This window comes from Heliconius melpomene, chromosome 18 (assembly GCF_056956725.1).
Source record: "Heliconius melpomene rosina isolate 202511_hmr_F chromosome 18, ASM5695672v1, whole genome shotgun sequence".
NCBI classification, from domain to species: domain Eukaryota; kingdom Metazoa; phylum Arthropoda; class Insecta; order Lepidoptera; family Nymphalidae; genus Heliconius; species Heliconius melpomene.
The window spans coordinates 10526676-10657137 of record NC_140406.1 but is presented as its reverse complement, the minus strand read 5'-3'; the positions used below and the strand labels follow the sequence as shown (position 1 = coordinate 10657137).

Here is a 130462-nt window from a genome sequence, read left to right as displayed (position 1 = left end):
CGGTACACAAGAGGCGCGGGTTCGAGTCCCGCTACGTTCATATTTTTATATGATTCTAAATATTTAAAAGAAAAGAAATATTTGAAGATATTTATAAAATGAATTTTAATGTTTCTATACAATTTTTCGTTTCGCGAGTAATAAACTACCTTTGTTTTAGATTCCAGATCAAAAGTACATTGTTTGTACAAAACTGTAGACATAACAATTTGCGCTTTGGAAAAGAATAGTTGATTGAGTTGTATACAGCGAGCGAGCGTGCCAAGCCTATGACGCTCCTTTTCTATTATAACCTATTTTTTTTCTATGTCACGCATAAAAACCGCCGTGACGCAGTGGCACAGAGTCTACCCGTAAACGCAATGGTTGTAGTTTCGATTCCCATTCGGTTGAATGAAGTATTATCACTAACGTTCTAAAAATTAAAATATTCAAAAAAAAGGTAGGGTAGGTAAAATAGTATAAGACATAAATTAATAAATCAATTTTAGAAATAGCTAGAGAAACATTATTATTATTATTTCATGCTTAAACATTACGTAACTGTGTGAACAACACAAAAGAAAAAAGAACTATACAAACCTATTTGAATTTTCATTTGTACTTTATATGTCGATATATGTTCAACAAATTTATATAAAACAAATCCCATATAAGCTTTGTTGAAAATAAAGCTTACACAAAATGTAAAGCTGCTCTATATTTGTACGAGTGTATGCTAATGTTGACTACATATATATGCGGCTTTAGGTTTGGTGGGTTGGGCAATATATGTGATATTGGTAGAAATTGTTTTTTTTGTACAGCTTCACGCTATATCCTGCACATAACGGGGGACTTCCCGTTGACCTAGAATTATGAAATTTGAAAATTAGCATTCGCATGTAGTACTAGTTCAATAAAAAATCTGAAAATACGGAATGTCATTATACTACATTTTTTAACTTAACTTAAGTAGGTAAGTAAGGCTGAAGTCCTGTCCCCAATTCGCAAAGCACTGAGTGTGCTTTAAACTTACAATAATCGCGTTAAGTTACGCAGAATTCATGTCAAACGATACTTCTATCGACTTAAAAATACATTTAGGTAATGTACAAATATAAAAATTGACAAATATAATAAAACTATTTATTTAACACAAACTCAATCCCAAAATATTGGCACTAAATAAGAAATTACAACGAACAAACGTATACAAATTATAGATATTAAATTCAAAAGTAATATTTTGTTTATTTTTAATTGTAAAAGTATTTACGGCCAGACTAAGTACATGCAGAATATAGAGTGAATCAAAAATAATATGAAATAAAATATATTATCATTTAATTAATATTTAATTAAATTATTCTCATCAAATATAAGTTTTGACTTAGTTGGCAAGTAACACAATGGAGCGCGTAACAAAGCTGCGACGGATGTCGGTTTGTCTGTCCCCGTTCTAGTTTAAACTACGGTTTAATGTTAGAGCTTGAACTAACATTATTGAAAGTTGGTTGGTATTTTTTAAATTTGGTCAAGCTATAGTGTTTGCAGGTTCAATAGAAAGGCCAAAATGCGAGAAAACGAGAAGATTTAGAAATTTACCAAAATTCCAATAAGTCGTCAGACTACGTGTAGGTACTTATGCATTTTAATTTAAATGAGGAAAATATATTGTTAAAAAGAAATCAAATAATATTTGCTTTTTTTTACCAAGTGCTAAAAATGCTATAGAACGTGTTCGCAGTTATAAGCTCTGCTGCGAAGAGTTCCACTACTCAGGTCCTGGCTCCATCATCTAACCAGCTCGATAATGCTATATTATTATAATATCACCTAAACTAAATATATAGGTATACAATTATTACAAATGGGTTAAATTATACGTGTACAAATAACATTATCATTTTAAAGACATTACACGTAAAAAATAAAGTTTCACCCAATTCATTAAAATATTTATTTCAGAGCAATTTACAAAATATTTCATATTTATATAACTTTCTTATTTATGAATCAATTGAAATGAAACAAGTATAAGACATTAACTTTAGTGAACTGATGGTAAATTACTGGACGTTCAATACATGAAGCATGTAACTTCTTATTGTGAATAAAATTATGTACATATTTTAATACTGTGGCCAAAATGGAAATCGAATCCACGACCACAGACTAACGTTACGCGATAAGAACGTCATCAAAGACAGGAAGAAAGACATAAAAATAGTAAAACCCTGTAGATACGCGTAAAATGTATTGATATATTCAAGCGGGGTGCGCCGCCACCCCCGCTCAATTGATTTCCACCCCCAATGCACAGTTAGTGTAAAACATGAATATATTTAGTTATAACGACTGTGTAGCTAAACGTCTTAAAGAAATATGTTACTAAATAATCTAGCCATGCCATCATGGCGCAGTTAAACTGTCAACTACGGTTGTTGGATTACATCGTTATCCAACACCAAAAAATTTTTTTGGGTGTACAGTTGATTTTTTCTATATTTTCTCGTTCTGATAACATGGTAAAGTGCGGCGTTGAGTTCCGCAACTTAATCCGTGGTCCCTCGGAAATTAAGACGGTAAATTGGACATGGAATGACTCTGAAAATAAAATTTATGATTAGCATATTATTATATTATAGGGAAGAAATTCTATATTTAATAGAAAATAAAAAATTAACAATTATGTATAAAAGTAATAAAGTAATAAGTACATATACTATTGCTTCAGGATCCAGCACTATTACTACTACGTATTTATTCAAATTCTTTCATCTCGTCCCTTAGAACATTCCTTTACGATCTCATCTCAGCTTACCGCCCTATATTTGCTACGCATAGAAATAATAAGGAAAAGTATGTTTGTAACTTGAATATTCATTTTTTAAAGTCAATAGTAAATATTAGGATTTTTGTTTCATTTTGGCATGTTCCTCTGTTTCTAATAGAATAACAGACACAAAGAAGAGAATGCAGAAGAACGCGCTCAAGGGGTGTAGGCATGTCTCTACATTATAAAATGAGTGACGAAGAAATGCCAAAAATAATTTATAAAGGAAGAGTGTAAGAAAGCGATAAACTTCGATTGACCTTCAAACACAAAGAAGGTCACGTAAAAACATAAAAACCCCCGAGGGCATGTCTTTAAACTTGATCGGTGGAAGTTGAGGAAACGAAAAATATACGAGATACGAGTCGGATAGCCAAAAAGAACGTAGCATTTGGCGTTCCGTTCCTCTTGGCTATCCCGCTAGGGATAAAGCGTGTAGCGTACAGGAGAATCGAGATATATTAATTTAAGATCTAATCTAATTAAAAAATCTCTTTTCTATAACGCCAAATCTCTTTGTAATATTAGTTTTAACTTATTGTCTTCTTCTGAACGTACAGTTTTCCCTCAGAGAGCGCCAATCCTCAATCATATATAATTAGTATTAATAAGCATAATATATGTATTTTATGTCTGCACAGATCAAGATGCTCCTAGATCGTCATTCTTTTTTTAAATGGATAGAGGAAACGTAGAGTTAAGACACACCATTTTTCACTCAATGGTTCCATATAGTGTGTTAAGTGGCGGAACTAAATGCCGTGCATGTCTAATAGAGCGGGGATATGAAAATAATTTAAATACGACCATTCTTACGATTGAGGATTGAACCCACAACCATCTGGTTTACAGTCAAAGTCTGTGCTATTCGGAAAATATGGCCTCTATAATGATAAATTATATTATAAACTTGCAGCTGGAAAGTGAAGTCAGGTGATAGCACAATCATACGGCAGCACCCTCGACTGACTGTAAAGGTCAGATATCAAGCCCTGTATATAAATGTATGTAGAAAATATTGGACCCTCTGGAATATTAAAATGGATTATTCTTCTTACAATTCATATCGAGCTTCCAAAAGTTATTCTTATATTTATTATACTAATATTTAATAGGAATCTAATTTGATTGTAGTTTTTATTTGTTATATTTATTGAAAATCGTCGTGGTACAACGACCTTATGTCTGATTGTAAAAGCGACGTGGTTGCGGGTTCGATTTCCACTCGAAGGAATTAATTATTTTCATTGCGTCCCTCTTGTGAGAAGACAAAACGTTGAGTTTCATAACTAAACAAACCATGTCTCAAAAATTGATCTGTGCATAGGGAAAAGAGTGTCTTAACACTAACACTTCTAGCTAACCTCTAGCTACATGCGTGTTACAGCGTGAAGCTACAACACTAACAATTCACACTCTTGTATCAATAAATCTAATAAAAAAACAAAACTTATCATAACCCCGGAAATGTGTAAAGTAAACAAAATCATATGGTACTATACCATTTAGAAGACGAGCGAGGTACAAAACAACGACCGATGAAGGAACTTCAGCACGCGCCGCCACGTGTGCCGCATCTGTGCTGTGTAAACACAGAAACATCAACATTTTATGTAATGCTTAAAATATTATTTATAATCTACTTTTCCTTTTTTTTAGCTTCTGTAGCTTATAATAGGATAGGTAAAGATAACATTGCGTTTAAATACTTTGTTGCAAATTACAACACACACACACAACATTATGTAGGTACTTTTTTTAGAACTGTTATACATATGGTAAAGAAAATATTTATCGATAATTAAATACAGCCTGGCGCAGTTAGCAAGTGTCCAAACATAAAGTTTGGATTCAAGCCACATGTAGGGAAAGGCTTATATTTAAACTATTTTCATTTCCTCCACCTCTAGAACATTTTATATTCTGTTTCCTTAATCAGCCTCTAAATTGACAGTAGGTGCTCATATGCTAAATATTATTTAAAAAAATGAACTACAAAATTGAGTTTGTAATATATTTTTTCTTGGACATATCTATAAATTTACACTTTTTAGATTTGGTGGAAAGTAGTGTCTTTACAAGAGGTTCCTTCTGCCCACCCCTTTATGGGTAAAATAGGGTAAAGTTACTTTTTTAAAAAAGGCTACGAGCCCCTGTCCCATATGATAGCATAAACAATGAGCACAATTGTGACTGCTCGATAGGATGTTGCTGTACTAATTATCGTAGTTCATTATGTCTGCCCCAACTACCGTTTCTTGGTCTATTTGATTACTTTAAAGTAACATTAACTTTGTTCATTTAAATCATCATCCTGTATATCCAGCAAATAGCAGGATAAGCAGAGGGAACCTAGTGTTACGACACTCCGTTATCCACTTTCCGCCGAATTTTTCGAGGCACTGCCTTTTGATTGGTGGAACTTAACGCGGCCGAGTTTTCGCTTTGGTACCAGAGCGAGGAAATGAAAATGTTAATACATGATAATTCATTCCCCCGAATGTGAATGATCCCCAAAGCCACAACCGTCACGTTACAAACTAACCCAACCCAAAACTGCAACGATTGCAGCAACTCTTTGACTGCAAGGATGATGGCTGTGGCCCGCCTAATTTTCACGAAATTAAGCGGCGCGTGTACATGAAAAAGAAATTGCTTTCGGTTTTTTAACATTTCTACATGGAGTTAGAAAATATCCGGTGATGGTCTTTGTCACACAAGCACACATGGTCCTTTCTGCCCTACAGCTATAAGAGAAACAGAAATACTAAAATCTAAAGTAAACCCAGTACAAACAGCTAGTATACCAACACATAAAGGCGAGTGGTCGATTGCGCAGGCGCAGGAACAAAGCGCTAATTGTGATTGTGTAGGCAAGGCCGTTTTAATCAAAGCCTCGGGGATTATTATCTCAGTACTGTGGATTAAAAATATTGTTTTCATTCTTATATTTTTCGTCTTACATTTTAAATCGGCTATAGATTGTAGTTATAAAAAATAAAAAATAAAACCACTTAAATATTAATTTTAATATTTTTAAGTTATTAAAGTAATGTAATATAAGTATATAATATTATAGCTAAAACATTTTGAGTCAACTTCGTGATGCATATTTTAATTTATCGTAGAAGATTTCCCGTTACATTGTTAATTTAATTTAATTTGGATACTTCTTTAAACTTAAGGTAATTTAATGATCTTCTAACGTTGACTGTTTAACGTAGAAACAATATTCCCAATAGTATATTACATTACTTCAAGATCTTTGTTATTAAGATTAATATTTATATGGTGTAATATTTTAGTTTTTTTGTCGTTTTATTTATTTTATATACAAAATAAATATATAAACTTTCAAAGCTGACTGTACACGTCCCTTTTGATGTACGTGCGGAACAACACTATAAAGACCTATCTCTATAGTAAGATGAATCATAATTTATTCATAACTAGCAATCGCTCCCGACTATACTTCATCAGTATTTTTTAGTCAAGTATTTATAAACTTTTTTGTATTTACTCATTTACATATTAACAAGTTGTCCAGTAGATCAATCGAATAGGCCAGGCGTGGCGCACAGGCTATTGTAAACCCGACTGATTACAACCAGTTACAACCAGGTTCTATTCACACTCGAGGAAATGAAATATTAAATATTTTTCTTTTTTTTTTTCCATACACCACGTAATGTCTTCAGGATTCGGCTCTCTACCTAAAATGCTGTATGCGGGATACAGCGTAAAGCTAAAAAAACGAATTTAGTAAAACTAAAAAATAAATAGAAAACATGCTCTTTAAAACGAATCTGTACTTCTATACTAATATTACAAAGCTGAAGATTTTGTTTGGTTGAACGCATTTATCTCAGGAAGTACAGTTTTGAATTGATTTTTTAATGTTTGAGATTCCATTTATATAGTATGGCTATAGGCTATATACACTACATAACATTAATAGTTTAGATGTTCGTTCGTTCGATCCACTGTACCTCCAGCACTTAGAATGTCCCCATCGGACCACGGGAGCGAATCCGCAGGTAAAAGCTAGTATAATATAATTAAACCTCGCTAATATAAATACCTGGCAAATATTTTAAGCGTAAAACGTCCATAAACAAGTCTAACCGATGCGATAATGCTGCACCAAATTGAATTGATAGTGCCCACTATAATACACTAAGTGGCGTTTGAGTTAGTACTAATTGTATTTTATCGTTCAGATTAATCACGGTACGGCGGACCTGTGAATAATATTTAAATTCTAGATCAATTAGTGTCCTGAGAACTATTTATTCTCCATAATGAGTAATTATATAATCTTATAATGATATACTGAATATTTCTTTTAGTTTCAACATGTATTCTGCATATAGGTGTGTGGGCATCAGGAACCTTGGGTTAAACCGCTTCGTTCGTTCCGCCCAATTTTCGAGACATTGCATTTAGAGCGACAGAACTCAACGCCGCACTGGGTTTTGTTACTGGTCGTAGGAAATGAAAATAAGTTGAAATACTCAAGTGGGGATCCGATACACAATCGTCTCGTTTACAGTACGCTCCTGATAAAGATTGGGGTGAAAGAAACAGGCTTTTTTGTTATTTATCAGCTTCAGGCTGTATCATAGTGTTAAGATACTCTGTTCCTCATTTTCTCTCAATGACTCCTTAATTTGGCGAAAACTGGGGAACGGAAGTGTCTTAATGGGAACGGAGTATCTTAACACTAGGTTTCTAGGTACCGTCTGCCTACCCTGCTAAGTGCAGCGTGCCTGCTGCGGTCTGTCACTGCGTTAAGAAACTAGAATTATTTACATTAAATCTGGATACCTAAGTAATTAATTTAGTTCTCAGTGTTCATGGCAGTGTAAAAGCAGGTTATTTATGTAGGCACAACATCCGTTATTAATTATATAAAATCTAACTGACAAAGTACAGAGTAAATAGTGTTATTTGACTTCCTAAACTACTTTTCTATAGGTAAAGAATAGAAAAGATACTTAAATACAAAAATATATATAGAAAAAGTTCGAGTTCTTTAATAAATGTACAAAACATAACTAATTTTCTAAATCGAACCAATAGTTCCTGAGATTAGCGCGTTCAACCAAACAAACATCAACTTTATAATAGTAGTATAGAAGTATAGATATGAGCTACGATGAGCAGCCCTAAGGAGGCTGACACAGTTTAAATCTTAGTTTATTGAATAAGGCGCGTCGAGCAACACCTAACTAAGTTGCATTTCGTGATGAGATATTTAACAAAATTCACAATATTCTCGTTCAAATAAAAATTGAAAGGTGTAGTTTTTACTAAAATACAGTTTTTCCCTTTTTGTAAAATATGTAGAAAACTATTAAGAGACTTTCCTTTTCCTGTGTGTTGTGTTTCCACGTTTATCGATTGTTTTAGTTCAATAATTTCAAAAATATACATATAAACATTTGAACGTAGCGGGATTCGAACCTGCTACTCCTTGAGATCGTCTAAAAAGCGTATTGACACCGGCTACGTTCAATTTTTTGTATGTTTTCGAAAATATTTGCTATTCCTTAATGTGAAATAATATTTAAAAAAATATTTAATTATTTTAAAGTTATTTTTCAAATTACACTTCTCCCGCATATATCAGAGTAAGCAGGGACATAGTGTTCAAACACTCCGTTCCCTACTTTCCGTCAAGTCGAGGCATTGCAGTGGCGGAACTCAACACCGCGGTAATATAAAATTATTAAATGGAATTCCCTAACGCTACAAACATCTACTAAACACCTGTTGGAGATCGATTAGTCAGCCCTGATATATACATATAAGCTATGTACATTGTATATACGTATGTATATGTACGTAGTAGGTTAATCTGTTTATCAACCGCCAAGGTCTGGTCGGAATTAACGGTTGGTATATCGGTAAATGAAATTTACTCAGGATATTAAATGGCTAATGAAGATTATCATGTTCCAGTGGGATAGCAATTGTAGACACAATGGTTGTGAGTTCGATTCGTACAAGGGAAATTTTCATTTTTCTCGCTCTGGTAACAAGATGAAGCGCATTGCCCTACTGTATACTATAGCATGAAGGTAAAAAAGTATAATTATGAAAGAAAAATCATATGAAAAAAATACTCCTCGTTTTTGTAAAAGGCAGAGAGAGAGCCCAAGTGTTACATTTTTTCTACGTATTTTGTCGCATCTAGAAATATTTCGGGTTACGAGATGAAAGGAATCTTTTTATAAATAAAGGATGAGTGCCGTATCGGTACAGCGTTTGACTGTAATTGCAATGCAATGTTTATAGGTTCAAGACCCAGTCGAAACAATGGCTCGAACCATACACCACTCAAAGAGGGCTGGATAATGGTAAATGCAGAGTTTTAACACTAATTTTCCAAGCCTACTCTGGTATATGCGGGATACAGCGTGATTTTTTTAAAATAAATAAATCCAACATATGACTATTTGTATATACTCGCACATGAATATTTTAATTTTAACACTTTAATACTAATCAAAATAAAATAAAAGTACTATGCAAAATGAAACGTGCATAAAATTTAAATGCAGAATCATCTTTTTGTAAAATTATACAACGAAAATAATGAGGAACGTTGAGGACCCTCGCTGTTGCAATATGGCGTCACTCACAGAACATGGGAATGCTAGAAATGGTAGAAATTACTGTTAAAAACATAATTTCCAATCATTTTTTTCCTTTTAATTGTTGAGGGTTCCAACTCTTTCTTTCCAGACTTACATTCATGTCAGGGATAAAAGACCCAATCCTCATAATTTAAAACAATTTTGAGGTTAATTTGAGTGTTTTTATTTAAATTAATTATAAAATGTCTCTGGGACTTTATAAAATGTTGATTTGCTCAAATTCAAAATATTCTTTAATCAAGTAGACTTTTGCAAGCACTTTTATATCGTCGAATGTAATAAAGCACCATCATTGTCTCAAAAGGCAGTTCTGCTGAGGAGACCCACTGAGAGAGAGCTCAGAAGAGTGAAATGACCTGTGACACTGGCGACAATCTACAAACGATAGTACATGTGGCTTACCTACTCATGTAATCATCGGCCAACGGATAGTGCAGTCAACAAAACACTACTAAAAGTTTATCGAAAGATTTCTACAGAAAAAAAAGAAGATTATCAATTGAAACCATTTCTACCTTTACTCTATGACGAATTTACATCAGCTGATTTTAATATTAATTGTTGAAGCCTTTTTATGCAGAACGTTTTACTTATGAAAGAGTTTTCGAAAGATTAACTCCAAACCTGGTTTAATTGTTTGTTTTTGAGGACAGTTGAGGATATATTCCTTTTTTACATTTATTAAGATTTCTTGGGGTTGGGGAACGGAGTGTTCAAACACTAGGTTCGGTCCGCCCACCCTGCTGTGTGCGGGATACAGCGAGAAGTTGATTTTTATTATTAAGATTTCTTTGGATTTGCGGCATTGAGTAACGTTAGTTGAATCGAATATCTGTAAATGAAATGAGTATGGAGAATTAAAAGGAGAAAAGAGTGACTTATTACAAGATGTTGGTCTATAAAGTAGACGCGGGAAACACCTAAAAGTAGTAACTAAAAATTATGCTTACAAAATTTATTACAGCAAAAATTTATGATATCAGCAGTTGTGCACCACCTGAACGCGATGGTTACTATGCGGGAGAAAAGTGCATATAATACAGTGATCCATAATAAAGGCCAGTCGTGGCGCAGGAGCTCAAGTGTATGACTGTAAATTCGACTGATTGTGGGTTTTATCCCCACTCGAGGAAATGAAATATTTATTATACTTTATACTTATTTTCATTTCTTCACTCTGGTGACGAGGCAATGCGGGGCGTTGAGTTTCGCCATTCAACACGCAATGCCTTCACAATTCGGCGGAAAATGGTGTCACTCTGGAAACAGAGTGTCTTAGCACTATGTTTCCTCTGCCTACCCTGCTGTGTGCGGGAAACAGCGTGATGCTGATTCAATTTTTTTTATCCACAATAGAAATTTGAGAATAACCACTATAATAAAAAAAGAAAATGTCCAACACAAAGACAAAAAAAGAAAAAATACTCTTACATAAAAGTAATGTAAAATCCTACAGCGTGTTAGAACATAACATTTAAGTAACACTTTGTATAAAACAGCGTTCCAAATGTACGCCTCGTAAAGTATGGCCGCTATTTTCATTAGCGTCATAAAAATACGCCTTAGAATTTCATTATTAAAATTCCGATTTATATAATTAATGCAGTTAATGTCAACAATAAAATTTTCAACAAGTGTTTAGATACAGACGTGGTGGAATGTGTACTTGTAACTTAGTGGTTTAAAGCATACTCGATAGCATCAAATAGACGCGGCTTCGAATACTTCTTGTCTTTAAATTGTCTTTTATTTTTAAATATTGGGATTATAACAATTAATAGAAATTAATATTTTGGGATCTAGAGAAACTATTGTGTTTTCGTAAAATTGTAAAAAATTGCATATTGAATTTCTATAGAAGCTCGTCGTAGAGTTTCATGCTTTTGTCTACATAACAGGTTAGGCAGAATCTCATGTTAATACACACCGCTATCCACTTTTCGCTTATTGTTTAAGACTTAACGTGTGGACTCGCACAACTTAACGCCGCACTTTGTCCATTAGAGCAAAGAAAATGTAATATTTTTATTAGCCCGAATGGGGATAGAACCCACAACTATCGCGATTACATTCAGATTCTATCCCACTGTGCCACTTAAGAGCCCGTCGTAGATCAACTAGAAAATTAAAGAAATAACAGGATAGAACAAAGGAAGAAGAAGCTATTTGACAAAGCACCTCGTCCACCGTTTCCTAATATTATTTAAATATAAGTAAAATTGTAAATCAACTCGCACTTAGCCGTGTTATTTTAGCTGAGCATAGGCCATGTGGCGTATTAACGGCCTTACATCAAAGAACAAAAGAATCAACTTTATGAACAAGGTAAAAATAAAACGAGTTACAGGATGTTTTTATTTGGGAATAAAGTACTCGTATTATTTTAAATGTATATATTAATGTGTGGCAGATTATGTAATGTATTTGAATTCTCATAATATTGGTTGTAGGATTTTTTAGTTTTGGCCTTGGTTTTGAAATCACAGCTACGTATATCAGTAAATGATAAGAAATTAGGGAAACTTGGCACTCTACCTTTTTATTGCTAGGAAGAGAGAACTTAGTGTTAAGATACTCTGTTGCTTGGCTTCTGCCTAATTTCTGCGACATTGCTTGTTGAATACAGGTTCTTAACGCCGCGCCTTTTTACTCTGCATAATGTAAGAAATGGGTGGAGATAAAAATGTGATGTAGAAACATTTGATGGGAAAAAAACTATAGCATAGATAGGTAAATTGTTCTATAAAAATTCTATTAAAGATTGATCTCTAAAAATGTTATACTACATTTTTAGACCCTAAAAAAATCAGTGTTGTGATTATTACACACACTTAAAAATTAGGATCAAATTAGATTTAAAATTAGATTAATTTGCGGCATTGGTAGGTACATCAATCAAAATAACTTTTTACTACAAAATTTACAAAATAAAATCACTTTATTATTTGACAGTTAAAAATAAGCCAAATGAGATTAAAATTATAATAATTCACATTACAAGTTCACTTAGCTTACCAATAGGTGGGTAATTCATAAAAAAACATTAACTTCAACCTTTAACGCTATAGAACACGCTGTACATATCCTGTCTGGGCCCCAATATCATACGCTGCCAAAACCGGGCACTGAACTTTGGACATCTGGTGGTTGCGCACGCGCCGCCCCGCGCCGCTCGCACTCGCTCATCACATATCATTACTTGCGATTAGATTTCGTGCCAATACATCAGTTTGGACGTACTTTGTATGGAATTATGGATTATATATAGACCCAAAGCGCGGCTTATTACTAAAATATATTGTTATATTATAGCCAAATTGTAAATACATATTAATTTGTAATGTTTTTTTCTATAAATTAAATAAAAAAATAATAAAAAAATAAAAAATAATAAAAAATAATAAATAATTTGTGTATAAATTTTCACTTTCGCATTTTTCCCTGTATTTATTTGTATAGTAAGATTTCACTTTGTGCCAAATTTTCATAACTGTAGGTCCAAGGTAAGTACCTATAACCCTATAGGTTTTGATTACGCGGCGAATTTCATATAAAATGCATTAAAATCAATGTTCAAATGGTCGTATTTTTGATTGGTTTAACTTAAAAGATTGAAGCTAAGGATCCCTAAAAATATATTATATTATATTTTTTCTTATATCACATCTAAACTGACTGATTTGATTTTGAAGTCTATTAATAGGTTAGCCGCAGGGATATACAAGGAACTCCTGACTCGACCACTGACATCCGTCGAGTGGAATCATCCACAATCTTATGGTTAGCATAGCTGTCATAGTTATATGCATCTATGTAATATATTTTTTAATTAATTTTATATGTTAATAATAATATGGTATAACAAAAATATATAATCATTATAAAATAATCTTTTCTTTAAGACCGTCGTGGCTCAGCGTTCAGCTCTAACCGTTAGTTGTGGGTTCGATTTGCAGTCAGGAAAATCAATTGTTTTTATTTCTTCACTCTGGCAACAAGATAAAGCGCGGCGTTGAGTTCTGCCAATACACGATGTGTTTAAATTAGAGGGAAAATTTCTGTCTACCCTGCTATATATGGGATACAGTTAAATAATGACATGACAAGTTTCAAAATAAATTTCCAAAAATAGGCCAAATAACTACACGAAATGGTCAAAACACTAAAAAATAAACACTGTGATTCATTTTACCCTCAAAATCATCCTGATATACAATCGTTCCTCTGGGAATCTACCAGATGTTTGCAAGATAAGAATTAAGTGCTAGTGGATGGCGTCATATTGGACTTATAAACTTTTTTGTTCTAATTGATGTTTCTAATTATGTAAAGTTGTCAAAGGGGACTTAGAGACGGTGCTGTTTAAAACTTCCCCGATTAGAATTTCCACTAACAACAATTATGTGTAAGCCAAACAGTTTTCAATTGCTCCACTACAGGGTTATTTGTAAGCTTGGTCTACTTCAATTTCTTCATCAGATCACATGGGGTTTCTCCTTATAACTTGTTTACATAAATATTTAAATTTAGAAAATTGAAAACTGCGAATGAAGTTTTTACTGTCTTTGCGAAATCCGTTTACGTTGACCATCCGTGTGTAGGACAGACGTGCCCTACGGACAGATGGTACTGTGGAACTCATTGATCTAAAACGACACTACCTACTTCTATTAGAACCCAGTAAAAACCCTCTCCACTTATATTAGATGTCGCAGAATCGCTATAAGCCCTGCCTGTTGCGGCGTACCAAGGTCTTCCCGGCACTGCGGGAAGGAATAGAAGGATCACAGGAAGGGTGGAGCGGGTCTGCATTCGAATTTTGCTTACGCACTCTTCTTCGAGGTCTCCTTCAATGCGATGAATGGAGTGTGTTAACACTTGGTTCCCTTTACCAACCTATCTCCATGAATAACAAGGGAGTGTAACTTATTAGATATTCAAATGTAGTATAGCACACTTTTTTATAGAAACTAGGTCAATAGTACAAATATATATTAATATTATTCCTCACGTTGTTTGTAACTAGGTCGTAAGTGTATTTGAAATTTTATGCTATAAGTCCATTTAACAGCGGGATACTCATCGAAGAAAACAAATAGGCGACTTGTTTTACTTTGGAACGGTGAATTCATTTTGATGATATTTTATTTTCTTTATCTTAGAGATTTATTTTGATTCACGTTGCTGCATATAGTAGGGTAGGTATAGGGTAAGATCTAATGTTAAGACACTCTGTTCCACATTCACCGCCGTATGTTGGAGACCTTATCTACAAGAGCGGGGACACGAAAATAATTATTATATTATAAACATATTCTAGAGTGGGGGTCGAACCCACAGTCATAATATTTATATTAATAATAAATATATATTAAAACAAAAAATAGCACAGAATAAAATTGATCCCAAAAGTCCTGCACTCCAGGAACCCATATTTTACATACATTAGATATAAAATTACCATATTCGTATGTATATTGTATACGGAACGGTTCAAAATGAATAAAACAATTTTTTGTGCCTTTGTTTCAAGTCGATATTATCATTAATTTCGCAAACAATTTCCTCAAATGTTAGTAAAATTTTTGAAAATACAAAACAGCACTTATACTATACCAGTAATTTTGTTTGGTTGGACATCAAGGTGTAAAATAGAAAATCTTGATTTTTCGTTGCCTTATAGGTATTTCAAGATACCCTTTCTTAGTGCTCCCTAGTGCAGTATGGTCCCTGACCTGCCCACATGTCAAATTTCAAATTTATAAATCTTGTAGTTTTTGGAAAATATTTTGGTGGATAATAAAAACTGGATGTTTTAAATTTAGATTTTTTGATATACTACTCTCAACTTATCACAGATGCCTGATAATGGCCTTGTAAAGTATTATTTTAAGATAATTTTAATTATAAAGGCTTCATTCTCTACATATTTTGATTTTTCTAAATGAATTGTGAAGCTTTGAATATTTTATGCGGCTTTATAGACATACACAGTCAGACTTTCCAACCGTAATTTTGTGGTAATAAAAATCAGGCAAACGTGGGTCAAATAGGCCATTCGGACCCGAAATAAACATGTAGGGTTAAGAGCTTTCTCGCAAATAAAATATGCCAACGATTTCAGCCTAATGTTATAAATTGCTGGGTAACTGGAAATTTCAAATTATAAAATTATTAGATTTAAAACGTTAAATTATCCTAATATCCTTTTAACTTCACGCTGTAACGCCGTATGTCGCCGGGTAGATAGAGTGTTAAGACACTCCATTCACCCTAGAAAATATCGAACCCATAACCATCGTGCTTACAATCTGACGCTGAATAGAGAAGCCTAATGTAATAAATAAATAACTTAATATTTCCCAATATTCCCAAAGATATAACAAAACTGAATCTAATACAATGCCTAATAAAGAAAAACTATAACATTCACATCACACCCAGGGGTCCTAAAATATCAATTGCTTTCAAAATAACACTGCAAATGTCAAAATATAAATGCTAAATCACGACATTTCAGCGCAAATCCCTCCACGCTCGGATGACCACCCTCGATCGTCTGGACACGATTGTTTCGCATAATAAGGAAATTTTGTTAACACTCTCCCGCTTCTGCCTTTTCGTTTGAATTAATGAGGTCGCTCTCTATTGTTTGTGATAATTGATAACGATATCCTTACTTGGTTCACTTCCTGTTTTAATTTTCAAGAAAAATTGGATGAAGTAGTCTTATTGTTAAAAGATTTTAAGTTAGCGTTTGCGTTTATTTAAAGTAAGCTTTTAGTGTAGTTTTATACGAAAGAGTGATAGATTTTTTACTTTATTTTTTATTTTCGAAACATTATGTGTTGATTGACGAACTGTAGAGCTGTTAAAAATAATTTAAACGTATTATTTACCATTTTTATAGTGTTATTCCATTTTAGAAATACAAAAATATTTTGCAAAAACGTATAACGATTGCAATTTAATTGAAAGGTACGTATGGCTTAGTGGCCAGAGTGCTTAGACGGTTTCCAAGAGTTTATACGTTTTAAAAAAACTAAATAAATGTAATTTTATACGAAATCGAATCCACAAGCATCGCGTCGTGTGTACCACTGAAGATTTACCAAATGTGCGTCGTAAATCGCGTATTAAATACCGGCGCGTGGCTCAGCTTCCAAACAAACCCGGACCGTTTCATGTGGTTTCATTAATACTTTTAGTATTCTTAGTTTAATGGTTCTCGATAACGAATAAACATTAAGTGGATCGATCATTAAATTTTTGATTGCGATCAAAAAGCGGTTATAAATTTGTCCAAGAAAAATTTCCTACTTCAAATCATTGAGGCCGTACTGGAAGTCTCGAATGCAGTGCGTTGGTAACGGACTGTCTTAACACTAGGTTCCCTCTGCCTACCCTGCTTTGTGCGGGATACGATGTAAAGTTAAACAAAATAATTAAATAATGTCAAAGGGTTGTATATAGTTAATAATATTTTAAAATATAAATAATCTATCAATTTAAAAGTTTAAATAAAAATATAAATTAATTTGCAAAATTAATATTCAATAGCATAATCAATGTTAAATTAAATAATCTAACAATTACTTGAGCAATCCAAAAATATAATACAAATATTGCATTGCCTTCAAAAGTATTATTAGGTTCGTTAAATACAAAATAACGAGGAATACTATTTCCCGCCCTTTACGTCATTAATCGCGGCCATCTTGTGGTGCGATAACATGGCCGAGATTGGACGAATTTGTTTTTTATTGTACTAAATGTAATTATAATAAAATGCGTTTAGAAGTATTTTAATATACTTGCGTTATGTACGTTTTACTGATATTCCTGTGAGATGAATTGGTCGTGATTTTTTAGCTTCACGCTTCATCCCTCATATTGCAGGGTAAGTAGAGAGAACCTAGTGTTTAGACACCCCACGTCCCACTATTGACCAATTTTTAAAATATTAAGGGGCTAACGTCACCGCATCTTTTTGTTTTTGTCAGAGCTATTTATTCCTCGGGGACGTACTTCCGAGTGGGAATCGAGCCCTTAACACTGGCATTTAGTCTCATGCGGTGGTGCTACTTCAATTCGACCTTAACGTATTTCCCTTTATGGAGAGATAGTGACTAGAGGTAAGAAAAAAACATTTTTAAGTTTCAATTATGTTTTGGTCGACGCGATAATAATTACAATACGCGATAATATTTACTCTTGGCGGAATAACCGGAGAGAACGGGCCTTGAAACGTTACGGTCTCTGCATACCTTTTTCGCCTCATTCACCGTCGTCTACATCTTCGGGAGATTATCATTCTGTTTACTTGACTTTCCTGTACCAATATTAGCACTGTGCTCTCAAAGATCTCTCTTTACTTTTTTTACTTTGCGAGATGCAAAACATCTTGCATTATGAAACATTTTCTATTTATAATTAATGAAAATATTTTAAGTACTTGTATATAAGAAAAAGTTAAATAATTGTTAAGTATATTTGTCATTTACGGTGTTTTTTTTTAAGAAAACCAATCCAGATGATATAGACTAACTGTAAGATAATATTTTTCGATCAGGGAAGACAAAAGAGCTTTGTCTAATACTGATCCCAAGAGGATTTTCCAATTTTCAAATCAAATTTAAAATAAAAATAAAAATGTTTAAGCCAAAATCTTTACTATATTATATTTAACCAAAGAGACATTTATCATTTATTTATCTTCAGAATAAAAAACTCAAACAAAATGAATCGAACCCCCAACTATCACATACAATACACACAAACTGCGCCACAAGGTCGTCACAAAATTATCGTTTTTATTACAATTCTATTCAGTTAAACGTTCTGAATATTTGCGCCCTTTCCTTTCCGTCATTAGCCGCGGCCATCTTGCGTCGCGTCATCGCGGAGTTATAGCCGATCGTAAAACACGCCAAAATTAACAAAAGGTTTGGCAGCTGACGGATTTTAAATATAAAGTTATGATGAAAATCGCCCGATCGCCTATCGGGCTAAGTATAAATATAAATAGGTGGCTAGTTCTTTTAATACGCGAACCTGGTGCTACGTTGGAAAATAAACGAAGAGTTATAGTTGAGAGAAACTAAATAGTAGCAAGACACTCTGTGTTCCAATTTTTGCTCGAATCTGAGACATTGGTGTTAAGCGGGAGAAAGGAACACCGCACAGTATTTAAAATATTTTCAATATTGGTCACTGCACCACCAATTCTAATATTATAAAGCTGAAGGAGACAAGTCAAGCAGAGTCTCTTAAATTGAAAAACTATTTTAAAACATTTACCATGTTATACCTAGGCTATAACATGTTAATTGGTTTGATGTAACCGACTGTACGCCTACTAATGGACGCACCTATCTTTTAATTAAAGTAGGTTGAAATTTGTAATATCAATACTATAAAACTTCCTCATTTACAAAGGTGTATTTATTATATTTATAACTAGGGCCGCTATAGAGTAGTGGAACAGCGTTTGAGTTTAAATACGCACTCTTAAGAATGAACTATTATCGTCTTCTCGCTGTGGTAACCAGACTAAGCGCGGCGTTGAGTTTCGCTACTTAACACGCAATATCTAGAAAATTAATCAGAACATGGGATCATAGAGTAAACAGAGTAGGAACACTGGGCTTATTTCGCCTACCCTACAATATGTAAGCAAAAATACGTGAAAAACCCCAAAAAATCCAAACTAATCCAAATTCAACTTTCACATGATCACCTTCCATATACATGTATATTATAGATGTAGGATAGACTCCTGGCGGTGGTGGTACACGGTGTAAGTGGGCTAATGACAGACTGTAAAACAATGGTGTCCGCGCTATGACCCCGTGACCGGGTCGATGGCCCCACCCGACCTATTGTGGCTAGAGGGACCAAATATTTATTAGTATTTGGGAATAAAATTCGTACACAATATTTTAAAGTATTATTTTATAGAAAAGTAGGACGAATACTATTTCGTTTATTGTATATGTTTCATATATCATTATTTTTTTCTTGATCTAGTAAGAGGATAACGTTCGGCGTTGTGTTCTGCGATTCAAAACGCGACGTTCAAAATTGGGCAGAAAATGGAGAATGGAGTACACTATATTTCACACTCTCTAATTATTCAGTTTATATACGATACAAGCATGAAAATATTGATAAATACTAAAAGATTATAGGACAATATTGTAGTCTATATGGACACATGTTGACCTAAATATTCTACATATTAAACATAGACAAAGGAAGCTTACGATAGTTTAAATATCTTTTTATTATTTACGTAAGTCGTTTAAATGTTGCTCGCTAGGTTCAGCATTTTCATGGATTTGATTAAATTCTTCAGCTTTACGCACACTGCGCTCGCATATAGCAAGCTAAGTTGAGATTCAGTTCAGACAGGTCGTTCTCGACTTTCTGTTTAATAGTTTTCTAGGCAGACGTTCGTACAATTTTCAGAATTGTAGATCAACTGGAAGTACATCTTATAAAAGGTGATTGATGTACTTAATTAATAGATTTTTTTGTTTCTGCAAGACACTGTACAATTGAATATTTGATATTAATTTCAGCTTGTTACGAGATAATTGAGATAAATGGTTTTGACAGACGGACAGACAACCGTTTTCAGACCGTTTTTTCCTTTTGAAGTACGGAACCTTAAAAACAGAGTGGAATCAAAAAAAGAATAAGATTGATCTATCATAAACATAAACTTATCCTAAAACTACGCAAACCGCTTGCCACACGATCGAAGCTGGTGAAAAACATGCTCCATTAATTTAAAACTTTATCGAATCCGGGCGTTTTTGGGCGAAATTAAAACAATGAACGTTTACAGAAACCGACCGACTCGCGGTGAAAGTGTTTTCTAATTGATGGCCTATTAGCGATGCACTGCTAAATATCTTTTTGTAATAGAAAAAGTGCTTCCGTCTTACATTTTAAATTGTTAATTGGTAATAAATGTTCTTTTGTTTCTTTTTTCTATTTTTGAAGGAATAATGAAGGTATGGAGTTAGCAAATTTAGATAGTTATCTAGACGAAGTGTATAGTGATATTATTATACGTTATCACATATTTTAACCATCTGAACACATTTCTTATGATAATACTTATATATTTCTTATCAAAGTTGTAGTTAAGCAGACGTTTCGTGAAAATTGACCGCGTCGTTTCCAAAAAAACGGTTAAATGTCTGTGTGTGTGTGTGGACATTTGATATTAATTTCAGCTTGAGATAAATGTTCCTAACAAATGGACATACGTACAGACAGTTGGACAATAAAGCGATTCTTAGAAGGGTTTAATATTTTCACTTAAGCTACAATACTCTAAAACAGGAATCTCGATTGATTGATTTCTCGATATATGGCGTTTCGAGCGTGCCAGTTGAGCACAATTCATTTCGCCAATGTCACGTTGTATGGAACAGGAATCTCATTTTGAACTTTGGCATGACATTTTCTTGGGGAGTATAGGGGAGCACTAAAAGAGTATTTCCGGATATGACAACGATATTGGGGAAAAACGGGCTCTTAAATTTATTGTCTACATAAACAAAATTCTGAGCTAAACTCGTTGTCAGTGTATATATATATACCTATAAAGTGATATTAACCAATACCAGGTTTTGTTGTTTATTAGATATTTTTCTAATCCTACATGTCCTTTACATTGTTGAGACGCACATTGAGTGCTTTTACTGATTCTTATAAAATCAAATAAAACTTGTGCCAAGATAGAAGCCTTGAAACTAAGATATACAAATTTAAAACATGTTACTTTGTAATAAGGTCCAAATTCCAAATAACACTGTAATCAGTAACTTTTCCTGTAGAAGATGCTTTGCTATCGATCCTTATGCTATATTTTAAATATATAAGCCTTTAATAAAAGAAAAATAAATATTATTATGGATGAGGCCAGTGTGACTGTAAATGCCACAAAAATTCAAGAAAATGGGGAATGGATGGATGAATGGATGGTGCTTTACACCCTGCTATACGTGGACTATAAAGTGAAGCTAAAACAATATTCTTTCGATTAGGAATTGAACCCAAAACTCCCATTTATAACTATAGGTGCCTACGTAGGCATTTAATAAAAAAATCTACTTTCCAAACATAAAGCTCTATAAATGCAGTATATCAACGCCTTTATAATTGCGATTCTATGAGGGATATTGTATGTTTTGAAATTTGACCTCTACCATTAAAACCTTAAAGTCTTTTCGTAAAAAGCTCCTGTGGAATGCAGATGTTGATTTAGGGTCAGCAATGTATGGCGAAAGGAATCTCATTCGATATCTCGTCAAGGATAATATTTTTTTACTATTTTTGGTATAGCTGGCAAATATTTTTGATGTTATTTATTTGGAAACTATTTATTATTATGAATCTTTTTTTACGTTCCGTTGAGATAATGATCTTTGATTTTTGATTTCGTTAAGAAAATGTCAAAGAAACTAAAGAAGAAATATCAATTCCATATAAGGCAACATATTATGCTGTGTTATGTTAACTTATTATGTTTACATATAATGTTATATTTCTTCGTACTGGTGTTGAGGTAAAGTGCGTCATTCCGCCACTCAACACGCAATGCTTCCAGAATCCGGCGGAAGGTGGCGGAACGGAGTGTTTTAAAACCAGGTTTCCAGGTTCCCTCTGCCTTCTGCGCTACTTAATGTCCTTCTTGCTACCCTGCTATATGCGGGATACAGCGTGAAGTTAAAAAAATATTAATTAAATAGCACGTACATATGCCGATACATAGATAAATTAAATAATTCGAGCTTTTTATTCAAGTATTCTAAGAAAAAAATATGTCAATCTCTTTTAATACAGCATTCTGTATCTGTTACTGGAGCGTGTAGAGCAGCGTGTCTTATATCGCTTTGCAAGAACTGGAAAATGAAAATAATTTTAAATAATAACATAGTACAATGATTGGTGTGTATTTACTGATTGCAATAATTCAGGTTTGAATTCCACTTGATTATATTGACTCATGTCTTATTATGGTGCTGTAGTAGGGCAGTGTTTGATTGTAACCGCGATTCTTGTGAGTTAAGTGTCCCCCAGTATCCAGCATACAGGAGGGTCGGATGAGGGAACCTGGGAACCAACAGTAGTACGCTTGTACCCCTACGCCACGAGGTCCTCAGCACATGGAACAAAGTGCGGCTTTGATGTTCGTCACCTAAAGAAATATCTAAATGAGCTGAAATTAGAAATAGATGCTACTAACCACAAGTTCCTCTCATTTCCATTATAAAATGCGAAAAATGCGTGAAAATAAAGAAAGCCTTAAAAGAAAACTTGTTATAAACCTAGCCAAAGATGCTCAAGCTAACATTGTAGCCTTTTTTTTAAACATCTTGACGTCTTAAGCACACTTTACTCTGTCGTGCACGAGATAAAAAACTAAAAATCGTGACGCCCGTATCGCTAGTGTGCGATAGCCCTAACAATTACATTTTATAACCTAATTTCAACCTTATTTCAATATCACATAAGATTTATTTTCTTATATTGTATAATATATTTTTAAGACAAAGAAAAAATAATTTTATTACTATTAGTGGTAAGGTTTATATTTAATCATAAGCAAAAATACGTTTGTCCTAGGATGGGAATGCACGATTTCATTGAACTTGCTTTTCCACTTTCGCAGTTAAATATAATTCATTTTAAAACCTGGCTTTTGACCTTAGACGGTATTACTGTGTATGAATTACCTAACCTAGGCTAATGTTTATAGTTTTGTAATTTAGGTCCTACCTGGGCACCAAGTTCGGGCTAGAAGTAGATTGATTTCCTTCGAGCAATGTTTATTATTTATATTGTTTAGCTTCATCCAGTAACACTACTACGGCAGAGGGAACTTAGTCCTGGTCAATACCCAGTCGTCGCCTAAATTTCAGGATATTGCATGTTTAGCGACAAAATGAGAATAATTCCCGAGTGGGAACCAAACCTACAAAGTTTACAGTCATACGCTATGTCGCTGCGCCACAAGGGCCACAAAATTTCCATTTCTTCGCTGGCATTTTGTTCACTGGTGAAAGTTTTTGAAAATAGCTTAAAGCTATTAATAATAAAAAAATTGCAAACTATTTTTTTTCAGATTCAGGCCATTTGTTTTAGAACGCTTTAAAAAAGCTGTAAAATTAAGAAGAAATTAAACTAAGGTGAGTGCTCGAGCTTTTCAATCAATATATTCTTAGATCCCTTCAAAGTCCTAGCACTAAAACACATGGCTATCTCGACTGGAATCGCCGTTAGAAAACATAAAACATAGCAACATTAAAACTCGACCTTAATTATTAGCGATTAAGGTTAATTATTCATTATCATATATTTTGGTTACAGCTTTTGCGATTTTCATTTGGCAATTGAATTTCTAACTTATTTCGTAGAATTTATGAGTGCTTTTATCTTTGCAAGATATAGTTCAATGAAATTTAATCCTTACGGCTTTTAATTACGGTGGATTTTTCAATGGTATTAAATCTTATTTAGGTTGAAATAGTGGGGGGATCTATGTGTAAATCAATCGATCGATACGAAAGCGATCGCGCCTGCTGCCGATCAAATTCTGTTATTTTGAGAATGTTTAAGGCAAGAATGGTTTTTAATATATTTGTTTTTCTGTCGAGAATATTATTTAACATTGATTCATGTTATGTCGGATGTGGCTTCGATTCCCACTTGAGGAATGAATTATTTTTATTACCTCATTCCGGGAAGGTGAAGCTAATAAAAAAAAATATTTTTTAATAACCTGTATGTATATTAATAAATTTGAGTTTATTAACAATGTTTTTTTTTTCGCGATTGGCTCGTTTTCGAAGAGCCTAGGGCGATGCATATTCGCCCTGGGATTGATCCGCGATAATTGCTTATTCATTGAAAATTATTTTCTTTGTCAATGTGTATAAAACGAAAAAAAACCATATCAGAAAACGTAACGTTACTAGTTTCTAAGTACGTTCTAGAAATTAATTGATAGATTAATTATAAACAGGTCAAGTTTTTTTTATCAAAGACATAGATTTCCCTTTTATACCTCCCGCTCCTGCTTCTACCGTATACAAATTAAATTAAACCTTTTTCTGGCCAGTCTTCTGTTAAGTTCTATTATTTATCTGTATTTAACTTAATATATGGAACGAGAGACAAAAAAAAAATATCAAAAAAAATGTAATCAAACTGCCTCTTAAGTTCACGTGTACGCAGGGTTGCTGGCCACTTTACGTTACAGAAAGCCGTTTGGATATAAAAATAGTGCGAAACTCATTACAGTATAGCAGGAACACGTGCAGGATTTTTTAATATTTTGTTAAAATATTTTACAAAATTTTACCTTTAAAGTGTCTAATTATTCAACTGTCTAATTATCGTGGTTCTTAAGATACAGCCTGGTGACAGACGGACAGACAGACGGATGGACAGCGCAGTCGTAGTAATAGAATCCCATTCTGCTCTTTGTGTACAGAACCCTAAAAAATTACAGCTTAATACAAAATTTAAAAAGACCTTTCATTTTCAATAATTTAACGCAATAGAAATTCATTTTAAATTATGTTAAAATGGCACTTTATTGAATTGTATCGTGAGGTTATTAGAACATATCGTGGCGTTATTTCACGAGTAGCTTTATGTTTGGGAGTCTTAGATCTGTATCATTACATGTACCAGTGTTCGAGTATTTTAGAATTAAATTAATGCCAGCTAGTATTGAGAGAAATAGAAATATTTCACGAAGTAAATGTTGATTGAGGCCATTGTGGCGCAGTGGCAGCATGGGCCTTAAATACGGCGATAGTGAGTTCGACTACTACGTGAGGAAGGCGTAATTTTTTTTTATTTTCGTAGCTCTGCTAACAAGACAAGTTGCAGCGACAAGAAGAAAAAGAGTAAAAAAAACTAAACTAAATATTGAGGCTATTGTAGCGCTGAAAGCCTCTATCTATGAATGCAATGGTTCTGTATGCAAAGTACAATACATGCGTGAAAATAAAAAAAATCTTCTCTGCTTAGTTTCACGTTTTATCCATTTAGTAGGGGAGCTAGAGTTTACACTCCACTACTACGTAATTTTAGACTTTAAACTATATTTTAACAAGATTTAATTGAAATTATAAAATATTAAATTTTTTTTCCCAAAAAAAAAAAACAAAAATATGAATCAACCAAAAAAGAAAGTCTACTCTTTGTGAGAAATCCAATAAAATAAAGAGCAGACAAAACAAAACCTTGAATATTGACCTTGGCAACTTCCTATGAATAGATATCTATATAACGACCAGGATCTCTGAACTCCCCTTATGTTCCAGACCAAAGGAATTTGTTTCTAAACCACGAAATAGTATGAGATTTGAAAGACCAAGTTAACTGGTCCCAAAGTATATGAAATCGTTCCATCCCCATCAAAAGCAAGGTGGGGAGAAAAAATTACATTATTTTATAGCAGTTTTATTTAAGGGTGAGGTTTTTTAATATGAAAAGATAGGAAATTGACGTGATTTTAAAAATTTTCATCAATCTCTTTATAAACAGATTTCTGTGGAAAGTCCATTTAAAAATTACTCGATTCGTACTTTAGCATCCAGAATTTAAGCTTCGATCAAAAGCTCCAATATCTTTTCCCATTTACTTTGCAACAAGTTTTAAATTTTTACATTTTCTTTTCATTGAAATTTCTTCAAAGGAAATGAAAAAAGAATGTAGATATGATTTAAATTCGTCTTAATATATTATTTAATTAATTTATTTCTTCTGGTCATCTAGGGGATTTACAATTTATATCTTTATATATTACTCCCATATTGAAATGAACCTTTATTATGCGCTACCTCTGAAAGGGCCCCACTTTCAAGTTAGTGAGTACGCATACTGTCTTAACTACATATTAAAGTAACAGTCATTAAAATTTCAGCTTTGCTAAAATGATGAAGGTCTGGGGACCCCTAGGATCTCATTCTATTAGTATAGTTTAACTGATATTCACCAAACGAATTAGTATAGCTATTTCCATTTGAAACAGGAAAAGCCACATATGAATTCATTATTTTATGACACACAAAGATAATACTTTCTTAGATTTAAAAACAGAATAGTTTTAAAACTATTGTATTAATTAAATTTTGTAACTATGTAGGAACACTTTTAGTCTATTTAGACATTTAGGGATTGTGCCTGGTAAGTTCAATGCTTTAATAATTAATGCAAATATAAAATATATATTTTATATATCTTCTTCTTCCTGGCATTAGTCCCGGCTATTACCAGGGTCTGCCTTCCTACTCAACCTACTCCACTTTGCACGATCTTTTGCGTACAAATATATATAAAATATATATTTTATATATAACGTATAAAAATTTCGAAAATTTGACTCTACCCAAAATATAATGCGTCAGGCCGCCAGCTAATAATAGCGCTCTAATTGCGCCGCTCATTCACCACCTATCAAAGACCACAGATATTTTATTCCAGCATAATTCAAAGGTGAAATCCACAAAGTATTACGAGGCGGGGGAGTCCCGAGGGTAGCTGCAAAGAATTTAATCAAAAAAACGAAATTGAATGTGCGAGCGAAATCCACTTGGATTGTGGGAAGACGATTTTTTTTATAATGTATAGTGATACATTATAAAATCAACGAAGGTGGAATCAACGAAGGTGCCTGGCACCTCTGTGTTATTTCTCAGAAAATAGCCGAATCAAAAATGATGATAGAGGGAACCTAGTGTTAAGGTGGTTTATTCTACACTCACCTCCCAATTTTTGGGACAGCGCGTGTTGTGAGGCGCAACTTAACGTCGCGTTTTGTTTTGTTACCAGAGCGAGGAAATGAAAATAATACATTCGCTGGAGTAGAAATCGAACTTACAATCGCCGTATTCTCACGTCACCCACGTTCTGCCGCTACGCTACAAGCAAAATATTAAAATTAGAAATAAAATATTTGAAACATAAAGATATTTTCTCTAGACGGTTTCAAATCTACAACCACCGAACTTAAAGCTATACTGACGACTGCACAACAAAGGCGTCTCTCTGCCAAGTATTTCTATCGCATGTATATTTTAATATAAACTTAAATGAAGCTTGAAAACTTGAAAAAGTAATCAAAAGTTTGTGAGAATTCTTTCCAAAAGGATTATTTGATGAAATTCTCCGAAAGAAGTCACGTGAAACATTTTGTTTTGCAAACCGGATCTCGCTGTTTTATTGCTTATAGATATGAATTTGTTTATGTCTGGTGCTCGTATTACGCTACTACGTTGTAAGGGGGAGTAGTGGGGTAGTGTACGCATTAGACTGTATATTTTTTTCTTTCAGCATCACGCAGTATTCCGCATGTAGTAGGGTAGGCAGAGGGAATCTTCGTGTCAAGACACTCCGTTCCTCATACATTGTCCAATATTTAAGATATTCCGTGTTGGGTCACAGAGCTTAACGCCACGCTTGTATATTGCTATGTTTTATGATTAGAACGAGGATATTAAAAACATTCGGGGGAATCCCCGATATTACGGGCGGCGTCTAATTTTATCTTTTACTAGTGGACCCGGACGCGGCTACGCCTGCTTGAACTATAAGAATATTTATTAAATATAATATAATATATTTATTTTTATAAGGATGAATATTTAAATATAAGTTCATTTTGGGTGACGTTTTCTTAAAACAACAAAGAAACTTTGCAAACCGTTGCTTAGCAACGACGGTTGTTATTAACATGGCAGAATAAATTGCATGTCAAATTAGAAAGTATTTTAATTTATTAGTACATATGTGTAATTTAATATTATATACTTCTGAAGAATGCAGCTTTCATACAAAACAAAAACATAGTAAATCGGACCAGTAGATCCAGAGATCTTAGCGTTCAAACAAACAAACAAACAAACAAACAAACAAACAAACTCTTCCGCTTTATTATATTAGTATAGCTAGTATAGATTAAAATTTTATATTTAATTATTTTTTTAAACATGAAATCTACCTTTTAATATTTCCAAAGATATATCGGCTAAGACTCGGCTTTAGGGATAAAAAAACTTTTTATAACTGTCTTTAGTCTGCGTCCGCCATCAAATGTCTGGTGAAATAGGTAAAGAAACACGCCCTTAGGGAGCGGTTGAATCCTGATTCGCGCCAATTTGCTACTTTTATGCCAAATTTATAGTTTGTAGACGCTGAGACCAGAATTTTTATATATTATAGCTATATATGTTACTAACCTAACCCAAGGCCATCTTTGTGTAATAATTTTTGATGATTTATTTGTGAATTCCTTTTTAATATTTTTGCAAGAATCTAGGCTTGAGGAATTTAAAAAAAATTGAGATCGTCGCGGCACGATGTTCTGTACCATTGTATTATCTTAATCACGAAGGTTGTGGGTTGGTAGGTGGCGGCTCTACTTGGAAAACTTGTGGAGAACGGAGTGTCTCGGCCTCTTATAAAATTGTTTTTTTTAATAATTATTACCTCAAGACTTTCTTTTGAGCTGTATAAAGGAAAGTTAAGTAGGACAGGAAGTTCCAACTGGCTCCGAAAGCAGTTCTGCTGAAAAGAGACGGGAAGAAATTCAACATTTGTTCTTTTAAAATATAATTAAAAACAATAAATGTAAAACAATCATTAGAATAATAGTTCCAGCTGAGCAGTCAACACATAACACCTCAAGAATTCAGCGGAAAGTGGGTAATAGAAGTGTCTTAATGAGAACAGAGTGTCTTAACACTTTTCCAAGTTTTCTCTGCCTACTTTGCTATAGTAAAGTACAAATAAAAATGTCTCAGTGCACCAATTTAAATAGTTTCACTGATACTATCTTAAATTTCTAAAGTTATTATATAGAAATAAATATACTTGTGTAAAAGCCATCAATATATTTCTACTAAGTTAAAAGGCAACCTGTAATGTATTAAATGAAGCGTGAAACAATACAGTAGAGTCCCAATTCAATTAAGGTATAGTATAAATCCAGAGCAACAGGTGCTTGGTAGAGTTGGCACCTCCCTGTACGTTCCCGTCTCTACATACGAAGCTAGAGTATCAATATATCATTTTGTACGAATACTTTTTTAATATATTTTATTTTATCGTAAAAGATTAATATTTTTTTAGCTTTATGCTGCATTCTGATGGTAGGGTAGGCAAAGAGAATTTAGTGTTAAGATACATTTTTTGATACTTTCTGGTTTTTGACATTTTTGAGACGTAGCATGTTGAGTCGCAGAACTCAACGCCGCGGTTTTGTTCTTGTTAACAAAGCGAGGAAAATGAAAAATTCATTTCCCAAAGTGGGAAAGTTGGAGTCGCGTTTACATTCAGATGTGGCACTAAGCCTTGTTAAATATTAGAAAATGAATTTTATAATACACCGTGTAGACGGAGTCGCGAATTTCCCGTAAATAAATGTTTATGGAAAACTACGGTTTACTATTACGTTAAATATTTTTGCATTCCGCTCGTTCATCGAAATGAGCGAAGTGAGCGAAGAGATAGAGAAATAGAAAGTTGAGTTGGCATATTCATAAATTATAGAGTGTGATTGGGCACTGAGACAGGATTTCCCGAAATTCCCACGGGAACGGGGAAAAATGGGATTAACCATTTCACGTCATAAAGTCGGAGGATGACTAATAATAATGTTAATCAGTTATTAGACAAAGTATACCTACAACTAAAAATATATCAAAATTTAGTTTGAAATAGCTCAAGCTTAATCGTCTTTTCCGGCAGACATGATAAGAAATTAATATAGTTGGCACATTTGTTGTGACCCTCGTCCAGATTAACTTGTCACGTCATTGTTCTTCTGGGAAGACATCTTGATAGGTCTCAAATGTTTTAGATGATGTGTAGTAAATATTTTAGATGCTGTGATAGTCGTGGATTCGATTACCACTCGGGAAAATAATAATATTTATGACATGACATTCTCTTCAGCTATACGAGTACTTATATTATGTTATGAGTTATGTTTAGAAAAGTTCCATATTTAATTTGATCTTATAATAACCAAATATGTTGATTTTAGTACTTTTTCCGTGTTGTTTTGTGCAAAAAATAAATATTTTTAATAAATTATAGACCCTGAAGTGTATATTTAAAATATTTTCTACATATTTGCCTTGAAGTTGGGAATGGATGAAATATAGAGTTCATTACTAGATTCTTTCAGGATAATACAATATTCAATAATAAAACAAAATGAATATGATAAGTTTCAAATGGAAAATTATTTAGCCTTGCGCAGTTTCCATATCTTTATATTACATTTTAAATCAATAAATTCTCAAGTAGTTATAATTTGAACTCCACTCACATTTAGACCATCAGTAATAACCAGAGTTAAGTATTATTAAGCATACACACAGCATACCCTTCTCGGAACACTCGTGGGATGACTCACGATTGATTAAATTGATCCCTTCATACTCTTAATTAGATAGGTCATTTAGACGTGGACACGTTGTTTTGTTAGCTTATGCCTTTAGAGGCTAGAATCTAATACTTGAGGTTTCCTATATAGTCTTTGCTAAATATTCAATGAAACAAATTCATAAGGCTATCATGGCGCGGTGGCACAGTTGACTGTGAACAAGACGGCTGTGGGTTCGATTTTCCCTCGGGGGAAAGAATTATTTTCATTATCTCGCCCTGGTTACAGCGCGGTGTGAGACCAGCCCTTCACGAAATTCGAGCAATGCATGGTAAAATTAGTGCTTTAACACTATATTCCCTCTGCCCGCTCTTCGTTACCAGAATTAAAAATAATAAACAATCATTTCATTTTTACCAATGTAATATTTACAGGTAAGCATATAATTAAGTGAAGTCTAAATCATAACTCTTTATACGTATACGAGGACCCTGCATAACGACGTCTACCACATTAAGGTACATTAACACAACAATAACCCGTCGATACGACAGAGCTCGTCCATTAAATAAAGGAAATGTTCCAAATGCTTTCCTTCCTTTCTTCCTGTCTGTTAGAAAGCCGCTCGTTTACGATTAGAAAAATATTTGTATTATAATATTTGTAGTATTAGTAGTGTCACTTTGTACCCTCTAGCTAACCCGATAGGGCTGAAGCGTGAAGCTTGAAATAATATTAAAATTTTTGAAATCATTAACCTAATGTAGCAACCTTATTTAAATATGTAATTTAATTATCTATACAACGGCTTGCCACCGCGATAAAGTAAAAATAACTAAAACTTTTGTATGACACATGTGACATGACATGTTCTAAGTCCCTGAGGTAACTTTGGCCGCTGGCACAATGGGTTACATAGAAATGATTAACGTGATGGCATATAGTATTCGATAAATAGTCTATCTAATAAAAATAGTTTTTTTCCATAAAAAAAACATAGATCCAGAGACTATCGCTTTGGAAAAATTAACACTTTAACTTTATGATTTCAGTATAAATAGGACAAGAAATCGATGCCGTGCATTCTCGAATGGGAATGGAACTAACAACCGTCGCGTCGACGGCCTCAAGCATCTACTGAACAAGTAATGACGGAAGGCAATATAATATAAACAATTCAGTTCTAGTACAGCGTTATATTGAAAAAAGCTGGAAAAAACTGAACGAAAAATAGAAAAGTAAAGCATGATTCAATTACACTGGGGCCCAAATATTTGTATAGGTATTGCTGATACTCGTTGGCCTTTTACATTACGTGGGTTATAGCGGACCATATTTTACTTTATTGAATAAGTTTTTCGAGGCCCGGCGTGGCAGGGGCACAAGCGTGCGACTCTAAACGCGACGGGTTGTGGGTTCGATTCCCATTCGAAGAAATGTGAAATATTTAATTTTCATTTCTTTTCTAAATAATTTATTTTACACAGTTATATAATTATTTTATTATAATTATTTTATTTATTCAATAATTTATTTTACACACATTGACAGTTTCAATTATAAGGAACAAATAAATAATGCTGATTTAGTTCTTTGTAGCATTATATATTTAATATTTACATAAATTGTAAATCCACGAAAGGGCAAGGGTTGCAAAGTTGCTCTTGAAGAAAAATGAGTCTTTCTAAAAAGAGTTTTCATAATACAGACTGAAAGTAGTTCTATTATGGACCATCCCAAGGGACGTGAGATATGACACTATGAAAAAAGGTTATTATTATCTAAATAGGAATGTATTATACATGTTTCTTTGGATTATACATTGAAATTTTGTCTGTATATTACTAAGTGAGGTCGTAGTGAAGTGGACTCAAAGGGACACAGGTTCAAGTTTGGCCTTGTTCTAAGATTTTTTTTACCTTAATCCTTTGTCTTTGGAGAAACTCTCTGTCTTTGAAGAAAAAAATGTCATAATAATGATTCTCATATTATAACATTAATATAATAATTAAATAATTCATAAAGGCATTACTCATAGCATTGTAATGTAGATTACCTCGAATTATACATATACATGATTCAGCAGTCACTGTCTTTGTGAATTACTTATGTCACCTGTCATTCTTATCTTATTAAATTTGGATTACTAGGTCAAGTTAAACTGTAGTCAAAATTTAACTGGTCGTTAGATTTAAGATAGATTTCATTTGCCATATGAATTTTTGATGAGGTATTTTTTTTTATTCTGTCGACCATTTATTTGGTATCTTGAAAAGGAAAGGAGTATTTTCTGTATATTCTGTCAATCTAAAATACGTAACAAAAAGTTGAGGCCACCGTTGGCCTCTTATTACAGTACATGATTTCTCAAATTATACTATAATTTGCTTCTAGAGATAAGCAACAATTAGAAACAAAACTATAAAAATATGATATGAGGCAAAATGCGACAGGTTTTGGGTTCCGTTCCCACTCGGGAAAATGAAATATTTCATATTATCATTTCTTTGCTCTGGTGTCGAGGCAAAGCTCGTTATTGAGTTCCAGCACTCACAATGCCTCCAGAATTTGGCGTAAAATAGGGAACACAAGTTTCACTCTGCTTACACTGCTGTGTACGGAATACAGCGTGATGCTTAGAAAATAGAAAAATAAATAAATCTATTACATAATAAATACACACTTATAGAAATATAATTCGTCATAAAGAAATAAATGTAAGAAAGCTTTTTAACAATCGATCTCGAATTTTTGTTCACTGAGGTCAAGTGTCACTTGAGGTGACCTCAGTAATTATCGTGCTTTCTTTTTAACGTTCGATTTAAAAAGGACTGTTGTCTGACGAGGTTTACAAGTGGGTTTTCTTTACTTTTTTATTTTGTGTTGTTTCCAACAAGGATCTCGAATATTGCGTAATGGTGTCTACATTCAATCCATTTTTAAGACTTTATATTGGACTTGAGATCGGACTTGAGGTCCGATTCCCACTCGGGAGAATGAATTATTTTTGTTTATTCTTTATTTTTTTATTAATTATATTGTTTATTAATTATAAAGCGCAATATCTCAAAAAATTGCTAGGAAAACAGGAAACGGGGTGCCTTAACACCAGGTTCCCCCTGCCTACGAGATACTGCTCAAAGCTCTATATTCGTAAACGTAACTTTACTCTACTTTCGTAATTTTATCATTCGTATAAAATACGTAAAGAGCTTGTTTATGTATGTGTGTATTTTGTTTCCGTTTTTAATAATTACGCTCATTCACGTCACATTCATAGTAATACCGCATAATTTTTTAGTATTCATATATCATTAGGTTCAAGTAAAATAATTTTCTTGAAAAAAACCGTTTAAAAACATGACGTCTGTAGTCTTTTGCAAAGATGCAAGGCACAAGATTCAAATCTTCATCAAATAAAATTCAACTCCGTAGCTTATTTTACCAATGGGAATAAACATAAATAATTTTATTATAATAATTTCTTAAAGCGAGAATCGAACTTACACCCCTTTGGTTCCCACACCAACATTTAACGCCAAGATGGCACCGCTCCAAATCCTAACTGCCCATAATACGATTGACTTTATGTAACTCAATAAACTATGATTAATTTTATGTTTCAGGGAAAAAATATTCAATATTTATAGTGATATCAGGAGGTTGGGGAAGTTAAATAAGATTTTTACTGAGTGTGCCTGGCGTCGCGCCAATGGGAGACGCACCCTGGAATAGATAGCATATCATGATGTACGACTATTTATGGGGGTTATGTTGTTTTCTACTGTATAAGTTTGTTACCTTTTTTAGTTTTAAGGGTTGTTTTGATTTTTCTTTTTATTTTCAGGTCTAGTGGAGAAAGGTAGTCGTGGCGCAGTGGGACAGCGTCTGAATTTTAAAGCGGTGATTGTGAGTTCTCAATTATTTTCAATTTACTGCTCGTAAATACTTTACTTCGTGAAAATATTAAATATTTCATTCCTTCCGAGTGGGAATTGAACCCACAATCGTTCCGTTTATAGTCGCAATCTTGTTCCCCTGCCCCACGACGGTTTCAAAAATATATAATAACGTGAAATAAGCCCTTTTCTATATAATATATTAAATTATTCTGAAAAGACTTTTTGTTCTTCAAACTAGTACAGATAGGGGCGTCTGTACGCCGAGGCGTCGCCTTACAAAGGAAGTTGAAAGACAGTTGCGGAGATGGATAGTGTTGTGCACTTAGAAAACTTTGCAGCTCTAAAATAATGTGTGTTATTTTGTATCTGTACAATGTATTGATTGTTTGTTTTGCGTACGTCACTAGTTTTAGTTAAAAAGTGATTTTAGATTTGTCAGTTGAACAATATAATAATGTATAACTAGGCAAATGTTATTGTTCTATCTTAGATTACTATTGAGGCCGTCTCACGCAGTCTCGGGTTTGATTCTCGCTCGGGGAAATGAATTATTGAATATTTTTATTTTCTCGCTCTGGTAACAAGGTAAAGCAAGGCAAGGCGTTGAGTTCCGCCATTCAACACACAATGTCTCTAGATTTTAATCTTGTGATCAGAACGAGGAAAGGAAAATAATAAATAATTAATTTCAGTTAGTCAGTAAAAAAAGTGGGGACTTTCCCCGATTTTTTCTTCTGTTAAGTGATAAAAAATATCTATAAAGTAAAGTCAACTAAACTACTTGAATCATATAGAATCGAATCTGTTCAGCTCTTTCGGCATGACTGAGCGAGAGTGACATAGGTCTGAAACGGTGTAAGAAGTCAAAACTTTTAAATGAAACTAAAGAGCGTAATGTTAAAAAAAATATTAAAAATTACTATTTTTCTGTTATTTTCAGCATCTGTCTTAAAGCTGTCTAATTATTCTGATACTTTTAGTAATTCCTGAAAATACCTACCAGGTCTAGTTATAAGTCTAGATGCAAGGTCTACTTATATGTTCATTATAAGCCTAGTTTAAGTAGTAGTTATTACAAAATACAATTAGTGTGAAATTTTGGAAGGAGTCTTTCACATTTGTCCCACATATATCAAAATAAGATGAGTGAAGCTATACGTCGATACATTGTGTGTTGGGTGGTGGAACTCAACGCCGCGCTTTACGAAATCAGGATTATTCATGAGTCAAAGCCACACATATTTTCTCCCTTGCCTTACAATGACGGTAATATTTTAATTTAAGTTCCCAACTAAAACGAAACAATACAAAATAATTAACAAAATGTGTCTGTTGTCCTTCTGTCGTTATTGCAAGGGATAGAGGGTGTATTAATTTCGAGAACAATAGACTAGCGTAACGTCTGTCACGTCATTAAGCACGCGATCAAATCACGAAAAGTTTGGAACTTAGCTCGCCTGGCGTCTTGATTAGTACTGACCGTGTAGAGTGTTCCCGTTTTATTTATTATCGGGGATATTTCGGGGATTTCCTTTTATTTTTTTATATTCCGTTTTCTTTTTCCAACGGTTAACGAGAATGGAGTGTCTTGACACTGAAAAAAAAGAACATAAAGAGAAGCGATTTAGAGTTTGACGTGATAATAGAATATTAAATATATAAAGAAGATATAGTCTAATAAATTGAAATATGCAATAGTTAATCTCATATTTAATATTAACACGTTCCTCTGAACTTGTTAGAAAAAGTGCCATAATGAAGTCAAAGTGAAAAAAATGAAAATGCATTTTCCGCAAAATGCCTTTTCATTTCTGGAAAAAGGAATACCGGCGATAGTAGAATTTATAGCTTAGGAACATCAAAGCTATCCTAGATATACTTCATCTAGCTAAGGATAGGACTAAATATGGGAAGTTGACTGGCAACCTTCACTATTTGAGGAGGTACTAGTTAAAGGAAAAATAATATATAGAGGCACTAAAAGAAGAAAAATAATTTAAAAAATATACCTGATAGGTAGCGAGGTATAAATATCTACCTACCTACCAGGTATATTCTAGGTCAAGAAAGTAAAATATAAGCACAATATTCTTGACATCAGCAAATATGTTTAAGCTCTTAAATTATACCGGCGTGCGCTAAGTCTACAGTGATTAATGGATTCAAATTAGTAGGCACCGCCTTCCTCAAACGTATAAAATTGTCGTAACTTTTACAATGTAAGGTAACATTTTTATTTTTATATGTAACAAAGGGAGGTGGAGATGTGGAATATTTACTATGTGGGTTTTGTAGGTTACTAGTTCAAGTTCCTGTTAGTGCAATCTGTAAATGTATATTTTTTCTGGCAACTGATTTTAATTGTAACGAACAACAAAAGTCTGTAGTGAAATCATCCCATCCTCTATTTAAAATCTGTTTAAAAATATTAGGTGCTGGGTAATGAAACTCAGAGCCATAACAGCTTGAATTTTTTTATGCTAAAAGGAACGTATACAAATATAGATAATAATTTCAAATTGAAATTTCTACGCGATCTTCATATAAAAAGTGGACAGACCGACAACAAAGTGATTCTATAAGGGTTCCGTTTTTTTTCCTTTTGAGTTACGTAACCCTCTTTTGTTACGTTTTCATATATTTTGGTCACCACACAATTCACCCGTTCGTGAAACAATCGATTAGAGAAACTAATTGAATTATTCCACAGACAAAGGAGGGCCAATTCTACTAACACTACTAAAAATATAATCCAAATTTTGATTTGTCATGTCATTTCTGATGTTTGCTTGTAACTTACGACAATGTTTCATTTCGGGTTATTAATGATTTTGTTGTAGGATAATAAATTGCTAGGCGTGTTCTTGCTTTAATTAATTTCAGCTTTCTGTGGCGACGCGACGTGAGTACAACAAGTAGAGTGATTATCGTGTTCCTAATCTATGTGTATATGGATGGATTTTTTCAGTTTTCGCTTTAACTGTAACAAGATAGGCATAGAGAACCCAATTTTTGGTCACTCCGCTCTCCGCCGCGCATTAATAATATAAATATATGTAGAGTAATTGATTAACACATTTGGGAACCTATTGTAAAGAAATTTCCGAAACATTGCATGTGAAGAGCTGCGTGGAGCTCAACCCCACGCTTTGCCTTCTTATCAAAACATAAAATAAAAAGGAAGTAGGAATCCCACCCACAACCTTCGCCTTTAGGTACATTCAGAAGCTGTGTTCTGTGGTCACGACAGCCTCAATAGATTTTTCAAAAACTTAGGTATTATCATAAAATAAATAATAGGTACTTTAACAGCGTGATTTTTATTTTATATTTTATGATGTGACGTTAATACGTTCAGGTATATAATTTAATAAGTTTAAGAACTAGTATAATAAAATAAAATACAATATTTCATAAAAATACATTTAAAACTGCACTTAATAGCGGATGCGCCAAACTTATAACAGCGCTTGTTAGTCTTTAGAACTTGAACTATATTTAATGGTCCTTCGAGCCGGATACAAGAAGTGTGCTAGTAACTTTTAAACTGGATTCATGTTTATAAATCATTTTATAATAGTTTCAATTTAATTTTTACCATTCAAAAAATAATTTAAATAAAAAATATACAATCTTTGTCATATATATTTAAATTAATAAATCAGCTTTTTGCCCTAATTATAATAATTTCTAAAGTCTAAATATATATAATAATACGATTGTTTAAATATTTTCAATATTCCTTATTTTTCCCACTGTTTGTGTATTTGTCATAACAAGCAAATTTTATTTTGAATTTTAGAAACATCTAAGTTTATGGTAATAGATGTATAAAATATCGTAATTTTCACAGATATAAATATGTAAAATATATCTTATGGGAAAATGAAAAGCCAGGAATCAAAGCTAGTATTAATTATATACAATTCTCCGACTTTTCTCTTATAACCCATAAGGGGCGGATGGGACTAAAATAAAAAGAATATCACTATGTTTATGGTAAATCCATGCTTTTAAATCAACACTTAACATATACTCCAATTAGCTAAACAAATTCTTCACCGGTGTCCATATGTTTACTTGTCACCTAACAAATCAGTGGCGGTAAGATGACAGCTGACAGGCGTCTTTCAGGGACAGTCTTTAGAGCCTCGGCTCTACCAATCAAAAGTGGTGAAAGATATGTCAAAGTTAACTGGAAATATCGTTATAAATATATATATAAAACTCTTCCGTTACTGACTGACGTGACGTACAGATATACAGACTAATATACTAGACTTCGAAAGTAGAATTTTGGCATGTTTGTTGGTTAAGGAGTGTGGGGAACACGTAGACAGGATTTTTGAAATTCTTATGGAGAAGAAAGGAAATCTCATTTTTCAAGCAAAGTTGCGGACGAGTTTTTACATCTATTTTTTTAAATTGATATATTTCTTTACTTTCTCTATGAAAAACTAGAGTTTAAATATTTCATCCTCCCTTTTCACCAATATAAAACCCACCATTACTGGTTGCCGATACCGATGTAGAAATCAAATAGAATTTTTTTATAAATATGAAAATTCTTTCGAGTGAGCATCGAACCTGCAATTTCCGCATCTAATCAAAAGTAAAACTTGGCGTCTCCATTTTATTAGGTTTAATTAATAAGATGTACTATTTTTAACTATTCATTTAGTCTTAAGTTTTATCTCGAGATCTAACCGACGGTTTTGGTCGTGTCATCCCCATATTTGGTGTATTTAGCGAAGTTAATTGCGCCAGTGGCACGCCTAAGTCATAAATTTAATAAGTTAAGCTCGTATTCTAGTTTACCCATTAACAAATAATTATTAATAGGTACTTATATATTTTTTCTTTATTAGATGTAACTTCACGCTGTGTCCCGCACACAGCAGGGTAGGCAGAGGGTCACACTCTTTCCCCACTTTCCGCCGAAATCTGGAGGCATTGCGTGTTGAGTTTCGGAACTCAACGCCGCTCTTTGGCTCGACACCAGAACGAAGAAATGAAAATATCAAATATTTTACTTCCTCAAGTGGGAATCGAAACGCCATTTTATTCATTAATTTCCGTTACCCAATACACAATGCCTCGAACAGGCGGAAGTGGAGAACCGAGTGTCTCAACACTAAAGTGAAGCTAAGAAAAAACCTATTAAATGTTAACATTTCCGCCAAGAATCGAACTCACAACCGTCGTATATCAGTACAATTCAGTCAGACATTTTCCCCAAATCGCCATATCTTCAAGTATTTTAATAACCGCTAATGACTATAACTTTTTATGTCAACGCGTGAATGATGGATGGTGTCTTGCGGCATATTTTTGTCAGATCTAAATTTACATTTGGGGTAGTTTCTAATTTGTTTGGTGTAATAATAGAATTTAATTAAGCGCGGTGAGCTTTTCGAGTACAAAGGAGCTTATGTCGAAGTTTTGAATTTTCTCATTTATATATGTGTCCTTGGAATTGTAGGCTTTAGAAAATGCGGGTATTTTTTAGAAAATTGCTCGTAGAAAACAGATGGCCGAGTAGGGGACTTTATTCGTCAAATGTTTTTTTGATTATATCAATATTAGTGACTTCTTAATAACTCGTACTTGACCCTAGCTCTTTTCCTCTCTCCTGTTCAACCCGTCAAACGCCGACAGATATATCGATATAAAAATAAAATAAAAAAAAAAGATGACCATGTCATATCTACTTGACATCCATTCTAATAGGGAAAAAAACGTCAAAATGACATATTATTACCGTGTCATACCAAGTGAGCAATGAACAATCACACATTACAATTGTTTTATACGACTATTGACATAATTATAGGATTTTAAACTTATTTCCATGGAATTAAGACTCCAATTTCAATGATGAAACTTAGAGTACTAGAAAAGGGCATTCTAATATATTTAATAAGAATTTGTACTTAATGTGAGGGTTGCATAGGGCTGCTTTTTGATTGTCTCTTGTGTAAGGGGAGAGTAAGTTTAATATTTGTCAAGGGTAGAATTAATTAAATCCAGCAAGGGCGGGTTTTATGGTTTGTTAAAGTTATTGTGTAATTTATCTGATTGTATATAGATAGTAACTTGTAGCTCGTCCCCTATATTTATTTACTTAGTAATAGTGTGTAGACAGACACACTTGTATTACAAAAAACCGTCTATTTTTTATTAAGTTTTTAAGAAATCATTATTTCTTCTAATATTAAATAATTTTAATTTATGCAAAATTAATTTATTGATACATCAAGTTATAGTCGAAATAAATTACAAGAAGTTATGAAACAAATTAATGTAACTATCTACCTATAAGAGTAAAAGAAAATAAAAAAAATAAATTAACTATGGCTTTTTAACACATTACGTTCTCCATTTTCCATCGAAGTTTTGAGACATTGCATATTGAGTAGAGGAACTCAATGCTTTACTTTGCTTTATTAACAGAGCGGGAAAATGAAAATATGAAATCCTTCTCTGAGTAAAAATTGAACTCACAACCGTCGCTTTTACAGTCACAGACTTTTTTAGTCATATTATGGTTCAGTTTTATAATATACAGGTGTAGCGCATTCAAATCCTATACAACTTCCATCTTTGTCAAACGGGGTTAATAGAATTTCTTATCATAAGTAATATCTAGAAATTGCTAAAAACTCGCTCATAAAGAATATCCGGCTTAAGAAAATCGTTTTTTAATGGATGTTCAACGTTTCTATAGCGTCCTGATTGGAACCAAACTGGTATAACACGTACAGTGCTAAATATAAAAGCAACCCATCAATAATATAAAAGTCAAATGGGAGCCAAGTTAAATATTATGAAATGCGTCGTTCTCGACTTCGCCCACAAAGGATTGGGAGATCTACAAGGAGTCAAGTTCAAGTTTCAATTTAATTTGACAATTTTTTACGTTTATTCTTTTTTATATTCGCATGTAAGTGTACTTTTAACTAGTACTGGACTATTAGGTTGATATTTGGTGTGGTGCCTAGTGGTAAAAAATTGCAAAGACAAATTAAGAACTTAAATTTTAACCTGAGTAAATGCTCTTGGTTAAGTAAATATGTAGATTTTCCACTCTTTTGTCGGTGAAATTGAGAACGACGCATTACTCAACATTTAACTTGGCTCTCACTTCACATCTACATAATGTTATTAATGGAATGATATGCCTTAGTATTTATAACAAAACTGTTGTTATTAATAATTAACATTTGGGACTTGGTTTAATATTTGATATTATTTTAACTTGATATCTCTACGAAAACTCGAGATTAATGGTCTTAACAGACAGACAGACAACACAGTGATACTATAAGGGTTCCGTTTTTTCCTTTTGAGGTATGGAATTCTAAAAAAGAGAAAAAAAGCTTTCTAACTTTTTGAATTCCCATACAAAACTTTATAGTTAAAACTACTATAGTACTAGTAGGTATATATTTTTAGCTTCATCTTGCATGTATACTAAATTCTCCACGTTCCGCCCAAATTTTGAGACATCCGTATTGAGTGACAGAACTCTACGCCGCGATTTTTTGTTAGCAGAGCAATAAATGAAAATAATATATTCTCCCGAGTGGGAATCGAATCCATAACGGTCGCAGCTAGCCAGACTTCACTACAGCTATATTTTTTATGCACACTTGAACGTCTTTCAGTACATTTAATACGTTTCTAATATAAAATGCATGGAGTACAGGAGACCATGCATTGCTGAACACTTGCGTTTGTTAGGGAGATGCAGATTACTTTGTACAAGCGTTTGAATAGCAAAGTATGAATTTGGTTTTTAAATTGTGATTTATACACTACGTGCTTATGTAAGATGAATATGTTAGTACTAGCTTGTAGGTGCTCTTGTGACTTCGTGGTCAGATGGAAATAAATAAGCGTGCGACTGTAAATGTAACAATTGTAGATTCGATTCCCACTCAGAGGAATGAAATATGTAATATTTGTCTCGTTCTGGTAACGAGGCAAAGCGTGGCATTTAGTTGCGCGACTCAACACTCAATGCCTCGGAAAGTGGTAAGTGAAAGTGTCTTAATGGTAACGAAGCAGTTTAACACTAGGATATCAGGTTCACTCTGCCTAAAAAAAAATTAAAACCTATATACATAGATCTATGGTGAAGTGGGTTAAAAATAAAATATTTTTATTTTCTAGCTCTGTTAGATAAAGAAAAGTATTCCATTTCATAATCTATTGGTTGCTTTTTCATAATATTTTTTTATTTAATATCACCGTATAAATTTCTATAATGTAATATTTGCAAAGGTATAAGGTATTGCAGAACAGTGATTCTTTCATGTCATAGCTATCTGGCCTTGTTGGTTTGTTCGCTTCATCGGTTACTGTCTGTCTGTGAGTGCTCAGCGCGCCTACTTCCCGCCGCTCCCTTCTGTGTAAGGGGACGTCTATACTTATTTTGTATGATAATATATATTTTTTTAGTACTTACTATAAGTTTTGAATTTAATGTATATGGTATTTTTTTAGTTCTGTAATAGTAAGTTTTGAATTTAATTTACATTGTGTTCAATTTTAAGTATGTTAGTATTCTATTTTAATATTTTTTGCATTACAAAACCACCATTTCGTTAGTAAGTGTTTTAAACTGAAAACTATAACTAATAATGCTTAGCCGTGCTTCACTTTACTATTTATTATGAAAATGAAATGTTAATTTTCTCGCTTTGGTAAAAAGACAAACCTGGCGTTGAGTTTCGCCACTCACGTAATATCTCGAAAATTAGATGAAAAGAAGAGAATGGAGTATCTTAACACAAGGTCCTATCTACCCTGCTATATGTAAAATGAAAAAAAATATTTCAATAATTTTCCAGGAACAACGATACTATATTAAAATACCATTAAAATAATAAAATATTTCATAATACATTATACATATAATTTTCAAGTTATTTGAATTACACATTGTGTACACGTCTCGCAAACATTAGGCCGCGCCCTGACCAACCCATGGCGATCGCTTGCTTTTAATTATTTTCGCTATTATGACCCCATAAAGCTACTGACGTTGAACATCAAATTTATACTTCGTTATGGAGAATATTTTTTCCTAGAACTTGTAAATAGTAGGATATGTTATGTTTTTTTGGGAAAAATTCTGATTTTGGATTCATCAGAAAATGATGAAATAGGAATAGAGTGTCTTAACATTCAGGTTCCCTCTGCCTACCCTGTTACAGCCAGGCCAGTGTAATATGCCAGATACAGTTATCTCATCATCATTTTGTGAGCGTTTCATCATCTAATCTAAATAAAGAATTAAACGTTTTTCCGCTGTTTCCGTATAGCAAGCAGGTTTTCAGAGGTCCCCTATATTGTATTGAGACAGTCCGCTCCCTTCTTTCCACTATTTTTTTTGAGAAAGTACTTAGTTACTTACAATTATTAATATTGACTGGCGGAGCTTCATTTACCAGAGATAGTGTATTGGGATTAGATCACACACCCGCCACGCTTAAAGTCAGATGCTTTCCTATTGCACGAGGAAGGCCTTTATAATAATTTAAATATGCATAAGTTCCATGTACATTAAAAAAAAAACGTTTATAATAGTTTCATTTACTATTATTATTCATTTTACTATAAAAGGTTTTTCGTCTCCATTATGAGTGAAGTTGCCACCAGCGTAATGTAATGTGATATAAATGTCAATTAAACTCGTTATACACTGATTAGGTGGAGGGAGGCTTCGACAGGATCGTGATAAATGATCATTCTAAGGTGTCTTCATACAAACATTTTATATTTTTTTGGCTTCCCGTTGTTTCCCACATATGGGAGGGTGGACAGAGGGAACCTAATGTTACGACACTTCGTTTTATACTTTCGCCCAATTTTCGAGACTGCGTTTTGCGAGATACTCTCTGTCTACTCTGTCATAATAGAAAGAAAGAAATAGAGAAATTAAAAAAGCAAACTTTTCTCCTATTATCTTTTTCGTCAAGGAATCCTTTAAAATTTAAATAGGTCCCGACGGCTAAACTTAATAAAATCCTATTGTTCTTTATTTTCCTTTTAGTTTTTATGTTTTTTGATCTTTAACAATTGTTTATACCTCAAAATAGAAATGTAGTAGTGTATGTACACTTACAGTCAATCAGTCAAGATTGTTTGACAATCCTCAATCAACGTAGACTATATTGACAAGCAACACATAGCAAGTGTCCTCGATCGATGTGTCTATTTGAGCTTTCATAAAAGTTTTCGTAATTTAGAATAAAAATTGTATATTTCTCGATTTGGATTCTATATTATGTATACAAGTTATTAGTAACAATCGAGTAGTATAGAAATTTGTGGTCATTGGTCAATTGTACTGTGTACGAAACTTAACGCCGTATTTTGTCTACGTCCCAATGCCCTTCCAATTGATATTTTAACATTATAAAATAAATTATATGCAAAATAAATAATCATTTCACTGTAATAAACGTTTCATATACAAATTTCAGGCGAAAAATTCACAAAAACTGAGAAAATTACGTCTGGAAATACTTTGTAATAGCAATTTGGTAGCAGTTTTAGGGCTTTAGGCGCCGCATAATTACGTTAACCTGGCGTCGGGGAGTCAGGCCGAACGCCGATTCGAGACTTGGACTTGTGTAGGTACATGAAAAATAAGCTGCGTTATATGAATTTTATAAAATGATAGATACTACTATTTTTGTTTAATACTCGTATGTATAATTTGTCTATTGTTTAATATAAGTAATTACTGTAAGTATAGACAACGCACTGATGAAACTACTCGATTTAGAAATTAGAATCTTGAAGTTCAGGAGGTTTCTGTGGATATGTGGGAAAACGTAATTTTCTATTTTACGCTTTAAAGTTGAGTAAATATATGTTATTTAAATACAAAAGATAAGATATATATCATAGAGTCTTTGGTGACGCCATAGGATAGCGTCTATGTGTATATATATTTTTCATTTCCACGTCATAGCAACGACAAACAGCGGCGTTATGTACCACCACTTAACTCGCAACATCTCGAATTTGGGCAAAAATTGTAGAATAGAGTGTCTTGTGTGTGCAAGTTGAGGCCAGTCGTGGTGCAGGGGCACACACGTGTGACTCCTTCTCCTCCTGATGCCTCCAGAATTCAGTAGAAAGTGGGGAGCGGAGTGTCTTAACACTAGGTTCATCCTGCTTACCCTGGTACATGCAGGATACAGCGTGAAGCCTAGTGTCTTGACAATACGTTCTCTCTATTGTTCTTGTAGAGTTAAAAAAACAAAGGATAATTAAATATATAGCAAAGTGTGATATAATTTGTAACATTATAAAATGCACAAGCGAGTGCGGCAAAATCAATAAGAAAGTAATAAATAATGAAGCCTTTATCGCGAGCGAAACGCGCTGTTTAAAGAGCTTTTTACGGCCGATAAAAATCTTTCATTTATTTTACTCATTTATAATTTCGTTGAGTACAGACTTAGGGCGGGTGTTTTTTTAAGAGCCCTGCGTAAAACCAAAGTAGGCAAATTAAGAGAATACAGTGTCAAATCTCTCTTTGCATTTGCATATATTACTAGCGGCCCGCTCGCGGCTTCGCCTGCGTGAACTACTTTATTATTAATTTCTGTATCCATGAGTACCTACATCCTATAAGTGGCGTCCATGCAAAATTTGAGACTCCTAGCATTTGTAGTAACGAAGTTTCATACAAACTTTCAACCCCAAAAACAACCCCTTAGAAGTCGAATATTACAAATTCCCGTCTTAGCGAGCACCTACGTCCTATAAATAACTCCTATGCAAAATTTCAGATTCCTAGCACATGTAGTTTCTGAGATTTCGTGATGAGTGAGTGACCTTTCGATTTTATAGATATAGATAGATAGATTATACAGAACTAGTAAATAAAAGCATAATTTCAGTAATTTGGCCTGTCTTCACAAACAAACTCAGGATTAATTGTAGGTCTCCATTATAAATATATATACGGTCAACATAAATTAGAGGTTTTGGAAGGTTTGGGACCGGACTTCTGAATAAATGAAGTATTAGGTAAATGGAATACCTTTATTATAAATCTCATATAATCTCAAAATATATGTTATCCACAATAAAAAGGAAAAAGGTATATTCAACACATTTCTCTTTTTTACCCATTTAGAGACAATATTTGCTGGCTTGCTGCATATTCATATACGATGGAACTTAACACCGCATTTTGTTTACCTAAATTAGAATAAAGAATAATATACCCTCTTTAACGGCTGGATGGATTTGGAAAAAATGTATTGTTCTATAGTTTTTTCCTGGGCTAAACATTGTTTGCTGGGCGCGTTAATTTTCCTATAAGATAATACATGATTTGTCTTTTAAATCGAAGATGTAAACATTTATATAGCAAAAAAACGCGTATTTCGACATTATAGAGGGAATTAAAATTAATAGGGTACTTCCAGTTGACCTAGAATTTCGAAATTTAATTAACGCAAGCGTTATTAACGTACTCTATTCGTACCTTAAAAATCAATGATAAATTTATTGGTAGACAGATCATGGATAACTGAATGATAAATGTATTTTTGCACTTACTAACAGTGATTCCTCATGTGCATATCATTTAATTAATATTATATTTTTTTATAAATTTAAGCACGTTTATTTTTGTCATGAAAACAAAAAAAAGAAATTTTTAAACATATATTGGTTGTGGGTGGGGCAAACATCACGCTTATAATCATAATTTCTATTGGTGAAATGATGAGACAAGCCGTTTAGTTCCGCCACTGATTATGTAATGTCTCAAAAGTCGGCCGGAAAGTAGAGAATTTAGTGTTTTCCATTTACATTTGGCTTTAGGTTCTTTTTATGGACCGTGCTAAGCGGTAAAAATAAAACTATATTTTTAATAATAGTGTGAAGATATTTATTCTATTAAAAAACAAACAATAGTGTAAAAAATGGATATTTGTTTAACTAAATAAACGTTTTAAAGTGAATTTTCACGTTCAAAAATGCAGATCAGATGAAAGCTTGTTTGCGTTAATACGCTCAGTTAGTCGAATTGTTCCGAATAACTTAAATAGGAATTTTAGTAGTTTCGTTTTTTAAATGAATGAATTCAAACGTTATGATGATTATTGATACCTTTTTTTATTAATGTTTAAATATTTTACTATTTAGCTATAAAACTAAAAAAAATCGTGGTATTTTGAAGTTCAATATCCCGCTTTGTTTAATTAATTAGCGGGAGAGCTCGATTCAATTATGAAAAAACGACAAGGACCCCATGGAGAATATGAAGTAATTGATGATAGAGAGGTGAGAGGTGTTCAGAGATCTTGGTATTTGGCATTTTGTTCTCTCTGGCTACCTCTCTAGAGATAAAGCATGAAACTAAAAAAAAATGTTTATAACACTAAAATATAGAATTTTAGAATCAGTTTTTAATGTAAAAATTGCAAACGAATGAAAACTTGAAAATTCTGATTATCCATTCGTATTTAATATTTTCCAAGTATAATACTATCACACATATAAATATAAAAATCTTTCTAATTTATATCCAATAAATGTTGTCCTATATTCATTTTCCTAACTTCGTAGAGAACGAGTCGGATACGACTCCAGCTACATAAAAGACTTCAGCGAACCGTTATCTTCAATTTGGAACTTTGCTCGTGATTCACGTAACAAAGTTTTATTTGCGCCTAAATCTTTATTAAGGTTCCCATTGTGTTCCTACTAAAGGGTCAGGGGTCAAAAATGAGCTTTTTAATATTAAATAACGTATTTCTAATTTGTGGAGATTACTTATAATAGAAGTTTGCGATTGGTGGAGGGATTTGTTATTTTATACAATCGTGGGAGTGGTATCGAGATATTTTTAGGGGGCTCACGACTTTAGTTTCTTTATATTTAGTTTTTTATATTTTTAGGCTTAATATATTATTGATAAAATTCTGCATTCGGCATCAGACTATTCTAGGGTGGGCACCAACGCCCTTATTTCTCACCCATGCTTTGAAATGACGCCGACGCGCGCTCTCATAACCGATCCTCGCTCTCTTCTTACCCAGGAAGTTCACCTCCAGGGACAGTTCACAAAATCACAGATGATTATTGTTTACTACACAACAATGAAGAAAACTTTATTTTTTTTATTATATTAATCACATTCTAAAGAAGGCAAAGATTTAGATAACTGGACAGTTAGTTAATGAGGGGGGGAGATTTTTCTAAATAAACATCTAGCACATAAAAACCACGAAACAAAGGAAATAATAAAGAATTAAGACACTTCCATTCCAATTTGTTAATTCAAGATCTGATTTAATTTAAGTCTAGTTCTTCCTTTGATTTCGACGCGTATTTAAAAGAATCGTTTTAGTTTCTTTATCCCCTGCACGAAAGTTAAAGAACTTTCTTTGATTCTTAATTGCACTCATTTATTTCTACCGAGGAATTGATAGGTTATTTCAAGTGAAGCGCCATCGCCAGAGAAAGTGTTTTAACGTTACAGATGTAATTGTTGGGGCCAGTCAAACGTGAGAGTTATGGGTTCGATTTCCACTTGAAGGAGTGAAATATTGAATATTTTCATTTCCTCGCTCTAGTAGCGAGACAAAGTATGGCGTTGAGTTTCGCCAGTCAACACGTAATGTCTTCGGAATTTGGCGGAAAGTTGGAACAGGAAGGGTCTTAATGGGAACGAATTATCCTGCTATGTGCAACAGCATGAAGCTAAAAAAATCCAATTATTTTCTTTGCGACTTCCAATACTATCCGGGCGCCTGGAAGATATCACTATTTAAGCGATAAGGCGACTGATTGTACATTGAGTTCATCTATTTTTTGCAATATTTGCTTCTTTTGTAATTTTGTTTTGTTTTTTTTTTTTAATATTTTTTTTTTGTTTTGTATACTGAAGTATTTAATTTATATATTTATTTAAAACTAATTATACTAAGTTCGTAATAAAAAAACATATGACCAAATATTTTTTATATTTCTCTTTTTATTTCCTCTATAAATAATGATTGTCTCTAGATCATTAACGCACAAGATACGTGCGCCACACACTATGGAAGTAATCTTTACATACGCACATCTGCTTTTTACATATGCATTTTATAGCAGCACTACGGGAACAAGTTATAGGATGCAGCGAATTACGAAAAATCATTGAATTTCCTAATGTATTGGTGATAAAATTAACTAAAAGTTTCATCACTCAATACGAAGTCTCTCGAAAGCGATGGAGAACAAAGTGAGTGACTCGGCTCTAGGTAACACATAACTTGCCAATTAAAAAAAATTAAAAATTGAGAGACAAAATTAAAAATCTTATTTAACGGAAAGAATCAAAAAATATTACAGAAATAGAAAGAAATAAAATTCATCAAATCAAATCATAATTTTTGTTTTTATTTAGAATGTTTTTTTTCCGACTTCATCCTTCATCACTAATTATGGTAGGTTAGGCAGAGGCAACCTATTGGTTAGACACTCCGTTCACCACGCATCGTTGAAATCAATTTTTGAGAATTTTTTCATTGCGACGTTTTATTTACATAAACATAAACATTACCGTTTTTGCTTTATAGCAAAAAACATTTCTGAAACAAATAAGCCTATAGCTTGAGCATTTCCTAAACTAAAACTTTATCACCAACATTGAAATAGATATATTATAGAAAAGTAAAATTTTTAATTGTTTCAGACAGACCGATCGCCCGTAAATTATTCTGATTTCTGATTGAAGATAAACTAATATCCGCTAATGAATAAATGCATCGTTCGTTTGAGTGCATCGATATGATGTATTGCCCTTTAAAGATAGTAGGGAAATAAAATATTTTGGTTGTAAAATTTTATCTATAGCTTGGCTTCGTTGTTATGTGGATAAATAATATAGAAATACCCTAGAGGAATACTTAGAATAATTCCTAAGTGTGGACACTATAAAAATACCCTAGAGGTCTTGATTACGCGGCAGCAAAGTTAACAAATTTGAATTAGCATTACATACGCCCGTATACACTAATTTCGTATAAAATGACCGGCGTTTGCAGGATTACTTCGTGGCAAATTTCATAACTGTAGTTCCATGGGAAGTACTCTATAGGGTTTGATGACATGGGAAATTTCATACAAGATGCTCATGCTGCATTTTGCTCGTATATTTTGATTATATTGACTTAGACTGACTGTTACTTAAATATTTAATATTAATTTCAGTTTTCTACCATACGAACAGAAAGACAAAAAAAATGGATTCCAAACTATATGGATTCCATTTTTTCCTATATGGAGAACATTGAACCCACGACTGTCTCGCATATATTTCAGGTTCATTATAATTTTGTCATCCCATTGTATTCTCATGCATATTTATAAAATTTTCATCTGTCAACGTGTTCATTGTGATTTCGCGATGCATACATACGAATAGTCAAAGGTTTAAGTGCTTTCTGAGCTATTCGTTTTCTGCACTATTTCAGTAGAGCGCGTTTGTGATATATAGACTTATAGATTATAGAATAGAATAGAATATACTTTATTGCACACATAAAAGAAATATATAGAAAGAACAACACAAATAAAATTTAAAGAAAAACACGTATGCAAAGGCGGTCTTATTGCTTTAAGCAATCTCCACCAGACAACCTTTGAAACATTACGGAAAAATTGTAATGAGGAGAAAGGGGACAACGTCTCAGTGCAAATCTTATGAAATATAATTAATTATTATATAATATATAATAAACTAAGTCAATAATATTTAGAAGTTATACGAGATATTGTTTATGATTTTTTAATTATTGTATAAAATATTATTTAACCATGTTCCTAAATTTGCTGAGACAATAGCAAAATATTAATAATATTTCATCGATAATAAATTTCTTCATTTAAAAGCATGCCATTTTATTCACGAATAGATGAATTTAAGTATTTAATATATAATGGTTGTAGGTTCAAACTCATTTTTTTTCTGGTTCGACTAAAAGTATTGTAGAGTTTTACAATTTGTCTGGTGTCTAGGATCATGTCAACCAAGTGGGAAGGGCGGCTATACAAAGCTGAATTTAAGGATTGTTTTCGTTTGATCATCTTTATGCGTCTCTTCTATTACTCTTTATCTTCTATTCTCTACTTTTACTTGTACGTATACCAGACACAATTATATGGTGACATCAGCTACTGTATATCGTTTATCCTAAACCTATCGATGTATATCGTGCCGTGTCTACAAGTTTCTACGCACTAAGGTTGGTGGCAATCCAAAACGTATTTTACGAGGTCGTCGCCTCGAGGGTAGTCAAAGTTTTTTTTAAACATTCCGGGAAAACCATTTCGGAACGCTCATCGGTACTATGCAATAAACTAAGCTGTAAATGTACTATACGGACAAAGTGTACCTGTTTAGCGTCACTGACATTTGTTTAGTAGATTTGTACTTTGATTTGTATCTGTTTTATAATACATATTAATTGATAAATACGGATAATTTTAAATATGAACGAAAGATCTAAAGATTTTTTTATTTTCATAATTTATCTGAAACAGATAGGCAGAGGGAACCTGGTGTTAAAACACTCCTCAGTTACCGCTGAATTCTGGAGGCATTGTGTGTTGAGTGGCGGAACTCATCGTTAAGCTTTTCCCTCGTTACCAGAGCGAGAAATGAAAATATTAAATATTTCATTTCTTTGAGCTTTTTATATTGATTTTTACATTTATCCTATAATATTAAAGCCTTGTATTTGAACGAAAAAAAACTAGTTGACACCGGCAGTACTCTATCCCAAAATACTAATTAGTCCTTTATTTTATATTTATACATTCTATCGCATACAATGTAGAACCACCTACGATGTAGAGTTTAAAATCATTAGGAATCCAATAACATCTGAAAATAGCTCTGGCTTTGCGTAGTTTCTTCAATTTCTATTCTCTACAGCATATTATCCTGAATCTAAATTTTAATCATTTTCTCAGTTTAATATGAAATGTTATTTTAACACTGTTACTACTGTACTGTACTGTCGTACTCTGTTCTTCAAACAGCTCATTAGTAGTTCTGCCTTCACCTTTATGTAAGTGCTCCGCTAAGAGCTACACTTTAAGACGTTCGGGGTTTTCCGAAAATATGCGGAACGAGTTGTAGCCTGCAACTTAGATGGCGTAGACTATAAGATATTTTTTTTTGTCAGGGAATCTAGTGTCGAGACACTCCGTTTTAATTTAAAAAGAACATGTATACACTTATACATGCACGTAAGTTGTTATATTTCTTTGGGGTAACAAGGTAAAAATCATTCTAAAAATGTTATCCGTTGCGTTATTTTATATTTGTAGAGATAGCGACTCTAATCATAGAAAAGCAAGTATATTTTAATACATTAAAAGTATGTTTTGTATATTTATTTAGTTTTAATTTTTTTTAAATATCACAACTAAATATTTGTATTTAATTAAAAAAAACAAAAATGTTGACACAGTCATGTCGCTTGTAGCTAATTTCATGGTGTCGGTTTTTCTTGGAGATGTGCGCGCGCATCGTGAAAATTTTTTTTCCTCACGCGCCAAAAGAAGTATGACTTTAATATACTTGTATAGTTAAGTAAAGAAAACGAATATATTGTGATAGAAGAACGGAGTTCTCCATTTTATAAAATTCATTTTCGTGCAATTTCTATAAATCTAAAACCTTTTGGCTCATGCTCTTTGCTCATTATTCAATTTCATATAATATTCATAAAATTCACTTAAAATCAATCGAAAAGAAAGGAATTTGAACTCAAGTATATTTTACTTCAAAATTACCTTCGTTGAAATAGAGATCTGGTAATACGTGATCTCCTGTTAGGGTGTCCATGGGAATTGTTTTTCTAATATCATTCGTTTGTGTAGTCTGTGAATCTTGCATATTTTTATTTTAACGACAAAACGGTTGCACCCTTCACGCACACGATGCTTGTTCATCGCTTTGAGATGACGTTAAACACCGCATCCGCCGTAGGACCCTCTAGCTACAAATCAAAGCTATGTGGAATGTGAGAGGAGAGATGGAACAGAAGATTAATTAAATATTCAATGAGAAGTTTTATATTAAACAAAGGTTTTAATGTTATCTATTGACCTACTACTGTAAAAATTACCCTGAGAACTTAGAATGTGACATGTGTGATACATTTAAGTACGGAAGCGAAGCCGCTTCTACTTGTAAAAGTTATTTAACTAGAACTAGTTAGCATTTGGCTAATATAATTGTACATTCCAATTCATTGTGGGGACAGGATACACTTACTCTCCTGCCCGAAATGTCCATTCACCTGCTCACATGACGATCTGATGGAGGGAACAGATGCTGCAGTCGACGTGGATAAATATTGGCAAAATATGGTCTGAATTCTCCATGCATTGACACGAAGAAGAAGATTGTACATTTATTATTTTCAGAGTGACAAAAAGCCTGGTCACTTTCCTCCGGCGGCGTATCCGCATCCTCATTACGTCTTCCGAGCGCAGTTATTTTCTTCCGTCCGTCTGTCTCGACTAATTCAGTGAACTTATTTACTTGATTAAATGCTTTTCTTCATAATAAAGTTGTTATGAAATTATTTATTTATGTATTAATTTCGTTTTGTGTAGTTTTTTTGGTAATATATGTTAGAAGTTAATGTGTGGCGATTGTGAGTTTAAATATAAGGTATATTGAAATTAATCGTAAAATGTTTTTAAAAAGGCGAAAGTACGTATGGATGGTGTCCTTAAGTTTCATTCTATGGCTTCACGCTGTATCCCGCATAAGTTTGGTAGGCAAAAAATCTAGTGTTAAGAAGATTAGAAGTTAAGATCGGGGTACCGTTCTATCTTCTTCTTAACTGTCATTGCGTGTTCTTTTGCAGACTTTAACGCTGCGCCTTTTAACAGACCTGGGAAGTTAAAATATTTCATTCCTCGAGTGGAATTCGAATTCGCAACTTGCCACGTTTACAGTCACACGCTTGTGTCCCTGAGCCGCGATTGGCGAAATATTCTTCTTGAATAAATCTATATTGTACTAGTTACTCTAACCTGTACAATGCGATTTAAAATATCATCTTTTAAATTCTATATTTTAGGATAATCTCAGGTAAATGGAGATTTTAGAATTTCCCCAAAAGCATATTCTGCTTTTTAAAAAGCTGGAGGATATTTTTGGCTCGACATTTCCAAGATAGATACGAGTATATAATGCTTCGTAGTGAACTGTAGTTCCGCATCCTCATTATTCTTGCCATACGTCGTTACCGTCTTCCGTTCGAATTTACTCTTTTACCTGTTATATAATAAGATACTTAATTTTCGCGTGCTTAGTACATATTTTGAAAATTGGATGGAAAATGGGAATATATACAGGATGGAGCGCGAATCTAAAAAAAAATATTCCCTACTTAATTAAATTAACAATTATTATTATATATAATAGTCATTGCTATTATTAGAACATTATGTTAAAAAAGTATACAATTGTAGAACTACAGATTTGAATCCAGAACCTATATAGTAGGAACTCACAAGTAAAAAGCTAATAACCTCCAATATCGAACATGTGGTCAATGAATTCACCTATAAATAATTTAATACGTCGATATCTTAAATGTATAGAATTTTCCTTTACGCTGAGCTTTTGATATAGTAACGACAGCCTGGATCCAATAATCTTTCCATATTATTATATAGACAAAAAATATATATTTATTTTCTATCTATGTATCCTGTATTTATATACAGGATAACTAAAGGAAAGATAGTGTTAAGACACTTTGTTCTCCAATCTGATTTTGAAACCATTACGGATTTTACGTTATGTTGGGGCATGTTGTCAGAGCCAGAAAATGCTCGAAAATCCTCGATTGAGAATCGAACCTACAATCGTCACGTTTACAAACACTGTTTTACAGCGGCCTAACAATTGATAACTATTGTACCAGAACATTTTAATATGAACCGTCGTAGAAATATTTGCTCACAAATGATGTATAAAATTTAATATCTCTCATAAGAGCTGACATTGTGAGTAATACGAAATACATGGATCATTGAATACAAGAGGCATTCAAATTGCAATTTACTTATCCTATTTATAGTATAAAGGAATGTAGTATGAATTATTATTTTTTTTAATTTTGCTTCAAGCTGTATCCCGTATATTCATTACCTCGCTATGGTAACAAAATAAAATGCAGCGTTAACTTCCGCCATTCAACACGCAAGAACTCAAAAATTCTGCGGAAAATGGAGAACAGAGTGTCTTAACACTAGGTTACCAACGTATTCCGCATATAGGTAGCCAGTGGTAACGAACAAAAATTGAATTGATTACCCGCACTGGGCCGAAATGAATAATTTTAATAAATGTCAAACTACGCTCTCAGTTTACCAAAGTTAATTAAAATGGGACATTCTATTAATTTTTGACAATTTTCATGTAAAGCTTTAATAAAGAGCTTCTCAAAATATGGACGTTTTCGCCTTCCTTATTTATTGGCGTTGGATTTAATGTTTTTGACATTGTTTATTATAATAGAAGTACATATTTCATTTCCTATTGGTAGATAGAGGGATATAGTGTTAAAACACTCCGCTCTTCATTTTTCACATGATGTATGACAAAACGTTGACGAGATTTGTTATCTTCATCACTATCTTATTAAAAGGAACTTGAAAAACGTCTATTTTAAATTTAATAAGTAAATTTTTCTTTTCGTTTTATCAGACAAGGAAATTGCTGAAGTTATTAAACATGAAATTAATACAATTTTTTCAGCTTTATTCTTTTAAAATAGTGAAAGAATTCACTAGTAAAGAATTATGAGTATAATTCGAGCCTACAATCGTCTCGGTTACAGACAGCCCCTGTGTCACTTCGCCAGGATGACTGGAAATTACCATTACGCAATAAAATAAGTAAAAATTTAACCTACGACCATCGTGAATAATTAAAAATTTTCTAACCACGATACAATGTCTTTCAAGAATAACTCTACGATATTCGTTATATAAATTTCGAAAGCTTTTTAGGGAAAGCTCTTATTAAAATATTCTTTTGTCCGCTTAACTTGAAATAATATTTGGGTGGAAAATTCTTAGCAAAGCTGGAAATTGGGTCAGAAGTTTAAAAGATACTTGGCCTTCATATAATTATTGACATGACAAAAAAATGTACAATAAGAAAATGTTTTCTTTATCTTCACATGTAATTATGACTCCATCTGTAGAGAGTAGACAGAGTTGAAATATTAAAGGAAATCTTATTTTTAAATTTAAGATAATTTTTAGAGATAAGAAGGCTGTTCTGCAATCTAAGGAAATAGTAAAGTTTTTTAGAACCTAAACCTAGTTGAGACTAATGTCTTAGTATAATAATAGAGAAGAGCAATGTCTCAAAAATTCGGCGGAAAGTGTACAACGGCACTTCCTGATGGGTAACAGGGTGTCCTAACACTGGGTTCGTAGGTCTTATGCCTACTCTATTATGTACCAGTCCATCGGGAAGCTAAAAAAATAAAACAAAAATAATTAATATATAAATTGAAGGGAATATGCCTGTAGTGAAATCATAAAGTGTGAAATAAGTATAATTTTACATGCACATTTATAATATTAGTGTATTGGAGGAGAACTTGTAAGGGTTTTGTTTTTTTTATTGGATACGTATATGAAGTAATAATACATATTAAAAATACATAACTAAAAAATAATAAAATTGACCCTCTTTATATGAGAAAATAAGTACGAATATGTAAAATAAGAGCTCTAGCAGTGACAATGATCAAAATTAAAATTTTATAAATATTAAATCATATTTTAATTAATAGAAATTTAAAAATGTTTACCACCAAGCGCGTAACGTTTCGAATTTGAGTGGAAAAAGGAGTATCTTGACACTAGACTCTCCTCTGTTATGCGATGGAAAGTATTAAACTGTTAAAATTATAAAAGAATAAAACAAAAGATAGAAGACAAATTGAATTTTCTTCTCTGTCACAGCGACTTACAGAGTTATATTACATCTATATAAAAGTACGTAGCGCGTAGCCATCTATGAAAAATTAAAAGCTTATTTAAATACTTTACTGAAATTAATAAGTGCATTTTACTCTGTAGGTGGGGCAGGGAGGGGCAAGATGGCGGTATTACGTCACTTGAAGCATACATTTGGAATTAGATCAGTAGCGTGCATAGAGCCCGCCGTACGGCCGCGTCTCTACAGTTATGAAATTACGCAATTATATTTAAAATATAGTGTATTTTATGTTAAGTGTAAACGTATGGAGATACTGTTTTAGAGTAAGTATTTAATCTGTGGTCTTTTTTGTTTTTTTTTTTTAATTTTTTTTTAATTTGTGCAGTTTTTAAAGGTTGGGATTGTAGAGTTTTATGGTTTTAGTTTTGTATATTTTTATTATGCATTGTCTTTTGCGGTTTTTTGTTGTTGAGTTTATTTTTTTCTGTGTTATGTGTCTGTGTGTGCTTATTTTATTGTTTTTTTCTTGTATTGAGATTATATTTCAATATATTTTTTATACTTTGTCAAGACAATAGTTATTGTCAGTTAGAGCAATTGGTGTTTAATATTTTCTTATTGGTGAAAAAAATATTAATTAGCGGTGTGTAATTTTAAAAAAAATGACGTATTTTTATTGATGATGTTTAAATCAAAACCTTTGTGCGTATTTGGAGTATATTTAAAAAAAAAATCTAATAACATATAAAACGTTTAAAGGAGAACAAAAGAGTATATGAAAGTTAAGTAAAACGTAAAAAATCATTATTTAATTTATTACTCTTGCCTAAAATGAAGGTGTTTAATGTTATTGTAATATATTAGAATTATAATTGATAAAAGCAATCTTTTCTAATTTCCTAATTTTAAATTTATTTTCTTTCTGTCTTTTATGCTTTTTTTTATAAATGTATTACAAAATTAGGTAGTAAAATATTAAATAATTCATATTTGTACTTAAAATTTAGGGGCTCTACGCAGTCTCTAGTAATTAATATTTGACGGCCCCTATATAGTTCTATATTGACACAGCTATTATTAAAGCACGTATGATACAGACAAAAAGAAAAGCGTTTTAGTCCTTAAACTATTTAAACTAGCTCTCATTGATATATGAAGCATATTTGAAGTTATAAATGTGTATATTTGTCCCTAGCTTACACTTTAGTGTCCCTTATATTAGCTTATACTTTAATTTTTTCTTAAATCTATATTGTAAAGTAGTGTTCTTGTAATAATAAGATTTATCATTTAAAACATTATGAATTGCTTATTGATAGATAACTTATTTTAATTTCCACTTGCTTGCGTTATTTTTTTAAATTTATAGATACTTAAAAGTACATAAAAGAGTTAATTATGGTTTGACTCTATTTTTAACATAAAATAATAAGATATAACTAAAAATTGCATTTTTACTTTACATCCCATTTTCTAGTTTTAATAAAAAAACATATAAAACTAACGAAAATTCAAATATTTCGTATTTAATGTAAACCCTCTCTATCAAATTAACGTCTAAACTTAACGTCCTTTTTCTATATATCTAGAATATCACCAAGAACAGTTAAAAAATTCATTACACAACCTCGAATTTATGACTTCCGGCTTACTTGCCGTGCCTTATGCTTCTTTATCAATTCCTAGTCGTCTAAATTTGCTATAGTAGGAATATAATTTTTACGCGTATCCAACAAAAAATAGAGTAGAAAAAGAGAACTCAGTGACGAGACACTACGTTCTTATCTTATGACCGTTTTCCTAACATAATGGCTGAAAAACATCACTTATTTTGATGACTTACTACAATCCGGGCCTTAGCTTCTTAAAAGTCAGCAAATCTTACATTTAATGAAGAGCATCGAGGTCATGCGTGCCAGTGTAACTAGAGCTCTCCATCTGCACCCATATATTATATCTATACAGCAGGGTAAGCAGAGAGTAGGTTCCCTTCTATTAAAACACTCCCTTTTCAACTTTCCACTTAATTTCCAAACTTAATCAAAATAACCGACATTATTATCCAAATTCGATCTTGTATAGAATAAAGAAGACCATCGAGGTCATATACACCAGATTAACTAGAACCCCACGTCCCCCACTACTTGTTACGTGGTCGTGTTCGCGGGGGGTTTGGGGGGTCAGCCGGCACTGGTCGGCACACACTGTGGGCGTCGACCTAGATATAGCAATTGCTGGATGCGTCTAACAGGCGCCTTGCCTTGCCTGCTAGTGGGTGGTACAGTGACGTTGTATAGTATTGTATTAATTTGTTTTTAGTTTTGTATGATTTTTTCTTGTATTTTACATATATATGTCGTTTTTATTATGGTTCATTATTTGTGTCCATTTGGCTTGTTTTTAAGTGTTGTGTTAAAATCATTGCAGTTTTTCTATCAAAAGATTATTTATGATATGTGGATTCAATTTTATATAATAAGATAATAAAAGTAAATGTGGGAGAGCCTAATCAATATATTCAATATCTTCGTTTTGGCTCCATCAAACACTCGGATATCTATGTATATGGGTACCAAGTTCTATGTTCACTTAGGATGTAATTCAAGCTCACCAATCATCAATCAATAAAATTTCGAATTTTTCATATTGTAACAAAATTTTATTAAAAAAAATATTGTAAAAAAATTATGATATAAAACTGTATTTTTATAATATAGCTTATTTTATTCTTTAAGTTGTTGTGTTATCTCAGTAATAAACATCATCAATGAGGTATAAACTAAACATATGTGTCTATAAAATTAATTAAACAACATATTTGCTTAATCTTCATACAAATAATTAAAAAAATATATAATCAAGATACTCGTATCTTGGTAATGTGATAATTATATAATGAAATATCGGTGTTTCAACTTACATAAAGTATAAACGTCTTTTTGATGTGTTTGAATAATTAATATAAGGTAAATTATTGTGCAGTAAGATCGTTTAGTGTCAAAACACTCCAGTCTTCACTTTCCTCTCGAATTCGAGAAATTACGTATTGAGTGGTGGAACTTAATTTTATCAGAGTTCGTATTTTGGGTTTATTTAATCAATTATATCTCCATACAGAACATAAAAATACGTTTTCCCCGAGCACGAATAACCCAAAATAAGTATATTCCGAATATGTCAGTAAGACCTTCAATTTTATTATTTTACACATTAACGCCTTTTGACAAATAAATGAGTAAGAGTATGAAGCATTGACATCAATGGCACAGAGTTTGACTGTAAGCGAGATGGTTATGGGTTCGATCCCCACTTGGGGGCAATTATATTCCCAACTATTTTAATCCATCTCTATTCAAACCGCTATGTTGACTTGCTCCACTTAATACGCAATGTCTCGAAAATTTTGCGTGAAGTGGGGAACGGAGTATCTTAACATTAAATTCCAGAGAGGTAGACAGAGGTTTATCCTGTAAAGCGGGAAAAAGCGTGAATATGAAAAAAACAATAGTTTTCAATACTATAAAGTTCCACCGTGAGCGTAGCGGGCCCTCATGTGGAACTCGCAAGAGTAAACTGCTTACTTATATTTTCACCAATTAATAGTCGGGTAGAAATGACTGAGCGAACAGAAAGAGGTAAACTTATTTTACTTAAAAGGAATCCGTTTCGCCTAAGCATTATCCGCTCATATCTCTATCGCGGTGGAAACCGGGCTTTACGAACATAAAGTAGTTAAACTACGAACCTCATCACTGTTCTTGTAAGTATCTAGTACAGGTACGTACCTAGAGGTATATTCTATATAAAATGCGTAACACGTAAATTTCGCAGTCTGAATATTAACTAAGTTCAAATTTATATTGTTATTTCAAATAAAACGTTAGTGTTTTTTAATCTATTTACTATATCCGTATTGATTTTAAGGTTCACTTGTTAAGGTCATCCTGGTTTAATAGAAAAGCCTTTGACTGTAAATGCGGCGGTTGTGACTTCGATTCCCACTATGTAGAATGATTTTTTTTTTATTAATCTCCTCGCTCTGAGAAAATGTGATTTTAATTCCACCGCTCAAAAAAGAAGTTTGTAAGGATGTTCCACTTTGACATTAAAACTACTTACAATCCTATAGCTTATACACCAGAATACTACCACAGAAGCTACAATTTAGGCCAAAGAACTATTTTTTCTATAATATAACAATAATTTTACGTGAAGCTGCGTTTGACCTTCTTGTAATAAAAAGAAAAAAAAAGAAAAAGTATATCAAAAGAAAAAAAAAGAAAAAACATATCACCGACCATTTTGAAATAAAGTGCAAATGAATACTTCATTATTCTTCACAAGAAACTTGGGAGATTTTCTCTTTTAAGAGAAATATAAATCGTCAACGTAGAAAATGGCTGCGGGCTTTCAGTTTACTGAAAAAAGTACTCTATAATTTTACTTTCACATAAAGAATAAGACGTAATAAATATTTTTTGTCTTTTTTTTAGATCTGGTTATTATAAAAAATATGTGATGGCAGGGACGAACTAAAACTTTTAGTGACTTATGTGTGAGTTGTCCAAAATATATTTTTTTTATAAAAATCATATGAGATTCGTATTCACTACACGTTAAGATATTAAATATTGAATCTCGCCACTCAACACGCAATCTCTTTAAAAACAAACGGTGCGTGGGGAACAGATTGTTTTAAACTAGGTTCCCTCTGCCTACCCACTTAAATGAGGAATATAGCACTAACAAAAATATAACACAGGGGCATTCTACCTGAACTTTGTATCCAAATATACACAATTTACATAACATTTTCTTATATAGAAAAAAAACTGACTCTACTCAGTACTTTAATTTTAACCAGTTCCATCGTCACTTTATAGGCAAACATTGTGTGGGAATTGAACCTACACTTCATCATATTAAGCCATATTACAAAACCTACGAAGATACGTGCAAACATTGAAACACAGCTCGTATCTAAACGTAGGCGAGACCTTCACTTTAGTTTGCATCTCGATAAAATACAAACGATAGTACAAGTAAATAGATGATAAAAGAGTTATTTTAATAGCCTTCGCGGCTTTACGAATACTTTAATTAGGCAGTTTAGAATTTCTTGGATAATATTAATTGTTTTTGCTAAATATATTAGGCACAGTACGGAGGCCAGTAGTGGGGGGCACAGGCGTGCAACTAAAATGGAATGAAATATATAATTCGGCCAATCAACACGTGATGGATCCAATTCGGCGGAAAGTTGGGAACGGACGTGTATTAATGGGAACGGAGTGTCTCTCTGCCTAAACTAAAGAAAACAGTACGAAAGGTCAAGTATGAATAAGAAATAAAAGAAATCTTTTCAAAAATATGTAGGTAAGTACAATAATGAGTTACGAAAAAATTTACTTATTTAGATCTGTAGGTTTATTCAATTTATCCTTAATAATAAAATAACATGTTACGATTGATATTATAGAAAATACAGTAAATATTAAGTGTGAATATAAACTAAATTTAAATAAGTTTGTATTTCTTATATTACGGTAAACACAAATTAAAGAGCTTATTATTAAATCTTATATAACAGAAACTAGTGACTTTTTCATGCTATAATTATTTTATGGTTTCTACACCAAATATAAATTTATTCTATTTTTCATTTCACTAATCGAATTTGCGACTATTACGTTTAATCAGAAACTAACTGCGCCATTTAATTAGGATCGATTTAATTACTGTCGACTAATTAAAAATTAAATAAAACTAATAGAGACAGATGCATTTTTATCACAATCTATTTCTATGAAATATCTATGCAACAGATAGGTACTTTTCAGCAGATAAAGTAAAAAGTTCGAAGTAAAATACAAATATAAACGCGATGGTTGTTGGTTCAATTTCCACTAGAGGGAAAGAATTACTTTAATTACCTCACTCTGATACAGCGACGCTAAATAAATAATAATTAACCATATTCTGTATATAATATTATTTTTGATAATATACCTACTCAATAATATTAATAATTTTATTGTAATAAAAATTTAACAATATCCACATAAACACTTTTTAACATTCTATCTATAATTATATCTAAAACCAGTATCATCTGTCGATGCAAGTAGCACCTTTAACTAAAAAAAAGCTTAGCACTTTCGTGCGCGTGCGCATGATGAGTCACGGCGCGTGTCCCGAACATCTGCTTTCTTAATATGGGAAGGGAATACGGTTAAAAATAATATGTTATAATTAAAATCAATTCTATATATAGTGGAGAAAGTGATTTGGATTTCTTTTGGAAATAAGCTTTAGGAAGAATTTATTTTATTTTTTGTTATAATATTTTGAATGAATTAATCAAGCGAGTCCGTTATGGTGCAGCATCGACGCCTGTGGTCTCGAATTCCACTCAGAGGAATGAATAATTTTCATTTCCTCAATTTGGTAACAAAACAAAGAAATGTGATGAATTCTGCTACTTAACAGGCCATGTCTCAAAAATAGGGTAAAATGTGTTGAACGTAATGTCTTAACACTAAGTTATATGTACATTGTTCTCCTACGCAGCGCTTAGTTCCGCCACCACACCAGGAAACGACGGAAGAATACTTCTAAATATTGAACGTACAAGATTTATATATTCTTTTCGTTTTAAAACATTCGGCTTTGACCTACAATTTGTGATATTTAATACCACATCTCACAGTGATCTAGCTCCCAAATCCTTTCTAAGGCCTTCACGTGCGCGTCGCGTGACATTTTATATGTTGATGCATATAAAATTGATATTAAAAGCGTTGTACGTACATACATATTACATACTAGTCGTTGCTTGTAACTCTGCTTGCGTGTACTTTGTGAGACGTAAAATTTAAAAAATCGTTTTTCCGTTCCCGTAAGAATTTTGAGGAAATCATCCCTGAGAGTTCCCTTACACACCCCAATATACCCGCATACTAATTAATATTTAATTATAATTTAAACTGAGTGACTGGAACGCACAGACAAAACTATATATAAGACTTACAAAATATAAATTTGGCATATAGTTAAGTAAGGAAATGTGTTTTTTGAAATTCGGTAAAACGGTAAGAGGGGAAAACTGAATTTTCTATTTCACATTTTCAATTTTCAATCGTAAACAAAATTACGGGCGGCGACTAGTATTATTTATAAGCATCAATGATAATATTTAGTTTGGCTGTAGCTCAAACTTGCGTTAGATGTAATCTGGTAAGCTTCTATATCGTGTTCACTTCTCGAATTATTAGAACTGCTGTATAATGATACCATTATTAATAATAATATCGGTTGTACTGAATTTATTTATATATGCAAAGACACATAATACGTTTTTTTAGCTTCTCGCTGTACTTAGCAAGACCTGGGAACCTGCGAAGAACCCGTAGTGTTAATACGCTACGTTCCCATTACGATACTTCCGTTACCCACTTTCCGCTGAATTCTGGAGTCATTGTAACGTTTCAATTTTTTGATACTACTGACTACTAATATGAAGAAAAAGAAAAAAAACTGTGAAAAAAGAAAAAAAAATGTCATAGAATTCCTCTATATGCCATTTTCAAAATATATAATAGATACTAGCAATACTTATATATCAATAAAAAATATATATATTCATGTAAAACAAATTAGTTACTACAAAAAAAAATGCAACGAACTAACATTTACCATTTAAGTTAAATAAAGATAAGTGAAACTGTACCCAGTCGATAACTGAACTACACGTGTGCTTTTAATTGCATACAATATGAGGCGTTTGATGGATATGGATCTATAGGGTAACCATTAATTTAGGTAAAACTGTATTGTTTTCTTTCTGTTAAAATAAAAATATTTTTTAGAAAATGTATTACCATCTAAAGGTATCGTAGCTGGAATCTACGTCTCTTGGCAACTGTTCATGGAACGCAGGTTCAAGTCCTGTTACTAATACTAAGTTCTGTCAGTCTAATCCGTCAAGAAAAAACGTGGCGTTGAATTCCGCAATAAAACATGCAATATCTCAAAACTTGGGAGGAAAATGGGAAACGGAGTGTCTTAACACTAGATCTTCCCTCCTAATTTATTTCCAAAAAATGATAGTAAAATACGTCGTTGTACAAAATATCCTCTATAGCAATAAATGAATGTCACACTACTCTCGCGTCATGATTATCAATTGATAACGCCCCCTATGTAGGGCCCGCATAAGTGCGTTATTGTACACGCAAATAACTTTAAGTTCAAAAGCTGTAATAAAGGAAAATTTACAGCATCTTCTTTTTAATTTAATTGTAAGGAGAATTGAGATATATTTCAACGTGCTCCCTAAAGGAATGGAATTTTTGGTCTTATGTAAAATGGATAGCAGTTGCGTAAGATGTTTGTGGGTTCGATTCTCTATTAATTGATTTTGCTTCATGTCTTATTACTTATAGTAGTGTAAGCAAAGTGAACTGAGTGTAAAAATTCTCCGTTTTCAACTATCGCACTAAGCCGTGTTGCTGCTAGTTGAATGGCGAAACTCAACGCCGCACCAAGAAATAATTCAATAATTACGTACAGTAGAGTACGGGCATATTGTTTCTGTTTCGGTAATAAAAGTTAGACTATTTGTTTTACTTTGTTTCTAGTTTGAATTATAATTTTTGAAGAATAATTTTAATTATTAACATCGCATATATATGGCAGCTTCACGCTGTATCCCGCACACAACAGGATAGGGAGAGGTAACCTAGCGTTAAGACACTCAGTTCCCCATTACATTCAACAAGCTAATATAATAAACTAATTATAGCCGTTCTAAAGTATATTTATATTTTTATCATTAAGGAAAACCGAATGATTAAGTTAATTATTTTAAACACAAAAAAAAAACAATATTAAATAAACTACATCTGGTTGTATTTATTTTGCAAGCAAAGATTTTATACCGACCACATTGTTTCTTAGAACATTGGAATGTATTTGCGTAGGATAATGAATGTGGAAAAGTGTAGGTGATGTTTGAAATAATGGCTATAATGTTTTATAGTGGGCTGATGTATGAAATCTTTAATTATTGAGAAATCTCAAATAATAGCTTTTTCGCTTTACGCTCTATTCCTCATATAGCAGGGTAGGCAGAGGAATCCTAGTGTTCAGACACTCCGTTCGCATATTCCACCTAATTCATACTATACATTCAATTGAAGTTATCGCCTCACTTTTGTCTTCTTACCAGAACGAGAAAATGAAAGTGGGAATCGAATCCATAACCATCGCGCTTACAGTCAGACGCCGTGTCGCTAGGCCATGACGGCCTCCTAACTTGAATTACTAATCCATACTTATAATAAAATCGGAGTTTGTACATAGAAGATATATAAGAAAAACTATTACTGGGGGCATTTAATAACATAAGGAACCAAACAATGACTTTTAAAATTTTTATATATTTGTCTGTGCATTTGTTTACGCTAATCTCAGAAACGGCTGAACCGATTTAATTGCAGTTTTCACTATTGTATTTGCAAGCTTCCCTTAACAACTTTTCCCTTTAGTGTTTGTTTTGTTTCAATCACTTTACAAATAAAAAAGTTATACCATTAAAACAAATGTTGTTCGATAAAATTGTATTTATAAATATCTCTTTTATTGATATAGTTTTCCAAAAATATTATTATTAGAAAACGAAAGTAATGCAGATTAGTAAATAAATAATTATTTAGTTCAAGCGGACGAAGCCGCGAGCGAGTTGCCATTATATAACAAATAAATGATTTACATTATGAGTCATGTTTAAATGAAGAAAAAACTAAATATATTATTATAATGAAATATTATTGTCGCATAATTATATTAATTAACAACGGGTAGTTTGCATGATCTTAGATAGACGGGTCAATTTTTTTCTATACGACTAACTTTATCGCTAATAATAAATTGTTCCATTGAAGTTTACTATATTAGGTATATATATAATTGTATATAAAATTTTGTGGGTATGGCAGCTCTATGGAAAGGGCCTGTATGTAAATAGGTTGGTTACAGGTTCGATCTTAAATGAATTATTTCAAATAATAATATAATTATTTATTTATTAGTTTGTACTCAGAAATAAGGATACTAGTGTTAAGACACTCCGTACTCCATTTCGAAATTTTTTCCCAAATAACTCTTATAGGAAAATATTTATTTTCCTCTAACGTAATTATTTAAACAACCACAATAATGAGATAACTAGAACACATAAAGGTAATAATTTAGATAATGAGTGACGTCATTGAGACCAATTAGGATTTTTAACGTATGTTAGAACTGTGCATATGAATTTCACACTTAGCACTTAGAAAGAGAGAAGTGGTTATTGAAGGGATATTTATTTTTTAGCTTCACGCTGTATCACGCATAAAGCGTGGTAGAGAGAGGTAATTCCAGTATTGAAACACTACGTTAATTTCCGAGACATTAAATGTTGAGTTGCGGAATACGAAATATCATTATCAGAACGGAGAAATGAAAATAATTCTCTTTCTTTGCTGCTTATGCTGCTGCACCACTACGATCGAAGAGAGCATAGAAATGTGGGAGTATGGTATATAACAAGACATACGGGGCAAAAGCGTAAAATTGTTTCATATATTTACTTAAAAAAATAAAAAAAGGAACTTTAATTTTAACTTTAGGATCACGTTTTATTATACTTATCCCTACAATATAATTTAAAACATTACATATTCATTAATGATTTTTTTGCACTCTAGTAAGAAAGCATCATAAAAGGTGAAGAGATAGGCTATTCTCTATATTCCTACCGATACGAGAAAAACGGCAACTTAAGTTTTATAGTTCTAAAACTCGTTTGTATTTGTTTTACTCGTATAAATAGGTCTAATCTGACGAGACTCGCCGGCATAAACCATTCTACCCAGATATAACACGTTTGTAGGTCACGTTCCTTTATCACGCTTAGAAAATTTTAAGTAGGTTAAAATTTAATTATATTTTTGGGTCCGCATGTTCAAATTGAACAGCTTTTTTTAATGTGTATGAGTAGAGAATAGAAAAATAGATATTTTTCTGTGTTGTCTTTGAGAAAGTTGCAATAAGAGAAATTACAAAAGTATAATATCCAAGTAATTAAAGGATCATTGCTTAAAAAAATTTGCACCTTTGAAATAACTGTAATATAAATAATTACAACTTCCCTTTTACATTTAATTTTAAGAAGTTACTGGACTTGGAAGAAAAATTCTAGATTCAATTTTCTAGAAGTCTTTTTTTCAATTGTTACAGTTACAGGCATAACCAACTAAATATAAGTCAAAGTGTAAGTAAATTTCTTCGACAAAGTAACTAAATTCTTAAATTCCTCTGGTAAAACGACAAAACGCGTAGAGTTCCACCACTCAACACGCAATCTCGAGAATTGGGTGTAAAGTCGGGTACGGAGTGTCTCAACATTAGGTTCCTTCTGCTTACCATGGTATACATGGAATACGGCGTGAAGTCCTTCACCTTTTTTTTTTTTCCACTTCTACGAGTACGAGCGAAGTCCCACCATTCAACACACAATGCCTCGTGCGTGGAAAAGTGGAAAACGTAATGTAACATTAGGTTCCCAGGACACAGCGTGAACCTAGAATTTTTTTAAGCATTCACAACTCTCCTTTCTCGACTTTCCATAGAAAGTTAAGGCTCTACGCCGCTTCGTCTCGACAGAACAAGGAATAAAATATATTTTATACAGTCAGACCACAAAAGTCCCTCTTTTCGACTTACACTATTGAGTTGCAAAATTGAGCTTTATCTTTATTAGAGCTGAACAAGTATCGTCATACAATTATTTTCGTATTTACATATAAATTTCATCATTTTATGATGTAATCTATTACTTACATTATCCTATATGTTTCATAAAGTATTTTAATCGTTGAGGCCGTTGTAGTCGCAGCGGTACAGCTTCTAGCTGTTTGCGACGGTTGTGGATTTGATTCCCACTCAGTGGAATTAATATTTTCATTTCTTTGCTCTGATAAAAAGGCAAAGTGTGGCGTTAAACTTCGGCATGCAACACGCTATGTCTGGAAAATTTAGTGGAAAGCGTTCCCCTTTCCATGGAGGCCCCTATCCTCCCATGTATCTCTGTGTCTTATTTTACTTTTCCTAAATATACATTAAAAATGTTAAAAAAACCATTTACTACATTTTAAATGAAATGGTTCTATTTAAAAAACGTTTTGCTAGGTTACGTAGTATAAACTGGCCTTAGCTGTTAACGCTAATAGACTAAATTGGTGTCCCCGGTGGAAGTGACTGACGGGTACTCTTTCGCACAGTTATAGTTCTAGCTACATATTAATTCGTAGTTTTGTTCTATGAATGTTGAAAATTTAATAGTTGTAATGAATTTTTGAAAAGAAATTAATATTTTCAAGTATTATTGCACATTTTAAAACGGAAAAAATATCTTTGAAAGCTTATAATTATTTGAACTTAGGTGTATTTAAACCTGCGCGTTTCCATCGCTGTCCAGAAAGCCGTGGAGTCATTAAGTAGCTCCTTTAGTGCTATATTTATTTTCACTTTCAATATATTATTCTAAAATCTACTAAAACAAAACTCGACCTTATAATGCTACAATTACTGTAAACGTTTGTAAAATAAGGACCGCGTGACGTACCTTCCGAATTTTACTTAGTAAAGAGGAAGCTTTTGTAATATAACTAATAGCTAGCTAATAGTACCTAATATAAAAAGTAAAACAAATATATCATATTCTTTTAGACTAACGCTATATATTAAATGGCGTAACTCAACACTGCGCTTTTACTTATCACCAAAGCGAGCTTTCACCGTGAAAGAGAAATTAGCAGGTAATGCTTAGACGGAACGGACGCCTTTTAAACAAAATACGTTTACATTTCCACCAACAAAGAGTTTTGTATTTTGTAATTACTTACCTTAGAGGTGAGCAAAATCATTTCAATTGTTTCTGTTCGCTCGGTCATTTCCTTCCAACGACTTATTGGTGGAAATACAAATAAGCAGAAAAAAAGAAGAAAGAAGCGGAATATAGTTTACTCTTGCTAGTTCAACGGAGTCCTTAATGGGTCCCCTCCGCTCGAGGTGAAAAACGGGCTTTAGATTTAGTCCCAATACCATTTAGAGAAGACATTTAGAGAAATAGAATGGAATATTATAATATAAAAAACCCAAAAAAAATGTTCTTTCCATTATAAAAAGGCCCTCTAAACAATATTTACGATTAAATTGTGTTTATTTTTGCCACCATTACTCACATTCACGTCATGCAGTGAGTAATCATTTTGTATTGCGTAACAAGTATGTAACCATAGGGTGTTTGATTCTTAGAATTTCTATTAAGGTAGCCTATTCGTTTTCCGTTTGGGACGATTTTTTTATCGGGGTCTATAAATAACTGTAAACGAATATAATTGAATATCATTAAATTATCATTATTTTGTATAATACAAAGGAGTTAATTCATATATTAATTCATTAATTTTTTCGAGAGATTTGCATTCAGATCAGTGCAAATCACTGATTGATTTAAATATCTTTTAAATTATATTTTACAGAATTAATTACAAGTATCTATTGCTTGTTCCGCGTTCTCGCTTACACGCTCGGCTTAGACGGAACGTGACAATGAGTCATGCTTTTTCGTGCGTGCTGCCGGAGTTCATCGATTTATAAGAAGTTATCAAGTCAAAAACTCTTTAGTTACTTTGAAACTACCAGAAATATTATTTGGCATATAGATTCTTGCAATAGAATGTAGGGGAGCACTAAGAGACGATTTTACAAAATTACTATTAAATCGGAAAAAAACAGGACTTTCTAATAAACAAAGTTGCAAGCGACAACTAGTCGTTAGTATATACGTATATTTACAATAATTATTATTCACATTATTATAATTGTATTGTAAAGAATCTTGCAAAGCCATAAATTTAATTAGGAATCATTTAAAATGAGAAAAAAACTCATGAAGCAAGTACATGTGTAGTTATTTGAGACGCAATATATCACATGACACGTCCATTGGCATATACATTATACATATAATATGCTTATTATAACAAATAACAATAAGGCCATTGTAGCGTAGTGGAATAATATGGGGCTGGATGCGGTGGGTTCGTTTTCCAATTGGGGTAATCAATTATTTTCATTTCTCCGCTCTGGTAAAATGAAACGCAGCGTTGAGTACCATTCAATATTCCGTTCATTTGGTGAACAGTTACGTACTTGCAATTTTTGCTATGAAGGTTTGTAAACAGTCTTTCTGCCTTTCTGGTGTTACAGGGGGTTGTTGGTGGCATCGGCGGTTTGCATTGTTTTTCTAATAAAAAAACACACATACTTATTGAAATAGTTTATTAAAAGTGTAATTACGTAATTGTTGCATCAGATGAGCAATATAATGTCTTTAATTTGGACTGGAAGTGGAGAACGGAGTATCTTGACACTAGATCTTGTTTGTACATCTAACCTGCTATGTGGATAAAGCGTGAGGCTAATTGAGATTTAACAGAAGCGCGGCAGTTGAAAATCCGATTATGAATCCGTGACGTTAATAGAATCAATATCGCTCAGATTACTCATCGATTTTCCATTACAGTTCTGTTCTGTAGTTGTGAGATTATTTGATGATTCAGTTTTAATATCATAGGTATATAGAATATTGTGTAGAGGCCCGTCGTCGCGCAGGGGGGCAAGTTAAAAATCCTATGTGGGGGGACGATTTAATATGTTAATTTCCTCGCTGTGGTAACGGGGTAAAGTGCTGTGTTTAATTACGCCACTTATCACGGTTTTCGGGAATGGATACGGAATATCTTAACATTAAATTCCCAGATCTCCTCTGTCTACTATATATATAACTTATAAAGAAGAAACTTTTTTGACATTCATAGCAATAATAAGATTTTTTTGTCTGTCCCACTGTAGCACGATGACTTCAAATTTTTACTATAGCAAAGTAATTTAACCATATTATTTTCTATAGAAATTGTACACTCGCTGGGCAATGGAGCCGAATTTTACTTTATTTTGGTTAACATTTAATATTAATAATTTGATTTTTTTGTTACAGGTACAGTATACCGATTGCTAAGACAATAATGGATTAACCTATGTAAGTTATATTTTACATGAAGTGAACATTAAAGAAAATCAATTATATATTTTTTTTATATATTATGCTTACTAGCGGCACCCGCGCGCCTTGCTCGCTTGAACAATACGGATATTTATAAAATTTTAACTTACCCTGACCCCCCCTAATTAGACCCCCCATACTAAAGACTTACCTTTAAAATATACTAGTTTATGTCATAAAACATTAATTAATTTCATAAAAGTTTACTCAAAATTAGTAGGATTTGAACCAACTATCATTAAGATATACAAAATTGCGCCTCAATGAAGCCTACGAGTAGTAATTACAACACGTGTCATACGCACTCGCTATCGACGATCGATACAGTCGTAGTACTACGGTAAGAGCGTTTGAATAATTGAATATCGTATATCGACTACGTATCGTTTATACGGCTATGATAGTGTATTACGTGTTGTCATATTAGGGTATCTAAAGCCTATATTCATTTAAAGGAAAAATTTTCATTTAAGGAATATGAATTATTTATCTTTTAATATAAATTAAGGGCAGGTTTAAGAGGTATAGTGCAGCGTTGAGTTCCGCCACGCACCACGAAAATTCAGTCTCTAATTCTGGGAAAAGTGGGGATGTGAGTGTCTTAGCATTTGATTCGATTTCGATTCGTACCAAGTTAAATTATTCTGGTACTAAAAAAAAACCATCACTTACATACTATTATAATAATTTGTTCTAATTACAATTGAACCCACTGTCGTCATGTTTACAGTTAGACATAATGCCACTGCGGTACAGTCTCCTTACATATTTTGATTTCAAAATCTCTCCAGGGCGGCCGTAATTTGTGGGCATCACACTGTTTGAGGACGATAAGAAGTAAATATTCAGCACCATAAATGACATAGGATTTTTAGGATTATCTTATGTTCTATGGCTTATGGCGTATGGCTTATAAAATGGCGGTCAGTGATAAGACTGATAAGCATCTTAGGACATTTTGGTAGTTGCTATGTAATTTACATATGTATATACCATAATATATGTAGACAAGACAAAGCGCGGCATTGAAGTCCGCATGGGAACACACAATGTTACGAAAATTGGGAAGTAGGGAACAGAGTGTCTAAACACTAGGTGCCCTCTCTCTCTCTCTCTGGATAGAGCGTAAAGTTAGTTATTTTTCTTATGCTTGGACTTAACTCAATATATCTCTTTAAGTGAGAATCAAACCCACTGTCATAGCATATGCCGTCTGACGTCAGAAAAAATTCTTTTGTACTGATGAATAACTATATTAAAAAAAACTATAGAAGATAGAGACTAAGGTGGATGCAGTTTCTACAGTTTTATAATCTTTAATTCCTAGATCGAGAATTGAACTCAGAAGCATCGCAATTAAAGTCAAACGCTGTTCCACTGCACCACGACGGCGTTTATATAAAATATTAACATGCACTTTCTTGTTCCGCTTTGATGTGTGTTCCCGACCGCTCCCTTTGAAATGGAGCTTTGTTTTCTCCTCATAATGAATGGTTTAGAATGTATGAATGAATTTCTTTCTTGAATGAGGCCAATTTTTATTCGTTCTTTTAGTGTCGTGAACTTATATGTTATGGAGTAACGGGAATTATATGCCTAATTTGTTGCAGTTAAATATAATTATATTATATAGAAAGTTTTGTTTTATAGAGCTTTGTATTTTTTAGCTTTATTCTGTATTCCGCATTACAGGGCATAGAGAACCTTGTGTTAATCAATTTGTTCCTCATTTTTCACGATATTGCGTGTTAAATAAAAAAATGTAATTCATCTTTCCCCCGAACGGGAATCAAACCCACAATCGCAGCAGCCGGACCCTGTGCCACTGCTCCATATTGGTCTCAGTTATGTATCCATTATTTTAAATATTTATTTCTTTGACGTATTATTATTTTTTATCTTTCAACATTTTATTTTACAATTTTTGCCCATATCACACATATTTTGTGTGGCGGGTAAGGTAACTTTGCATTTTGATCCCATCCCGATTGGATGTTGTCAATATTATCTTCGTCAAGAAGGTCTTCACACGCCCAATATCAAGACATACAGCTTTCGTCTTATCAGAGTGATAAATAAAAAAAATCCTCGACGGGGAATTGAACTTACTGCCATCGCTTTTACAGTCAATTGCTGTCGTTGTGCCACATACACAGACAAAATGACAATAATGAAAAACGAAGTGATTTGTCTCTAAGCGTACTTTGTGTTGATAGATAAAAGATGTTACCACACCTCATGTAATTCTCTCATTATTTGAACCAGTATATAACCGAAAACGCAGCTTGCATACGTAATCAGTTAACACAAAGAAGGTTGAAGTCGACTTCAATTTAGGCAAAGTTACCGAATAAGAGTTATTTTTAGAGGATTCTACGAATATTTCAATAGAAAAGATTTCTTTTGAAAATAAACTTTGTTTTTTATTTGAAAATAAATATTTTCGAAAAGAAAGTTTTGTGAAAGAAGACATTATGTTCTGTAAAAATTATAATTGGTTGAGTTTCGAGCACTAAAAGTATAAATTGGTTAATTATAACATAAGTAATTGCAAATAGAATTGCTACTTTTATATGTATTTTCCTCAACATCTCCACATAGATAGCTAGTGTTACATCACTCACTTTTTGGTGTTTCGTCCTTTCTTACAGACATTGCCTCTTAAATGCCGAGCTCTGTGTTAGCAACATTCCATGGACTAATAATAGCCTTTTTTATCCTAACTATTTCTCCGCATAGCAATTGCTAGTGCTAACTTCTTCACTTTCTACCCGCATTGAAGACATTGCGTCTTGAAAGGCTTTGACTTCAAAAAACTTAGTAAGCCATTTCTCCGGATGAGAATGGAACCCATTGGGAAATTATACCCATTTGCAGCAACATTTTTAACATTTCCACTCGTATCATATTCAAAAATAAGACATCTCATACCATAGATGGGCTCAAAACTAAACAAAGACTAATAACATTAAAAGAAGTTATTTTAGATCGAATTAAAAATCATTAGATGCCAAGTATAGAGGTTTTTGACTCGCAAAAGAATTTAAAATGTTACATTAGACCTAGTATACACAACCAACTTAGCTTTAAGCTCGAACAACCAGGCTGCACTACACACAGTCCTATTTTTAATGCCATAAGGTATTTTTTGTTTGTTTTATAATGGTTTTGCGGCAAAAAATGATGGTGTAACAGATGTGGAACATAGCTCTGTTACCATTATATGTTGAGCTCTTAGGATTCTTTGTGTTCGTGAATTTTGAAGATTTTGTTAGGGTAGAGCGGGGGACGGTAGGCCTCGTGGAGCTGGTCGGCCGTGATTTATTCTTTCTTTGTTTGAAACCGGGACTAAGTTGACACATTTTTTTTTAATTCGGTCAGCGTAGTGTTTTTTTCTTTAAACGATGACTTATTGCTCATTTCGTTTAAACTGAGTTCAAATTTGTATCAACCGTCTGTTTATTTTATGATTACGAAAGTAAGCTTTTTTATGTAAGCTTCTTTTGATTGCGTTGCGTCTTTATTTTGTATTATTTATTTTTTTATGTTCAGGTCTTATTCTTATTAATAAAAATATAGAGACTTAACACTCTATTCTATATTCTCCGATTACTTTAGAAACGTTATTTTTTGTGTAATCAGTTTATTTTTTTGTACTTATTTGAATTTATCTTGTACCTTCGAAGTTATATGGATCTGAATTTATAATTTAAAAAAAATCAACTTATTTTTGGCATTTCATTGAATTATTTACTAAATTCGTTCGTGGCTCAGTGGGACATCTGACTCTAAGTATGATGGTGGTGTGTTCGATCTCTAATCGTGGAAATAAATTATTTATATTTCCCCCTCAGCTCTTGTAAGTTAAATTGTGGTGGTGAGTTCCGCACTGAACACACAATATCTTAAATTTGGAAGGAAAGAAGAGAATTGAATATACTACTTCAAAAAAGTAATTATCATATAAATATTTTTTTTATCTAAGTAAATAAATAACGTAATTATTATTTATTCATAACAGTGAGCATATCATACCAGCTCTACCTTATACCTACTTTCAAAATAAAGACAAAAATTTCCTATTCCAATATAAAGGCATCTTTAATACGCAACATTATTCAGTTCAGATAACACCTCATTTGTGCATTAAAAGACTCCATTCATACAGACAAGCCATTCTTTGAGACGTTCTTCTTACATTTTATTTACTATTCAAACAAATTTAGACGAATCTATTCACTTGTAATAAGATCGAATTTCCTTTGAATCACGAAAATACGTTTGTAGAATTAAATTTGCACCTCGCAAACCTCTCGAACTCTATTCCAAAGCAATAAAACGTATATTTCGTTACCACTCCGTAGAGACGGTAGATTTAAACTGCAATTTCGATAAGACTCTACAATTCTTATCACAACGGAATAGAGTTTATTTTCGCTTGAAATATTTAAATTTATATTGAATAGCGTTTCTTTTGATTTTGAACCATATATATGGATGGTAGAGTTGAAATTTATTTGTCTGTATAATTGTTAAGCGGTGTGCACACGTGTAGTGCCCCAGTTATAAGCGTATGTAAATTTCTTTGTTGTCGATTGCGTCAAAGTAACGGGACCGGTGTGCTACAAGCCTTATAGGCTTTATTATTTTTAAAGGATGAATATCAGGCGACGATGTTATCTGTATTTGAATGTGTTTCTATCTAAAATGGTCTTTTGTTCAGAAAATTTTATTATATAATTATAATTTTTATGAACCTATTGTTAAGATACTCCATTTTTCACTCCTTTATTTTTTATATCAGTCGTAATATTTAACGGACTTCTTTTTTATAGATAAATGTATAATATATATAGTATTAGAAAATATATGTATATATAACTATTCTATAAGATAGCAAGCAATAAGCAAATATATTATCTTTCAATTTAGCGCCGTTCAAACATCCTCCGTGTGATACTCGTACTTATAAAATCAAATCCCATCAAAAACATAAATGTAAAAAGAAAGCCAAGTTCTGTAATAAAACGTATGCTTTCAGCGATAAAAGAAGTGAGATGTAAATGTATGCCAAGTTCAATGGTCAGTCCTGAAATTTATTTTTAACAATATAAAATATTTTATAACAACTGAAAATGCCCATTCTTCTTACAAATTGGAGACTTTATTTATGTGTAATATCTGACTTGGCTAGTTTTCATATGAATTTACAATAGAATCTTAATAGAATAGAATAGAATTTGAATACATTCATTAATATCGATGTAAATTAATTTGAAAACTAGCCAAGTCAGATATTACACATAAATGAAGTCTCCAAGTTGTAAGAAGAATGGGCATTTTCAGTTGTTATAAAATATTTTATATTGTTAAAAATAAATTTCAGGACTGACCATTGAACTTGGCATACATTTACATCTCACTTCTTTTATCGCTGAAAGCATACGTTTTATTACAGAACTTGGCTTTCTTTTTACATTTATGTTTTTGATGGGATATCATTACTTTTTGTACAGAAATTATAAGTAGGAAGGTTCATAATGTTATCAAAATCAAAATATTCTTTATTCAATTTGGCCATTACAAGTACTTTTCCTATAGGAAGCTACTATAGCAAGAAACTCAAGAGTTGCTCTTTTTAAAACATAGTTTAGAGTAAGCGCTTCATAGGACATTTCTCTTCGCCGAATAAACCAAGTAGGACACCATTGTGATAATACACTTCTATCTTAATATTGTACAAATCTACTGCAGCCTTTATTTCGGAAGTAGCTCCGTACGTAGTTAAGCAAAGCATGTCTTCTTTAGAAGAGTAAGGATTCCCGTTTCGAGCGCTAGTGTAGATACTTAAATCATTCCAGTTACGACATACGTACTCTACTATAGTCTCGCGCAATTTATTAGTTTGTTGTATATCAAAACGCTCAAACAAAGAATATGCAAAAGCATGCAAGAGACAGCTCCCATCGGGAGGCATTGGAACAATTCGGTGTAAGGTTCTTGTTTCACCCTCAAGCAATTCTATTGAACGACTCATTGTTCAACATGTCTTGGAAAAAATATAAACAATAAGTTTATTAAGTGCTGACGGTACCAATCTGAATTGATATGATCCCAAGGTTAACTTCGTTCTCTGCCGTTTTCACAAGTGTTCCTAAAACCAGTAAAATCATGAAACCCAGGCCAAAAAAACCATTAAAATATGAGCGCCTTCGTACAATAAAATGTATCTAATATAATTAGGTATTTACTTTTTTTATTATAGTCAATAATATTATGTTTTATTACTCTTAAGATGATATTTAATTATATATGAATTTAGATTATATTTATCTATGAATCTCGACTATAGTTTTTATTTTGTTGATTAAATGACAGTTGTCAGATTATAAAGTAATTAATGTATGCTGCGTTTAGAAATCTGATAAATTTATTATTATTTTTTTCTAATTTTATTATTTTGTTGGAAAAACTCAACACGCAATGCCTCCAGAGTTCGAAGGAAAGAGGGGAACTGAGTGTCTTAACACTAGGTTCCCTCTGTCTACCCCGCTATGTGTGGGATACACCGTAAAGCGGATTTATTTATTGGAACGAAGTTCCTTACGGCAGGCTTGGAAGGGATAGGGATTTCGCTGCGTGAACGAACTGAAAAAAATGTGATAGTAAAACCGTAAGAAAAATGCGTGGAATAAAACCGTTAAATGAGACGTGCCCAGGCGCGACAGTCGCATACACAGACGAGTAATGTATAATACCTTTCTCTTTCTCCCTCTTTCTTTTTTTAGTTGATAATTTGAATTACGATCTTTTTTTATTTTAAGTAATTTATTATTTCCTAAAATACTGAATTTTCTAAATACTTTCTTGTACTTAAATAAAAACAAATCAGCAAAATTTAAGAGAAAAATCAAGAAAACCTACATAAAATTGAGCACGACTTTTTTTGCAATTTGTGTCGATTCTACATTAGCCGAAGGTCTCGTCGTTCGTCGAACTTCGTTCCTAACTGGTGTCCCACGACACCACATTTTGGTTTTTTTTATTATTTTGTTTAAGTAATTTTTAATTTTCTCTTTTTTTCTCTTATTTTTTTATTAACAATTACTTAAATTTTTACTGTTAATAATTACTTTATAATTACTTCTGTTAAGATAGCTGGTAGGCTGACAATGTTTCAAAATAAAAATCAAATCAGCTTCACTCTGTATCCCGCACACAGAAGAGTAGACAGAGAGAACCTAGTGTTAAAACACTCAGTAACTAGTAACCAGTAACCAGTCAGGTTTTACAGTCACACTTTATGCCCCTGTGCCACGACTGACCTTACAGATAGTATATTATTATTAAATTTTATATATATTTCTATCAATATAATTACTTTTTAAAAGCTTTTATTTATATTTATTTTTTAGTGTATTTTTTTCTGTTTTAGGATTCTGTACCTCGAAAGCAATAAAACAGAACCCTTATAGGACTTAGTACTTAAATATTGTAATAATAATTTGTTATAATAATTTGTTATTTGTTATCATTGTGCCGATAGTGGTTTCGGTTAACGGTTTAATAGCGAAAAGCCTCGACCAACACCTTAAGAGACTATCGCTTAGCTGTTGGATCAAGAACCGGATACAGAAGGCAGTATTACTTGAGGCGGCACGTATTGTGCGGAGGTTCCTCTCTCTGGAGCCCTAGCCACCGATGGCTTGGACCCTTGTCCCGCCCTCGGAAGAGTGGTTTTTTTATATTTTTAAATGTATCTTTTTTATAATAATTTATATTTAAAAATGTAAAAGTGATTCACTAATTTAATAAAAGTTCTTCAGGTATTTAATATCAAATACGTTAATCGACTATGCAAATGCTCTTAGTATAATAAGTACTAAAATGTTTAAATTATCTATATATATAAAAGGACTTGTCCTCACTGACTGAGATAAGACGCACGCACAGCCGTAACCGCTGATGGTAGAAACGTTAAATTTGGACAAAAGTTTACATTCGTAATCTGGACATCCACTAAGAAGGGATTTCGAAAAATTTTAACCTTAAAAAGATGAAATAGCAGTTCAAAGTTTTTATGGAAAAAAATTTAAATCGGCACCGATTTTTATAAAATTTGAAATTTAGATTTTTAAAGGTATTTAATTGAACACGTGTTTCATCGTTTTCTAGAATTCTCCCCTCTTATTATTCCCCCCCTAGAGAGAACCTTTAGAGGTGCAAATATTCATAAATATTCATAAAATTTGAAATTCAGACTCTTAAACGTATATAATTAAACATATGTTGTATGGTTTTCTAGAATTCACCCCCTAAGGGTGCAAATAAGGGGTTGAAAGTTTATATAGAAAAATTTTTAAAACGCCACCGATTATTATAAAATTTGAAATTTAGACTTAAAAATATTTCATTGAGCACATGTTTTATGGGTTATTAGAATTCACCCTTAAATAGGCAAGCGAAGCTGCGCGCGTCCGCTAGTAATAAATAATAATGAAGGATGTTAATCCATTTATTATATTTTTATATTTTTACGTGAAGCCCTTGAAGTCCACATGATGACAGTTTCTCAGGACATAAATTAGAGTCATTTTCAGCTACAAATGGAGACATATATTATCTTAAAATATACTTGAAAGCATCGTGTTGTTTGAGATGGCTTACGTAAGTAATAGTGAAGTTAGTCTACAAAACAAATAAAATATTTACTAACGTGTGACATAAATAAAAGCAAATATATATAAATAATGCATTGCTCTTATTTTGTTGGCAGGCGCTATGCCTAAAAATCAGTTATAATTAACTTTGATTGCTATGCTTTCATTACAGGTGCTATAAGTAAATGTTCCTAATTGAATCTATTTATTGAAAAATTATAAGAAAATATTTAAAAAAATACTAGTTTCGGATTTTTCCCTTGACATACACCCAATTACTTAACCGGATGCTAAATTTCACCATTCTAGATCATCTGGAACTTGGTTAACATTAAGGTCTATAGGTCAGTCACCCCCCTAAAAATTTACGATTTTTGGACGTCATTATCTAAATAACTGTTTGAGCTGTGTTTATGAAATTTTATGCACGTATACAGGTAGGGGGTCTAAATATTTGAGCCAAATATGACAGCTTTAGGTGGAATAGTTTTTGAGTTACGAATAAGTAAAAAGTGGCTTCAAATGGTTCGTGTAAAATAACACACGGTGCTGCTCGCCAGTTCTGAAACCCAGAAACTTGGCACGCGCTCCGCGCGTTTTAAATTATAATTACAAAATATTGTTTATTCAAATAGACTTTTGCAAGAACTATGTAATCGTCCTATGAACGTGAAACTACCATAACGATAATTTTACTGTCACGATAAAAAAAATCAAAGTTACATTTGTCTATTAAAATTCACCATCAACCATCAATCTTTCAGGTGAAAACTGTAGAACAGATTTCCTGTATAGATAGATATCCCTATCTAATATTTTAAAAATCTATTTTTAACATTTGAGAAATTTTTAAAATGCTGCATTTTATATTCAACTATAAGCACTAAAATTAAACGATTTAGTGCCCTCGTATCCAATTTGCACAAGCATATACGATGTTAAACAGATCTCATAGATTTTATAGCACACCTACTGCCAAGAAATGGATATTCTAATATTTAAATATATCTTTCATGATATTCCGTTCGGGTTTAGTTGACGTATATCACCGGTTAGAATCTCAGGCTTCAGGCTTGTGGTCTCCTCTCTCTCACTCTTTCTCTCATCATCAGTACACACGAAAATCTTAAAAGTAAATTTATGTTACAAATTTAAACCAATGAACGACAAGCTAAACAGTTTACAGCGAGTTTTCGAAATATTGCCAAATGTATGTTTATTATTTCTTAAATATGTTATGTGCGTACGTCATGTAACTAGAATACATTTTAAGCTCTACGCTACGTGCGGTTTGAAAGTAAACTATAGGAGGTGTCGTAATACAATATTACTATTGTACGAGTAGTTACACGTTGATTTTTCTATACAGTGCACGACAGGTATGGAGGTTCGATTCCCACTCAAGGAAATGAAATATTTGATATCTTAATTCGCTCTGGTGTCCAGGCATAGCATTGAGTTCCGCCACTCAACACGCAATGCTTCCAGAATTCGACAGAAAGTGGGGAACGGAGTGTCTTAACACTAGGCTCCCTTTGTCTACAACAAGGTAATTACAGCATGAAGCTGAAAAAAAAAATTGTGTTTTTAGAAAATAAAAAAAATACTAAATTATTTCTTCTATCTAAACTAAAACATGAAATACCTAAAAATTATAACAAATCAGTCAGGTGTGAGTCAGACTCGAGTACTGTGGGTTCTCGTATAAATATCATATAGAAGTTGTCATAATTACAAAATTAGTGCATACGTGCCCCCCAGCGTGTAAGCACTGATTTTATATAGAAACTACTAAAAATATAAGTTTGTAATGTTTTTTATTTTTGTGATATACTTACAATTTTTTGGATATTCTTTTATTTGTACTGCAATTTCAATTAAAAGAAAATATCATACCAAATTTCATAACTCTAAGTCAACAGGAAGTATTTTAAGGGTTATGAAAATGCGGGGAATTTCGAACAAAATGGTAAAAATCGAAGCAATAATATAAGACAAATGCTCTTATTTCTTGATTGCAAGCGATTATGCTTCGATTTTCTAATTGGTAAACATAAAAGTTTACCAATACCATTTGAAATGGACAGACGGACTAATGGACAGACGATGTACATGAAGGTTCCGTATTTTTTTCTTTTGAGGGTAGGTATAGACAGAACTCTAAAAACAATTTACATTTTTAACGTGAAAAAGTGAGTAATGAGAGATATATGAGATAAGATCTTAAAATGATGCTTCTTGAACGAGTGGTGATGGTGGTGGTAGTGGTTGTCAACGAGTGGTTGTGATTATTCTATGTAAAACTTCATTTAATTAGCTATTATTTTTGTGCAAAGTTACATTTTGGTATATTGACAAGAACATACATAAAAAGTATTCGGGTGAATTCGGAACCTTTTTTGAATTTGGTTGAAAATGAGAACATTCTCTTTTTTGAGATTGGTTATAAAGAAATGCAACGATCAGGAATTTCACCTCTGACATCAATTTAAAAAGTTTTTGCTTGTAACTATTATAGTATAATCATTTTTTTACCAAAAAAAAACAAACTTTCTCAATTTTCACCGGATTCCATAATCGGAACCTAACCAAACTTACACCAAATTATCCTTGAAGTGTATCCTTTCAAATAAAAAAAGAATCATCAAAATCGGTCAGCGCGACATTGAGTTATTCGGCTATTTGTCGCGCACATACATATGTGATTTTCTCATAGATACCATTGTCACACATGGACCAAAAAAAAATGGGACCATTCGGGAAGCTTCACCTTTCAAATAAAAAAAAAATTTTCAAAATCGGTTCATCCAGTCAAAAGTTATGAGGTAACAAACATAAAAAAAAATAAAAAAAAAAAAAAAACAAAAAAAAAAAAAAAACATACAGTCGAATTGATAACCTCCTTTTCTTACAGAAGTCGGTTAAAAATACTTACATTGCACAGACTAATGTAAAATATAAACTTAGATAATTCGTCGACGCTAAAAAGTTAGACGTAAAGTCCAGTAAAAAACAAATAGTGTAGTAAAAAGACACTCCGCTCACTTTTAATATTTTTTAGAGACTACGTGTTGAGCGGTAAGAACTTTTGCCGTACGTTAGTTTTTTTAATTGGTACCAATTCCAGTCATTTTCCGCCGGATTCTAGAGGTATTACTTGTTGAATGGCGGAACCTAACGCTACACTTTTCCTCGTTACCAGGGTAAAAAAATAAAAATATTAAATATTTGATCGCTTCGAGTGGGAATCGGACTCACAACTTGTCTGTCCGTCGCCTCGACTAGCCCCATCTCTTGATGTAATGAAAAATCCGTTTCTCCGTCTGTCATGATCTTCAATTTCAAGATCGCTTTAGAGAATTTAAAGCTTCTGAAGCAACGCAATCATAAGATTCGAGTATTTATGCATTTTTTTGCTGCATTTTATATTAATTTCATCGCTTTATCAAAACCTATGTATAGTGTACTTTCCGGCATTAATCCAGGTGTGAACTATTTAATTATAACACAAAAATAAAATAAGTTTTATCAACAAAAATGTTTTCTCGCTCTGGCAACAAGAAAAACCCCGGCGTTGTGTTTCGCAATTACCTCTGCCTACCTTTCTATATGCAGGATTCAACGTGATGTTATAAATATTTACTGTTTCTAACACTTTGAGAACAAGCTTTAAATAGCTCTATGAACAATAATCGTAACAGTTCCAAAAAGCATTTCAATGGCACCTTTCAATAATCGGCCACCATAAAATTACTTACTACAAACTTCTATAATATATCAACATTTAAGAAATAGAACAATAATTCTTTCAACCGGGATTCGAATGCGGGACCACGTTAATAGCTAAAACAATCGCCGCCTATTAAAGTAACTGGCTACCGGTTTGGTACAAGTTTAGAGTGTAAGCGATTTTTCATTTAAATTTAATTTGAATATAAATGGAAGTAGATATCGTACTAGTACAGTGTTCAACTAATATTTATTTAAATTTATAGTATCTTTGCTCTGGTCTCGCAGTAAAGCTCAACATTGTGTTCCCCCACTTAACACGCAACGCCTCCAGAATTCGGCGGAGAATAGGAAACGGACTGTCTGCCCTGCTGTTAAAGTATACAAATATCTTATGTATTATCATTTTCCAAAATGAGGATTTATCCACATAGCTATTATTTGAATGATCACTGCATCGTAATGGCTTCTAAAAATGTTTTTTTTTTCAACTTCACACTATATCCAGCATAAAGAAGGGTATACGGTAAGGACTAAGTGTTAGGACACTCTTTTCCCCACTTATTGCCCAATTTTAGGCACAATGTTACCAAAGCGAGGAAATGAAAATAATTAGTAGCAGCATTTCCTTGAGTGAGAATCAAACCCATAATCTGTCACGTTTACTATCAGACACTGTCCCATAATAGCTTCTATAAATGTGATAAATAAAACGGTATGTCATATAACTTATACCACACATTCATTCGTTCAATAATATTGGTCGATGACTCAGTGGAGGCTACTTCCATTGTTAGGTCATACGTCATGCTCATGTGCCAGACTAGAAAAAAACACTTTGTTATATATAAAATAGACATTTTCTAATACAGCAACCTTGACGGGTACCGATTTGGGCTGGATTTACTTAGTTTTAATGTTTTTGTTCATTCTCTACAGTCTACACATTTAAACTGGTCGCTTGGATTATCGTGAGCATAAAATTTCTGTAAGTGAATTCTTAAGTTTTGGACAGCATAGTGGTGCAGAGGCACAGTCTTTAGTGTCTGATTTCAAACGCGACGGTTGTGAGTTCACACAAAGGGGCAATGAATTGTTTTCTTTTTTCAATCGATAGAAAGAGAAAAAACAGATGTTTTGGATTCAATTTTGATAATATTGAAAGAAATTCATTTATGTACGAGTAGTGTTTAGTTCTGTGTTCTCTCTACTGTAGTTAGATATGATATGCAGAAAAATATATATATTATAAATTCATCGCTCTGGTAACAGGACAAACCGTGGTGTTAAGTTCCGCTACTCAACACGCTATGCCTCGAGAATTCAGCATAAAGTGGGAAAATGAGTTTTTAACACTAAGTTCTCTTTGCTTACTCTGTTGTATTCGGGATGCGGGATACAGCGTGTTTAGCTAAAAAAATACCTCGAAACTAAATATTCACCACAAAGAACGGAAGGTGAAAAGTTATAGCAATCGCGTCAATATTAGGTTAAATCCTTATAAACGATTTCATTTTGGCTATTATGTTTTTGCTATTTCCTTGTAAGTAAAATCTGATGGATGGTATTTCCTTTATCGTATTATATTTCTTATATTTTATCCCTATAAATCTTGATTGTTCTACCATTTACTATATGTGATAAGTGGTTGGTTGGTGGGTTAGGAATATTTTAATATTAGATATTTGTGCAATTTTGGACTACTTTCCTACCAAAGAAAAATGTCAGAAAAATCAAGAAAACCATACATAATTATGTTTTTTTTTCGATTTATATGATAGGTTAAAAAGAAGAAGAATAGAACCTAAATTATGGCAAAATTTGTCCTTGGCAGTTTTTCCTTCGAAACGCCATAATTAAAGAACTGAACTAAGCTGAAAACTTGTCCTTACCGAGAAATAAAAATACAAAAGTGTTTTTTTAGGCAGAAAGCCTAAAACCGATTTTTAACGAGGATAACTTTATTCTTAGTTTTTTGTAATTCATAAAGTCAGCATTTATAGTCCCAGCTAAACTACGTGACATGTAAACCAATACCATGACGTAAAATAGCCAATAGCTTCGATAAATGGACTATCTAACATAAATTTTTTTTCAACTCCAAGCAGTAGTTCCTAAGATTAGCGCATTCAATCAAACAAACTTATTGGTATAGATTTGATAACCAAAATATAGTCCCTGCTTAGTTAGAAATCGAATATACTACCAAATTATCCCAACCCCATATTATACACAAAGAAATATACCAAACTTATTAACTTATTTCACTAGTTCGAATGCCCTTTGAATTGGAACATGGCAAACTGTTTGACCCCCTTAAGACTAAACTAAAATGTCATATTGCAGCAAATAGCCGTCTATTTTATGGTGGAAATAAATTGCTTATACACATATATCTATGTACGAGTATAGATATATAAGCCGCTTTGTAAAGGACCAATTGTTTTCTAGATACATACATAAAGTCGTTAACCGGCCGTCTTTCGATAAATTACGTTTACCAACACATAAAAACGCGATAAGGGTTGAAACGTAAAGAGCATTCTGCATTTACCGGACTATCTTTCACGTTTGATAAATCACGATACCCACCCCGGCGCACCCTGTGATAAACAAAACGCTATTTTCCTCGACATTTGCTTATAAAGGGTGCGCCGCTATAACTCTATTACTACGTTATTAGCCGACCTCAATAACAAAATAATAAAGAAAACGACCTTAAAGTAAAATAAACAGATGATCTGGTACCTGCAATAAGGGTGTGTATACAGACCACGACGCGCCCCAACTAATGAGGACAGTTTATGGGGCGAGTTAGCATTTAGGTTTATTGTTTCTGCGCGCGCACCCCGAACACCCTGTGCAGTGGCTTTATAAGAAGTGACGTTTCTACTAAACGTTCAGTAGTACACGTGCCACGGAGCTCACAGCTCGCAGTAGCTGCGTTTATTAAGTGACTCAACTCGCCTACACCCGCTAATTAGACTATAGCCTAGAATTTGAATTATCGCGTGGGCATGTTTTAGGTTAACTAACATTTGGCCGTGTTAATTGAGTTCAAATAAATTACTTCCATGTTGCATCCTTCGTTGTATTCGTAGTTCTGATATAGTTTGCTCTAGTAGTTCCGTAATCTCTTAATCTTTTGGTTATATAAATACGTGGGTATTTAAACCGTCCTGAAATAGTACCAAGTTGTTTTAATCTTTCATAATTTTGGTAAACTTGTTAAGAATGCTTAATGAACACGATCCCTTTCAACCGTAATCCTAAATAGATTATATTTTGAGGGATAATAATTATTTGCGGTGTTCCCATAATTTTGGATCATTTAGACTTGGTTGGAAGGAAGGAGATTTCGTCGTTGCAAGTTCCTTCGACACTTCCTTAAATTTCACAATTGGGTAAGTGGATAAAAGTAATATTAAAATCTCATTAAATTAATAGTTTTATAGTACAAAAGTAATTTTAGGATTTTTCTCGGATAGCAGAGAAGGTAGAAGGAACCTAGTATCCTCCAAATTATCGAGGCTACGTTTAAAAGTATATTTTGAAAAAAACTGCTTGATTATTGAAAATTGAATATGCTTAATTTTCAACGTAGCTACGGCTCCACGGGTAAGTTAAGAAATGTAAACTTTAAAACAATTACCCGCAAACTTTGGCAATTAGGCGCAACTTCGATCACTAATTCTTAATCGTTATTCCAGAACTTCCCGTCAAAATATTACGTACAAAGTTTGTGTACTTTGAAAATATTAGTCGAAGTCGAAAATTTCCCAACAACATGTTAACTTTGATAATTTATTGCTTTATATTTTATTCCACATTCTATATGGTTTGTATGCGTATGGTCAAGATATATACTCTATTCTCTAATTTTCCCCCAAATTCGGGAAATTATCCTGCTTTGTGGGAAAAAACTCCATTATTCATTTAAAATAAAAATTACAAATATATTAAAATGTAAATTTACCAATTCTTTAGGTATTCTTAAGTTTATCACAGACTTTGATCTCATTATATTATTCATATAAATATATAGAACAGGATATAGAACGTTATTCATAGTAGAAGTTCCACAAAAACATTCTAGATCACGTACTAAATACATTAGAGGCGTGTTCTAAGAAAGATATATTTGTGTTAAGCGTTTTGATATACATTATGGAAATATAATATAAATTATATTATATTAATATAGTATATATTCGATCCCCACACGACGAAGTGAAATATTTATTTAAGTATATATTTCAATTTCTCCGCTCTGGCAAAGCTCGAGGCAAATGCCTCCAGAATTCGGCAGAAAGTAGGGAACAGAGTGTATTCATACTAGGTTCCCTCTGCCTACCCTGCCGTGTGCGGGATATGGCGTGAAATAATTATTAAATTAAAAAAACTATTTAAAGCCCACGACTTCGTTTGCGTAGACTACAAAACGTTGAATTTTTCCTGTTTGTGTTTGAATTTCCGGAAAATCTTTCTTTGTGCCCCTGGTTTGGGGAGTTTAGCTCTCTAAGGACTCAATATACCAATTTCCATATTTCTACGCTGCGTACCTATTTTTATCTGTCGGCTAACCGACACTCTATAACGGAAGAGTTACTTCTCTATTGAGTTTTGTATATTTGTCCATTTCTTCCCCATAATAATATTTTTCCTTTTACATAAACGTAATGCAATATAGAAATTACCAATATTTAAAGTTTTCCTATTCGCGTGAAAATCGACCAATAGAAGAATTAGATTCTGAACTTCAAAGGATCAATCATTTCGTTTTCCTTCTTGGAAATTGAAATTGATAGTGGTTTACGAGATTTTACCCTCGAATCATTTTACAATAAATACAAGGTGACGCTTAAAGTAATTTAATATACTTTTTTTTTTATTGTAGAGCAGTAACTACTTGTCTTTGTAAACGAGATGATTGTGGGTTCGATTCTCATTCGATGGAATTTATTATTTTCATTTATTTTCTCTGGAAAATTAAAAAATGAAGTGTTAGAGTTAACATTACATTCCCTCTGCCTGCCCTATCAAATGCATCCTCTACAGTGTGAATAACGCATGTAGCTGAAACATTTCGTTCTTTACTGACGGGGCGTATTACAAACTTATATTTTTCCGTTTTCAAGTTAAAAGGAGAGCTATATCACTAACCCTCACTTAATTATTATCACTATAAATCTAAACTAATATAACAAATCTATTAACACCATAATAAAATAAAACAGAGTACACTCAATAAAATAACTCATAACAGTTCGAAATGAGAATTTCTTATGTGTTTTCTAGTCGTTAGCTACCGCCATTAGTTCCAGGCTGATAGTGGATCACAAGCCTTAATCTTTTTAGGGCAATCTATCTTCTCGCTATTGTTGGTACTTAAGAGAAACGTTATATTTAGATTTCAATGTTATTAATGCGATTGATATTGTTATTTATAATAGTGTAATTGTTGCCGTTGTAGTGCATTAGAAAGTATGATGACGGCTGTGGATTCAATTTAAAATCGAATGAATTTTTTTTTGTTTAGGGCACGCAAAGAGAACACAGAGTTTAGACACTAAGTTATCTTTTGAGCACAGGAACTCTTTTATCTTATTTTCAGAGCGGAAAACTTGAAATAATACATCCCCGAGTGGGTCTCGAACCCATGACCATCAACAGAATTAGTTACGCCACAACGGCCTCAAGAGTGTAATAAAAAGCTTTAAATAGATCTAATTCGATTTTCGGTCTTTCTGTTTTAAACTAAAAGGCTCTCACCTACGCGAATAAAATAAGAAAAATGCTAAATGCTGTATTTCCTTTTTAGATAATACAATATGTTAAGTAAGTAGATTTTAACTCCACAATTTGGACTATCTTTTGTAGAATTTTTTGAATAGTGGGATTTTCTTAATATATTAGTATTATTTTCGCTTTATACAGTATTAAAACTATCTGATTCTAAACGCTACTATGATTGAAGATTCGATCCTTACTTGTAGTAGTGTTAGTTTTTTTTAGTTTCTTGCTTTATCCCGCATTTATCCCTTGGGGAGAAACTAATGTTGAGACTTCATTCTTCGCTTTATCTGAGACATAGCAGGGTAGGCAAAGGCCATGTTCAACATCAATGTACTTCTGTTCCCCACTTTCCGCCGAGTTTTAGAAGCATTGCGTAGTGAATGGCGGAACTCAACACCGTGTTTTATATCATTACCAGAGTGAATATGAAAAAATAAATGTATTCCTCCAAATGGGAATCAAAATCCACAACTGTGAAACGAATCCCCCCACCGTCGTTTAGTTTGGTCGTTCATTAGACGCTGTGCCACTGGCCACCACGGCCTCTGTGTACTCTTTTTAACATATAAAAAAGGTAAAAATCAAATATTTTTTATATATTATAACCTGCCATATTACTTTACCAATCAACTGTTTCCATTAAGAAAATCGCCTGAACGTCTAATCTACAGTCCAATTTATATGATCATTAAGTCTTGCCTTTGTGAGTGTAATTTATCAGATTTCGCCACTCCATTCCTTTCCAATTCCAGTCAGAGATAGATGCCCATTGCTTGAGTGTTATTGTTCTATTACATATAACTTCAATCAGCTGTTCTTAATAGAACAATAAAATGTTGGAGTCGTCCTCAATTAGTTTTATGTGGAAATTATGTAATTTTATTTTATTGCTTAGCAAATTACGTAGTTCATGTAATAATATATGCACGATTCGTTCACATCAACAGTGGATAGGGGTTCAAAGAAGATTTATGGAATTTTTTATATTATTCAGATTTTCTAATATTTCATGTGAATAGGCAATACAGTCATTTTTCTAAAGATTTGTGTTAAAGGCCACTGATGCTTATTTTCATATTTATGAAGAAAACCAACAAGTACACCTTTTACTTGCACATAATAGGTATTTAAAATGAATACTTGAAACAATATTATACAAAGTAAATTACAATACCCGGCACGACCTTGCGAACGCCCTCAGCCTCAGTAAAACGATCTCTCCGTAGGCAGAGAAACCTTCCAAGACACTTTAGACATGTCGTGCTCAATAACGGAGTTTAACGCAGCGCATAAACATCATAATTTCACGAAAAGAAAACTAGAAATAATATTTAAGTAACACCAATATCATATTCACATAGAACAACATCTCTTGTTAAGAAATAGAATCGTGAAACCTTTTTATAATGGATCAAGTTACTTAAAAAGGCGAACCAACATCGTTACGGTAACAAATACTGTGTACTATTGAGATTTACTTGAGTTACCTATAGATTACTTATAATGTTTATTTTTTAAGGAAGTTTCTTTATATGCCTGTTTAGTTTTACGCTTTTTTCAGCAAGAGGGGGGGCAGAGGGAACCTAGTGTTAATACAGTTGGTACCCTTCGACTCTTTTCTTGTAATTTACATATATGTGATTGTTTGTTGTCTTTGAAGATGATGAGAAAGGTATAGAGGGAAGCAAAACGATTATGTAATGTTATATAGTCTATAGCGTGGATAAACGGACTATCTAATACAATAAAATAAATTCGTTCTAGTAGTTCCTGAGATTAGCGCGTTCATCCTAACTAACATTGCATATTAGATGACTGAACCCAAAATTTTCTTACTTTAATATTTGAAAAGCTCTTTTTTGAAAAGAAAATATACTATATAGAGGTATACAAACTTTTATTTCCGACAAATACAAATTGTAATACTCTAAAACGTATCCTATGTAGTTGCTTGGGAATACAAGTCTATTGGATTGCGCGACATGCCCCTTTGGAGTTTGGGTAGAGATCGAATGCTGTGCAATACTTTTATATATTTTTTTATTTGTTTAGCTTCGCCCTGTATCTCTCATATAGCAAAATAGGCAGAGGGAAACCGTTCCACAATATCCAAAATATTTCGTGCTGAGTGGCGTAACTCAACGCCGCTGCCTAATCCCTACTCGGGGAAATGATCCCGTTCTGTTAAAGCAAAGTACGACATTGAGTTCTATCACTCAACACGTTAAAAGAGTGTCTTAACACTAATTTTCTCTAGTATTTTGTATACAACATAATATAATACAAAGATACAGCATGTATTTAAAAAAATGCAATTCAAGTTTTAACCTCTAGGTACTTCAAATTAAATCATCATCTATGGAATATATTATTTTATAATCTTCCCATTACTTAAATTTCGTTTTTGACTTATTTAAATTATAATTGAATCGTTATATATAACTTCTAATTGGGCCACCAGGGTGACGTTTCAGACCCTCATTAGCTGACCTTAATAGTAAGTAAAGAGTATTTGTTCAACTATTGTCACTAGTGTCTTAACTTGAGTATATTTATAGCAGGGACGATGTAGACCTTCTAACCATAGCCGAAGCTATTGGATATCCGGAATATGGAATTTAGGATATAAGCGTGCGGCTATAAACGTGACGGTTGTGGATTCGATTCCCCGGGGAATTAAATATTTAACATTAACGGCGAGTAAAGTAGTTTAGTTCCGCTACTAAACACGCAATGCTTCAAAAATTTGACAGAAAGCGGGAAACGGAAGTATTGAGGAACGGTGTGTCTTAGCACTACGTTCTCGTTTTTTCTGCGTTTTTTCTGCCTACCTTGCTATGTGCGTAATACAGTGTGATGTAACGTGCAGAGCCTAAGAGGTGAGAGCTTATCTGTAAACGAAAAATTTGTTACGAATGAAAATTTCAAATATCTCCTAAAAGAGATTCGTAAAATGTTTGATACGAATTCAATTGATTTCTTCTTGTTGAGCTTGTCGTTTTCTGGTTCAATGCAATTAATAAAATAGATGGAGAAAGTATACACAAAGCTACAGTGTTTCAATTTAATGTTTCTTGAAACTAGGAAATATATGTATTGCAAAACTATATAAAAAACGGTGTTAAGCTCCAGTATTGAACGCATAATATTTCTAAAATATCAGAAAAATGGAAAACATAACGAGGTCTCTATATATTTTCTTTGCCTATCTAAATAAAAATGTGATAGAGCTATTCTACATCGCGTGTGTACCTTCTAACGCTGTTCTATTTACGCAGAAGCCTGTTTTTAATCAAGGCATATCAAAGCGAGCTCTGCCAAGTTTGTCAATTAGTTTTTTTTTTTACACCAGCGTGTGCCAGGGAACCTTTGAATAATTCTACTTTAGACATTTATTTGGTTAGAAAGTAATCGATAGTTTAACTAGTAATTCATTTTGAATTTTTAAATGAGGTTTTAAATTATTTTTAATCCATAAATCTTTATTTCTATGTTTATTTTTTATTATGAAAATGTAGAATATTAAGGTGCGGTTTTGAGTTACGAAACTGTTGAGTTTCTGAACTCCACACGCTATGTCTCGGACATTCGAGGGTGTATGGGAAACGTAATGTGTTAACACTATGTTTCCTCTTGTTACGCTGCTATATTACACGGTTTAAAATTAAAAAAAGTATAATGAACTTATTTAATTGAACGTAATGGGATTTGAACCCACACCTCGTGGAAGCCTAAGCCATACGTTCGGGAACGTTCATAAATGGGAGAAAGAAAATAATAATGATATTATGTCAATCTTTTCTTTACTTTTTAAATATTTCACGGCCATTCCTTTTTTAACTTGAAAGAAGAAAAAAAAATACTCTCTTCCGAAAAATCGAAACGAGTATAGTCAATAAAATAAATTCATGATTATATCCACTCACTCTCTGTCTCCTCTCTCTCTCTTGAGTGGCGGTACCCATTACTGCACTTTGTCTCTTGTATCAAGATAATATAAAGTTCGGCGTTAAGTTTCACCATTCAACACGCAAAAACTCAAAAATGTTGACTACCCCGCTATATGTATATACTAAAACATCCTATAGAATTATCAATTTTTTCCACCGTTACAAAAATGAAATACGTCGGAAGGAATGCCTAGTTGTCGGTGTACTTTTGAGTTTCTGCCAAAAATATTAATCTTGGCTCCAGAAATAAATTTAATGTAAGATCAATCCATTTCGTTTATATCTGCGGTTGGTATAAGTGATACATTTTTAGTGATTCCAAATGGATTTTTTTAAACATTACTATAAAAATAAAATATTTTTGATTGAAATATGTTAGTTGGTTTTGAGTAATTTATCATTCGTCTTTTAGGCATCATCCCAAAAGATGAATGATAAGTCTCTAGATTATATCATCTTCATATGGTAAGACATAAGCGGAGAATTTGCTGATCATTAATTCAATTCTCGTTTTAAAAAAATATAAATAATATAAAAATTTTATATAAAAATTTTTGTGTAGTTAAACAAAATTCGACGTTAGATCACGCTTCAAAGTTATGTGTCCAGTAGAATATATTTATCTACTATCATCCTATTCATTTATCGTCTATATATCTATGTATATAATATAAAAAGCTTCCATTACGAAACTGACTGCCCCACAAGCTGCAACACATAGCCGAAACTACGCGACGTAAAACGCTGTAACTTGTCATGTAGTCATTGGGATGAAATTCCTTTGGGAACGGGAAAATACGAGCTTTTATGCTTGTAGCTCACACAAATGGAGTTGCGGACTACAACTAGCTTAAAATATAAAACTGGAAAACTTAAGAGAATATTTTTAAATTTTAAAGTCGCTACAGCACTTCACTTGTTAGCAATAACCGTGAACGCGTAGCGTGTGTCCGTCACCCGCCCCGGATATATTGCAGCTCCGTCGATAGAGCGTTTAGAATATTCAATTACGTAACTAGCATGTATAAATACTAAATACCATATGTCCAGTGGTATCCACATTTATCACAGGTTCGATTTTTAGTTGTGTTTAATAATACTTTTATTCCTTTCCGGATTCTATTGTTTTTGATAAGTGCTATAGGAAAACGATGATCAATTTTATATTTTTTTATTTTGTCAATTGATGTTTTTACTTTTAGTTTTTTAGATCTTTTAATATTTCCAATTACGTAACTAGCTATGTGTGGGGACTTGAAACATTAATTGTGTTTGACAATATTTCTGTTTTTTTTTTAGTTTCAATTGATTTTGACAAAATCAGATAAATATTATTTTATTATTGTCAATTAATAATAATAATTAAAAAGGAATTCTATTTAATGTTTTAATTTTTTCTTTCACAGATAATCGAGGTCGTGATCATCAAATGCAGTATGTGCTATAAAAATACAAAATACATTGAATTTTCATATAATAAATTAAACATGATAAACAAACTGTCCTCTATTTTAATTTGATATTTTTTAGCGTGGTGCATATAGCAAATATGCCGCACTTTGCCTTGTTACCAAAGCGGGGAAACGAAAATAATTCACTACCACAGTGGAAACCGAACCCACCACCAGTCACATCCTCAGCCGTACTTTTTAAAAATATATTTTATAAAAGCTTAATATAAAAGCTTTAAAAAAAACTGGGTCAGTCCACTATCAGACAGTATAATTGCTAATTACTTTCAGTTTATTTGAGTGAGTGCCTCATAATTCAGTTGTATGCAAATTTTCTTTGCTGTACCTGTAATTAAATATTATACACCTTTTGAGCAATTTTAATTATTGTTTCATTTTAAATGAAATATTTTTGTTTTTTTATTTAAATTGTTGATTTAAGGTTTGTTTTACGTAAAAAATAATTTATTATTCTTAATATTCAATTTAGTTTTGAACTTATTTAACTTTAACTATAGAATTCATAACCCATAACTCAGTGGCGATATTGTTTATATTGATTTGTCATGCATATATTGGGGAAGACAGAGTAGATAAAGTAGGAACCTACTGCTAAGGAGGGTACTTTTAGTGTTATGGTACTTCACTCTACATTTTCCGTCCGTTTTCTACACTGCGTGAAGTGGCCTACTAGATACAAATAGGTTAACAATATAATTAATATTGAGATATAAGCTAGTATCCAGGAAAACTGTTTTCACATAGGACAAAGATCAAAACAATTAGATTTACTATTTAAATATATTTATTTTGAAAAATTCTAAGGCATTTTTTAAACCAATAAATCTCCTCTTTCTTAGACTATAACTTTATGGCCAGAACAACATTATATTCGATCTATTAAGACATTTATCAAAACCGTTCGATGCTCCCTGACTAATTTATTTTTCAATTATACAACCAATAAAAGTTAAAGTAATGGATGCAATACTTCGAGATTAAGTGGATGGAATTGTAGTTAATTCAATTAGTGTAGACACTGGTCACGCGAAGTATAGGCCAGGGGGTGGTTGTTTTCATATGTTAATTGCATATAACTTTGTCAGCGGCCAGTCGATATGGATTCAAATTAAATATTTAATGTTTTAATTTCCTTGCTCTGGTAAAAACGCAAAGTACGGCGTTGTGTTTCGCCACTTAAAACTCAATGTCTCCAGAATTCGGTGCGAAGTGAGGAACAGAAGTATCTTAATGGGAATGGACTCCATTAACATTAGGTTCTCGGGTTCCTACTATCTACCCTGCTAAGTGTAGCGCACAAAGATTCAGTTAGTAGGGCGTGAAGGTTTTAAGGTTGTGAGTTCTATTTTCACTTGGGCGAATGAAATTTGGGGGAGTGAAAAGATAAACGCGGCGTTCATCCTACCACTCTAATGTAATGTCTCAAAAATTGGGCAGTGTGGGAGGCAGTTCTTCTTTACCTTAACACTAGGTTTCCTCTGTCTACATTAAAAATATATATAAAAAAACCATTTACGTATATTTCATTCTAAGCCTTTGTAAAGCAAATAAGAAAAGAACTAATTATTTATATTCAAATTAACATTCATATATGTACATAGAATTTAAACGTGACGTTTCGTTCACAACACCGCACATTAATCATACGATGTCATATCACGTGACAAAGCAAATTTATCTAGTGTGCATCGCGTGACACTCTAAATACGTGGTATTAGTAAAATATAACAATATATTTGTTTTTATTAACCAGTTTTTATCACTTATAGAGGCTGGGTGATAGAACCTAGTGTTAAAACACTCCGTTCCGTACGCACCGCACCACTGCGCCACTACGGCCTTTAATAAACTTATATACACAGTAATTTTATGTAATAACAATTTAAAACTCCTTCCCCAAGGAGACCTAGTTTAAATCATTTTCCCACGGACCTTAATTCAAGCGGACACACTAGTATCTAAAGCAATTTAATTCTAATACGTAATTATTTGAAATTCTATTCGTACGTTTGAGACCAAAATAAATGTCACTTATCTACAATCTAAGACCATGAACTATTCGATGATAGTTTCAAATCATTTAAGTATTATTTAGTTTTTTGGCATATATTTTTATATGTAGTACTAAAGTTGACGTCGGACATGGAGCAGGGGTGTTGTTGTTGTGGTTCGATTCCCACTCGAGGGATATGAAAAGCGCAGCGTTGAGTTCCGCCACTCAACATGTAATGCCTCCAGAGTTTGGCGGAAAAGTGGGAATCGGAAGTGCCTTAAGGGGGAACAGAGTGCCTTAACACATCTAGTGTCTACTCTCTGCTTACCCTACTATATGCTAAAAAAAAGCGTGAAGCTGCTTTTATCAAAGCTTTTATAGAAAGTAAAAAACATTATAAAAGCTATAAATTATTAAGTTATTTGTTAAATAAAATACTGCGTATTACATCCCTTTAGACAGTTTAAATTACTTTATTACAAATAATTGTGCGAATGAACTTGTAAGATACGATCTAAGTATCGAGTTACGGTTATTAATTTCATTATCATTATTTATCTATCTTAAAACGTTCTAAATACTGAATTATCAGATTGCTTTTGGCTTAATTAAAATGCAATTGGAATTACAGCTTATGTATCGTATGTAAATGTATATAGAAAACTAGTTGTCGCCCGCTACTCTGTTTTCGTGGACATAAAATAAAAATTCTCGTTCTAATAAGAATTTGGGAAATCTCTCATTTCTCCCCTACGTTCCATAAGCTACATACATACGTGAGAAAGAAAATAATTAAATTTTATATTGAAATTTATATGAGCTAAAGCTTATTATAATCAAAGTATCTATATCTAGAGCGCTTTATATTTAATTGGTTTCAAATTCCGATGTACTATGATTATGATTTCTACTTTTTTTACGTAGAACATACAAAAATGTTTCCCATCTATGTACGCCTAAACCTGCTCTATTGATTTTAATGTGGTTTTCACAAATAGACAATATGTTTAAGAGGAAAGTCATTGTGCAGTGCAAGTTCAAGACTTTCACATAGTATCACTATCACGTGGCCTTGAGTTCCGCTACTCAACACGCAACCTGGAAAAAGGAGCGGAAATTGAGGAACGTAGTGTGTTAACACTGAGATCTCTTTGCCTACTTTGCCATGCGAGCAATGCAAATACCAAACTGCTTTTTATTGAATTAATTTAAAATTAAATTATCAAAGATTTATAATAATTATGATGTCGAAAAAACATTTTCATCTCTTTGTCTAGGCTACGGGCGACACGGAAACACTAGTTTTTTTATATATTACACAACTATATATTTCCATATTGAAATGACGGTATTTTTCCTCCAATATCCAAGGAACTTATTCACAGAATCTTATTGACGTTGGCAAACATCTTGGCAGTATTTCAATCCTATCCAGGTTTTGTTACTTTTATTTGCTTCAAAGAAATAGAGATGTTTTATGGTAAATCTTACTTATTTCGCCGTATAGTCTTACTTGTGAATCTAAATTATTCTTATATTCAAATAAATGGAAACAAATCTGTCAATTTTTATTAACCACTTCCTTGTTGGAATCCTTGTTAGACAATTCCGACTCGCACTTGACAGGTTTTTAAATGTTTACCTTATCATCTATATATAGTACGATTGACAAAAATGTCTTCTAATTTTCTACAATATTTTCAATTTTCTAGACTACATATATAATTTTCAAAATAGCATCGCTTTGTTTATTCAGTTCAGCCCCAATAATCTCAATACCTTCAATTGTGTATATTACATACATAAATATTTAATAGTTATCTATATTATGATTCATGAAACCACGTTTCGGTAAATCAACGTTATAAAGGCTTAATTGCAACGCCGGCGGTCAACTGTGATTGGTTTGACGAGTTGTGGCAGAACTATTTCTACTAGTATATCAATTTTATTAGAAACAATTTAGTATTGTTATCTTATTGATTGTGTAAAATTCTTTGGAGATTTATGTTCTAGATTTAAGAGCATATTTTAGTAGGACATAATGCGATTTGTCTGGGGGTAAGCAGATGGAACCTAGTGTTAAAATACTTCGTTCTCCACTTTTTGCCAAATCCTCGAGACATTGCGAGTTGAGTAAAGGAACTCTACTCTACTAAGATCGGTCTTCTTACCAAAGCTTAAAAATAATTTATTCCCCCGAGTGGGGATCAAACCCACCAACGTCTCGTTTTCAGTCAAATATAGTGTTACTGCGAAACAATAGTCTTACATTTAATGAGGTAAATTAATAGTATAATAAACTATTCATATACAATTAAGTTTAATAGTTAAATCAAAGTTTATTAGTAGCGGAGCTAATTTTAAGACTATTAATAGTTAAATAGTAAATACCATTCTATTTCTCAACTTTGACTAAGTTACACACAAAGTTGTAAATCTGATTAAGAATTTTGGAGTTAATAATAAACAAATGAACGATATTTAAAAATATACTGTTAGTATTTTCGTCTATTCATTTCAAGTCCAAGAAATATTATGAAAAAAAAACAGGCAATTGTAGAATAGCAACATTTAGGAGCTTTATTAAAATAATTAATACTAAAAATATTAACTTTAAAATACAATTAATTACTTTTAATAATATTGTATTTTTCAGTTTTAATAATATCGTCATTTATATTCCGAGATTTTTTAATAAAAATTAAAATGCAGTAATCTCCTGGACTACAAACATACAACTGTTATAAATGAATTGAGATGGATGGCCATTAAGTTGACATATTCTAATAGAAAGTTTTTACATCAGGTACTAGTTTTGCAATACATCATATTGAAATGAGTTTAGTAGAAAAACTGTCGACGTACATCTATACATACATACATGTGATAAAAAAATAATTAAGTTCTATATCTATATATATAAAATCGAAAGGTCACTCACTCATCACGAAATCTCAGAAACTACATGTGCTAGAAATCTCAAATTTTGCATAGGAGTTACTTATAGGACGTAGGTACTCGCTAAGACGGGAATTTGCAATATTCGACTTCTAAGGGGTTGTTTTTGGGGTCGAAATTTTGTATGAAACTTCGTTACTACAAATGCTAGGAATCTCAAATTTTGCATAGACGTCACTAGGACGTAGTCATGGAGACAGAAATTAATAATAACATAGTTCACGCGGGTGAAACCGCGAGCGGGCCGCTAGTGTATATATATGTTTAGTACAGAAATAGAAATATATGTAATTTGTACTTGTGACCGATACTCTTGAAGCAGTCGTGGGGCTGGTAACAAGGCAAAGCGAGCTGATGAATTTCACTATTTCCTACGCAATTTCTCAAAATATTCGACGGAGCGTGAGAAACAGAGAATCTTAACATCAGTTTTTTTCTGCCTACCCTTTTATACGCGGCATACATCAAGAAGCTTAAAAAAATAAATACCCTGTATAGCCAGGAATAGCTAAGCCCAAAATTTTGCTATTGATTTTCTGTTGAGTCACTCCGTCTTCCCCTTGCCGGTGCACTAAAGTCGCTCTGAACCCAACGCAGCTCTCTATCTTAAATATTTCGTTAATATAAACACTCCCTGCACAACCTGGTAATGTTATTTATATCATTTGATATAAAACACGTGTACAAATTCTTTATATGATTGCTTAAAGAATGCAACGGCCACACACCAAGTTCTCAGAAGCGATAGCAATATTATGGCTACTAGGTTAATATTTATTTAAGACTTTATGATATTTTATATGATTTATAATTTTAAAACGTCAGTGTAGTGCAGTAGGTAAATATAAAAGAACGATAGTCGTGGATTTGAATTCAGCTCGTGAAACGACATCCTATATCTTATAAAACAAAGTCGCTTTTCGTGTCTGTCTGAACTTTCTAACTCTTCTTCTTCTAAACCACCCAACGGATTTTTATGCGGTTTTCACCATTATGTTGAGTAATTCTCAGGGAAGGTTTATATATAGTTTATTATTTGTACATTCTTATGTAAATTAACATAAATACGATAAATGTGTATAAAGTCCTACCCGTTGAGACATTTTCGCGCATGCGCTGCTTTAATGGTAAGTACTACATGAAAAAAATGTACTGGAGTATTGTTCCTCTTAATAAGATCTACAAAAAAGTCCGCGAAGGCATATTCGTATCTTTTAAGAATAATGTGTAGTGATCATTTTTCTATCTAAAAATAATAATTTTAATATATTTTTGATTGTGAGTCATATTTTTCCATAATGTTGGATCCACACATGTTGGATGCCATATAGATGGTGAATGTGTAAATAATTTAAGTTATGCAGACGACATGGTGTTGCTGAGTCCCTCGATATGCGGAATTAGAAAGTTAATATCCATCTGTGAAGGATATGCTAAGCAGCATGGCCTAATATACAATCCTAAGAAAAGTGAGTTGTTAGTCTTTTTAGGCACAAATAAAAGTCCAACATGTGTTCCCCCTGTAGAACTCTGTGGAAAACTTGTAAATAGGGTAACTGAATTTAAATACCTGGGGCACATTGTTACGGAAAACTTAAAAGACGATAAAGACATGGAAAGAGAACGCAGGGCATTGGCTGTAAGGGCCAATATGCTGGCTCGAAGGTTTGCTGGTTGTTCATTACCTATTAAAATAGCACTATTTAAAGCTTACTGCCAAACATTTTACACCAGCGGCCTTTGGGCTAGTTGTACTCGAAGAGCAGCCCATATTCTTCGAGTTCAATATAATAATGCCTTCAGGATGCTGTTGAAGCTCCCTTATCACTGTAGTGCATCAGGCATGTTTGCAGATGCTCACATAAGTGATTACTTTGCGATAATGCGCAAAAAGGTGGCATCTGTTATACAAAGGGTAAGGGCAAGCGCCAACAGCATCCTGAAGGTATTTGCAGATAGAGTGGATGGGCCCACAATAGGGAGATTTATTAGGTTACATGTGCAAAATTAGCTATGCGTTTTAAAAGTTATTATATTATTATGTATTATTATATTTATATTTGTTATCTTTTGTATTTTATTTTACTAACATAGTTCTTAAGTCATTGTACTAACCAGCTATGAGCCCATGTAGCTTGAGAATAAAAGATTTTTATTTTTTATTTTATTAATCCTTATCCTTTAAAATACTTTGTTAATTTTCTACGTTAAACGAAGATAAAATTTGCTTTTTACAATATTTCGAAATGGCAAATAGTTATACAGAAAAACACATTTAATTGTTGACACATCACGCCGTTCACACATCAGCTGTATGTTACTCAAGTTTCACTTATCCCTTACTCTCAGCATATAAATAAGTATATTAGTTACGTTGGCCATTTAATGTAGATCAAAACTGTCTTTTACCGTTTTTAATTTTAATAAGTACTTTAGAAGTTGTTACAATATCAAAAAATCCTTGCTGCGAAACGGCTCGCCACTCGCCTAAGCGCGTCCGCCGTGCCCGCCTGCCTTACACGCATCGGTGGTTCAGTGGTAAAATGCTCGCCTGCCACGCGCGCGGCCCGGGTTCGATTCCCGGCCGATGCATTCTATTTAATTTTCTTCACAGGCAGCCACGTAGTGCTTGCTTTTCACCAGGGACAGAATACCCTCTTCAGCATTAAACACAAGCTCGAAAAAAAAAACCCACCTGCCTTTATAGCAACGAAGATTTAGATGCGTTTGCACGTATTGGATAATTGGAGTTGAATGTATTATTTCAGCGCGATATATTTGGTTTCATATTTTTTGTAGTAGTTATTAGTAGGTTGGTTTTTGTTTATAATTCCTTCCGTTTAAAAATGGTTATTTAACTATCTAAAAATAGTCATTTAATAAGTATATTTTAATAAGTACTTGAAAAGATTAGTAGCACAGATTTAAAATTACGGTACCTACTAAAAAATCCTTGCTGTGTAAAACAATTGGAAATTGCGGGTTGCATTAGGGTTTAATTAATTTTCACATTATCTTAAGTGCTTTGCAAATATACATTATATGAATAATCCAATAGTAAAAGCGGGCGAAGCCGCAAGAGGGTCGCTAGTTTAAAGATAAGACACATTTTTTTGTTTTATTTATTATACTTTATCCCTAGCCAGAGAGACTACGGCTATGTGCTATACACTACGGCCTCTACATATCTCTCACGCCTCCTCCACTGTCATCAGCCCGCACAAGGGGGACACCCTTTGGGGGATCCTCATGACGTGAGGACGTGAACTTTCTCCAGTATGGTGGATACCACATTTTCAAAGGGGGACCAAGGGTTATACCTGGCTCTCTTACCATTCACTCTTAATTCACATCTAATATATAATCTTATAAAAATCTACAACATTGTCAAAATAATGTGGATAAGGAATTCTTAATTCGCAGATATTATTTTAGACGACGAGTAAAAGTTATTGAGCTGTCAGTAGTAGAGTGCAAGCTTCCAATTTGAAAGGAAGTATATTATATGTAAGTCAGAGCCAGCACTGTGTGTAATAAATAAAAGATTTATATCCTATGGTTTACTTTACTTGTGATATATCTTTGATATATCTTTACCTTCGATATATCGTTTATATGTAAGTATATGATTTTGGCTAGAAAAAGCTTATCGTGAGAAATGTGCTACTTTTTTGTTATTTTACATATAAAATAACTCATATATATGAGTTAAACAGTGAATTTTACCATAATTATACTTATCTATATTATATTATTTTATATATTATATTATATTATATATAAACAATACAATATGTAATAAAATTAAAAAAAACTGTGTGTTTCGAAAATTTATAACTAAGGAAAATATTGAAAATGGACCAAAGGCTTTTACTATTTCCTATAATAAATATCGTCATCGTATCGTCCTATAATGGGATCCGATCCATTTGTCACTGCCTAATTGACAGCTGTCAAATTGTTCCTATTTTCGCTCGCCCGCCATATTGTTAACATAACGATGATACAGATAAAATATTTAGATAACGCTTTGGACTCGTGTCTTTTTATTGTGTTAATTTGATTGTTAGGTTTACTGAGTTATTTGATATTTGTATTGTTAGTTGAAGGTTGCTATGCTAGATGTGGAAGATATATGATATGAATATACTAATCTGTATTCTATTTATGCCTCCGTGATACAATAGCGTGGTTTGAATTATATAGTTAGATTTTTCATTTGTACTTTTTAAAAGTCTATTCGCCTTGATCTATTTTTTATAGTTGTCAATTGGGATGTTTATCTTAAGTACAATATTTAAATCTGAATGAATACGCTTATATAAAACTAAATGTACAAATTAATAATTTATTTTATAGTGGAGTAAAAAAAAAAGTAATGTTTGTATACCCTACTACTAATACATACCTTTTAACTGTAATGATATAATCAATAAAGTAAGTTATTGGATTAAACAAAATCCTCTTAGTTATTAATAGAGGAAACCTTTAAGGTAGCTTAAATTAGGGCTTATGAAAATACTATATATGCTACTAGTGGTGAAAATTAATTTACTGGTAAGGTGTTACATTCTTAATCTCATTGATAGACGGAGGGTGGAGTTTCTTGACACTAAATTTACTATTTATATTTTTGCATTTTTTTTGTTTTTTTTTAAAAGATAATTTACGGAATTCCAAGGCCGAGTTTTGACCACCCAAATCAGGGGGCTACCTATATATATCTTTATTTTTAAATATATGCACGTAATATACAAACATATATTTAAATAAACATTTTATTACATTCTATTACAAAAGCAACGTACAAGAAGAAAAAGAAGGAAGAATATAATAATCAAGAATAAAGAAGAAGTTCGGTACACTGATGGGCCTGAACTGTTGCTCTTACCTGTTCTTTTATACTAGGTGAGCAAACTTTCAGGTGTGTTAGTGCCGGCTGTTCATCGTGGAAGAGGTTTTAAATACGCAGAAAGAAAAAGTACCTATTCATTTAGTCGACAGACTAAATGTAACTTTAGTAGACTAATTAGAAATATTTTTAAGAAATATATAATATAAATATAAAAAAAATAATTATAATATAAAATAACTGAATTTGAGGTACTTGTAATAATAATGTCATTATGAAACTTGGCTATTACAAGTAACTTGAAAAGGATTCATTAATAAAATGTTTATTATTCAATTATTAATATGAATTAAGTGATACTAAATTTGTTGTATTTTATTATTATAACTACCAACTGCCCTGAACTGAAGTTTACTTGTTAATTAATTTTATGTATATATATACGTGTATGTGTATGTTTGTATATATGTCTATTGTATATTATATTGTATTGCATATGTACGTACCTACCTTATTTATAAAGACACTAGTGGGCTCGGACGCGGCTACGCCCGCTTGAACTATACGATTATTTATTAAATATATTTATGAAATTATTTTCGGTTTTCAATAGAATTTGTAAGAAAATATAAGCCTAAATAATTAAAATAAGTTAAAAAAGAATAATAAGTGGAGATTTATTATTAGAAAAAATATCTGAGTAACCGAAATGAACAAACAAAAGAAGTAAAAGTAACTAAAGGAAATTCTTAATATTAGAAAAAGTACCTAAATTTTGCCGTGCGCGCGTACTAAACATTTTTCTATATTAAATAATTAATAATTTTTGCGAACAATATTAAATAAAATCCCAAATGATTAAAATTACGATATTTTAAGTGCATAACATCGGTATAGACAACAGAACTGAGATAAATTAATTATAAGCAGCAAATAATTAAATTAAAATTAACAGTAATTCGAAAATATATAAAAATTTACAAAACCATCAAAGTCATACTATGCCGCCCGAAGGCTAGGTGATTTCGAATCAGTGACATCTCCTTAATTATTTATTAGAATGTTATACAGTAAACTATAATTTCCATCTAGATGAAATGTTAAAAGTGACTATTTATTATATTTATTTTCATAAGGATGAATATCAAATTATAGAAATCATCTAATGTTTGTTAATGTATACAAATCTATATCTATAGTATATATCAACGGGGACTTTTTTAAACAATATTTAAGGGACAATATTTTTGTAGAATATTGTTTTTGTATAGGTTGTATAGGTTGAGTCGGCGCGCCATGTACGAATTAAGCAAACTCATTTTGGGTGACGTTTTCTAACAACAAACTTTGCAAATCGTTGCTTAGCAACGGCGGTTGTTATAAAGATGGCGGAATAAATTGCATGTCAAATTAATAAGTATTTTAATATACTAATATATATCGACAATATTACAAATATAAGAAAAGAAAGTATCCTATGTTCATCCCGGTATCCTCATGTGTCTCTATATATGAGTATTTTATCACAATTAAATTAGCGGTTTGGCCCTGATTGCGTAAAAGACAGACAGACAGACAGACCGAGTTACTTTTGAATTTATAATATAGGTATGGATAATCATTATTTTTTTTCTTTTAAAACGTTGCAAGGAACCAATTCCCCTACATAAACTTAAATAATAAATATTAAATGCAAAGCAATGAAAGGCAGTCAATATTTTGTGACGTCGTTTGAAGTACCAGGAGTGTATAGCTTACAAGGAGACAAAGCGATATATCCTAATTTAATATGAGGAGGGGTCTTTGGGAGTATGACGTCATCGAGAGTACCAGAATATCAGGATGCAGGACGAGGGTAAACATTTCTTTTATTAGGAATTATATTATTAAGGTATGTGTTTTAATTTATTAATTTGTTAGCCAATGTTATCAATCAATATCCCGCACAAAGGTAGGTATTTTTTTTCCAATGAGATACTTTCGTTCTCCGTTTACTCTGAATTCTGGTGGTATTGCGAATTGAGTGACGGAACGCGGAAAATGTAAATATTAAATATTTCATTTCCCCGAGTGGGAATCGAACCCAAAACTTATCGTGTTTACAGTCACATATTTGTGCCGCTACGCCACGACTGGCCCCCCTAATATAAATTCTTCAAATAAACATGACATAAACCCGTATCGTGTCACTTTTTTGTCAGCTCTCAAGTACCCATCAAATAGTTTAATAAAACACTCTCTTCAATAACGCTGCATCGTTATTCTCAAATGGGGCCACGGGGGTCATAAAACGTAGAGACTTAAGATTTTCCACTTCTCTTCCCGCTTAATCCCGCATAGCAGGGTAGGCAGGGAAAACTTACTGGCAATCTCTGTTGTTTAAAATTCAAGATATTGCGTGTCGAGTGGCGTAACTCAACGCCGCGCTTTTTTAAGCAATAGTCTTTTATAAATAGTTTAATAAATCGTCCTCTTCAATAATGCAGGATCGTTAATCTCAAATGGGGCCATAGGGGTCATAAAACGTGGGGCGTGTAGTATAATTTTATATTTTCATTCACAATACGTTCGTACGTAAAAGATATGACGCGTTTTATATGCGTGCGGCAGATTTTTATGATGGTAATGTCTTAATCTATACCTAGTTTAAATATTGAAAAAAAAATTGGTTGCATATGCGGATACCTATAAAGTATAAGCACTTTAATACTAGCATTACACGTGGCTTTACTCGCTTGATGAAATTTAAATTATTAAGAATTTTGCATCAACCTCTCGGAAGCTTTCAAGCTCTTTCATTTTTGCAATATATTTTATTATTAGTTTGCTCCTTTTGGACGTTTCCGTGATCAACTAACAGTTGCTCATAGCTTTCCTCGATATGTGAACTATGAAACAAAAGGACTTTTTGCATTTGAACCACTTCACCACCATCTCTTTCCTAAGATTAACGCCTTAAACCAATTTATTATTATTATATTTGTATAGATTATTAATATTTATATAGATTAATTGTTTACTCAATGATGTCTGTATAAAAAAGATAAACAGTGAAATAGTAAATGAAATAATTAACGTTTTTTTTAGTTACAACTAACAGTTTTTAAAAAAAAGTTTTACTTTGTTAAATATATGGGACGAAAGGAATGTAATCATCTTTCTACTATATCAGTATTATAATTATAACATACTAGCGGACGCGCGCAGCTTCGCTTGCTTATTTAGGAGTAAATTCTAATAAACCAGGAAACATGTGTTCAATGAAATATTTTTAAGAGTCTAAATTTAAAATTTTATAAAAATCGATGGCGATTTAAAGATTTTTCCATACAAACTTTTAACCCCTTATTTGCATCCTGAGGGGATGAATTCTAGAAAACCATGAAACACATGTTCAATTCAATATTTTTAAGAGACAAAATTTATAATTTTATAATAATCGGTGGCGTTTTAAAGATTTTTCTATACAAACTTTCGACCCCTTATTTGCACCCTTAGAGGAAGAATTCAAGAAAACCATGAAACATGTCTTCAATTAAATACTTTTAAGAGTCTGAATTTCAAATTTTATAAAAATTGGTGCCGATTTAAAAAAAAATCTATACAAACTTTCAACCCCTTATTTGCACCCTTACGGGAAGAATTCTAGTAAACGCTGAAACACGTGTTCAATTAAATACTTTTAAAAATCGAATTTTGAAATTTTATAAAAATCGGTGCCGATTTAAATTTTTTTCCATACAAACTTTCAACCCCTATTTCACCCCTTTAGGGTTAAAATTTTTCAAAACCCCTTCTTAGTGGATGTCCAGATTACGAAAGTAAACATCTGTCCAAATTTCACGTTTCTACGCACAGCGGTTACGGCTGTGCGTGCGTCTTACCTCAGTCAGTGAGGACAAGTCCTTTTATATATATAGATGTAATTCCTCTTACCCTTTCGTCAAGAATAATTAAATGTATTCCATTGTGCATATTCGTAATATAATATACCCTTATTATATTATATGAATATGCCAAAAATATATAAACTATAGTTATTAAGGTTCAATTTCACCTTTTTCCAAATGACCGCTCTTTGACCAGTGGCCTATAAAATGTACTACCTGGTCTGACATCGGCACCTCGTCTTTAAGATCCTATAATTAATGTTTCAGTGAAGCAAGAAAATTATTATATATACCTATCTATGTATGGGTATTCTAATATAGTTTTTAGATAGGAGAACCTAGTGTTAAAAGACTTCTTTCCCAATTTTCTGCTCAATTTCAGACCACGCTTTGTACACTAGAGCGAGAAAATGAAAACAATTCATTCCCCAATTGTGAATCGAACCAACAACCACCGTGTACAGTCGATCGCTATATTATATTTAATAACAACTATATAAAACTAGCTGTATATCTAAATCCCTATGCAAAACAGATAACTACTGCAGCGACTTCCTGTCTGACATAATATTAAATTAAAATTGCAGGCCGATTATCACATCTATTATGGAACATGCACAGGTTGTTATAAATTTATATATTAAAATAATATTTTTTATTTCATATAATTATATTAATAAATAAAACTAGTCACCCGCAATTTTTTTTAAGTGAACTTTAAAAAGTAAAATAAATTTCCCGTTCTCGTGGAAATTTTGAAAAACCCTATGTTAGCATTCCCTATACTCCCTAAACAATGCCAAATTTCAACTTGAGTAGTTTCATATGTGCGTTGTCTGCCAGTCACTCATTAATCGGAGAGTTTCATATGAATAGATGTTAGTCTATGCAAAATTTTTGATTGTTACATAAAAAAAATCTTTTACATTTACATGTAGAATAGGTTACAGGAAAGTGGAGAACGAATTGATTAACAAATCAATAGAATATCTATGCCTCTACCTTATAATGAAATAGTGTAAAATAAACACAAATAATATTTAATAATTATAAATCTTTATTATTTTCTAGCTTCACGATGTATCTCGCATATAGCAGGGTAGGTAGAAGGAACCTAGCTTACTCCTTTCCTCACTTTCCGTCGAATTTTCGAGGCATTGCGTGTTGACTCAAACCCTAAACTGTCGAGTTACAGTCACACGCTACCTCTGCGCCACCACAGCCTCGAATATTAATTTTACTTAAAAAATAAATAAACATAAAGACAATCAAACACCCTGTATACATTCAAAGGACGATTCTGATCACGATTAGACCACGGTGATGTCACTTCATTGTTGTACGCAAGTACGTAGATAGAGATGTACATACATACATACATACAGCTATAACCATAGGTGCTTATGAGACAATGCTTTATACGTCGGAACGAGGTTAATTGCTTACTTTATGCCCGTAGTGGACTGTACTTTGAAGGACAGATCCGAAGAAAGACTTTAAGCTATTTTATATTTTTTAATCTTTTAGCAGTTTCAATTGAGAGAAATTAGTGGTAAATCACTCTGTCTCACCTTCCCTTTTCTGTGTTTAAATTTTATGTATTTAAGTTGTAAAAATAAATAATTATTATAATATAATATGTATGCTAGTCGTCACCAGCAAAGAAAACCACCAACCATGGAAGAAAAACAAAGTCCATCCCATTTTTCCATTCCCGTAGGTATTTCAAGATATCCTCTCTTAGTGCTCCCCTACACTCCCTAATACCTACTTGCCAAATTTTAAACTAGGTCCTAGAAGCTATGCTGGAAACATTGAAACTGTAAGCATACTGCTTATATTTCTCCGAGTGAGATTGAAGACGTCATTTATCGCATTCAGGCACGTCCAGGCTGCGCAACGGCGCCCATTTGGTACGTGTTGGTACTCTGTTTATTCTTATACTAGGAATACTTTTTTTTATGAAAAAATAAACAATAGTTATAACATCCTTAATGTGCTATTTCACAGTTAGGAAAGAAAAATACTTATTTATAAAACCTATAAAACTTCAACGTAACAGGATCTGAACCTGCGCCAAAGTGATACTACGTTCTTATTAAGTATCAACTTTCATCACAAAAAAACCGGGCAAGCGCGAGTCGGGCTGGCTCACCGAGGGTTCCATACAAAAATTGGAGGTCTCAAGCTTTTTCTGAAATTCAGGCTTAGCATAGCCAGAGCCCTTTCGTCTGATGTATCACTTTAACTAGCGGCTTTAATACCAAATTCTGCCCCCATTTAAGCTTATTATTTATTAGGATTTAATCACAAATGTATAGTTTTCATGAATGAAATGATGACTGACTGATTTTTTCTGAACTAGGACTACGTATAGAGGCTAGCTGCCAAATTTTATAAGCCTTTGTCCTCCCCAATACGATGGAAATATTAATGACATAATTTCAGTTTTAACAATTTCACCTATTAAAATTGTTCAAATACTAGCAAACATAAGGATTTAACAATTTGCATATTATTTCTAAGCGAATATTTTCTTTTCTAGCTCCGGCTGCGGTTTTCTTTCCTTTGTAACCTACACTCCGAGCTGTGTTACTTGCGGCGTGAGCACGTGAAGTGCAGGAACACTTCTTACGCAAATCTATTCATAGGATACTTACTTTATTGTCTTGAGTCTCTTTGACGTTTAACCAGCTTTACAAATTTGTAATTTTGTTGACTTAAGTAGGCTGTTTTAGTCAAGTTGCTTTAAGTATTTTTTTTACTATTTTTGTCAATAAACATTGTTAATGATAGCGTTTTTAAATACTTCCAGGCTTTATTTTTTGTTTTCTGAAGGATACTCATAATAAACTGTTGATGTAGAACTTCAACTTCTTATTTTCGCACATACAGTAGCTGTTCTTAGGCATTATTACGATAACCACCGGCAAGAGTAGACGTGTAGGTAGTACTGTAATCGTAGTCAGGATATTTTTAGTATAATTCTCGATGTTCATACGATATCCTATATCTTATAAAACAAAGTCGCTTTTCGTGTCTGTCTTTTGTTTCTAACTCTTCTTCTTTTAAACCACCCAACGGATTTTGATGCGGTTTTCACCATTAGGTCGAGTATTTTTCATAGAAGGTTTATATATAGTTTATTATTTGTAAATTCTTATGTAAATTAACATAAATACGATAAATGTGTATAAAGTCCTACCCGTTGACACACTTTCGCGCATGCGCTGCTCTAATGGTAAGTACTACATGAAAAAAATGTACTGCAGTATTGTTCCTCTTAATAAGATCTACAAAAAAGTCCGCGAGAGCATATTCGTATCTTTTAAGAATAACGTGTAGTGATCATTTTTCTGTTTGAAAATAATAAATTCAATATATTTTTTATTGTGAGGGATATTTTTCCATAATGGTATTAATCCTTATCCTTTAAAATACTTTATTAATTTTTTACGTTAAACGAAGATAAAATTTGCTTTTTACAATATTTCGAAATTGCGAATAGTTTTACAGAAAAACGCATTTAATTGTTGACACATCCCACCGTTGACACATCAGCTGTATGTTACTCAAGTTTCACTTATCCCTTACTCTCAGCATATAAATAAGCATATTGGTTACGTTGGCCATTTAATGTAGATCAAAACTGTCTTTTACCGTTTTTCATTTTAATAAGTACTTTAGAAGTTGTTACAATATCAAAAAATCCTTGCTGCGAAACGGCTCGCCACTCGCCATGCGTCCGCCGCGCCCGCCTGCCTTACACGCATCGGTGGTTCAGTGGTAGAATGCCACGCGGGCGGCCCGGGTTCGATTCCCGGCCGATGCATTCTATTTAATTTTCCTCACCTCAGCCACGTAGTGCTTGCTTTTCACCAGGGACAGAATACCCTCTTCAGCATTAACCACAAGCTCTAAAAAGAAAACCCGCCTGCCTCTATAGCAACGAAGATTTAGATGCGTTTGCACGTATTAGATAATTGGAGTTGAATGTATTATTTCAGCGCGATATATTTGGTTTCATATTTTTTGTAGTAGTTATTAGTAGGTAGGTTTTTGTTTATAATTTCTTCCGTTTAAAAATAGTCATTTAACTATCTAAAAATAGTCATTTAAATATATTTTAATAAGTACTTGGAAAGATTAGTAGCACAGATTTAAAATTACGGTACCTACTAAAAAATCCTTGCTGTGTAAAACAATTGGAAAATCCTTATTGAAACTACGAAAATGCGGGTTGCATTAGAGTTTAATTAATTTTCACATTATCTTAAGTGCTTTGCAAACATACATTATATGAATAATCCAGTAGTAAAAGCGGGCGAAGCCGCAAGAGGGTTGCTAGTTAACAATATCATTTTATTAAGTTTTACAATCGTAAAAGTTTATAAAATAAACTACCGTACTGTCGGCATTACAAAGGAAAATCCGCTCTTAATTCAAATTAAATGAAAGGAAAAAAAAGTACTTCATATTAGGAATTCAGTAATCTATCGGTAACATTAGTCTGTCCATGGACTGCGATCGGTGCGAGCCTGTGAAATACATATAATAAAGGACTGACTGACGATACCTAAGTCATACACAGCATACACTAATATGTTTAAAAGGAACCAACGAAAATGAAAAAAAAATACTGAAACCAACCAACGTGTGCTCTTTCTGTAGAATATATTTCAAATCGACCACATCTACAGAAAAGTTATAATACAATAGAGAATTGTAGTATATCATGAAAATAAATCTTTACAGAACTAAAATATTTTCAAGAAAATTATTAGATAGTTTGTAAAGCACTTCCATTATCTATCTCATAGATAATGTATCGAAACCTCACAAATTCAAACGTTTCAAACGCGATTCTAACATTAGTGGGTCTAGTAAATTTTCAATACTTACGTTTATGTTTTAAAACTACAGTATAAATTTATTTATTAATGTTTAAAAACTATAATGTTATAAAATTTAAAAGTACTAAAGTACTTATCGGTATATCTATTAGATTTTTTTATTATTAGGTACAGGGAACCTGTGAATCTAGCATTAAAAAACTCCGTTCCTATAAAGACACTTCCACTTTTCTGACAAATTCTGGAGACATTACGTTTTGAGTGAAGTAATTCAACGTCGCCCTTTGCCTTGTCAGTTGTCACCAGAACAGAGAAAGAAAAATATGAAATATTTCATTTTCCCCTAATGCCGCTATGCTACCGGGGCCACATTCTATTTGTATTAATATAAAACGTTATAGGTTTAAATTGATTCTATATAATGTTTCAAACAAAGCACAGTAAGATCTAAATTTAGCTATTACATAAGGTTTGATAAACCCCAAATCCTCGCTAAGGAAAATAGATACGAGTATATTCAAATACATATAATAAGATCCAAATTTCAATAGATAGGACAGCTGGAAGCTTTCTACCACCTGGGACTCACTCATAAAATCTTTAAAGTTCAAATCCATCATACCAGAATGCAAGATACAGTCAGCTCATTTTGCAAGAATCCAGGGCAGTACGCGAGACAATTAAGAAATCGTTGGCGGTAGTTTGACATAATAATTATGTCAACTGAAAAAAATGCCACCTCAGTCTACCCGTGACCACGGACTACTGCAAAGTGTTCGAAACGTCGGATTTCCAAAAATGTACAATCTTAAATATACGCGATTAATCTTTATTTAAAAAGATCTAAATTTATCTATCTTTTAAAAAAACAGAGCAAGATTATTGTTTCTGGCCAAAAGGAAAAAATAACTTTGAGGCCAAGCTAGGATTATAATAAATACTTTATATATAAAGTTACTTACAAAAGTTTTGTGGCTAAAACGCTATGATCAAAGTTATAAGTTTTCTCTAATCCATTTAATCCTGTATTATACTCGTAAGAACTGTTCTGATAGTAAGATCTTTGATTTTCGATTATTGATTTTAAATGAAACATTTTTTTTTGAATTGGCTCTTTTATGTAAGGCTTAAATATAGTTTAAATGGTAGCTCTTCTGATGATAGGGGCGATTCTGATTGTAACCCGCTTTAAGTATGACAGGAGTGCAGGCTGTCTCTCTACAGTAGGATATTTGTTGGTTTCCCGACAACGCTGGGAAATATATAGAAAACGCAGGCACACCACCCGCAGTTCTAGAACTGAGTGAGTACATTTCAATTCTTTCTGCTCGCCGAACCTTTCCTCCAAACTATTTAATATTTAATGGTGAAAATGCAAGTATACACAGTTGGCCATAAAACCGAAAACTGAACATCTAAGACACGAGATTCAACAGCTGAAGAATGACCAACAAGATAGCTGCAGATAGCTGTCAATTCTTCCATATGTGAACGCAGTCATTTTTTCATTTGCCCTTATAACAAAACAAAGCGTAGTGTGAAACGCCATCACGCGATGTCATGAAAATTTGGCGGAAGACGAGGAACGTAGACTTGAACACTAGGAACCTAAAGAAAATGTAATGTATGTTTTCACTGCTTCGTTTTTATCTCTTATTTCTCCGCCTAGATATGTACAATTTGTTGTACAATTTTTTATGGGTTTGAGGGCTTATGGGTGGCCCACATATTAAATATATAAAAAAGACTGGGGGGTAATAAAATAGTTTCAGGAAATTCTATTATATGTAGATAATTTTAAAAATCTTCTAAAAGTTACATAACATACATAATGAAGGTTGAAAAATAACGTCTGGTGTATCGTTTGTTCGTTTACTATTCGCCAATTGAGAGCATCTAGCGGCCTTGCAGGCGGTAATTGTTAGTATTACAAAGCCCATCACACTCATAAATATGTATACGTAGATGTTATATCTATTTAAAATTATTGGAAAACTAGTTGCAGCCCGCAACTGCGTGTTCTGGATTTTATTATCCTTGTCTTGCTATTTCCACATCAGAAGAAACTTTCACACAAAATACTTTTCTTTTTTTAAGTTAACGGAAAGTGATCATCATGTCGGCTTATTTTTCCTTGTGGCCATGTAATTGTTTCACATCGGACATTCAAATCTAAAAAAATAACTTATAGTCTATATCAGATACAAAGAGATATATGAGTATTACAAAATTACCATATAAAATAGATGATGAGAAATCATCATTCTGTTACTTTTATGATATAAAGAACCCTGCAAATATTTTTTTAATTTTATAGTATGTACTATCAATTTTGCTGTGTTCTTTTATTTAAAGAAAGATGGAAATATCAAATCGAACTGAAGCAATATTGCAAAGTTTAAAAAAATGTTAAGCTGGATTTTAATAAATTAATTGTTTTCATTTAATTTGAGCCATATTTGGAAAAAAAATTATCTGTTTTTATTTCAGAAAATCCGAAAAATATATATAATAAGCATAATAATTTAACCTGCTTATAAGCTTTCAGAGTCCATAATTTTGAATTTAGCATGACGCCACTTATCCGTTAAGTGCCACGGCCATACATTATCATCTAAACCAAACGTGTATGCGAAATTTCGGCTTTATTAATTGAGCGTAACTGGTTTATAAATGAGGTTTATAATTTAAATTATAAATATAAGGTATATCGAATAAAACAATAATAAAATGATTTTTTATTAACGTACTAGAAGTTTAGAACTTCGACTTTCGAATTCATTCCCCCGAGTGGCCGTTACAGTCAAACGGCGTTTAGTAAAGTGTAATAAAAAAACATTAAGTTAAATATATTAACAAAATATAGTAATATTGATCTATAAAGTAACGGAAGGGCGATTGTTATTTCACAATTATTGAAATGAACCAATTTATTGCCTCAGCGGGAATCGAATTTGCATCATCATTATAGAAATAACGACGGATTAAGTCCACTAAAGAGTACAGTTACAAAATAAAACAATTGAAATTTAAATTTCTTAAGCCTTCGGTCGATTATTTAACTATATCGATGTTTTTATTGTATAATAGAGAAATGAAAAATTATTTAAGAAATAATAAAATGCCGCCTTACTAAATGTTCAGAGTGATAGATATTTTCCATTGACTTATCAAATTTGATTATAAATTATTTATAATCAATCAGCTTAAAGTAATTTATTATACAATTGTCTCTATTTATTCCACAACATGAACAATATTTATTTATTTATTTATTTAGTTACACTGTAAGCGAAATGGTTATGGCTTCCAGTGGGAATAATTTAATTTACCCACTTTAGCCTCAGTGCGCAGCTCAACGCTGCAATGCAATTATTCAACACGCTGTTTCAATTTCAAGCGGGAAGCGCTGAAAGAAATGTCTCCCAACTCTCCGATATGAGATTATGAACCTTACTAAAAATCGTATTATTATTCTAAGCTTAATTTTATTTAAAACTAAATAACATTGATAGTTAATATTTCGTGTCACGGATGTAGAGCACCGGCACCGGCACCGTACCCGCGGCGGCTGATCGGACGTGACGGTGCGCGTGCGCATTGTTTCTTGAATAAATGATTTATTGCTTAGAATTATTTTTGAATGGACAGGTGTATTTTGTATTGGTAATAGCCAAACTAGTTTTGGAGTTATTTTAAATGTATTGTTTGTCGCGGTGGTGTTAGATGATATGTATATATTTGTACTAGCGGCCCGCCCACGGCTTCGCCTGCGTGAACTACGTTATTATTATTTTCTGTTTCCATGAGTACTTACGTCCTATAAGTAACCCTTGTGCAAAATTTCAGATTCATAGCACATGTAGTTTCTGAGATTTCGTGAGTGACCTTTCGATTTTATATATATATATATATATAGATAAGACCTTTGTAATAAGGGTTTATCTACTACATATATATATGTAGATATTAATACTAGGTATTAAAAACAGATAATAGGATACTTTGCCACTATACCTACGGGGGTGGACTAAGATTGTTAAAAGTAAATAGTTATAATATCGCTTACATAACTGATATAGATTTAGGTTCAAAGAATTTAGTAGAATTTAGTGTTTTTTCTCTCAAGGAGAAATACAGATAAAAGTTTATAATTATTTTTTCTATAAAATATCTATAATTTTTCGCTATTCCGATGTTTTCCTTCATTTGTGTTCTCATTTCTTGCTAAACTTCATAACTATAAGTCCAGGAGAAGTACCTTATAGGTTTTGATTACGCGGTCAATTTCATTCAAAATTTTCTGTATTATTCCGTTGTATTCTGTATTGTTCCGTGTTTTCTTTTGGAAGCACGGAACCATAAAAATGGACATAAAAGTATAAAAAATGATAATTTTGATTCTCACAACAAAAACACATTTTTAATTTAAGCTCTAAAACGCTTTCACTTCACAGACATAGTATAGAAAATGAACTAGTATCGCTAACAAAGTGCCACCGTCCACCCATGTACTCCACACAAGTGCCGTCGCACAATGGAGCTCAGTCACAAAGAGATCGGGGTTCAATGTACCAGCACTACCAGCCGTACTATGAAAGATTCACTGTTTCTAAGAACCAAACGTTTACAAGATCTATCATTATTTTTAGGTTTGAGCTTAATAGATTTTTTTATTTACATAGTTAGATAATTTATTTTCATTGTTAATAAAATTAAGAAAGAAAAAGAGAAGAAAAAAAAAGAAAAAAATAAAGAAAGAAAGAAGGGACAAGGCTTTATAAAATGTCACTGCAACAAAATCAGTGTTCAGAAACTACAGATTAAGTGTTGAGATATTCCATTGACTGTTTTCACTCCATGATCGATGTTCGATAGAGTGTCCCAACACTTTATCTTAAAAAAAGAAGAGGATGAGAGGAGATAAAGTATTACCTAATTTTAAAATATAAAACCAGGAACAATGACAGCAGTAAATGTAAACTTTGTGGATACCATCAGATGTGAGAAAAATTGTACATACTGTTTGTTAATAAATATATTATTATCATTCGGATGGGCCCGAAGAGCTGAGGATCGAGTGTCGTGGCGAGAATTTGAGAAGGCCTATGTCCAACAGCGGACAAAAGATGGCTGTTGATGATGATGATGATGATTAATTAGGCAAATATAAATCGTATATCTTATTAAATATATTTAATCTATGTCAGATATTATATTGTGAAATATGAAAGAAATATGGTCCACGTTTATGACAAGTTACGATACGGTGATTGGTATTGTAGTGTAATTCGTAACGCGATACGAGTTTGTCACTCAGCGCACGAGTGACTGTGAATGCTGACGTTACCTTGAACGTGTACAGTTGGCTGTAGATTATACTTGTGAAAATATTATTATTTTTATATATAGTTTTTTTTTTTTTTTTAGGTGTATTGCTTATAGCTTGGTAGAAGGAAGCTATTGTTAGATAATTTTTTCATCACGCACCGGCCAATATTTTAGGGGCGACATCCACTTTGGGTGAACTCAACCCCGTGTGTAATTTGCCTGTCGCCCCTTTGGCGAAGAAATGAAAACAATTAAGTGTCCTGAGTCCTACAACTTCATTATTTAATAACCCGTATCTTAAAAGAAAAAATGGGACCCTTCCTAGAGTCACTTTGTTGTCCACCTGTAGGTACGTTTGTCCATCTGTGAAGACCATTTATGTCAAAATTGCGTGGAGGTATCAAGTTCAAATTAATATCGAATTTGCATCGTTTTGCTGGTTGTCTGCTTCTGCTGGAGATAATTTTCTTAAATTTTTACTTTTACATGTTTACGTTATGCTTATGAAAAAACAATAAGATGTATATTAACTTTTTGTATAAAAATAAATAATAATTTAATGTTTATTTCCAACATGTCACATGCATACAAGCACTGATATAAATATTTGCATTCAAACGACACGGAAATGGTATATGAATTTTGAGCATAAATAAACTTAGAAATATTTTAATATTCACTGTAAAAGTGGAACAAACCTAACATTTATTACGTAAAAATAAATGTTAGAAAAAATATTTCTTACTTAAATTTAATTCTCTTTCTAATATTACAGTTAATATTAAGACTAGATAAGAAATAAACATAACGGTGATTATTTAACTTCATAGTAATAACGTAAGTACGTAATTGTAAGTGCATAACTATGAGTAAATGAGAGTCCTACTCATATATAAATAAATAGACGATAATATGTATATGTTTTGGTTATCAGTTATTTTTCAATCGTATAGGATTTTTCTTTTAGATGCCTTCCCTGCCCACACCTAGAAATCAATAATATTAAAATTAATTATTTTATCTGTAAATGTTTATCTTCAGATAAATCACTGTTTTCCATTATCAATTAATAATATTTTTAAGAAAATCCTTATTTGTTGGCGGAAACTTTACCCTATCGTTACCACAACTGGGTTTTTTTTAAATATATATACATTTAACAATTTTCAATTTCCGTCATCATGGCGTAATTTTTTAAGAAAAAAAAAAATCTTCCCCTAAATATGTTCATTATCATTAATATCTTAAGCAATCTCTCGTACCTCTCTGTTGAAAAGCTAAGTTCTCACGTTTAACATTCATTAATCAATCACAGTCCAATGCAACCATGTTCAGTACACACCTACGTTATGATTGTAGCCTTAGTCTTGTCGCAGACCATTTGTCATTAGCCTGCATTTTAAGTGTTGACGTTCTGTTTAGTTTATTGCTATTGCAAAAATATTTACTGTGTCAGAGAAGCCTTTGAAAATGCTCTATTGTTTATTTTCTTTTTATTTTTAATTATGTAACTATAGTAATTTCTATATGGATATAATAATTAGTACAAAAATATATAGTGTTTTATATTTTTTTTATGTTTATTAGGTTAATTATTACATTACAATTTTATTTTACCAAAGAAAAATTAAATCACTTCACGCTGTGTCCCACTTTCCGCTGAATTCTGGAGGCATTGCATGTTGAGTGGCGGAACTCACCGCCTCGCTTTGCTTCGATAGCAGAGCGGAGTAATCTATATATATAAAATCAAAAGGTCACTCACTCATCACGAAATCTCAGAAAATACATGTGCTAGGAATCTCAAATTTTGCATAGGAGTTATTTATAGGTCGTAGGTGCTCGCTAAGACGGGAATTTGCAATATTCGAATCCTAAGGGGTTGTTTTTGGGGTTGAAAGTTTGTATGAAACTTCGTTACTACAAATGCTAGGAGTCTCAAATTTTGCATGGACGTCACTTATAGGACGTAGGTACTCATGAACAGATAATAACGTAGTTCACGCAGGCGAAGCCGCGAGTGGGCCGCTAGTTAAGATATAAATTAAAATTAATACAAAAAAATAAAACAAAATAATGATTACTATAATTTACATAAAACTATTAATTTACATGTAATTGTTACCTTATTTCTACACTGACTGTACCAACGTACGTCCGCAACTAAAATTAATATTCAGGATGTGAATTAATTGTAATATTATAAATCCGTAATGCAGAAATATTAAATCATTAATAAGGTTTAAATTACAATATTTTTTTTATCAAAGTTTTGTCAAATATTTTTTTAATTGAAGTTTATATAGGCGGAGAGTAATTTTTAAATTTATCGTATTTCTTCAACTCTAAACAAAATCATAATGGCTTTCGCCAAGGAAAAGAACTAGAAATTTTGTTTCAATCCTGATATAATATTGAATATCATAACATACATATTGATTGATTTTTTTGTATTTTAGTAGTAATAATAAGTCAACGCCGCCCTTATCTTTTTCCTAAATATCTTTAAACCTATTATTCCCTTAAGTGAAAATCAAACTCACAACCATCGCGCCTACTGTCGCTGTTCCTGGCGGCCTTAAATAAGTTATTTCAAAATAGCTAGAGATATTAACCGCTTGTATAACATCTAGGCGCCGTTTTATAATAAAATTAATTGCAAATAGTTTTAAAGTTGTTTAGCACTTAATAAAATGAACAGCAATATTCGTTACTAAGCTGTTAAAATAACATTAACTAATTAACGTATATCGTATAACGTCAAAATTAGATTAAATTTACTACTGAGAATGTTTAAGGAAATTAGAATAAATAAAAAAAATGGTCTATTTAGCGCAGCGGGATAACGTTTGACTCTAAACGTGGGTTGTAGGTTCGATTTCCGCTCGGGAAAATTAATATTTTCATTTTGGAACTCTGGTAACTGAAAATGCGACGTTGATTTCCTCGACTCATAAAGCAATGTCTTGAATTGGCGTGGTAAGTGGAGAAAGGAGTGCCTTGACACTAGATTCTGTCTGCATATACTGCGGAATAAAACGGTTGTCGTGAGTTTGGTTCATGTTTGAATCAATATTTCTAATATTTTCGCTGAAAACGTGCTGCTTTAAATTCTGCCATATAACTGTAAAAGTGATGGATTTGGGTTCGATTTCCATTCCGGGATTTAAATCATTTTAACAACAAGCGTGGCGTTAAGTCACGTGCCTCAAAAACTAAAACTACTCTAGTATCATAAAATGTATGGACTAACGTTTTATGCACTGACTTAATTAATCATTGGGTCTTTCCATACATAAATCAGGATATCCGCAACGAAATCCTTCTTATATAGAACTAAGAAGTAACTTAAAGTCTTGGCAATTCTTTATTAAAATTGTGCAATGAAGAATATTATGATAATACAATTCCCTTGTATTTCTCCGCTCTAAGACATACCTTCACATTGAGTTCTGACACTTACCTTAAATTTTAACTTAATCGCGTACATTTAGTTTTATAACTGACAAGGGACTGGCAGCTTGTTCTGATAAAGGGCATTCTTTCCGGTTGAAGCTCGTTCCCTAAGTGTTCAGCGTCGTAAAGGTGATGGGTTTTCTGGAAAAAAGAGTTGCTAATGATCGATGGTACAGATGAAAATGACAACGGTGAGGTTCATCGTTGAGAAAATAGAGTAGAAAATGGTAAAGGGAGTTTCTTACTTCTAGGTTCCCTCTGGCTACCTCTGGGAAGGCAGTTAAATAATATTTCATAAGAAATAAATGTACAGATGTCCGTCATTTGAACGGATGTCACAAAATTGACTATTATTTATTTGGAGACACTAACAAAGTAACTTATGTTATAGCTGAAATTAAAAGTGTTTTAATGTTTACTGCAAGCAGTTACTGTGGTGGGAGTTACCACCGGAACTCAGTTTATGGGTGCTCTAATCGTGGAAAAGCAGGTAGGAATCGATACAAAAATAGACGCGCTTCCGCTGACGTTTGGTGCCAGTAATGAGAACGCGATTTAATATAATGTATTATTTTTAACTTATGCTTGTGTAACAAGAAAATGTTAGGAATTAGGGTGGATTTTTTTTATATTAACGTGTAAATTCTTTCTTACTTGTGTAATCCACGTAGAGGGAATCTAGCATCATGTTAAGATTTTACACTTCTTCCTCTCTTCTTTCCGACCAATTTTCGAGACATTGCGTATTGATTGGTGGAACTACGACGTTTGTATTTTTTGGCATTGCTTTTGAAAATTCGTTACTCATAGTATTTATTAAAAGTCATAATAAAATTAATGAAGAACTTACCTTAACATCCATTTGTAGTACGTACGCACTTAAAAGTATCTTAGAGGTAATCTTTGCTATATCACTTATATTGATTTTCTATGCAAAGATCTATTTTCAGTCTACAGTTAGTTTCACAACTTTTTTCATAGAAAAGACAAGGCAAATGAGCGTTGGAACACCACCCACAATCCTATATAACACCAGATGAGCTGCAGATGCGTTGCAAGTCTTTTAGGTGGAGAGATTATGCATTAAAAGCTATTGCAACTAAAAAATATTTAAACTTTTTTAATCCCTTTATATTTATTTTATTGTCGCTTTCTCTTACATTATGCGCCACCCGCAAAAGACTACGCCCAGCATAAGGTGCGGCCTGCATACACTCTTACTAATGGATTGCTTTTCATGCCCCTTATTATCGTTACAGATTATAAACCTCGTACTGTTATATATGTACGTCGCTACATTCACACTATTACAATGTTTGCCAAAATATTACTTTACTTCTAATAGCTCAATACAATGTATGTGCTTTGTTGACTAAATAACTAAATTAATAATAAAATTGTAAGCTCAACCCTGCAATTTTTTTTAGTATGTGCTTTTTAAAGGACTGTATAAAGCATAAAGGGAGAAAATCTAGTATTAAAACACTCTGTTTTCCACTTTCCGCCTAATTTTCAGAACATTGAGTAGTAGAATTCAACGCAGCGCTTTAACAGAGCAAGTAAATGAAAATAATTATGGATGGGAATCAAACTTACACCTATCACCTTTAGAATCAGCTTTTACAGTAAACACCCTTTTCGAAATATAATGTTGCATATAAATTTGGATAGGTAATAAAAAAGTAAGCTATGTACACATAGTATATTATATATTATTATTAATAATATAAATTTTTAAATTTTTTATTCATACTACATTGTTTTTTAAATTAATTCATTATTTTAATAACACTTATTTAATATGTTCTTATAGTTCTTTACTGCATAAAAATGATCGTTTTTTTAGGAACTAGCAAATAATATTATGAAAAAGCAAACGAAAAGAAAAACGAAAAGAAAAATCTAAGCAATAACTTACTTTATGAGATATTGCATAACATCATACTGAATCCTGAACAAAAACACTAACCTACTTTAAATAATCACAGGTGCCAAGGTTCGTTATTCGATTTTGTAAATGTAGAGAGTACTCTACTATCTTCATTGAGTTCGGCGATGCAAATTAATTATGACATACTAGATTGTAGATTTTAATTAAAATTATATTTTTGGCAGTGTCTTAACCCTCTGTCTACCTTGCTAAGAGTATATATGGGATATAGCGTGAAGATGAAAAAAAATGGTTTTTCTAAACTAATACAGCTGAAGGGTTTATTAAAGAAAAAATATTTTAATTTGAAAAAATCTATTTATCAAAAAAACTTACGTTACGTCAAACCACGTAAGCCTTAGCTTAGTGTTTCGACACTGCGCTCCCATTTTCTCCCCGAATTCTGAAGGCATTACGTGTTGAGTGGCGGAACTCAAATCCGCGCTTTGCCTCGACAACATTGCAAATAAATTAAAGTATTAAATATTTCATTTTCTCGATTCGGAATCGAAGCCACCCACATACGCTTGTATCCCTGCGCCACGACCGGGAATAAAAGCTGGTTAAATTGTTTCAATTAAAAAAAAAACTCTTCCGCTACTCTATGAACAACTGACAGACAAAACGATAAGAAAAAAGCCCAATACAACATTGTAACGCTATAATTATTAATAACTAAATTAATAATCTACATAAAGGCATAAAATTAAATTGCCTTAACGCTAATAAAGTGTTTAATTTCGCAAATCACCGGTTAGCTTGTACTAACTATTAATATCAATTTGTTTATAATAGACAGTAAATCCTATATTAAAGTTCACTGGAACTGTTGAGCTTACGTAAGCTCTAAATTGTAATGGTACCAGGCGGTGTCTATGCGTCTAAAACTAAAGATGGGGACAAACTATATTTTATATTTGTTTGTTTTATCTTCACGCTGTATCCCGCACTTAGCAGGGTGGGCAGAGTAAACCTGGGAACCTAATGTTAAGTCACTCCGTTCCCATTAAGAATTCAGTTACCCACTTTCCGCCGAACTCACCGCCGCGTTCGACGCAATAAGAAGGACGTTATATGGTTTGACTTCTCTGTGTATGTCTTTTTGTCAATGGCATCGTAACCCAAACAAATTAATTGATTTTAATATGGTTTTTTTTTTATTTTATATGTGAATTAATCTAGACTGATTTAACTATGACTCAAGAAAATATGTTTGAAGATCATCAGCTCTTTTTTAGTTTGTGAAAGGATTTAAACTAAAATGATAATTGTATCAAGTTTTTTTTTTATTTTTTTTATTGTAATTCTAATAAAATAATTATATTTTTTATATAATTATTATTTCACGATCTACACAGTGCCTTAATCGTAATCCTCACTTCATAGAAAACCGCGAACGAATTCAAATCACACGTAACTTAGCAACACAATAACAGCTTTAATATATCTCCTAAACCAGTACCATCCGATAAAAGATAGTGGATACACGTATACAGTGATTTATATTGAAATAAACCATTTGAATTGAGAATTGTACCCGCCATACCAAAATTAGATGTACAGGTATTTTTTTTATATTATTAATTTTTATAACTGGACAAAGTGCGACGTTGAGTTCCGCCATTTAACAAGCAATGTCTTGAAAAAGGGCAGAATGTAGAGAACTATTATTATTAACGATTGATTTAGGTTCTATTTGTAGTATAAAGAACTACATTTATATAATTATTAGATGTTTCTTTCACCTAAGTTAGCCAAAAGGCGAACTGGTGACTCTGACTATCCAGTATTAAATAGAAGTAACTCTTATCTGCAGCTTCGCCCGCGTTTTCCACTTTAAATAATTAAAGGTTATGTATCACAACATATTCTACTGACTTCGAGTACAGTGGGTACATAGAAACAATTTACGTGATATAATTACGCGGTGTTGAGTTCCGCCACTCAACACGCAATGCCTCCAGAATTCGGTAGAGTCCAGTTCCAAGTTCCTTCTGCTTACCCTGCTATATGCGGGAAGCGTGAAGCTACAAAAAAGATATAGCTTATAGCATACCTCATTAAATCCATTATCAAACACAAAAAAAATTGTTCAATTCGAATCAATTGTTGCTGAGATTAGTGCGTTCAACCAAACATTTTTTTCAGTTTAATAATTCTTTAGTTACTTCTAAATTTACTTCTATACTAACATTAGTATAGAAGTATAGAAGAAGAATAAACTTTAAAAATCAATATTGACCTTAACATTTCCTAGTGCATTATTGATTGAGCCAAAGTAAAGTAGCACAGGTGAGTTTTCTTATGCCTTATTTGTTTTCTCTTTCGCACTTTAGAAGTAATATGAAGCCGTCTCTCTCACCAATTAAAGTTTTCATTGAAGGAGAATTATTTATTTATATTGATATTATACGTATGTGGTTTAGAGGCTATTCTGTTATTAAATTTCAGTTATTCTATATTTAAATAAATACTTATTTAAGTTTATGTTTCCATTTCTCCGCTATGGTGTTGAGGTAAAGCGCGGCGTTGAGTTCCGCTACTCAACATTCAACTCTAGAATTCGACAGAATTAGAAAACGGAATTTTTGAACGAAAATGTTTGACCCTTTTTCTTTTAAGCTAAAAATATAATAATATCATTTGCATATATAAAAAGCAAAATATAAATTATTTTAAATAAATACGTAATAGGCATTTGGAAGTTACTAGCGGATAGCCATTAGGGCGCCTCCAACGACTTTCTCGGCCTTCGGTTTATGTACGTTATGGTGTCATTTAGTGTTTTTCTTCATTTTGCAGGAAAGTTAGAATTAATAGTATTTTGTAGTGGAAGATGATAACATTTATTTATTATCTTCTTTCAAAATTAGAATAAATTATTTTCATTTCTTTTCTTTAATAAGACAAAGGGCGCCGTTGAACTTTATATAGCACCTCTATATTTTGGGAGGAAAATAGAGAACCAAGTACGTATTGATACTAGGTTCTGACTGTCTGTGATATATGTGGGACAAAGAGTGAAATTAAAATATAATATGAGGCCATCATGGCGCAGCGGCACAAGGGTGTGACTGTGTTGTGGGTTCGATTCCCACTCGAGGAAGTGGACAAGAGGTTCCCTCTGCCTATTATCCTATACAGATTCACTTTCAATACAAACAAACTGACTATTATTATACGATTCGAACCTAGAACTACATCCTTCCCTATAAACCTAACCTAGTAAAACGATTTAGGCACCAAACCGCACAACCAAGTCGGTTCTTTTGATAAAAAGTAAAAAATAAAGTAACTCTCAACATTGAGTGACTGCGACGTGAGAGTGGACGGAACTAGCCCACACTCAACGCCCCAATTCCGATACAGATAAATCAATATTCATATGGGATGTGTGGCTTTGTGGAAATTTAACTTTTTGAAATCAAATAGAGGTTTTTGATTGACGTTTAAATAATATTTAAAATAAAGTATTTTATTGCAGCCGTCGTGCTGCAGGTGTCCATGGTTGTGGGTTCGACCTGTTATATGAAAATTTGTATGGAAGAAATTAGAACGAATAACGTAATTTAAATGTTCACCAGACATATATAGATAGATAATCTCAGGAATGGATTGGAAATGAAAAAAATATTATTCTTATGCCGAATTCATTTATAGACAACACGTTACATTACGTTTCCTTAGATATGATGCCTTAGTAATTCAGTCTGTAATATGTCATACCCTCAAACAACTTTTAATTATTTTCATTTTCCATGCAACCGTCGTCTTGGTGCAGGGAATCAAAGGTGAAACTGTAACGCGACGGTTGTAGGGTCGATCCCCACTCGAAGGAATTCGTTATTATTTCGTAATATTTTTAATTCTTCACTCTGGCCCCAAGCAAAGAATTCCGCCACTCAATGCGCCTCGATAAATTCGACGGAAAGTGGGAGACGGAGTGTCTTAACACTAGGTCCCCTCTGCCCACCCTCCTATATGCGGGAAAAGGCCCATCTTTTTAATTATATTTCCATGCGTGAAAAACTGCGTGTAAAAACTAGTATGTTATATAAACACTTTAACAAAAACTTCACCAGTCGCCTACATTGAAAGCCAGGCATTATCGATTTATGCAATTTCATGCAAACTTTACTAAGTCCTTGACAGAGATAACTGGTGTAATAAATTTTAGCGTTTATCCAATAACTACTTTAACTGATAAATAACGTTGTCTCTAAATCATTAGGGGAATGGCACTTTCGTTGTTATATTGGATGATACTTAACAGTACCGAGGTTGTGGTGGGTTCAAATTCTAGAGAGCCTAGTGTTAAAGTTCTCCGTTCCCGACTTGCCGCTCTAATTTCGTAACGTTAAGTGGCGGAAGTCAAGTTAAGCTAGCAGGCGCTGCGTTTTGTCAAGTATTCTATTGATATTTTATATTTTTTCTAAAAGCACTGACCACGCAACGCATCTAGAATTCGGTGAACGGATAAATAACGGAAGTGTCTTAATGGGAACAGAGTGTCCTAACACTAGGTCCGCATATTCTCTCTGCCTACCCTACTATATGCGGGATACTGCGTGAAGACAAAAACATGTAC

At 32.6% G+C, this 130462-nt stretch overlaps 1 protein-coding gene and 1 long non-coding RNA gene across 2 annotated transcripts; both read left to right on the top strand.

Moving 5' to 3' along the window:
- The first annotated feature begins 57980 nt into the window (after nt 1–57980).
- Nucleotides 57981–96957, top strand: LOC146529549 (uncharacterized). Its single transcript, XR_014879018.1, has 3 exons — nt 57981–58149; nt 72936–72977; nt 96543–96957. It is a non-coding gene; the product is annotated as an uncharacterized LOC146529549 (long non-coding RNA).
- Nucleotides 96958–102273: 5316 nt separating this feature from the next.
- LOC146529548 (uncharacterized) lies at nt 102274–103717 on the top strand. Its single transcript, XM_085201954.1, has 2 exons — nt 102274–102328; nt 102846–103717. The coding sequence occupies exons 1-2, from the start codon at nt 102274–102276 to the stop codon at nt 103571–103573; spliced, it is 783 nt and encodes a 260-aa protein (XP_085058080.1). The 3' UTR covers nt 103574–103717.
- Nucleotides 103718–130462: the final 26745 nt, after the last annotated feature.

Coding starts and splice junctions, on each gene's coding strand:
- LOC146529548 (XM_085201954.1), top strand. CDS start 102,274: ATGCAACGGCCACACACCAAGTTCTCAGAAGCGATAGCAATATTATGG. Junction 102,329..102,845: donor AGCAATATTATGGCTACTAG/GTTAATATTTAT, acceptor TTTGATTGTGAG/TCATATTTTTCCATAATGTT.